Source organism: Vulpes lagopus, chromosome 24, assembly GCF_018345385.1.
Source record: "Vulpes lagopus strain Blue_001 chromosome 24, ASM1834538v1, whole genome shotgun sequence".
Classification (NCBI taxonomy): domain Eukaryota; kingdom Metazoa; phylum Chordata; class Mammalia; order Carnivora; family Canidae; genus Vulpes; species Vulpes lagopus.
The window spans coordinates 41,408,535-41,552,369 of record NC_054847.1 but is presented as its reverse complement, the minus strand read 5'-3'; the positions used below and the strand labels follow the sequence as shown (position 1 = coordinate 41,552,369).

At 45.7% G+C, this 143,835-nt stretch overlaps 1 protein-coding gene, 1 long non-coding RNA gene and 1 pseudogene across 6 annotated transcripts; 1 reads left to right on the top strand and 2 right to left on the bottom strand.

Annotated features, from left to right (window-relative positions):
* Window positions 1-14,364: 14,364 nt before the first annotated feature.
* Window positions 14,365-14,836, bottom strand: LOC121481821 (annotated as a pseudogene).
* Window positions 14,837-23,426: 8,590 nt separating this feature from the next.
* Window positions 23,427-143,554, top strand: ALPK2 (alpha kinase 2). 3 transcript variants are annotated; one of them, XM_041739702.1, is made up of 15 exons: window positions 23,427-23,593; window positions 23,948-24,538; window positions 26,881-26,991; window positions 39,061-39,188; window positions 42,152-42,269; window positions 67,645-69,379; window positions 101,904-105,117; window positions 108,579-108,726; window positions 111,987-112,114; window positions 112,219-112,254; window positions 115,066-115,340; window positions 116,959-117,047; window positions 122,849-123,066; window positions 128,108-128,156; window positions 140,976-143,554. In XM_041739702.1, the coding sequence occupies exons 3-15, from the start codon at window positions 26,957-26,959 to the stop codon at window positions 141,202-141,204; spliced, it is 6,402 nt and encodes a 2,133-aa protein (XP_041595636.1). In that variant the 5' UTR covers window positions 23,427-23,593; window positions 23,948-24,538; window positions 26,881-26,956; the 3' UTR covers window positions 141,205-143,554. The 3 variants fall into 3 exon arrangements, with proteins under 3 accessions (XP_041595636.1, XP_041595637.1, XP_041595635.1); XM_041739703.1 differs by lacking the exon at window positions 26,881-26,991 and having other exon boundaries at window positions 23,428-23,593; XM_041739701.1 differs by lacking the exons at window positions 23,427-23,593; window positions 23,948-24,538; window positions 26,881-26,991 and adding an exon at window positions 26,994-27,085.
* On the bottom strand, window positions 47,692-72,017 carry LOC121481977. 3 transcript variants are annotated; one of them, XR_005985471.1, is made up of 5 exons: window positions 71,799-72,017; window positions 65,126-65,221; window positions 59,533-59,659; window positions 56,131-56,225; window positions 47,692-49,177 (listed from the first exon to the last, which is right to left on the bottom strand). It is a non-coding gene; the product is annotated as an uncharacterized LOC121481977 (long non-coding RNA). The 3 variants fall into 3 exon arrangements; XR_005985470.1 differs by lacking the exon at window positions 56,131-56,225; XR_005985472.1 differs by lacking the exons at window positions 56,131-56,225; window positions 71,799-72,017 and adding an exon at window positions 67,623-67,760.
* Window positions 143,555-143,835: the final 281 nt, after the last annotated feature.

Genomic DNA, 143,835 nt, shown 5'->3' with positions numbered 1-143,835 from the left:
TTTTTTTTATTATTTTTTTTTAAGATTTGTTTAAGAGCAGGAGAGAGAACATGAAAGAGTGGGAGAGGGGAAGAGAGAGAGGGAGAGAAATCTCCAAGCGGACTCCCCTCTGAGCATGGAGCTAGATGTGGGGCTTGATCCCAGGACCCAGAGGTCATGACCCCTCCTGAAACCAAGAGTTGGATACTAAACCAACTAAGCCAGGCAGGCACCCCTATTTTACTTTATCTGCTAAGTGGATACATGATCGATTCATACTATTTTTAAACTTCATATTTTAGGAAGTTTTAGGTTTACAACAAAATTGAGAGGAAGATATAACAGATTTCCTGTATACCCCATGCCCTCACACATGCATGGCTTCTCCCATTATCAGCATCACTGACCAGAATGATGCATTTGTTAGAATTGATGAATCTACTTTGTCATATCATAAGCACCAAAAGTCCATAGTTTACCTTAAAATTCACTCTTGGGGGTGAACATTCTATGGGACTAGACAAATGCATCATGACATATATCCATTGTTATAATACAGAGTATTTTCACTGCCCTTAAAAATCTTCTGTTCCACCTATTCATCAATTAGCAACTGCTGATTTTTTTTTTTTTTATGTCTCCATGGTTTAGCCTTTTCTAGAATGTCATATCATTGGAATCATACAGTATGTGGTGTTTTCATATTGGCTTCTTTCACTTAGTAACATGCATTTAAGGTCCTTCCATGTCTTTTCATGGCTTGATAGCTTATTTCTTTCTAGTGCTGAATAATAATTTACTGTCTGGATGGGCCACAGTTTATTCATCCACTCACCTATGGAAGACATCTTGCTTGTTTTCAAGTTTTGACAATGATGTTTAAGCTGCTGTAAACATCGATGTGCAGGTTTTCAGCTCCTTTGGGTAAACACCAAGGAGGGTGATTATGGGATTGTATGGTAGGAGTATGTTTAGTTTTGTAAGAAACCACCAAACTCTCCCTGTGGCTATACAATTTGATCGCTACCAGCAATGAGTGAGGATTCATTTACTATCACTGAGCCCACATGGAACCTTTGCACATTTTTTCATCTTGTGAGAACTGTGTGTTTAGAAAAATTTGCTTCTAGAAAATTTCTGCCAAAGAATTTTATCGCTGTGATTCACATCCACTTATTTGCACAATATTAACCAATTATGCTTTTCTTTTTCTGGATAGCATGTTACTATTCACTCTACAGATTGCTTATTATTCCATTTAGATGTTTGTACATTTTATGAAAAATTTCACTAAGGGTATCTCTGGAAGAAATTTGTGTGTGTGTATGTGTGTGTGTGTAAGTAGTATTGGCAGCTCAACAGCCTCTAGCCTGAGGTCCTTTGTAACATCAGTTTGAGCAACAGTAACTCAGCTTCATTCCCAGCTGTCTTCAGAGCTCTTCAGTAGACACTGCCTGATTCTGGTGACTTAATAATCAGGTGATTTGTCAAGTGAGTTTTAAGTATCTTCTGTTTAATCCAATGCTTTAGACCTATTTGCTTCGAAAGATATTTGGGGACAAGCGTATCCCTAAAACGTGGAATAAAGAAAGACTAGGGCAGAGAAAGCTTCAAGGCTCCAATCGTATTGTTCCTGAGTGCGTACTTGCATTGCGTGTACCTGGTACAGAACGAAAGACCATGGACTCTTGAGATTTGGCTGCAAACTTTTGGTTTCACCCTGTTATGTTTCCTCCCTTTGTGGTTAGCTACTTGGGAGGGGATTTCCGGAGATGTGGGCTATATAGTTTGTTTCCCAAAATATTTTGCATTGTTTTGGGTGAGACTGTGTGCTGCCTACTGGGTAATACCTAGATCTCAGAGGGCTGATACAACTTATAGTCATAACCACCTGAGGGTAATGTGTCTCAGTGGGGACACATTCTCTCATTAGGAAAAAGAACTTTAAGAAAGCGTATTCTTTTTTAATTTGGTAAAATATACATAAGCATTTACCATGCTAACCATTTTTAAGTGTCCCATTGAGTGCCATCAAGTTCTCGGTGTTGTGCAACCCTAGCTACTATCTATCCTTTCCCAGAACTTTTTCATCATCCCAAACAGAAACTCTCTATCTCTTACTCAGTAACTCCCCATCTCTCCCTTTCCTCCTGGTCCTAGGCAACCTCTAATTGGCTTCCTGTTTCTATGAATTTGCCTATTCTAGGTATTATATGATAAAGGTGGAATCATATAATATTTGTCCTTTTATTTTTGGCTTACTTCACTTAGCATAACAAACACTTTCTAGGCTCATCAATGCTGTAGCATGTTTCAGAATGTTATTCTTTTTGAAAACTGAATAATATTGCATTGCATATATAGACCACATTTTATTAATGCATCTGATGGTGGGCACTTTCTACTTTTCGGATATTGTGAACAGTACTGCTTTGCTTTGAAAGGTATTTAGGGACAAGTGTATCCCTATAGACTACAGAAAGACTAAGGTAAAGAAAGCTAAATGTGCCAATCGTATTGTATAAGGAGCTCATGGAGTCCCCACTTCCAATTCTTTGGGTATGTACCTAGGAGTAATTATGTTTAACTTTTTGAAGAACTGAAGAAAGGAAAACTTATGAACTCTCATATTTTTTCTTCACTAACCGCAAGTTGGATCTTCAGGCCCCAGATGTGATGTTATAGAATGTCTCAGATTACACTCTTGCCACTTGGGTATATCCCACAGCATGTGGGATGCTCTAGAAGATGGTTTGGTATTCCCAATACTGGGCAGGTTTGGGGGAAGCAATTCACTTTGGGGTATCTTGTCTGAACCTACAATATTTCCTTATAGAAGAGTTCTACATCTTTTCCCAAGAGGACTCTGATATTCAGAGCAACTCCAAAACTAGCCTGGCATCTTTTTTTTTTTTTTTTTAAAGATTTTATTTATTTATTCATGAGAGACACAGAGAGAGGCAGAGACACAGGCAGAGGGAGAAACAGGCTCCATGCAGGGAGCCCCATGTGGGACTCGATCCCTGAATTTGGATCATGCCCTGAGCCAAAGGCAGATGCTCAACGGCTGAACCACCCAGGGGTCCCCTGGCCTGGCATTTTTGGATTGATCCGGATTAGGGCCTCTATAGAACTGGATTAAATCCCAGGGTTGCTCCAGGCAAGACTAGAAAACCACCTCCAACTTCCAAAACTGCCAAATCACATTCATCACCAAGTCCTGCCACTTTTTATTCCTCCAGGGCACTTGATCCTCTTTCCTTTCTATGTTTGCTGCCACCACCTTGAAGTCCAAGTTACCCTTAACCTCTCTTGTGAACTCCTAAAATAGCATCTCTTGCTGGTCTTCCCCCTGCATGCTTCTTTACACTTTAGCCAGAATGATCGTTCTGAAGTTCCAATCTGATCATGTCACCAACAGGGTTTGGGTGGAGGGGACCAAATAGGATGATTATAAAGTTCATGTGGAGAGGTAAATAGGTAGCAACCGGGAAGTTTTTGAAAAACAAGAGTAATGAGAAGAGACCAGCTGTTTCAAATGTCAAAATAGATTTAAGAAGCTATAAGTACTAAAATGGTTTTGATTTTTTGTTGTTGTTGCTGTTGTTTTTGAGAGAGCGAGAGAGAGAGAGAGAGAGAGAGAGAGAGAAAGAGAGAGAGAGAGAGCAAGCAGGCATACATGCATGAGTGAGTGGCAGGGGGAGGGCCAGAGAGAATCTTAAGCAGGCACCATGCTCAGTTCATTTACTGACTAGAGGCTTGATCCCACAACCCTGAGATCATGACCCGAGTTGAAATCAAGAGTCAGACATTCAGCAGAGCCACTCAAGCGCCCCAAGTACTAAAACAGTTTTACACCACACATGGGTAGGCAGATCAATGGAACAGAATACAGTGCTGTTAAAGAACTTAAATTATAATGAACATGGTATTTTGAATCAGTGGGAAAATTTTGATTTTGACTAGTTTGGTGTTGAGACAAATGGGAAAAGAATTGTTTCCTTAAGCATCACACTAAAGCAAATTCCAACTGTATCAAAATTTTAGATAATATTCTTAAAAATGAAACCATAAAGATACAAGCAGAGAATTCAGGAGACTGTCTTTATATTCAGAGTATGAAGGGCTTTTAAACATGAAAAATCTCAGAAGACTTGAAAGAAAAGATTGGTATATTTGTGTCCATACAAAAGAAGATTTTGTTCATGGAGAAACAGCATGTATAGCACCAAAAGGCAAGTGACAAACTGGTAACTATATTAAAGACAAGGGGTATTATTCTTAACATATGAAATACTCTTGTAAGATAATTTTAAAAGATTACTTATCAACCTAAAGATGGGCAAAGAAAATGAATAGGCTGTTCACAGACAAAAATGATCCAAATGGCTTTTGAATATATGAAAAGATACTTTACCTCTTTTTAAATAACAGAAATGCAATTAAATAATAGAACAATGCTAATTCCACTACTAAATTGGCAAATAAAAATTCTGATACTAGATTGTGCTTCAAATCTGGTATCTCATATCTCATATTGCTGTGAAGAATGTAAATTTGTATAACCCTTTGAAGGACAATTTAACCATGCACTTACTGTTTGATCTAGCAATTCCATCTCTAGAAATGTATCTGAAAAAGATGAGACTCATATACAAGGATGCCATGAGAACATTCTAGAACAAGTTATTCAGTCTGGCAGGAGAGGGTACACAAAAGACTTTCAGGGAGGAGTCATCACTGGAAGAGTAAATCATCTGACACTTTCTTAGCTAAGATAAAAGAAATTCTCCACTCAGCCAATGTCTGATGTGGTATGTGTACATATGTATGGATGGTTGAAAAGATCTAACTGCAACAAAAACTATTGCTTGCTGAGTTCTAAAGCTGGAGAGAGATATCAAGGTTTCTTCTGGGACCAACATTAATTTTTACATGAATTCCCCTCCAAAAATTACCTGTATTTCCCTCCCAATGAGTAACTTGCTCATAATTCCACACTTCTATTTTCTGATGAAGCACATGTCAGACCTGCTCCTGAGACCAGCTCCATAATTTGCAGGGCCCACTGTAAAATGGAAGTGCAGTGCCCCTTGTTCAGAAGCAATTAAGAACTCTATGGTGGCAATAGCAGAATGTTAAGCCAAACATGTGGCCCTTGTGACCAAGAGGTCCTGTGTGACCCCACAGGTCACAGGCCCATGAGGCCATCCCTGCTAATTGTAGTCCAGCTCTACCAAACTACTTTTGTAGTTCCTTTAAGTAAGCCAAGCTTTTCCACACATCACTCTGCACAAGCTGTTGCTTCTTTTTTTATTTTTATTTTTAAAAATATTTTATTTATTTATTAATGAGAAACACAGAGAGGAGAGAGAGAGAGAGGCAGAGACACAGGCAGAGGGAGAAGCAGGCTCCATGCAGGGAGCCCGACGTGGGACTCGATCCCGGGTCTCCAGGATCAGGCCCTGGGCTGAAGGCGGCACTACACCACTGAGCTGGGGATCCTTGGGTGGCTCAGCGGTTTGGCGCCTGCCTTTGGCCCAGGGCACGATCCTGGAGACCCGGGATCGAGTCCCACGTTGGGCTCCCTGCATGGAGCCTGCTTCTCCCTCTGCCTGTGTCTCTGCCTCTCTCTCTCTCTCTGTCTGTCATGAATAAATAAATAAAATCTTAAAAAAAAAAAAACAATAAAAGCTTTATAAAAAAATAAATAAATAAACCACTGAGCCACCCGGGCTGCCCTGTTGCTTCTTCTTTTTTTTTTTTTTTTTTAAAGGTTTATTTATTTATTTATGAGAGACACACAGAGAGAGGCAGAGACACAGGCAGAGGGAGAAGCAGGCTCCCTGCAGGGAGTCTGATGTGGGACTCCATCCTGGATCCTGGGATCAGGCCCTGAGCCGAAGGCAGACGCTCACCCACTGAGCCACCCAGGCATCCCACAAGCTGTTACTTCTATCAGAATGTTCTTCTGCAGACCCTTTTTCATTCTCCTCAAAGCGCCTAGTCATCTTTCAAAACCTCCCTGAGATGTTACTGCCCTGAAGCATCCTTCGCCCCATTCCCCCCTCCTCTTTCAGAGTCGGCCCTGTATACTTTATTGGCTCCCTCTGCACACCTGTCCGAGGTTCTGTCTCCTGCTTGTCTGTGTGCCCAGCACCCCCTCCCCTTACACAATGTCAATCACTAACAGTTATCGGGCACTTACCATATGGCAAGTATTGTGTTAGGAACATTCCATAAGTAACTCACCCCCACATCAACCTAAGGAAGAAGCTGCAATTATTCTCATTTACCAAAGGAGTTTCAGGGAGATAAAAATGTGTCCAAGCCACACATCTAGGGGTACATATACTAAAGAAAGTGGGTTGAGTTTAATATCTTCGTGCATAATTAATTCTTACCAATAGCCTAAGCCATATGAAGCCCACACTTGAAATAGCTTTGTACAAACAAATTTACGGAGAGACTGTCTAACCAGGTCACTGAAGGTCTCCCTTAAAAACTGCAGGAGAACGGGATCCCTGAATGGCGCAGCGGTTTGGCGCCTGCCTTTAGCCCAGGGCGCGATCCTGGAGACCCAGGATCGAATCCCACATCGGGCTCCCGGTGCATGGAGCCTGCTTCTCCCTCTGCCTGTGTCTCTGCCTCTCTCTCTCTGTGACTATCATAAATAAATAAAAATTAAAAAAATTTAAAAAAAAACTGCAGGAGTACTTTGAATATTAAAGAGGGTGTCCCCTTACCGCCCTTTCCCGCATAATGCTAATTTTCATCAGTGATGGTGAGGCCTCAGAGTGGACCCTTTGAGTTTCCTGTCTTTTACGTAAACATTTGCCCTCTTTAGGCATTCTCTTTAAGATGCAAATATTCTCTAGAGTTAAGGCATTAAGCTTATTCCCATTAAACTCTGTAATGCGTATGAGTTTATCACAGACTTCTCTACTCCAGCCTTAAGTAGAAGAGAGAAATATGAGGCTAAATTTAATTACATGGTGTGGTGAAAGGTGGTTGGCTGCCCATCAGTGTCTTAGTGATTTTTGTCATGTGGTTCACTGGCTACTTGCATGAGGTGTGTGTGTGTTGGGGGGGCGGATGTTTTTGAAAATAAAGATTTGTGACCTTGAACTCAGATCCACTTAGTCTGAATCTCTGGGAATGGACCCCTAAATCCTGCATTTGAACAAGAGCCCCAGGAGTTTCAGATGCACACAGTGACATTCAAAACGAACAGCTTTAAAGGTTAATATAAACTCCAGATAGAATGACATGAAAATCTCTGGCACTATAGGTTGTGTTCTCATCACTACTTCTATACTGGTCTGAAAATTATGGGCAAGAATCCCCCAACATTGCATGGTAATAGCAGAGGGAATATTGGAGTGGGGGAGAAAATGGAATCAAAAGAAAGTATCTAGGGACTGGTACCTCAAAACGCTCAGTCTTTCCTGTCGCTGGTGCTGGGCCTGCTAAGGCTTCACAGAGTAACTGTAGTTGATTTTACCTGCCTTTCAGGAAGTCAGTCCTTTGGGAGAGCATGAGCAACAACTGCCGTGAGAAGGCTCTGCTATCTAAGACCTGTCCATTCATTTAGTCAAGGACCATGGCTTGAGCCATTGCCAACTAGGCACTGTGCTAACTACTGGAGCTGTAGGGTGAGCAGGTGTTTCTCATAAAGCTTACAGATTGGGTGGAGGTGAGTTAGCTTCTGAGGAAATTATAGGGTTCATAGTGATAATTGTTTTCAATACTTCAGTGAAGTCAGGGAATAAGTTGTTATATCAATGATAAAAATGGAAAGCTATGCTATAGTATTTCAGCTTTCCTGTATGGGGAGGGGATAGTTAAAGTGAGGAAATCCTCAGCGCTGTTAGGGCGTGAGATACTTTGTGTGCAGTGAAAGGGGCTGGCCAAACAGTGGGTAAGGGGGCATCATGGCACAAGTAAGGATATGTCAGCAGCAGAACAAATGGTTTGCTCATCATCAGGAATTAAGTTATTTTAATGGTGCAGTTCTCAGAATGTAGCAGCCTTATTTTCCACTCTCCACCCCTCCCCCATCTTTGTGTCTGAATCTGTGCTTGTTGGCCTGTGTAATTTGGGTAAAAGAGGAAGTTGGATTAGGTAATCGTGAAGGCCCTTGCAGGGGCTTTGTTCTTCCAGAAAAGAGAGTTCCTCTGCTGCCTTTAGCCTGGAAATGGAATGGAGCAGGAAACAGTCTAAAATGTGTCTCAGATCAGTCTAGACAGGTATTATCTACACAAAGCACATCCACAGCAGAGCCGGTTACAGGTGTGGCGTCGTGCCCTCCTGGGCAGGAACCACAAAGAAATGGGACGATGGCCTCAGGCCTCCAGGACTCCACGAGTGTGGCTGAGGACACTGCATAGACCACGTAGTCGTCTATGCAGCAACAAGATGTAGCCGGCTGAGGCTGTTTTACCCTCCTCCTCTTGGCCAGAGTGGATTTCCAGGGAGGAGGTAGGCACAGCCTTGTGCCATTTTCCTGCCCAGTCTTGAAAAAAATTCCATGAGCCATGAAGGAGAAAGGACCAGTCAGCAAAGGTACAACAAGAGAGATTAACATGGGGTGTTCAGGGTGTGTGTGTGTGTGTGTGTGTGTGTGTGTAGGTGGGGGATGAAAAGAAGGGCCTGGCAGGGGCAGAGTGCCTACAGGGAGCAGAGGTCAGTGAAGGCATTTTGACCTACCACTCAAGGTATTACTGTCCTGGCAACAGGCGCTCATATAGTCCAGCTTCATGCCAGTATAAAATAAATTCTCTTTGAGAAATCTCTGATGTGCTAGCAACATGAGCCGCTGGCAGTCTGTGTCATTGATTAAGCTCTGATCGTTACCCATCGACTGGGGTGATGGTATGGCTGAAATGGATAAGAAAGCTGAGGAAGCCAGGCAGGATGAATGTTGGAATACAAGGCTTGTACCCTCCCCAAAGAAGAGCAGAGTCATCCAGAAACACTACCCACATTTCCCTCATAATTTATTTTTATTTATTTATTTTTTAAATCTTTATTTATTTATGATAGTCACAGAGAGAGAGAGAGAGGCAGAGACACAGGCAGAGGGAGAAGCAGGCTCCATGTACCGGGAGCCCGACGTGGGATTCGATCCCGGGTCTCCAGGATCGCGCCCTGGGCCAAAGGCAGGCGCCAAACCGCTGCGCCACCCAGGGATCCCAAACATATCCTTTTTTTTTAATTATTTATGATAGTCACAGAGAGAGAGAGAGAGAGAGAGAGAGAGAGGCAGAGAGAGAAGCAGGCTCCATGCACCGGGAGCCCGACGTGGGATTCCATCCCGGGTCTCCAGGATCACGCCCTGGGCCAAAGGCAGGCGCCTAACCGCTGCACCAACCAGGGATCCCTTTTATTTGTTTTTAAAGATTTTATTTATTTATTCAAGAGAGACAGAGAGAGAGAGAGAGAGAGAGAGGCAGACACACAGGCAGAGGAAGAAGCAGGCTCCATGCAGAAAGCCTGATGTGGGACTCGATCCCAGGACACCAGGATCATGCCCTGAGCCAAAGACAGACGCTCAACCGCTGAGCCACCCAGGTGTCCCTTCCCTCAGAATTTACCTCTGGGTCGGTTCTCATCACGGGACAAGAGAGGACTTGGGAATGTCCATTTGAGATATTTAGCTTTATTCCATGAACAATGGGTTATCATTGAAGATTTATCAGCAGGGGAGAAATATGAAAAACAACAGTGTTTCTGGAAGACCGGTCCGAAGGCTATCCGCTGGTAGCCTCAGCTGATGGTGGCTGTGATGCTGGGAAGTGGTAGCAAACGTGGTAGACCTGGCAAGAGCAGGCTGGTAGGGTACTGCTGTGGTCTCATCATTTATGTGGGTGGGGATGGGGTTGGACAGAAAAAAATGGACTCAAATTAACCTTCATAAACTAAATGGATATGGAGAAAGGCCTGTGTAATGCAAATGTTAACTGGTTTGTTATGTTACTTGCACACGCAGCTACCATTTGCAGGTCAGAGATGATGGTTTTTCACCCTGCAGTAAGGTTCTCTTTTTGTCCTTGAGAAGACCAGTGTGGGCAACTTATGAGAGAAGTATCTCTGAAATAGAAAGGCAGGCCATGTTTTCAAGGCTGTAGCCTCAAGCCCTCTGCTGGACTAGCAAAACTGAGCTCAGAACTCAGCCGTGCAAATCTTTCACCCACAGAAAGGGATGGAACTGCATGAAGCATGGACAGGACGCTGGAGGTCCAGAAAGGGATAGACTCAATCTGTGCATGTTATTGTCATAAAGTGCATACTGTTGATTACAAACCACTGTGAACATATATATTTTTTAAAATTTTGTTTCAAAGGGATTGCTTTTTTCTCTCATTGTCTTGTCATGTACAAACTAGTTTTTGTAGCTATCAACATTAGGATTAACTCAACCATGCCAGCATCACTGGTATGATATATATTTAATTAAAGCACACTTTCCCTTACCGTATACTCATAATGACGATTAAAGCCATTATTTTAAATGCTTGTGACTCTTTCCTAAAGCCAAAGTTTCTGTTGAAATATGTATTGACACACCCCTAAGTACAAGGTTGTGTACATGGTTGTGTACACATGCTACCTTCCTAGGGATTCAAAAACAGGTTTTTGGTTTTGAATAGCAATTAGTAACATAGTGCTATTTCAGGTATTAATGATTAAAGTTAATACCATTTTGTACAATTTCCTCATAGTCTATTCATTAAGTAATCTTTTTACAGTTACATCAGGCCTGAACCTGTCCATTCAGAAAGCTTCAAATTATAGAAACAATACTGTTCTATACGAGTGACCGATTATGCTTTCTTTGGCCTACATTCTTTACTCTGTGGTGAAGTTGAGGCTTATAAGTCAAAACAAAGGAACTAACTTACTATCCACCAGTTTATACAGAACTCACAGTATCTATGACTTTTTTTTTTAATCTACGACTTTTTAAAACTAAGATCTGTTAAAAAGAAATCTGTTTGAACAGATGACCGTGTACAATACCATGTGGTGAAAATGAATTCAGACTTATTAAACGACGAACTTGTTAAATCCTCTCAGTGTCTATTTATCAGCACAATACACACAGGAGAACTGTTGATGGCATATTGAATAGATTTTAATGAATAAATTGCTCTGGAAACCAAAAAAAAGAAAAAAGAAAAAAAAGAAAGGGATAGAAGGCAACAGGGGTACACGACTTCAGAACACTGTGATTTGGAGGGAACCTCCTTTGTGACATTTTGACAAAATGGTAAGGAACTTACATTTTTCCTGCTCATTCATCAATTGGGTAGAATTGACTGGTCCCTTAACTGATCACGCAACTATAAAAGTAGGAATAGGAAACATAATAGTTTGCCAAAACCCCTGCTTTAATGTCACGTATTTTTTACTGTGCTTTTAAAATGATTGTTACTGGGCACCTGGGGGCTCAGTGGTTGAGCATCTGCCTTCGGCTCAGATTGTGATCCTGGGGTCCTGGGATCGAGTCCTACATCAGGTTCCCCACAGGGAAGCTGCTTATCCCTCTGCCTGTGTCTCTGCCTCTCTCTCTGTGTCTCTCATGAATAAATAAATAAAATCTTAAAAAAAAAAGATTGTTACTAATGCAGAATCTTGGGCATTAAGATCTTCAAAGCTACCTCCCTGCAGATAACATGTGGCAAAAGAGTACAGGAGCTCTTTCTCTTGACCTTTGCAGAGCTCCTTAGAGCACACCATTTCCCCTGCTACCTTTACGCTTGTTGGAGGATAAGCTCATATGCTGCCTTGTTGCATAAGAGAGTGGCATAATGACACTGTCAAATGAGCAAGTGTCACACCAGGTGGCTGGTGATAATTCTTGTCTTAGACTTTTGGCTCTCTGGGTATCTGTCATGAGGAATATCATGTTCAGGAGGATTTATTCACTAGGTATCTGTTTCTTGGGCTCATAGCAATTGAGATCCGAAGTAATCATTCAAAGTCACAGGTTTATCCAGTAGGTCCTATGCTTTCTGACATGACTTAAGAATAAAGGTCAGGTCAAAGGCATCCGAACTGGAAAGAAGGAAGGAAAATTATCTCTGTTCGCAGATAATGTGATCTTATATGTAAAAAGCCCTAAAGACTCCTCAAACAAACAAACCCAACCCACAGCTGTTAGAATTAATAAACAAATTTGATAAAGTTGCAGGATACAAAAACAACATACAAAGGTCAGTTGAATTTCTATACACTAATAATGAACTATCTAAAAAGTAAATTAAGAAAAAACTCCAGGGGCACCTGGGTTGCTCAGTGGTTGGGCATCTGCCTCTGGCTCGGGTTGTGATTCCAGGGTCCTGGGATGGAGTCCCACATTGGGCTATCTGCTGGGAGCCTGCTTCTCCCTCTGTCTCTGTCTCTGCCTCTCTCTCTGTGTCTCTCATGAATAAATAAATTAAATCTTAAAAAAAAAAAGCAGACACAAATAAATTGAAAGACATCTCATGTTCACAGATTAGAAGAATTAATATTGTTAAAATGTCCATACTACCCAAAGCGATCTTCAACACTCAATGCAATTTTTTAAAATTTTATTTTTAAGTTATCTTTACACTCAATATGGGGCTCGAACTCATGACCCCAAGATCAAGTCTCATACTCTTCTGACTAACCCAGCCAGGTGCCCCTCAATGCAGTTTTTATAAAAATCCCAAGGATGGAGCACCTACCATGGCTTAGTTGGTTAAGCATCTGCCTTGAGCACAGGTCACGATCCCATGGGATTGAGCCCCATGTTGGGTTCCCTGCTCAGTGGAGAGCCTGCTTCTCCCTCTCCCTCTGTGCTTGCTCTCTCTTTCCCTCAAGTAAACAAATAAAAAATATTTTTTAAAGATTTTATTTATTTATTCATGAGAGACCCAGAGAGAGAGAGGCAGAGACACAGGCAGAGGGAGAAGCAGGCTCCCTGCAGGGAGCTTGATGCGGGACTCGATCCTGGGACCTGGGGATCATGCCCTGAGCCAAAAGCAGACACTCAATGGCTGAGCTACCCAGGCATACCCAAATAAAATATTAAAAAAAAAAAAACCAAGGACATTTTAAAAACAGAAACAGAAAAAACAATCATAAAATTCATATGGAACCTCAAAAGACCCTGAATAGCCAAAACAATTTTGAGAAAGAAGAACAAAGCTAGAGGTATCACACAGTTTGATTTCAAGCTATATTACAAAGCTATAGTAATCAAAACAGTGTGATACTGGCACAGAAACAGACACACAGACCAATGGGATGGAAGAGAGAACCTAGAAAGAAACTCCTGCATGTATGGTCAACTCATCTTTGACCAGGACACTCAGAACACATGATGAGGGGAAGGACGGTGTTGGGAAAACTGGATCTCCACATGCAAAAGAATGAAACTGGACCCTTATCTGTCACTATATACAAAAAGTAACTCAAAACGGATTAAAGATTTGAATGTAAGATCTGAAATCATAAAACTCCTAGAAGAAAACATAGAGGAAAAACCTCTTGACATTGATCTGGGCAGTGCTTTTTTGGATATGACACCAGAAGCAAGCATAGGCAACAAAAGTAAAAATATACTAGTAAGACTACATCAAATTAGAAAAGTCTGTCCAGTCACGGAAACAATCAACAGAGTGAAAGGGCAACCTACAAAATGGGAGAAAATATTTGCAAACTATATATAAATTATACCTCAATAAAGGTGGGAAAAATTAAAAAATAATAAAGTAAAAAAATTGTCTTAAAAAGATAGGCAAGGGATCCATTAACTATTTCATTCTATTTTAAAGTAGCTTTACGCAAGTATAATTTACATAAAATTGTTTCATTGTTGGTGTACACTTCAATAATTTTTAGCATATCTAAAGTTGTGTAACCATTACTGTGATCCAGTTCTAGAGCATGTCTGTCATTCTGAAAAGTTCCCTCATGTCCATTTTTTAAGAAAAAGATTTACTTATTTATTTGAGAGAGCGCGTGAGAGAACAAGCAAGCATGCGTGCACGAGCAGCAGAGGAGCAGAGGAAGAGGGAGAGGAAGAGAATCCCAGGCAGACTCCCTGCTGAGTGTGGAGCCTGACATGGGGCTGAGATCATGACCCGAGCTGAAACCAAGAGTTGGATGCTCAGCCGGCTGAGCCATCCCCAGGTATCCCTTTCATGGCTTTTTCAGCTAAACCCCCTCCCATCTCCAGACTTAGAGAACCACTGTTGTTTTTTTGTATCTATAAATTTGCCCCCTTTTTTGGACATATCATATAAATGGAATAATTCTTTTTTAAAAAAGATTTTTTTAATTTATTTATTTACTTATTTATTTAATGGTAAAAAAAATTTAAATTTAGATTTATAGCCGGCTGGACTCAATTTAGACGATCCCAATTTTGTTGGCAACATCCAAAGCATCATAGTCAGGAGCCAGTCGAACATATGCTTTCTTCTCTCCATCAGGCCTGATCAAGGTGTTGACCTTGGCCACATCAATGTCATAGAGCTTCTTCACAGCCTGTTTGATCTGGTGCTTATTGGCCTTGACATCCACAATGAACACAGTGTGTTGTTGTCTTCTATTTTCTTCATGGCTGACTCGGTAGTCAGGGGGAACTTGATGATGGCATAGTGATCCTGGGGGGTGTTTTTCCTGGGGGTGTTCTTTCGAGGATATATGGGCTGCCTTCGGAGACACAGGGTCTTGGGTAGTCGGAATGTAGGTGACATATGGATTTTCTTTTTTTGTGACTGTGCACGCCTTTCAGCACCGCTTTCTTAGCTTCCAAAGCCTTTGCTTTGGCTTCGGCTTTGGGAGGGGCAGGGGCTTCCTTTTTCACCTTCAGTGCCATCTTCATGACAGGGAAAATTTTTATTTATTTATTCACAAGAGACACACAAAGAGAGAAGCAGAGACACAGGCAGAGGGAGAAGCAGTGTCCATGCAGGGAGCCTGATGTGGGACTCGATCCCGGGACTCCAGGATCACGCCCTGAGTTGAAGGCAGATGCTCAATCACTGAGCCACCAGGCATCCCATAAATGGAATAACTCAATATGTGGTCCTTTGTGTTTAGCTTCTTTTACTTAGCATAATATTGAGTTTCTTTTAAGTTGTAGCATCTACCAGTTGTCCTTTCTTTTTGTTGTTGAATAGTATTCTACTGTATGTATGGATGTACCATAATTTGTTTTATCCATTCCCTGGTTGACAGGGACTTGGATTGTTTCTAGTTTTTGGAATACAGGATTTTTTGGGACATGTGTTTTCATTTCTCAGAGGTAGATTCCCAGGTGTGTAATTACTGGGTTGTATGGTAAGGATATGTTTAATATTTTAAGAAATTGCCCAACTATTTTCTAAACTGGCTGTACCATTCTACATTCTCATCAGCAGTGTAAGAGGGTTCCGTTTTTTTTCACATCCTCATGGACACTTAGTATTGTCTATCTTCTTTTGTTACAGCCATCACACTGGGTGTGTAGTGGTATCTCATTGTGGTCTTTGTGCTTCTCTAATGACTAATGATGTTGAGCATCCTTGCATGTGCTTATTAGTCATTTGTATATTTTCTTTGCTGAAATGTCTATTCAAGTCTTTTGCCTATTTAATTGGATTACTTGTCATTGTTTTATTGAATATGTGTGTGTGTGTGTGTGTTTATTTGTATACACACACACATATATATATATTCCTGGATATGAGTCCCTTATGAGATATATGATATGCAAATATTTTGTCTCAATATATGGTGTGTAATGATGTATTTTGAAGTAAAAGAGTTTTTAATTTTGATGAAATTCAATTTTCTAATTTTTACTTTTATGGATCATGCTTAATGGAAAGGACAAGTGATATAACTCTGCATAACCCAAAGTCATAATCATCTCCTGTGTTTTCATCTAGAAGTTTATTATTGTTACATTTATTTACATTTAGGTCTGTGATCTTTTTTTTTTTGAGAGAGAGAGAGAGAGAATGGGAGAGTGAGCATGAGCAGGGAGGAGGGGGATTTGCAGAGGGAGAGAGAGAGAGAGAATCCCAAGCAGGCTCCACCTCCAGTGCAAAGCCTGATGTGGGATTAAGTCACATGACCCCAACATCATGACCTGAGCTGAAATCAGGAGTCCAATGCTCAGCCAATTGAGCCATCCAGGCGTCCCCTGTGATCCATTTTGAGTTAATTTTTGAGTGTGGTACGAGGTAAGTTTCAAAGTTCAGAATTTTTGCATATGGATATCCAATTGCCCTAGAACCATTTATTGAAAAGACTCTTCTTTCCTTTGTTGAATTATCTTGGTACCTTTACCAATAATCAGTTAACATAAATTTATTTCTGGATTCTTGATTCTAATAGATCTATTCAGACTATCCCTCTATATGACAGTGTGCCAGTATTGCACTGTTTTGATTATTGTGGCAAATAATCAAATTTGCCACAGGGAATGTGGCAGGAAAATCAGGGAATATAAATCCTCCAACTTTGCTGATCTTTGTCAAAATTATTTTGGCTGTTCTAATTCCATTGCATTTCCATATAAATTTTAGGATCAGTTTATCAATTTCTACAAAAATCCTTCTGGGATTTTGTTGTCTATCGATCAATTTGGGGAAAACTGCAACTTTGACAATACTGAGTCTCCCAATCCATAAATGTGGAATGTCTCTCCACTTATTTAATTTTCCTTACTTTTATTTTCAGTGTTTTATAGTTTTCTGTATACATGTCTTATTTTTATTTCTAAGTATTTTTTAGTTTAAATTCAATTTAGTTAATATATAGTGTATTATTAGTTTCAGGGGTAGAATTTGGTGATTCATCAGTTGCAAATAACACCCAGTGCTCATTACATCAAGTGCCCTCCTTAATGCCCATCATCCAGTTACCCCATCCCCCCACCCTGTTTGTTTCCTCGAGTTAAGAGTTATTGATACTATTTTGAATAGAATTGTTTTCTTAATTTTATTTTTGAATTGTTGCTCATATATAGAAATATAAGTGATTTTTGTATATTGATTTACATCTTGTGACTTTGCTAACCTTGTTTATTAGTGGTAGTGGTTTGTCTGCTGAATCCTTGGGATTTACTACATACAGGATCTTGTCATCTGTGAATGAAGACAGTTTTACTTTTTTCCCAATATGTATGTTTTAATGTTTTTTCTACATTGCCCTGCCTAGAACCTCCTGTACATTGTTGGATAGATGTAGCAAGAGTCATGTCTTAAATTTCCCCTGATATTAGGAAAGTAATAATAATGACAATAATTTTGTAACGATTTTTTAAATCTTTAAAAAAAATTGTAACTATTAAGTAAAATATTCACTGTGGGTCTTTGTTTTGTATATGCCCTTTATTCCTAATTTCTGAGAGTTTTTTTTTTTTATCATGAATAGATGTTGTATTTTACCAAATGTATTTTCTGCCTCTGTTGAGATGATCATGTAGTTTCGTCTTTTATATTATTAACAGTGTACTATAATGATTGGCTTTCAGGTGTTAAACTATCCTTGAATTAGTAGGATAAATTCCAGTTAGTCATGGGATATAGTCCTTTTCATGTTGCTCATTTTACTTGGTAATATTTTGTTAAGGATTTTTGCATTTATGTTTTTGAAAGACATTGGTCTTTGCTTTTATTTTCTTGTGATGTCTTTGTCTGGTTTTGGTATCAGGGTAATACTGAGTTTCTACTGACTGCTTTTTTCCTGTGTTAGAATATACTGTCCTATTTCTTTGCATGTTTCATGGCTTTTTGTTGAAAACTTGAAAATTTAAATAATATGTGGTAAATGCTTTGTGTGTGTGTGTGTGTGTGTGTGTTAACTGAATTCTAGTCATCCCACCACCTCCAACAAGTTGCTGCTGCTTGGTTATTTGTTAGTTTAGTAACTTGTCTGAGATAAATCTGTGAAATCTGTCTCCCCTAAAGTATGTGGACACAGATATTTCCATTCAGTTTTCTTTAAATTTTCCTTCTTTCTTCCTTCCTTTTTTGTGTGAGAGTGTTTGTGAGTACCCCAGTTGGGTGGGGGGAGGACCAGAGAGAGAGGGCAAGAGAATCTTAAGCAGGCTCCATGCCTTGTGTGGAGCCCAATGCAGGACTCAATCTCATACCCCCACAATCATGACCTGAGCTGAAATCAAGAATCTGATGCTTAACTGTCGGAGCTCCCCAGGTACCCCTCTTTAAATTTTTTAAAGCTTGGCTTCCTAGGGGGTCACTCCTATGTCTGCATAGCCTCATGTCAGCTAATGATTGGACAGAGATTGTGGTTGAATACCTTGAGCCAGTAAGACTTCCATCCTCTGACAATTTATCTGTGTGTGGGTAGGGGAACCCATTCAAGTTTCAGCCATGTTTGGTCTGCCCTGATACTTACTTTGTGCTGGGCCCTTTCATGTCTTCTCTGTGCATGCTGGGAGCATGTGGATGGAGAGCTGGGTCCTGCCTTGTCTCCACTGCACATGCCTGCAGCCTCAGCCAGACAGGTGTTTGTTCCAACCTCAATTCCATTCTCAAACTAGTAGAGCAGTGGGCCTTCTCCACTCATCTGCTACTAAGAGTTACTTCCATTGCTAACACTGCTGGGCATAGGTGTTTTCCACTGCTCCAAATCCAGTAAGTCCCTTTGGACAGTGGCTGAGAAAATGCCAGTTCTCACAGCCTGCTCTAGCAGAGCTCCATGACATCAGAGCTGGATGGGGGAACTGGAGCAAGTCCAGCCAAGGATGTCAAACACACTCATTGTTAGTACCCTAAATGGAGAGATTTTTCCATTATAAATGCTTCTCAAATTTTTGGATGCCTTTGGTTGGTATCTGGAGCACTAAAATGGCTGCTTGTATTATCTATTTTATCTATCATCTATCTATCTATCTATCTATCTATCTATCTATCTATCTATCTTTTTTTTTTTTAAACTTTTTTATTTATGATAGTCACAGAGAGAGAGGCAGAGACACAGGCAGAGGGAGAAGCAGGCTCCATGCACCGGGAGCCTGACGTGGGATTCGATCCTGGGTCTCCAGGATCGTGCCCCGGGCCAAAGGCAGGCGCCAAACCGCTGCGCCACCCAGGGATCCCTCTATCTATCTATCTATCTATCTATCTATCTATCTATCTATCTATCATCTATCTATCTATCTTTTTTTGTATTATCCATCTTTATAGTTGCTTTTGAGGGAGATTTTCCAGCCTCTTTATTCAGTCACAGTTAAGTCTTACCTCCCATTTCATTCTATTTTTAATGGGGGGAAATCTAGTTTTCAGATCAAAATCCTATCTGTATCAATCTCTTAGTTGTGAAGGGTGGAAGCCACTAAGAAAGGAACTGAGAATCTTAGATATCTGGGTTAAGGAAAAAGACACAGACTGATCCAGGACGTTAGCATAGATGAAGTAACATGAAAAAAGGAGAAGAGCTTGATTCAGACCCAGCTTTACTCTCCGCTCTGCCTGCAGCAGCATGGATAGTGGATAAGTCCATAGAAAAATGGAGGCTTTATAAGCTAAGGAAGAAACCATAGGAAAAAGATAGTTTTCTTTTTTTATTGTGGTTTAAAAAATAACAAAGTTTGCCATTTCTTTCTTTCTTTTTTAAAGATCTTATTTGTTTATTTGAGAGAGAGAGAGAGAAAGAGAGGGAGAGAGCATTGGGAGGGTAGAGGGGCAGAGGGAGAGGGAGAAGCAGGCTCCCCACTGAGCATGGAGCTCAATGGGGGCTCGATCCCAGGACCCCAGATCATGGTTGAAGTTGGAGGGAGACTGTAGCCGTTTGAGCCACCCAGGTGCCCCCTGAATTTGCCATTTCTAAGGGTGCAGTTCAGTAGTGTTAAGTATGTTCACATTGTTGTGAAACAGATTTCCAGAACTTTTTCATCTTACAAAACTGAGACTCAGAACTCATTAAACAATTCCTCCTTCCCTCCTGACCCTGAGATCGTTTTTGGTAAATAAAAATTCAGAACTTCTCTATGTCAGAACTTCACAAGTAAAAGGGAAAACCATAAATTGGAAGATAGAACCCATTTGCAACAAATTACACATGAAATGCTTTTATATGTTGCAAAGGAAAATACTCAAAGGTGGCCAAAAAAATTGAAGAGACAATCCATCAGAGAAACAGGGACTAATGAACTCATGAAACAATATTTAGCCTTGTTAGTAATCAAATAAATGTATATTACAATATTAATTTTGCTTCTAAGATTACCCAAACATTTTCAGTGATGTGCTAAGCACATCAGGAGTTGCCCCCTCAGTGAGATGGGTGGGCTCAGACCTACTGTTGGAAATGTAATGCAATACAACCACTATTGTTTTATTTGGCAATATGTTTCAAAACCTTAAAATGTTCATACTTTTCACCCACTAATGTCACTTTCTGAATGTATAAGCACCCAGAAAGGGAAAATAAAAGAGGTAGAAGGCAATTAGCCAAAAAATGGTGGCTATCTTGAGATTTCAAAATCAAAATATTAAAGATTTTCAGCAATGAGTATGTAATTTTCAGTAACGAGTTTATATTGCTCTTATAATCAAAAGTAAAGCCTTAAAAAGGAAAATTTTATAAACTAGTATAAACAGCATACATAAATCTTTTTTAAAGTTTAAATATCCAGGCACTGTTCAACTAATTAATTTCACTTAGTATTTGTGAAACTGAAATAAACTGTGCCAGAATTTTATCTTGGAAGTCAGAGTCTGGATATTTTTTTGCATACAGACTTTCATATTTAGTTAAATTGAATTTTAACCTAGTTTTGACACTTGCGGTTTTAGGAAGCTGAAATATGGCACTTTGCATACACGATGGATTTAGTACTTCTGTAAGGTGTTCTGTGAACCTAACTCCCATTTATTATTTTGACACTTTGGGGGAAAATGAAATCTAACTTCCAAACAACATTCATATGGTTGGAAAAGCCCTTCCTGAATATAAGAATTCTGAGAAACCTGCATTTTAAAAATTATTTTGCAAATTTTTTTAATAAAGATCTTTTAAGTCATCTGTATATCCAACAGGGGGTTTGAACTCATAGCCTCAAGGTCAAGAGTCACATGCTCCACTAACTAGCCAGCCAGGCACCCCTTTTTTCAAGTATTTTTTAAACTTCATATTCTCATGAAAAATTTTATGTTACCTGGTATGAAAAACATCACAAGAGAACATAGTCCTATATTTACATTGATATTTCTGTTGCCACTGCACTTAAAGAGTTCAAAATGCCTATTGGGTTGACCTACCTGATTGGCAGTACGGGGAAGTGAATGAAGGTTGCAAAAGTTGGATTTGGGTCATGTCCACCGGCAAGATAGCACACCCAGTGCATAAACTATGAGAACCCCTGTTTCCTAGGTATATGGACTATTGAGAGAGGGAATCCGAGCTGATGCTCTCAGTAGTGGGGGGCTCTCCCTGAATGCAGACTGTGCCCTGAAGGTGGAGAGGCTGCCTCAGCTCCGGCTTGACCCAACGACCCTGGCAGAAAATCTGATCTGACCTGACATGTGATTGGTACCAAGTATCAGCCAAGAATGTGCTCTGCTGGAAAGGGCATTCATCACTCCTACCATTAGGAGTGCATGAACATTTGAGGGCCTTCTGTGCCAGCAGGGATAAAATGAACAGATAAACTCCTCACGTACCAATTCAAACCCAATTTATGGGAGTGAAGAGCAGCTTGAGAACCTAATGAATTGGCTTTAAATATTCAGATTAGTTGGGAACTGACTCGATCTGGTCCCATCGAGCCTAGAGTGGCCAAGGAATTGTGAGGCACCCATTCATTTGAGAAGCGAAGAGAATAACAAAGCCCCAAAGGTCTTTGAGAGAAGCAATTAAAGGACATCCAATAAAAAACAAAAAAACAACAAAAAAAAAAACACATGCCCAGGGCACCTGGGTGGCTCAGTGGTTGAGTGTCTGCCTTTGGCTCAGGTCATGATCCCTGGGTCCTGGGATTGAGTCTCACATCAGGCTCCCTGCATGGAGCCTGCTTCTCCCTCTGCCTATGTCTCTGCCTCTCTCTCTGGCTCTCATGAATAAACAAAATCTAAAAAACAAACAAACAAACAAACAAACAAAAAAAACATTTCCAATTCTGCTCTCTGGATGGATAAAGGGAGGATCTTGTTTTTCCTTCTCTAGCTTCAGAAAAAAGAGATAACTTATGCATACTTTCTTAAGTGCTATATTACTTTACCTGGAATGATACTAAACATTTTTAGGTCTTCATTTTTAATCACAAACTCATGTATTTTTTAATGCTATTGAAAAGGCACAAATGTATGCCCTCCTTTTTCTCTTCAACACCTTAAACCACAGAAAATTCAGAACAGTGTCCTGGCCTCATTGAATTTAATCCCAAGGTCTGTTTCTGACTGTCATCTATTCCTGCTCCCCAAACTTAAGATTAAAACAGAAGTTCTGGGCAGCCCCGGTGGCTCAGCGGTTTAGTGCCAACTTCGGCCCAGGGCGTGATCCTGGAGACCCAGGATCGAGTCCCACGCCAGGCTCTCTGCGTGGAGCCTGTTTCTCCCTCTGCCTGTGTCTCTGCCTCTCTCTCTCTCTCTCTCTCTCTCTCTCTCTGTGTGTGTGTGTGTGTCTCTCATGAATAAATAAAATCTTTAAAAAATAAATAAATAAAACAGAAACTCTATGGCTGCAGGTTAAGGAGATGAACAATAATATATATATAGGTAAATCCACTATAAATTATATGTATATTTTAATCCTCTGGTCCTTACATTTATTTTACTAGAAGATGAATGCTAGACTGGGAGGGGGTCTATCTTTCAGACGGTTTGTCAGGAACAAAAGCGAGTTTCATAATGAGTGACAACTTTTCCATTTAAGAACTCCCAGGCAACAATTCTTTCATGACCATATATGTCTGTCTACTGCATTGGGATGTTGGTTCCCTTTGTCTTTATCCTATCTTGCTGCTGTGTGATAACTTTCATTTATTTTTTATCATCACACCTTCCTCTTATCTGCTCTCTTAATGTTCTCTGCTTTTATTTGGAAAGAGCCTCTATGAAGAGGATCCGTCTTTAAATAAAACCAGCTGATACCCACAGTCATCAAGGGGTGGTAATTTTTTGCATCCGGCTGCGTTTCATAGGTGTGTTCCCAATGGGACAGTCATTATTTTAGAGTCTCTCGGCTTTCAATGCCTTTCTTCTCATATGAAGAGGAAACTGAGAAACAGATCACATCAACCGTATACTTCTTGATATTTAATGACTTTAGGTGATGACTTTTTCATCCTGTGAAAAATTTCATTCCATCCAGGTATGGTGATGCACACACTGCTCTATGCAAGCACAGTCTGCTTTTGAGGATTGTACTGCCCAGCACAGAGTGAGTGTATCCAGTTATGTCCCCTTCAAAGTCACTCACTCAGAGCTGCTAATTTTAGCCACCTCTGTGAGTGTCCTAAGAAGTTTCTCTCCAAGCTGTCAGTTTCCAGGTATGGCACATACTTTTCCGGAGAGACAAAATAGTTCCAGAGAAAATACTCCTGGATTTTGTTTATCTTCTGTCTTGGATTTGGACACAGTTCAATAAAAGAAATGCCCACATTACAAATTCTACTTTGGTATGTAACAAGAGCAATTCTTGACAATTTGACGGATTTGTGGCATTTTTTTCCTACGGTTTTCTTGTGTTCTTCCTCTCTTCTCTTCTTACTACTGTAGTCAAAAATAGGAAGAGAGAGAATGTGTGTGTGAGAGTGTGTGTGTGTGTGTGAGAGAGAGAGAGAGAGAGACAGGGTGGGAGGGGAGGGTGTGGGGAGGACTGCTAGGGGTGGAGGGAGGAGGGTGGATCCTGCTTGCTGTGGCTTCTGCGTTTCTCAGAGAACTTCAGAGAACAACTGTAATACCAGTTCTAAACGAACAGCATAATGCCTCTTTTTTTCACCTCCCCTTCACCCCCACCACCCCCTGCACAGGTTTCCTATGCCTGGTATTCTTGGTCTGAGAACTGCCGGTGTTACTCCGGCCCCAGAGACTTTATCAGACAGCAAGATTCTGCTTTTCTAGGAGGCAAGCCACTAAAGCTGAGGGCCTGCACAATCTTGCAGAGCAGTGCTCGGTGTCCCAGGCCTCGGGGACAGCTCGTCTGTGTTTCGTCAGCTCGCTGGAGCTGCATTTCACCAGGTCCCTTTGCCAGGGCCTCCCCGGCGGCGTCAACAAGTGTCACACCTACTGCAGAAACAGCCCTCAAGTTTCATCACAGTGATGCTAAAAAATATTCTCCAGCTTCAGCAATGACCTAGTTCATTCAAGGGCAGGGAAAAAATGTCTTCTTCCAGAACGTCCCCGGGCACAGAATTTTCCCTCTTAGGAAGATAGGAGCTTTTCTGGAGACAGACCCAACTGTGCTTTGACCTGAACGTGGATAAGACCCTGAACCCTGTAACTCCTCTGAATGCCCAGTCCCAGGAGCAGGGACACCCAATCAATACCTCCCAACACAGCCCGGGGAGCCCACAGCCGAGCCAGCCCTCCTATCACGTCTCTTGGACGAAAAATACTGAAAAGTAAGTATCCAGACTTTGGTTTTTACATAAGGAATGGCTGTGCTTTAAATATGTAGTTGTTTGCATTTTCTGCAATAAGGAACAGAGCAGATGGTTTCCTGATGATACAGAACAGGACGGAACAAGTAGGGGCCATCTGGCACATTTGACTCTATAGGCTTTAAAGTAGCCAAATTATCATTTGTAGTTTAGGTCCATTCAGACCCTTTTGGGAAATGATTATTTTTCATGTCTGTTTATTTGGGCCCAGCAGTAATTAAAATAGACACTTTCTATCTTAGCAATTAAAACACACACACAGGATGACTCGAAGGAGTGATCTGCAAAGGTTTTGCAAAGTAACATGAAAAATTGGAGTGATCATCCTGGTAACTCAGGCCCCAGATCCTTTTGTCTGAAATATTTGAGTATTTTAGTCAAAAGTTACTGCTTAGATTATATGAATGATTGAAAATCCCCACTTTCTGGATGGACACAGCAGTATCTTGTCTGACACCCAGAATGCAAATTGCTGAAAAGCTATCAGGCATTTCAAAATGGCTGATGGAGACATTCATCAAGTCATTAAATAGATTTGCTTTCCTCTCCTTTCCCCCTCCCTTTTTTTTAAAAACTGAGGTAAGAACGCTTGACATCTAACCTCTCGAATTTTAAAGTGTATAATGCAGTTTCGTTAACCATAGGCAGGATGTTGTACTCAAGTTGTTAAATAGATTCTTTAAAAATTTAAGGCGAGAAGTCAATCAAAAAAATCCATCGATAAAATGGCCCCACTGTCACATTGCATTTTGATGAACACATTCAAACTTTAAAACCACTGATTGAGGGTGTCAGTTACAGACATCTGGCAATCATTTAAAAATAGATAAAAGCAAGAACAGCATTTAGAGCTGCTTCTGCTCTAATATTTCCCTTCCCCAGTCTTTTCCTTAAGTATAGTTATCCTTAATTTTGGAAGCTTAAGTGACCAGGAACGGTAAGAGATGTTTTTTTTTGTTTTTGTTTTTGTTTTTTTTTAACAGCATGCCAGCCAGCTAAGGGTAAATTGAAAGAACTTCTTTGCTGTGAGACTTATGTACCAAAATCCAAGATGTTGTTCTGAATCAACAAATTGACAAATCCTGTATCAACAGGCACTGATGGTCCATTAGCACATTCAGATCTTGGAAATCAGGATTTAAAATAAATTGAAACAGATTTGCTGCCAAATGTCATCGTCCTTTTGAAGTTTTTGCAAAACACTTACTTTCTGGGGAAGGCTTTTAGGTCATGTGGATTCTTGTGTCTGTCATAGGCAAAAATCCCCCCTGTCCCAATCTAATTTGTTTTTAAGCGCCCCATGCACACCTACATGTAGCTATCAGCCTATGCAAGGAAGAAGCGGTGGACATTCTAATGTGGGTAGGAGGTAGTGGGGGGCTGGGGGTGCTGAGGAGTAAAGCACAGGCTCTGGAGTCAGATTTCCAGTCAAATTCTGACTCTAGCACAGTTTTTCAGCCTGTTTGAACTCCAGTGTTCTCATCTGTGAAATGAAGATAGCAACATCCACTCTGACTGGAGTGATGGGGACATGAGTAAATATACCTAAAGTATATGTCACATCCTAGCTTCTCCCCAAAGGCCAGTTTCTTCTCCTTGGTTAATTTAAATACTTCTCTGTCTCTTTTTTGCTAAAACTTCTGAATGCTTTTACAATAGAAAATATTAAAGTGGTGGAAGTTAACACATTTTTGACATCAGTACAATCATTAAACCAAAATAACGTAGAAAATTAGATTTTTTGGGTGCCTGAGTGGCTCAGTTGGTTAAGCATCTGCCTTCAGGTCAGGCCATAATCTCAGGGTCCTGGGATTGAGTCCCACCTCCAGCTCCCTGCTCAGCAGAGAGCCTGCTTCTCCCTTAACACCTCCCCACACTCATGTGCTCTCTCTCTCTCTCACACACATAAATAAAAACTTTAAAAAAAAAAAGAAAATTAGATTTTTTGAGGAAACTTCTGTACTTAAAAATAAAGTGTTTGAGAGCAAAACAAAAAAAAAGATTATATTTTAGAATGTGCCTGCAATAAATGAGAAAAACTATTTTTTGTTTGAAGATGGTTGGTGGTATATTTATTACCTGTACAGGTAGGGATTTATCAACATCATATGATACTTTTTAGTATATATCAGTGCCATATTTAAATATGAGTTCTCATAATCCATAAGAATGGAAAGTAAAGGTATAAATCTATACATATGAAGTGATATCTCTGTGATTATTATGAAAATTAAGGCACAGGTCCAGTCTTTCCTCAAAGTTTCTAGGGGAACCTTGCACTGATTCCCTTTTTGCTTGGACAGAGGCCTAGTGGAGTGAGGACATGTGAGAACACTGAAATCGGCTAGCCTTGGGGGGCTCAGCAGAGACAGCAGCTAGATGGACATTTCAAGAGCCGTGGCTGGAATTTCGAGGTCAGTGATGGAAGTGCATTATGAACAGGGTGCTTCCTCATTCTGGAGTGAGGACAAGTCAGGCACAGAGGGATGGAGCAGACAAGAGTCACAGGTAGGCCTCATGGGGACGCCTGGATGGTTCAGTGGTTTAGTACCTGCCTTCGACCCAGGGCGTGATCCTGGAGTCCTGGGATCGATTCCCACATCGGGCTCCCTGCATGGAGCCTGCTTCTCCCTCTGCCTGTGTCTCTGCCTCTCTCTGTGTGTCTCTCATGAATAAATAAATAAAATCTTAAAAAAAAAAAACAAAACAAGTAGGCCTCATGGGACAGGTCCAAAGAATGCTAGCCACATCTTTATTATTGCACTGTCTTGACTGAGCTTCGGCACAGCTTCTGCCCAGGCACTTCAGAGTAGCTTGATAAATCCTTTGCTTGAGCTACTGACAGGTTCACAAGGAAACCTGTTGTTCTTTTCTGCCATAAAGGAAATCTAGACATTCAGAAATGTAAAGGAACTTGGGAGACAGTAAGCATGTCATCTTAGGGTTGGTAAAAATGAAAGAATAAATGCCCAACCTGCAAGAGAAGAAAAAGACCCATGACTCACCTCTATCTTCACTTGGTCTTCAATCCTGCTCTTGGATAACCAGGCTCATTTGCTCCTCAGTCAGTAGTTGGAGATTTTTCTTCTAGTCCAGTGGTTCTCAAACTTTAAAGCGCAACAGTATCAGAAAGCTTGTTGAAATACAGGCTCCTGGGTCCCACCCCTAGAGTTTCTGCCTCTGAAGGTCCGGAGAATTTGCATTTCGGACAAGTCCTCAGGTGATGCGGATGGATGGCGTGGTCCAGGGACCACACCTGAGGGTCACTGCTTTAGCTGTTTCTTGGGCCTGTAATTTCTGGGGAAACCCTATTTGCGTTGATCCTTTCAATCACTAAACTTGCCTACTTTTCAAAAGATGTGTGGCAGGCCCAGTCACAATATGCTAGAACTGGGGAGAGCACAAAATATAAACCCAGGAGTCATCTTGCAAGCAAACATCTCACCGTGGAGTATGTCTGTGGGGGACACTGAGTGTAGGCAGGGCGCACGGAGGTGAGTGGTCCACCATTTGGGGAGGAGTCTCTCCCCCCGCCCCCAGGCTCTCAGAGGAGGCTTCAAGGACAATTTAGCCCTTCAGCTGGGGTTTGAAAACTAGTGGGACTTGAATGGAAGAACCAGATGGAAGATGGTCTTTCTGTGTAAAGGAAAAAACACTGAGCAAAACAAAACACGAAGGGCAGCTTGGAGAAGGCGTGTCCCACACGGAGTTGTGGAGTGGAGGGCCAGGGGTGGGAATTTCAGGCGCCCTGGGCCAGGGAGGACCAATCTGGACCAATCAGGGCCCAGGAAGCAGGAAGGCTAGGGTCCCGCCCATCCTTGAGGTCCAGGCTGGAGTGATGATGGGAGAGGAATGTGGGGAATGCAGTTAGGATGACTGGGAAACTTGGCCAGTCAAGGAGGTCTGGGATATTTTTTTTTAAGATTTTATTTATTTATTCACGAGAGACACACACACACAGAGAGAGAGAGAGAGAGAGAGAGAGAGAGAGACACAGAGAGACAGACACAGGCAGAGGGAGAAGCAGGCTCCATGCAGGGAGCCCGATGTGGGACTCGATCCTGGGACCCCAGGATCACGCCCTGAGCTGAAGGCAGGCGCTAAACCACTGAGCCACCCAGGAAGCCCCAGGCCTGCTTTAAACTGCAGCCCAAACAAGTTTTTTAAAAAGTCTCCGGGGATCCCTGGGTGGCGCAGTGGTTTGGCGCCTGCTTTTGGCCCAGGGCGGGATCCTGGAGACCGGGGATTGAATCCCACATCGGGCTCCCGGTGCATGGAGCCTGCTTCTCCCTCTGCCTGTGTCTCTGCCTCTCTCTCTCTCTCTCTGTGACTATCATAAATAAATAAAGAAAAAAATATTTTAAAAATAAATAAATAAATAAAAGATGAAGTGCGAGTAAAAAAAAAAAAATCTCCTGCAGAAGGGTCCTGTGTGTGACTGCAGTGAACGTATGGATACAGTGCTACTCCCCTGCTTTCCTTGGGGGTGGTGCTCCTTATCTCTTAGGCACACTTTACTAAAAACAGCTCGATAATGAATGATAAAAATAATTCTTCAGAAAACAAGGCAAGTGGAGGCAAAACCACATTTTCTCCCAAGGCCCTCTGACTGTCTGGGAGAAGGATGGTGGATGAAGGTGGCCGAGGTGACACTGGCACTCTCCGTAGCAGCCCCCTCTCCTGTCCCAGGCTGGGAGGGGACAGGAGGGAGGAGAACTTTCTCCAGTTGCTCCCCTGTCTACAGATGCCTGACATTGCACACATTTTGGTCCAATTTAAAATAGACATTCTCAAAATAAATAAACAAATAAAAAATAAAAAATTAAATTAAATTTAAAAAAATAGACATTCTCTCCAAAGAGGGACCCAGGGAGCCTAGGAGAAAGCAGAGGACAAGAGGAGGAGGAACGGGAGAGAGGATTTCTTCACAACACAGTGAGGACTGTGATGACACATACCTCCATGGGACACAGCCTTCGGCCCACTATGTTCAACCTCCAACCAAACTGATGTTAGCCAGTTAATCCATGGCAGTTGGTCTCATTAACTACAGTCCTGCTCTGTATGTTGATAGCATCGTGATCTTTCCTTTCTACCCTGTCTTTGCCCAGAGAGAAGACAAGGATAAGCCCAGTAGAGGAATATGTCCTCTCAACATAGTAAGTTGAAAATTAGAATCAAGAATTATGGACTCTGCCATTCATAAGCTGTATGACCTTGGAAAAGTCACTTAAGCTGCCAGTTTCAGGGGCATTTTTCTTTTTTCTTTTCTTTTTAAAAATATTTTATTTATTTACTCATGAGAGACACAAAGAGAGAGAGAGAGAGAGAGAGAGAGAGGCAAAGACACAGGCAGAGGGAGAAGCAGGCTCCATGCAGGGAGCCCAACGTGGGACTCGATCCCAGGACCCTGGGATCATGACCTGAGCTGAAGGCAGATGCTCAACCACTGAGCCACCCCAACGTCCCAATCACTGTTTTTAGCAGGCTTCCCACTCCCCTTCCTTAGATACTTGGGCCTCCATCCAGAGACAACCATGGTACCAGTGTCTTGAGAGTTTTTAGATCATTGTGTGTATGGATAAGCGTATCAGAATATTCTTCTTGTTTTGCTTATACAAGTGATAGCTGCTCTCCACTCTTCTATATTTTATCTCACTGAACAATATATCTTGGAGATTATTTCATATCAATACACACAGAAATTCCTTATTCATTTTTAATGCTCATTGCTGTTAAAAATAGAAAATCCATTCAACAGATAAACTGTAACCATATTCCTACCTGCGGAGATTTTGGTTGCTTCCAGTCCTTTGCGATATCAAGTAAGACTGCAATGACTGCAATATGTGCTTATGACATGTTTGTCTCCTTGTTTCTATTTCAGAAATTAGCTTTATTGGGGCACCTGGGTGGCTCAGTGGTTGAACATCTGCCTTTGGCTCAGGTTGTGATCCTGGGGTCCTGGGATTGAGTCCTGCATCGGGATCCCCTCAGGGAGCCTGCTTCTCCCTCTGCCTGTGTCTCTGCTTCTCTCTCTGTGTGTGTCTCTCATGAATAAGTAAATAAAATCTTTAAAAAATTAACTTTATTGAGACATATATTACATTTTGTATAATTCACCTTTTCCTTTTTTCTCACCCATCCCGCGATTATAATTCACCTCTTCTAAGTGTTCAATTCAATGATGTTTGAAGTAAATTTATCAAGTCGTACAACCATCATCATAGATCAGTTTTAGAACATTTTTATCACCCCAAAAAGATCCCTCACAGACACTTATTATTATTATTACTATTTTTTTAAAAGTAGGCTCCACATCCAGCGTTGAGCTCAACACAGGGTCCCATCTCATGACCCCAAGATCAAGACCTGAGTTAAGATCAAGAGTTGGGTGCTTAACTGACAGTCCCTCAGGTGCCCCCATGCACATTTATTATTAATCAGTGTTCTCCCACTGCCTCCATCTCCAGCAACCACTAATCTACTTTTGGTCTTTATAACTTCTTTTGGATGTCTCATATAAACAGAATCTTACAGTATGTGGTCTCTTGTGTCTGGCTTCTTTCACTGGAATTTTTTTGGAGTTCATCCATATCGTACTGTGTATCCAAGCTTTTTCCTTTTTATTTCTCCATAGTATTCTATGGTGTGGCTATTCCCCATTTGTCTATGTGTTCACTAGGTTTTTCCAGTGGGCATTTAGATTGTTTCCAATGGAAATTTAGGTTATTTCCAATTTTAGGTTATTATGAATAATCCTGTTAATATTTGTGTGCAAGTCTTTGTGTGAATATTTGTTTTCATTTCTCGTGGTGAGATACTTTTGGTAAATTCATGCTTATCTTTTTTGGAAACTGCCAAACTACCTTCCAAAGTGTCTGTACTGTTTTACATTCCCACCAGCCATGCTTGAGGATTTTTCTCCATATCCTTGCCCACACTTGGTTGCCTATCATGTTGTAACTGCTCCAGTAATTGTGAAATGCTATCTCATTCATTATGATATTAATTTGAATTTCCATAATGAGTAATGATAGTGAGCATCTTTTCATGGGCTTATTTTCTTGCCTCTGTTTCTCACATACAACCCAAAAGTCACACCCAAGAAAGAAAACAATGCTTGAGCTCCAACAAACCTGGACGCAATATCAACACTGTCACTTGCAGGCAGTGAGGAATTAAGTTTGTTACGTCAATGCTTTCAAAGTTACCTTAAAGTGTCAAGTCATTATGTATGAAATGGGAAAGAACACCTGCCTTGGTAGTTTTGTTGTGAAGATTCAATGTGATGATGTCTACGAAGTGTCCAGCCTGGGGGCTGACACATAGAAGGTACCAAAAACATGTTAATTGTTTCTCTCTCCCCACCTGGTTTGCCTCCTCCCCACCCACTTCCTCAAATTCCCAGACCCCATCTTTGGGGAGCGTACGCTTCCCTAACTAACATGGGATAGTAGATGTGACATCCAAATCTGTAGTAACTCAGATACCAATTGCCATTTGGATTAGGTTGAGTAATCAGAACTAATCCCTCCTGTCCCCAGTGAGAAAGCACGGTGACAGCTGGCTTTCCTGCCAGCTCCAGAGGCGCTGGTTAGCTATTATCTTCATGTGGGATGAGAGTATTTCCCTGACCCTGTCAGTTGACAGCAGCTTTCCTGCTGACAGCAGCCAAGCCACCGACTGATTGGGGCAGATTGGCCAAAATAACACTTGGCATCCATCGAGGGCTCTAATGATTCAAAGAATTCTATAACCTCCTATCTCTTTTCTAATTTGAGAGGAAGATGTTTTGGTGATTTTACTGATATTAAACCCAAAGCTCCTGGGCAGCCTGGATGGCTCAGTGGTTTAGTGCCGCCTTCAGCCCAGGGCCTGATCCTGGAGACCCAGGATCGAGTCCCATGTCAGGCTCCCTGCGTGGAGCCTGCTTCTCTCTCTGCCTGTGTCTCTGCCTCTCTCTCTCCCTGTGTCTCTCATGAATAGATAAATGAAATCTTTAAAAAAACAAAACAAAAAAACCCAAAGCTCCCGATAGCTAACACTTACAGAGTTCTTACTCTACCATTTAGAAGAGCTTTATACATACTCACTTAATTTTCCTAACAATGAAATGAAGTAGATACTGCTATTATCATAGTTTTACAGATGAAGAACCTTTGACAGAGCAAAGGTGAGCTAGTAAGTGGCAGAGCTAAGACTTGAACTCAGGAATCGGGCCCTTCATCACCATATCCTTCTGCTATTCTGTTAAGGGCCCTGCCCATTTGGAGTATCTATCAAAATAGAATATGTGAATGCTCTTTTATCCAGCAATTTCATTTCTTGATATTTAGTCTGGAGAACCACTTATGTGCCCAAGGAAGCATGTAGCAGGATGTAGTTTTATTGGAGACACATTTGTAAGTGTAAAAAACTCCAGCCTAGCTCAATGTCATCAACACAAGAACACACAGATTAAGCCTAGTATTGCCATGCTAGGCAATATTGATATCATTGAGCAGCATTTAAAAAGTGATGTAGCCTTTAATGGATTGGATTGGCAATCCATAACAAGCCAACGGTTATTACTAAGTAAGATAAGCCAACTGCCTGGGAAGTATACACAATTTAATGCCATGCATGCCACAAAACTATATATAAACACACATATGAGATACACATAAATGGATAGAAAGTATATAGATATAACAAAATATAAATGTTATGTAAATGTATACATATTTAGATGCTGATATACATACATGGATAGAAAAATGCCTGAAAGTACAGCAAATCTTTCCTCTTTTTTTAAAAAAAATTTTATTTATTTATTCATGAGAGACACACAGAGAGGCAGAGACACAGGCAGAGGAAGAAGCAGACTCCATGCAGGGAGCCTGACGTGGAACTCGATCCTGGGTCTCCAGGATCACGCCCTGGGCTGAAGGTGGCGCTAAACTGCTGAGCCACCTGGGCTGCCCCACAAATCCTTCCTCTTGAGAAGGTATTGAGATGGAGGGATAGTGCATGAGGGAAACTTTGCCTTTATATGTGTTTTTACAAATACATGTAACCTATGCATTTAGAATCTGTGTAATTAAAGGCAAACCAATTTTTTTAAGAAAAGGAAATGACTTGTTCTGGACCCCACAGCTAAAATAAAATAAAATAAAGTCATGCAAATCTTACGCTCTTTCCAGTTAGCATGTTACCTCTCCATGTCTGTGAACACCACCAGAGCCCCCTCTGCTCATATCAGTAATTCAATATTGGTTGTCCACGTTTAGCGGAGAATGATAAATCTGTCTCCAAGGAGTCTAACCTTCAGAAAAGCCACGAAACATGAACCACAGCCTGACTTAACTGTCCTCTCTCCTTTATAGTCAGCACAGCCGTGGCTGGGACAGGCAGTGACTGAACCGTCTCTATGAGTCAAATAGCATGTTTGTAAGTGTTGTAACCTGTGGGACTTCACCGTCAGGAAGCAGTCACCTGGGGAGGAGTCAGAGATGACACATAAGGTTCCCAGTGTCACCCTAACTCTACTTCTTGGCAGTTTGATATGTCCTTTCTTCCCTTTCTATCCATAGTGGTGGATCCTGGGAATGGGGATGGCAGGAGTCATGTCTTGAAATTACTATTACAGGTGAATGTTCCATGAGGAGAGATTTTTAGACATCTATTGGTGTATTGCTTAAAAAAATTATTGTGGTAACCCACAGCAGGAAAGGAAATTGATGAAACCAAGTGACGTCTTTCCTTAAAGCCTACTGATTACCACCTTGAAGAACAATTATGTGGCAGGTTCTCCTTAGGCCATTTATGCAAGGATTATTCTAATCCTTAGAACATTAGCATCATCTCCTTTTACAGATGAAGAACTTTGACCAGGTAAGTGGCAGAGACAGATGTAGATATGTCCCTTGCAAGTGACAAAGCCTGGGTTCGGTCCTCAGTCCTGTGATGTTACCCTGATCAGGAGAATTTTCCAGATTCTAGAGCCCTTCCCCCAACTACCCCCCTCCTCCCCCCAATCATCTGAGTAAGTGTCCTAGGAATGTGGAGAGCCAGGGCAGTCATTCTTGTGCCCCGACAGTTGCTCCCAAGAAGGGTTGAAGAATGGTGTAAAAAGGAGTGAATACTGACCCATGATGCAGCACAAATGGACCTTGGAAACCTCGTGCTAAGAGAAAGAAGCCAGTCACAAAGGACCACGTAGCGTTTGATCCTGTTGATCTGAAATGTCCAGGATAGGCAAATCCACAGAAACAGAAAGTGGATTAGTGGTTGCTTGGGGCTGTGTGTGTAGGTTTGGGCAAAGGGACAGAAAGATGAGAACTTGAAAGCTAAGGAGTGTGGGATTCTTTCTGGGGAAATGAGACTATTCTAAAATTGATTGCGGTGATGGTCACACAACTCTGAATATATTGAAAGCCGCTGAATTGTACTGTAAATGAATGAATTATATGGCATGTGAATTCTATCTCACTAAAGCTGTTAAAAAATGTTGCGTATCTCTCAGCCTTGCTGCCAGTCAGATGGGCTAATGTTTTCAATCAAAGCCGCATTTAAAAAAATAATTAGTGCTAACATTTATTGGGCACCTACTTTTGTGCCAGGTGCTGTACGAAGTGTTTTGCAAGCAATAACTTGTTTAATCTTTATAACAACCCAGGAAGTGTAGACCACTGTTTTGCCTTCATTTTACAGATGAGGAAGCTGAGGCACGGAGGGGCCGTGACATGCTTATTGACAATGCTGGTAGGGAGTGCCGCCAGTGTGTGAACCCAGGGTATCTGGCTCTGGATCTCCTAGCACCTGTGCCATGCTGCCACTCAAAAACAATAAAGGGGTGCGTTGGAACTAAGAGTTCTGACTCCTACTCCCTGCTTTTCTTGGGTTGTAAAACCTACCTACATGCTGTGTCCAACCAATATGCCAACTGGGGTATAAAATACGTAAAATTGCATGGTTCTCATCTTTGGAAAATTTACCAGATCAGTAATAAATACTCCAAATATCTTTATTTGGAGGATGATTCTAAATCTCACTCTGTCTCTTTCTCTTGCCTTTCTTCCTTTTTCTTTTTCTTTCTCTTTCTTTTTTCTTTCCTTTTCTTCTCTTTTTGCCTTTCTTTCTTTTTCTTTCTTTCTCTTTCTTTCTTTTTCTTTCTTTCTTTCTTTTCCTTTCCTGCTTTCTTCTTATTATTCTTTCTTTTCTTCTTTCTTTCTTTCTTTCTTTCTTTCTTTCTTTCTTTCTTTCCCTTTCATTTCCTTCCTTCCTCTTTTCCTTTCCTTTCCTTTCCTTTCCTTTCCTTTCCTTTCCTTTCCTTTCCTTTCCTTCCCTTCCCTTCCCTTCCCTTCCCTTTCCTTTCCTCTCTCTTTCTGAAGCTGTACTTTGATATGTTTGCCAACCCTTGTTCTATACTTTATATTGAGTTAAAACAGTAGATGAGATCACAAATACAACTTGCATTTTCAGTTCTGAAATACAGTAAAAAATTTAAAACTGGACTTAGAGTCCATTCTTACTGCCTTTGCTTACATTTAGCCCCAACAATGTTTGTTCAATAATACTGAGAAATATTAACTTTAATCTCAAGTCAATTCCATAGCTCTAGCTCTTATCACCTGCTCAGACCTCTGAAATGGATGAGCAAATACTGACATTAACCAGAGCTGCTTCTTTCTGTGTGTATTTTCAGGGAGGGGGGGAGGCACAGTACGTGGGGGGTGGGGAAAATTTCTTCAGCAGTGAAAGGACAGCACATTGCCATTCATTTTTCTTGGCTTCTGAGCACTGTGGGACCCACACTCATTCGGGCTAGTCATCTATTCATATAGTAATTCAGCCACACACACCAAGTCTTCTGTAAACTTCCTCGTGCAAAGTGGCTACCATAAAAGTTGTCCTTTGGAGTTATTTGTCTTTGAGATTTCTTTCAACCTAGTTGAGATAGTTTTTCCATTAGACATTTCTGTGACTGCTAAGTAAATAATAATGCAGGTCAAGTCTGGCCTTTTTATACTGATTGGAACCATCAACCACAAATGTACTTATTATGTAATCTGGAGTGCAGGTGTCTGTTTGACATCTTGCCAACAGAAGTTCTTGCTGTTCTGTGCAACTAACTTACTATCTAGACTAAGAGGTGCTTATGATCTTTTAAATTATAATACCTATTAATCAGGAACCCTGTGGGGGCCAATCTCTACAGGTTGCATTTAAAATGTCCTATAACTGGGGCACCTGGGTGGCTCAGTTAGTTAAGCAGCTGACTCTGGGTTTCGGCTGAGGTCATGATCTCAAAGTTGTGAGATCAATAAGTGGGGAGTCTGCTTGGGATTCTCTCTCCCTCTCCCTCCAGCTCTTGTGCGTGGGCTTTCTTTCTCTCTCTTTCAAATAAATAAATAAACAAACAAACAAACAAATCTTAACAAATAAATAAATCCAGTAAAATGCCCTGTAACCTAAAATCACCAGAAATTCAATTCAAGTCTTGATTAAGGGGTGTCGAGAGGATCCAATTAACAACTGCAGAGCAATACTTAACATCCTCTTTTCCATTTCTCTGGCTCAATCTTTTTTGACCCAGTTCCCCGCAGCCCTGTGGGCTTCTCTCCCTGCCCTTGTGCTCTGTATCAGACCTAAGCACTTACCTTCCTCTTTGATGCAAACCTACTATTTCTTCAGCCGTACAGCTCTCTCTCCCCCTTCTGTATGTTAGCTGAACCTCAGGTCAAAGCACAAAGTTGCTTTCTACACATTCTCCTGAAGAAAGGAAGGAGGTACATTCTCCTAAATTAATTGTTTTTACCCCCATACTCAGAGAGCTTGGGTGTTTCACTAAGCAGCAGTTCGGAGTGCTTTTTTGTTTTCAAGGACTAACCTTATTTCTAAACAGAACACCTTAAGATTAAGGAAATGCCCTGGGAACACCAAAAACTGAAGGAAAGGCCTCAAAGTGGAGGAAGCACTAGTGGCCATTGGTGAGCAGAATGTTCTTGGGGCCGTGTCCATCGGGCAGGGCCGGCCTCAGGGTCCCACAGTGTGAGCCTCGCACAGGGCCCCATGCCCAGAATGGCCCCAACACTCAGTTTATGGCTCTGTTGTTGCCATGTCAAATAGCTTGATCATTTTTGAACAAGGAACCCCTCATTTTCATCTTGAACCAGGCCCTGCACATTGGAGGAATTGGTCTAAATAGTTAAGGTCCACCCATATGGAGTGGGGTTTCCCCTTTGATGATACGGTTGTGACCATTAAGATACAGCCTAGAGCTTGGATCACTCTTGCTTTTGTATGCTCAGCATCCCCAGAATCACCGTTTGCATGTCGAAATGCGCCTCACCTCATCCACACTAAATGTATCCCACTGTGGGATGTGCTTTCCCTTGAGCTTTGAGCATATGGGAACTGCTCACCAACATCCAGAGGAGTGGGAGCCTCCCGTTTGGATAGAGCAAAATATTATTTACAAGCGCGGGGCTTTCCAAAGGATCATTTTGGCAGAGTGGTGCTAGCCTGTATCTGGAGGAAAGAGAGGATAGGGCCCTCTGGGTTCAGACAGACCTGGCTTCTTAGGGGTGTGTGGGTTGTGCACTGCACAACTCCGGGGAGTTAGCAGTGTCAGCCTACACAGCCATGAAGGGCGCCCCAGGAGAGCAGCCACTTGGGCTGTGTGACCTTGAGCAACTTGTCGAATCTCTCTGAGATTCCACATGGGTAAGATGTAGGAGGTGTTAATAACCATTCAGGGAATTTAAAAGAAATGAAATGAAATAACACACCTGGTGACTAATCAAGTGTTAAAAGCCTTCCAGTATCAATGAACACAGGCTTGCTCAAAACTGCCAGCCCATCCCCCGCCCTCCTGGGGGCGCTCGTCTGGGGCTGGGAGGGAGCAGTACTTTCCCAATTTCAAAATACCTCCCACCTGGAGATTCCTTTGCATTTAATCAACTCTTTCTTTGGACGCAAGTGTGGCTTGCACCCTTTTTGAGTGCAATGAGAAGACTTTAAGGACAGAAAGAAAGAGAAAAGAGAGATGGTAAATGGTATCAGCTCAAGCCGTGCTCTCTGTCTGGGGACCAGCTGCCTTGCAACCCACTGGGGTGCATGCTTCTGTACTGGGGCTGCCCTCCCTGGGGAAACTTGGCAGTGTCTGCGGATATTTTTGATTGCCACGACTTGGGGGAGGGCTGCGGCGTCTGGTGGGTGGAAGCCAGATGCTGCTAAGCACGCGACAGTGCACACAGCACAGCCCCCACGACAAAGCATCTGGTCCCAGTGCCGGGCGTTGCGGCAGGTGAGAAAACCTGCCCGCGGGCTTCTTGCAACCTGCCCACCTGCCCACCTGCCAAGGGCCACCGCCCAGCCTTCCGCAAGCCAGGGACCACGCTGCGCTCCTTCTCTCCCCAAGAGCCACCACCAGCACTCCCGGGAAAGTCAGAGGAATCCCCCAACAAATGGTGATGTCAGGGATTTTTGTTTTTCAGATTCACGTGGCATGAAAGGATGACAGACTTGGGAGGGCCCCAGAGGCGCACACTTTGTTTTTTATCTACGTTACTTTCCCAGAAGGTTCCTGAGAAGTCAGACGCCGTGCTTCGCTGCATAATATCTGGTAACCCTCGGTGGCTAATGACCCTCTGCAATCTCCCTGGGGCCCAGGGTTTTAGGCTCACAAAGGCATTATTAAAAACATCATGGCCTGGCTACCATGGTCTGAGTGATCAGTGGAACAACTAAATCCTCTATGATTTTTTTCCCCCCCAATCTGGAGAATTTCTTTGAGTAGCTTCCTGGGCATATTTTAATGATCCTTTTCACTTCACATTGTGGTTCTTGGTTAGGCGATTCCCACACTGGTTGTTTTTTCAAATAATACACTCTTAATTTCCTGTGTACGTAGGAATGGGATGATTAACTTTACTTCAGATGACTTGATGAAATCTTCCCTCACTCTTTCCCTGACATTCCCAAACTGGCTAAATGCATCTCCCGCTGCTCGCCTTCTTCAGGCGTGCTAGTCAACAGTAAAGAGGGCAAAACCAAGGCTGAGGATGCCCAATGGAGAGAAGCAGGAGACTGGAACTCCCCCTGGACTGGAGAGTAAATAACCCAGACCTGGCCCCCAAATAGGTACTCCCAGTAGTAAGGAGGATTTATTATTAAAAGGAAATAGTAGAAGCAAAATAGTAGGGTAGGGAAGTAGTATCTTGTACCTTGTGGGTTGTTTTCTTTCTTGGATTATGTCTCTTCCTTCAAAGACAGAGGCACTGGTGGTCTTCCCTGAGGGTACCTAGAAAACTCTTCTCCCCTGAGCTCACTTTTTCTAGGGAAGAGGAAAGGATCCAGCTTCTGAAATGGCCACGATTCCTTAGCCAAAGTCGTAATAAAATCTCTTCTCTGGTCTGGGTGCTGGAGTGTATGACTGTGCGCTTAGCTCCTTTGAGGCCAGAGCCAAGCCCCCATCTTTCTCGGTGTTTGTCCATCATTGAACCTTCAGAGGAGGGACAGGCACAAGTCTACCACTGAGCCTTCATACTGGGGCCCCCATGTCTCCTCAGGAAGCCCCATTGTTGGGACATACACTAAACTTGCCTACCAGTCCCCACACCCATAAGCCGGATGCTTGTGAAACATTCTGGAGGTGGCTCTCAATATGTGACCTGCAGGTAGGCTTCAAAAACAAGGGAGGATTTTTGGGTGAGGTTTCCAGCAAGTGGAGGGAGAAAAGAAAGCCACCCACAAAGTATAAGATACCACTTCCCTGTGTAAGTCTCATTTCTGGCTGATTATTCAGATCTATACTGCACAGAAGGAAAAAACCCGTCAGCCATTAAGAAACTGCAGGCATCAACCAGCCCTGATCAGTGTGAATAAGAAAACTGGGGTCCAAGCGATTAGAATGAGTTCCCCATACCTTAGGTACCATCTTAAAAAAAAACAAACCACACAACTATGCACAAAAATAGGAGCAACTCGATACTTCCTGAGAAGGAATCTAGTAAAATTGACTAGATGATTTTAGGGGGATGTAAAGCTGCTAAGAACAAGCCGAAATGAATTATGATCAGCAGCATCCTTGATGGTTTTTCAGGGAAGCTCATTTTTGGTGGTTTAGTCATTTGCCTGGAAGGGACTCCGCCAAGCCACTGGTAAAGAAGGATGTGTCCTTGCACGCAGGCCTGTCTGCTCCTGGTTCCGCGGACTGATTAGTCAGGCCCCTGCCTAAAGAGAGAGAGGCAAGGAGTGATAGCCACAGTGGCCACCAAGCACATTGGTGGAGTTAGCACAGAGGTAGCCTGGCTGGGAGGCCCCAGATCAGACAAGACATGGGGAGGGAGGCAGGGCCTCTGAGCACCCTCAGGTCCTGTCCATGGTGCAGATCTCAAAAGCGCACCCAGCACTTCCCGTAGTGATCTCTGGGGCTGCTCACTAAAAATCCTGTGATGAATTAAACAGAAACACAAGAAGGATGGATCTAGAAAGTGTTTTGTTTCTCAATATTGGGCTTTTCCTCTGATCACATGGCACATTTTGGTATGTTTTCAGTGAAATAGAAGCTAAGGGGAAAGCTCACTGGGACACACTGGAAACCTTCCTTTGGCTATAACACGGGGTAGAAAAATCCCAAGAGGTGATCTGGGGTTTTGCCAGATGAGTCCATTGGCATCACATCTGGTTAATGATCACAAAGGCAGGATGGGCTCCTTCTGAGGGAGAAGGCGTAGGGCAGTGTCTGTGATGGCGCCAGCCAGGTATGTACAGTCCCAGCCTGGGAAACACACATCCTGGACTCCTTCATGCTTAGGAGATGGCATTTTGCTCCTCCACTTCGTTCTTCCCTCTTCTGTGCCATTACGGTTAAAGTACAATTTTCCAAAGGTCAAGCGACTTCCCTGCAAATGTGAAACGAACATTTCAATGGTTTCATTCAATCTTTAAGTAAAGAGAGAACCGGAAAGTAGGAAGTCCTGGTCAAAGAACATTTGAGGAACTATTTATTTATGGGCAATTTGATAAAAGAATGTTAGGATAAGACTGCTGATCCAGGTAAAATACTGGTTAATGTCCTATAGGGCAATAAACCATGACTTACAGAGTTATTTTTTTCAGCCAGGCAGAGATCATTTACATCTCCACTGGATAAAAATTTACCAGTTTACATGTAGCTTCACTAAATCTGGGAATTTTAATCAGTAGTAATCTTCGAATTAAACAGAGTACATTCCCCTAGATGGACCTTTGTCCCCCTATGACACTGAAAGAAGATCCTATCCATATTTTTGCCTCATATCCATGTTTTAGATAATTTTTCTTAATAGCTCCTTGAGACTAGGGAGAGGATCTTTCATTTTGGATGCCTCACCCCCACCCCAGCATCACATCATCTTAGGCATGTAGCATGCTCGTTAGTGCTTATTGAGTGATGCATTTGAATCCAGGAGAGGGCATTCCCCAACTGAGATACTTCATTATGCTCATCCCTATTGCTTATTACCCATTCTTGTTCATAGCTTTATGATTTTTTTTCTGAAAATACTTAATGCAATAAGAACATTCTTATGTCTTCATTATCAGGTCAACCCAAGCCAGAGGTAACTTGGTATAAGAATGGCCGAGCCATCGATGAGTGTGGCATTGTTTCCAGTTATGAATTCTTCCAGAATCAGTATATTCATGTGTTACATCTCTATTGGTAAGTAAATGTGCCTCTGTGGACTATTTAGCAAGGCCCCTGCGTTATGTCATGTGCGGGTTGCTGTCGGGGAAGGCCAAATGATTGGCTCCTGTTTGCTTTTCGTACTCCCATGTTAGATGCTATGAGCAGACGTCAGCCAAGGCATCCAGCTGAACTCTGTCTGGTAACTGTTCACACTCCTCTAATTTGCTGCCATTGATGGAATTACAGCTTTATCTAAACTTTTATTCAAGGTGGTCCAGGCATTTTCCTTCATTAAATGAGCTCTTCATTTAATCTTGTTCTCTCTGGAAAGTCAAGAAACGCAACAGGGTTTTGGCACCGTCATCCAACCTTTCTTGCGTAACAACGGAAGGAAGGAGGAGTGGCTGGCCATGATCCCATAGCACACTGGTGACGGCAGAAGGCTGGAAACCATGCCTTCTGGCTTGATTTTAGGAAGTAGTATGGTCCAGTACAGTGGTTTCTATTCTTTTTTGTTTCCCCAAGAACTATTTGTTTGATGAAATCAGGAAGCTCCACATGTGAAGTAGAAAATATAAGAACTGCTTTGGTTGAAAGTGGGTGGACAGTCTGCGTGCTCTTAGTCCTCTGTGCTACAGAATTGGTCAGATGGTCCTTATGGGGACTCTGAGGAGCCCCAGGTCTGCAGAGCATGGTATGAAAATGACCAGTAGGCATGCGCATGTGCAATAGCCTTGGATCTGAGAATAAGAGAGTAAGAATGGGATTTGAATTCTGGTTCTACTATTTTCTGGCTGTTTGACCATAGCCAGGTATTTAATTGTTCCAAGACTGAATTTCTTTATCTGCAAAATAAAAGGATTGTTGAGAGAATTGAATAATATTATGCTTGTAAAGTTCTTGCTGTGTAGTAGTTGTTCAATAAACACTAGCTTTCTCATTTTTCTATCCACTCTTTTGTATCAAAATATGATCAGAGAACTCTTTATCATGGTTGAAATTCTTGACTTAACTGGCTTACAGAATATCTAACTTGATAGTCAAGATGCTCATTTATTCATCCACTATTTAATTCATTTTTTAAAGATTTTATCTATTTATTTATTTGAGAGGGAGAGAAAGTGTACAAGTGGAGGGAAGGGTAGGGGGAGAGGGAGACGCAGAACATCTCAAGCAGACTCCACACTGAGCACAGAGCCCAATGTGGAGCTCAAACTCACCACCCTAAGATCATGACATGAGTCAAAACCAAGAGTCAGACACTTAACCGACTGAGCCACCCAAGTGTCCCCATTTACTATTTAATTCTTTAAACAATATTCATCAAGCAGCTATTATATGGCAGTCATGTTGCATAATGCTAGGGGTAGAGATGAACAACATAAACATTATCCATGCTCTCATCAGACTTCGAGTCTAGTACAGAAGATAAATGGTGAACAAATCATGCCATTCCCTCCCCTGCTCCCCAGTATACTGGAAGCCAGCCCAGGTGCCACTTGCCGCCCTCATCCATAGAGTAGACATTCCTGCCTCTTCACTCTAATTTTGTCAAGGCCTTCCCCTCCTTTCTTTTCATCCTGTTCAACTTAGAATCCATCTCTATAGTTCACAGTAATTCTAGTTACGGCTCTGTCTAGCCTCGACATTCTCTTCTCTTTTGCACAGACACCTCTTTGGTGCTTATTTATTGCTTAGGATTGACAGTTCAGTAGACTGTAGGCCTCCTTGGGGTAGGAACCGTCTCTGTTTCACACTAATGTATCCCCTAGGACCTAATAAAGTGCAACATAAATATTTACTAAGAGGATGGGTGAGTGGATGGTTTTACATATACCATAAATATATATGATGTTAATTTAGATCAACATTGGCAAACTTTTTCTAGAAAGAACCAGATAGTAAATATTTTAGGCTTTGAAGGCCAGATGATCTGTCACAACTACTCAAATCCACCATAGTAGTATAAAAGCAGCCATTGAATATATATATATATATATATATATATATATATATATATATATATATATATATATTAAGCATGGCTGTGTTCCAATGAAACCATTTACAGAAACAGGTAGGGGACGAGGTTTGGTCAATGGGCTATAGTTTGCTAATCCCTGGTCTAGATGGTAAGATCCTTGAGTATCTACATACTGTACTCTTTGTATGTTTTCCATTCTTGCCTTTGTCCCTCTGAGCACTCAATCCATATTCCTTGATTGATTTTAGTCTCACACTTAGCTAAAATATTATACTCACTTTTTTTAGCCAGGAGAGAGGCTTAATGAGTGTTCTTTGACTGATGGAATGCCACTTAAGAATTGAGGTTTGTTATTTACATTATTTGCTGTTTATACAAGACCAGAAATGTAGGCACAACCAGTGTTTGTGGGGTAAGGGAGCTAAGGGATGGAGGAATGAGAAGGCCCTGGTGAAGCCCAGGGGCAGATGGGCAGGTTAAAATGGGAAGAGAAATTTAGGAAGAGAACTTGAGCTGTGGGTGGGGCACTGAGTCCTCATTCTCATCCCAGAAGTCCAGCAGGTTTACTGTAACAACTAAAGACCCGAGTTGACGAAATGTACTCTTTCCAAACTCTTGTTTTGCCATTTTGAAAAGTAGCCTCTGGGAAAGGCATTCAGTCCTGGTACAAGGAAGATTGATGGGGCAATACGATATTAGATGCGGTTGTATTTTTCTGCTTAAGAATGTGCTCGGTACTAATGATCTTTTGAAAGCTCTGACTTTTTAACACCAGTAAAGTTCTGAACCATAGCTGCCCATGAGCATCCCCCAAGATACTTTTAAAACCCTGTAATGCTTGGCCTTCAACTTTGACTAATTCAGTCTGGACCCCAGGTGATTCCAATGTAATTGCCCAAGTTGAAAAATTCTTATTTATTTATTTATTCATTCATTCATTCATTCATTCATTCATTCAATCTTTACACCCAATGTGGGGCTCAAACTCACAACTCTGAGATCAAGAGTTGCATGCTTGGGGACACCTGGGTGGCTCAGCGGTTGAGCATCTGCCTTTGGCTCAGGGTGTGGTCCCAGGATCCAGGATCAGGTCCCGCATCGGGCTCCCTGCAGGGAGCCTGCTTCTCCCTCTGCCTGTGTCTCTGCCTGTCTCTCTCTGTGTCTCTCATGAATAAATGGATAAAATCTTAAAAAAAAAAAAAAAAGAGTTGATGTTCTTCCAACTGAACCAGCCAGGTGCCCCAAGATGAAAAATTATTTACATCCTAAAACATTCACCTGCCAATGTAGTTTGACTTCTACCAGTGTGTTAAATGCTGCTTAGGCAAATGAATGGTATTTTGTGCAAATGTCCTCCAAAGATTAAAGGCTGGTTGTCAGGGGCAGCCTGGGTGGCTTCCCGGTTTAGCGCCGCCTTTGGCCCAGGGCATGATCCTGGAAACCTGGGATGGAGTCCCACATCAGGCTCCCTGCATGGAGCCTGCTTCTCCCTCTGCCTGTGTCTCTGCCTCTCTCTCTCTCTCTCTCTCTCTCTCTCTCTGTGTCTCTCATGAATAAAAAAATAAAATCTTAAAAAAAAAAAAAGCTGGTTGTCAGTTATCATATTAGTCTCGGATTTTCTTGCCATCATCAGGACACCAGAAACCACCAGATTAACTCATAGTTCCCCAAAGAAAAGTACTTTTGTTTTTAATCTACCTGAGTTTAGTCTTTAGGTCGTTAAATCTTCACTCTCAGGTGTTCAAAAGCTCCTCTTCCTGTGTTTCCCAAGGATTTTTTTTTTCCTGGCTTCATAAACCCAATCTGCAGTTCCACTCTGGTCAAGAACTTATCAATGGACCTTCTGATTTTACCTCTTTCCTCACCTGGCACCGTCCTCTATCCCTGGTCCCTGGGTTCTCCTCCACATACCCCTCTAATCTTGTAACACCATGTACTTTGAACAAGTGAGATTGCTCGAGGAGATTGATCAGGGCTGTTGTGACCTTTACATACCACAGGTCAAGTGTGCTTGGCAGGGGAGAAGTGGAAAGCCAGGAAAGCATTCCAAGGGAGGGCGACGTTAATAAGAGCATGGTTTGCACTGTAGCATGAAAACATTTTTTTTTTTCAAAATATGTGGGGGTTGGGAGGAGGAGAATAAAATGCAAATAGATGTTTTCTACTTCATAGAAAGTGAATTTTGAGGAGTGCGTATACGTGCAAGGAATTGTGGTCTTTTGTGAACATGATTTAAGGCAGCCAAACAGATAATCTGTCCAGGAACCCACACCTAGAGAGAGGCTCCTCTCCTCAGCAAGGAGGTCACGAGCAATCACATCCCACCACGATGAGAGAGCACGGATTGCGAGAGAGGTGGGAGGGAGGGGAAGCTGGAGTGAGTGGGGTTGGTCAGAAAGCCTGGATCCAAGGCAGGGATGAGGCTGCTCCTTCCATCCCTCCTTAGCTCAGCAGTCCAGCCTGGGGTAGGCTGGAGGTGTGCCCTGCAGAGGACCTGGTGGGGGCCACGCACAGTCACTATGAACCAGTCTGTGCTTGATGTCTATGGGTTGAATAGTGTCCTCCCCAAAATTCACGTTCATCTGGACATCAGAATGTGACCTTATTTGGAATTAAGATATTTTCAGTTGTAATTATTACTGAAGGGGAGATGGTGGTAGATTGACCACAAAAAAAAAAAAAAATTAAAAAGTGGGTTTTAATTCAGTAACTGGTTTTTTTTAAAAAAGGAGAAAATAGACACAGATGGGGACATAGCCATGGGAAGACAGGCAGAGCCACAGGGATTCAGCTACAAGCCAGGAAATGCCGAGGACTGCCCCCACCCCTGGAAGCTAGGAAGGGGCAAGAGAAGATTCTTGTCTAGAGCCTTCAGAGGGAGCATGGCCTTGACAACCTTGATTTGGGACTTCTAGCTTCCAGAACTGTGAAAGAATAATTTTTTTTTTTTTTTTTTTGCTACTCTCTTCATAGTAGTGTGTTATGACAGCTCTAGGAAACTAAAACATGATATATCTGAACATTTTAGGGAAAAAAAAGTGCTACCATTTGCCTATCTTGACTTAGGGGTGACTGACTTCTCTGATAATGTAGTACTGGTCCCAAAATACCAGGGCCACCTGGGAGGCATCTATGAGTCAAGGGGCAAGGAACATTTTTCCAGTTATGCCTCAAACTGGATATTGATTACTTAAGATTGTGAAGGAAAGATCAATATGAAGATTTCCTGGGTCACTTGTGTTTTGGCCCCCAGGGAACATTTGACAACGTCTGGAAATATTTTTGATTGTCACGGCTGGGAGGGGATGCTCCTGGCATCCAGTGAGGAGAGGCTGCTAGACATTGGACATTGCCCAGGGCAACGCCCTACAACAGAGAACTATCCAGTCTAAAATGTCAGTAGTGTTGAGGCTGAGAAGCTATGTAATAAACCACCACAAAACAGAGTTCCTTGAAATGGCAGTGTTTTATTATTTCTCATGGTTCTGTGGGGGTGGCTGTGGTTCCTCTGCTGGGTTGGCCTGGCTCACTCAATGCTCCCTCTGGCCACTTGAGTTTGAGGATTGGTTGGGCTGGAAGGTCCAAGACGGCGTCACCAACAGGTCTGGGAGTTGATGCTGGTTGTTGTCTGGGCCACCTCAGCTGTCTTTCACATGGGCTCCTTTCCTCCTCCAGGAGGCTAGAACTGGCTTCCCCATGCTGTGGTCTCAGAGCAGCATTCCAGGGGAATGGATCTGCAGGCCTTTTGGGTGCCACCGTAATACCAATTCCAATACATTCCCCTGGTGGGAGCAAGTCACTGGACCAGATTTAAGCAGCACAAAAGTAGAAGCCACTTCTTTAAGAGTGGATTGGCAAAGTCACATTGCAATAGGGCGTGCGTAAGTGCACGGGAGGAAATTGTGGCAAACTGTGTGATCTACTACACCCTCTCTCCATCTAACACGTACCTAATTAATCTTTTAAATCACCTACTTTAGCCTCTTCATCCTGCTGGAAAACAACTTTCTAAGGCTCCTTTTTGCCTATAGGACAATTCTTTCCATTCCTAATCCATTCATTTATTCTGCAAACATCAAGCACACTTGGTAGGTTCTCATCAGCCCTAAATAGGAGCATGCGGAGGGCTAAGAAAATGTCTCACCCCTGACTTCTGTGATCTCACAGTCCAGCGGAGGAAGCAGACACAGAAGAAGACAATTAGCAGAATGAGTCATCTTTTTTCTTCCTGATACCAACCAATTCTGACACCAGCTGGCTGTTCTACAATTCAGTTCAGTTCTGACAACCAGATATTCAGAGGTAGCATCAGACTCCACAGGTTTAAGATCTCCCTCCCTCAAGATCACCCCCTCGTCCTGCTTCAGACATCATTAGTTGCAAGTATTTGGTCCCTGGTCACTTCTGTCTGGCTGGCTACAAAGTCGGGGGATTCCCATAATCTCCTCTCCCCCCTTCAGGTTGTGTAATTGGCCAGAACAACTCAGGACTCAGGGGAAAACACTTTACTTACCATAATCCTTTTATTATAAAGGGCACAATTCACGAACAGCCAAACAGAAGCGATACATAGGGCGAGGCGTGGGGTCAGGGCTGCAGCACTTCGTGACCTCTCCAGGTTTGCCCCTCTCCTGGAACCTTGATATAGTCACCAGCCTGGGCCTTTTCTCAACCCAGTCCTTTAGGGATTTCTCTGGAGCTTCCATTATGCAGGCACGAAATGATAGAGTTTTTGGCCAATGGTGATTAACCATCTCTAGCCCCTCTCCCTCCCCGGAGGTCTGGGCCTGGGGCTGAAGTTCCAACCTTGTAATCTTGCCTTGGTCCTTCTTGGTCCTTCAGAAGGGTCCCCCTTCTGAAGCTTGCCTAGGGGTTTCCAGGCACCAGTCATCTCATCACCACACAAAAGACATCACTCCAGAGATTCTAATGGTTTCAGGAGCCATGTTCCAGGAACCTGGACAAAAATTGAGTATTCATTTTTTTTTAAGATTTTATTCATTTAAATGAGAGAGAGAGAGAGCATGAGCAGGGGAGAGGCGAAGAGGGAGAGGGAGAAGCAGACTCTCTGCTGAGCAGGGAGCCTGACTCAGGGGCTCGATCCCAGGACCCCAGGGTCATGACCTGAGCTGAAGGCAGATGCTTAACCCACTGAGCCCCCCAGGTACCCCCTGCACATTATCCTTTACTTGGCTTCTGTCTGTCTCCTGACTGGACCGAAAGCTCTGTGAAGCCTGGACTTTTCGTTCAGGGCTCAGTCGATATTGGCTACATGAAGTTAGTGACTTCTGCTTCACTGATGTCCTCTCTTCTTTGTTGGAAGGTCAGCTCCTAGGGGCAGGGAGTGGGATTTCTGTCATCTCTTATCCCCACAGACTCATGTGTTTGTAAATGATGACAAAATTCTCCAGGTCCTGCCTCAACGTCCTCATTTTCACTGTCACCATGCTCTGCCCCTTGCTAGCTGTGTGGCCTTGAGCAAGTCCATTAACTTCTCTGTGCTTTGGTGTCTTCATAAAGTGATCTTTTGTGATCATTTAAATGAGATTTTTCATTCAAAATGGTCAACAAAGTGTGCATTAAGCATGCAACAAGTTTCAGTTATTAGTTAATAATTGATGCCCTTTTCCCGACCACTCCCTGAAAGCAATGTGGTCCCAGAATTACTCTGAAAGAGTTACTCTGCCCTAGCTGACAGCAGTTGTACTTAGAGCCAGGATAATTTTATCTGAATAGTTTTGAAAAGCATTAGAGTCCCTGGAGAATTTTCAAAGCCAGGAAAGAAGTGGACATTTAACAGGTGAGCTGGAACCCAGCCACAAGTTGAAGCTGCTTTTCTCATATATGCTTGTACTTGAAACCCTGTTTGGAAGGTTTTTTAGATGGTCAAATCTGTGACTGTAGTGATGCCTTAGACTTTTTAGTTATTCCTCACATCTGAGTGGACAGATGCCAGGAGCACCGGGACACTGTTATATTCTCGAAGCCATTCTGGTTTGTCACAAAGAGCTGTTTATAAGTTCTTGTTGTCTGAGCCAGACACTGGTTTCTGGAGGCCATCACCCTCTTTCTGGACATGATCACCCAGGGAAACCCAGACTCCTTGCCAAATACCTAAAAAACATGAGTCGTTGGTCAAAAATGAGTCTGGGCAAATGAGTATTGGAGAATTAGTTTCAAACATCTCGATCCCTGCAAGAAACACTTCAAGCCACACATCCTGCTAACAGCAGAATTGTCACCATCAATGTTACTTACAAAGGAAAGGTGGTTTTCCTTTATTTCCACCATTTAGAGCAATGATCTGAAGCCAGGTTGTCCCATCTGGGATGTAAATCCCAGATCTTATATACTGTATCATCTTCAGCAAGTTACTTAGCCTCTCTAAGACTCAGTTTTCTCATCTGCATAATGGGGATAATGATAGTACTGCTTTATGGGATTGGTATGGGGATTAAATCAGGATGGGCGATTCAGAATTCTCTGTAAATAATATTTTATGCAATTTGAACATGCCCCCACACTGAACTATCATTTTTGACCTGATTAAAAATAGGGCAACTTGGAGGTAAGACGGGTAGCAGAGCTTGGCAGCATTTTCCCTCGGCTATTTCCCTTTGGAGGATGAGATGTAATTAATGTGTTTCATCAAGGGACCATTGGGTAGAAATAAAGATGACTGAATCCTGCTATGTCTTGGCTAAGACAGAAAAGGCATTCCATCTGAGGTTGGAAAGCATTTTGTGAACTTTGTGTTCCTGTGAGCTTAAGTAGGTGTAACAAGTCTTAAGGATGACTGGCGGAACTTTCTGCACCCCGAAGGCCTCTGTGTTCCCAGCACAGAGCCCAGGCAGGCGTTCTTCCTGAATGATTTCAGCATCCTGGGCATTCCTCAGACCATGCCTCGAGCATTTCTTGAATGAGTCCTGAGGGTCTGACAAGAAACTCCCATTTAGTCCCCAGGGTGACAGGTCTGTGCCGAGAATCCCCCTCCTGTCCCCACACTCTGGTTTTGACTTTGGCTAGGTAAGTGTGTCAGAGGAGTGAATGGTTATGGGAGCCACACTTTGGGACACTCATCTTTTCCTGGGCAGTTGCTCCCACTGTGGTGCTGGCCCTCAGGGCAAATCGACGCTAGTTTGGGAGCAGGTGACAGACTGAGTCAGGAGCCCCTCCCAAATGTTGGGACAGAGAGGAGTGCAGTAATCCCTGGAAATTGGATGCGTGCTAAATGTCTTTGTAAATGCCACTCCATCAACACCTTCTGGGGACTTAGAGCAGACGGGTAACATTAGGGAAGTTTGGGGCCAACTGGGGTTCATTCTTAATTCGTAATCACAGAATCTTGGTCCAACACTTCTGATGATTGACAAGATGGGGAGCCTCACTGATGTAGAAATCACAGCATTAGTGCTAGTGATCACTTGACTGACTCCCGTTTTAAAGGTGAACGTCATAAAGATGCTACTTGACAAGGACAGACAGCGACTTGGGGGAAGAGCTGGAACCAACTCAGGCCCCATGAGTCCCAGGATGGGCTTTGCTCCAACTCTGAAGAAAGGGGTGTTGGGCAGTGGGTTGGCCGGGGAGTGCAGGACTAAGAACAAAATTTGGTTTGGGAACATGTGTCCTTGTCCTGGCCAGCACAGCCTTATTTTCTGCCTCTCAGCCAAGAGTCCCCCATGAAATTTACCTCCATCTTTGCCCCATCACGCCTGGGAGCTTCTCCTATCTCTGACTCCATTCCCCTCCTCCCTGTACTTTTAGTAACTCAGTTCTGAGCCACTTTGGAACTCAAAGATGTTAATGAGGTCTATTGGCTTGCTCCCACAGGGCCTTTGCACTTGCTCTTCCTTCTACCCAGAATGTTCTCTCCCCACGTAGCCCCATGGCTAGTTCTTGCATCTGCTGCAGCTCACCTCATCACTTAGAGCTTCTCTGACCAGTCACCAATAGCTCTACCTGCCCCAGCATGTCCTACCTTTCTTATCTTGCTTTATTTTTCACATAGCACAGGACATAATGTGTGTGTGTGTGTGTGTGTGTGTGTGTGTGTATACATATACTTAACAACTTTGTGTGGGTGTAGTTGACACACAATGAACTGCACATTTAAAGCGTTCAATCTGGTAAGCTCTGATATGTGCACACACCCATGAAGCCATCACCACCATCAAGATGAACATGTCTGTCACCCGCAAACGATTTCTCGGTGTCCCTTTGCAGGCTGTCTCGGCCATTCATCCTTACACAGCAACCCATCTGCCTTCTATCACTGGAGGCTAGTTTGTCTTTTCTCGAATTTTATATAAATGAGATCATAGGGCATGTACTCTTCTGTACCTGGCTTCTTTCACTCTTCATGATTATCTTGAGAATCATCTGTGTCCTTTGCTGTGTCAATAGTTCATTCTTTTTTATCATTCAACTGTGTTTCAGTGTTTCATTGTTTGGCTCAACCAGAATTTGTTATTCCATTCACCTGTTGATGGACACTTGCATTGTTTCCAGTCATGATGCATATTTATTTGTATTTGTGTTTATTGTGAGGATCCCTCAAGTGGATTGTAAATTCCATGGGAGCAGAAATATGTACAGTGTTCCTTGCTGTACCCCAGAGCCTGCCCAGTGCTTGGTTATCATCACACATTCAGTAAAGATCTATGAGATAAATTATATAATGCATTCAGTGCTTTTGCTGTATTCTCTACAGTTTTGCCAAGAGAGGGGGGAATGCTGACGGGGTTCAGGACACATTACCTCAAAATATGGCACCTTGGCATATTAAATAACTTAAGCTGAAGGAATTATTAAAAACAGCAGAAGGAGGAAGGTCTGAGCGCTCCTTCCCCCACAACCATCCTCTCCCTGCTTCCCTGCAACAGGTCTTAAAACTCCTCTGAGAAAGGTACATTTCCTGTGCCAGGGGGAGAGGAGACATCTTTATCACCAGAGACAGGCAATTTGGGGCCAGGAAATCTGTACAAACAACCTTGTCAAACTCATTCTTACCTTCCTAGTTACTTCTTTACCATTTGCTACCTTTAGCCCAAACCCCTCTGTCTTATCGATTTTTCACAAACTTCTTGTTTCTTTGTCTAAAATGTATCAAACGACTCTGCTCTCGTCACTTCTTTGGGTCTTCACTCTCCCGCGAAGACTCCCTTGTAAAAATTCAATAAAATGTGTATGCTTTCCTCCTGCTAATCTGTCTTCATCAGTTTAATTTTCACATCTGTTCAGGGACTCTGAATAGTTGAGGAAACTTTTTCCTCCCCTGCAGAACCATTCCATGGGCAGCCATATGAATGTGGGGGCCTGATTTAAATTACTATGGCTTCTTGGTGGCCAGCCAACTATTACTTTAGAGGCTGTGCGGTCTAAGGGGATTGTGAAGATAGGAAGTAATTATAAAAGGCCCTTGGCAGGAGCTGTAGGAGCAGACCACTGTGTCAGCAGCTCCCGTGGCCATTTGAGCTCCCGGGAGTCTGCTCTTCTGGTCATTATGCTGCTGCCCCTTCTCTGTCCTTATCATTTCCCATTCACTGAGTTGCCAGGCCAGCAAGGCAGAGGTTTTCCCTGCTCTCCAGCCCAGGCCAGCCTTCCTGCAACATGAGATGCTCCTCTCAGGTGCCATGTGGCTCCCGGCTTTCCTGTGGCTGCCTGGGGCCACACACCTACTCAGCCACAGGATCCCAGAATATGGGATCAAGGCAGAGGCACAGTGAGATGGCCCAGAGGAATGAAAGAGAGGGACATAACATGCACTGAGGCTCTGGCAGGGCAGGACACAAAGAGAAGCAATTGAATTGTGACAGTTTCTTCCCTGACCACAGACTCTCAGATTGCTTTTGAGAGAGAAGTTCTCAGGTCTGGTTTTGTGCCTGGGTGGAGTGGTTGTTTTTTTTAAAAAAGCAAAACTAGCTCCAACACGCACAGAGCTGGATGTGGGGGCAGCTTGTCAAGCAATTACTGGGAACTCAGCTCAAATTGAGCAGTGAGTCAAGTGACAGCTGATATTTTTTTGAGAATTTAATAAAGGGACTTTCACTTTTTAGAAACATTGGAGTCCTGGAGCTGGAAGCAACTCTAAGAACTTGCCGCTCAAAGGTGATTTCAGAGCCATAGCAGCAGCGGCAACCATAGCCCCTGGAGCTCTCTAGAATGCCCAAGTCCTGACCCCTTCCCCTGCCAGTTGGATTCTGCATTCTAACAAGATCCCAGGAGATTCCTGTGCACAATGACACGTGAGAAGCCCAGCTCTAAGGATTATCCCACACCTGGCTCTCTGTGACACACAAAGAACTCTAAAAAATACTGATGCTCAGGTCCTACACCTAAGAATGGCTGATTTAATTAATCCAACCCAATTGGTTTTTTACTTTATAGATCACCCAAGACCCAGAAAGATCATGGGAGTCTTCAAAGTTCTTAACAACTGGTTAGGAACACAGCTACTATTTGAAGTGAAAAAGTCTGTCTCCTAGGACTCCTGTCCTATTATATTACTCACTGCATTTCTCTCTACCAGAGCCGTCCTCTAAAACAAAATCTACTAACATGTGTGCTGGATTGTAACTCAAAACGAAGTGATCATGAGGCTTGCCTTCAAAAAATAAGGATTAATGGAGGGCCTATGGTACACTAGAACCATTCAAAACCCCAGGGACCCAGTAGGGAGCACAGTGAAGTCCTGATCTCATGGGACGGGGGTAAAGAAGGAGTCACACCAGCAAAACCAGTAGTGTCAGGTGACAAACAGTAAAGGAGGTGGGGAAGGGAAGGAGTCTTGGGAAGAAGGGGTCTCTGCTGAGGTGCTAGGAGCAGGGGTGTGAAGGGTGAGAGCAGGAGAGGGCTGGGATTATCCTGGGGCAGAGTGTTCTCTCCAGAGGGACCAGCAGGGGCAGAAGGAAGCTGGAGGTGGGAGCATGCAAGGTCATTGCGGCTATAGAGGAGATAGAGCAGAGTGGGGAAGACCCACAAGCAGCAAAGCCATCATCCAGACAAGAGAGGAAATGGCCCAATCTAGGGTGGACCTGGAGCATGTGGCGAGGAGCCACCAGGTTCTGTATCCATCTGCCAAGAGTTCCTGCTGGATTGGATGCCGAGGGGGAGTGAAAAATGGGACTCTGAGCTGTGCCCCATGAATGATTAGTAGAACGGAATCACAATTTTTTTTGAGACAAGAAGCAGGCCTGGATTGCAGTCAGTTGGGTTTTTGACGAGTTAGCAGTACTGGTCTTTATAAGCTAACTGGCTTTTATAAAAGAACTCTGGGTCTTCCAGTGTCTAGTGGTGTGTTGTTTTTGGCCTGTTCTCAAGATGCCATGTCTTTCATGGACAGATTTATAATTTAATATAGGAGTTCTTCTGTTGTCACAATGTGCCTTGAGATTTCTGGACACACTCGGGCATTCTGCTAGCTTGGGTGGAATGTAGGGACCGTTTCTAACTACCCTTGGGTTTTCTTTTGATAAGAAGGTCCAGCTGTTAGGGCGCCTGGGTGGCTCAGTTGCTAAAGTGTCTGCCTTCGGGTCAGGTCATGATCTTGGGGTCCTGGGATCAAGCCCTGTGTTGGGCTCTCTGCTCAGTGGGGAGTCTGCTTCTGTGCCTCCCCCCACCACTTGGGCTCTCCCTCTCTCTCAAGTAAATAAATAATTTTTTTTAAAAAAAAAGAGGGTTCAGTTGTCTGTTTACTAAGCCTGATGGTAGTAATGCTGGAGGTTTTTCTTTTTCTCCTTTCTGAAGTCAGTTTGCTTGTTTCCTATTTAAAGAATATCTGGTCAGCCTACATTGCTCCCAGAGGCTCAAAAAGCTGTCAAAAGCTTTGCACTTTTGTGTCAAAATAGAGCCAAGAAATCACTCCTGATACATGCCCAGGCAAAGATCCCTCCTCTCCCATCAACTTACCAATTCCTCTAGCTCCTTCAGGGCCACACAGGAGCTAGCATTCATTTAGCTCAGTGCTTCTGAGCTCTGGTTCCCCTTTAGAATCACGTGGGAAGCTGCAAAAATATGCATGGTGAAGCTCCTCACCCTTGAGATGCTGCTTAATTGCTTTTGGGGGGGGGGAGGGACCTTGACACTGGTATCCCCCCCCCCATATTAAATACTTCATTCTTTAGAGTACTTTTAGGTCCACTGCAAAGATGAACAGAAAGTACAGTTTCCATACCCGTCCTTGACTCACCACACACACAGCCTCCCCCACCATCTCCATCCCCCGCCAGAGTGGTAGAGTTACCATCAGTGAGCCTATGTGGAGCTGTCATTATCACCCAGAATCTGTGGTTTACATTTAGTTCACTCTTGGTGTTGCACAGTCTATGCTTTTGGATCAATGCGTAATGACATGTATTCACCATTATAGTCTCATACGGAGTTGTTCACTGCCCTAAAAATCCTCTGGCCCTGTTATTTTTGAAAAGCACCCCTAGTGATTCTAACATTCAGCCTGGGCTGAGAACTACTGATTTAGTGCTTTCTGTGTGCTGGGCCCTGCTTTAAGCACTTCTAGGAATTACCTCCTATAGTCCTCAGGTCATCCCCTGCTGTAGGTACAGTCACAGTACTTTAGTAGCTTGTCAACATCACACAGTGAATGGGCAGTGTGTGAACCCAGGCAGTCTTGCTGCAAAGTCTGTCCATTAACTACTGTGCCATACTGGCTTTGCCATCTGCCTCTTCCGTCTGTTCAGAATTGCACTCGGGTGAAGAGGAAAAGTAGAATTTCCACTGCAGTTCACATGTGCCTTGTGCTCCTGAGCAGGACTCTGTGCCTTTCAGCCCACAGCTTCTGTCTTTAGGGCCCTTTCCCCACCAGCTCATTTCTTTACTGTCCCTTCCACATGACCTGCTCATTTCAGCTCTGGTACATCTGCCACGAATGCCCTCGCCACTCCCCCCCCAAACCTGGAGCCAAAATTTAATCCTTTCCACTATGCTCAAGTTCCAGCCTCCTGGCATGTTGTCTGAAGATCCAGGCCACCCTGACCTCTCCCCTCCTAGCACCAGAAATGCTCCCTTGCCTTAATTGGGCCTTTTGGGATTCAGTGACACTAGAGTTTGCAAATTGCAGTTTGCCCCCTGTGTAACACCTGAAAGTCTTATCTCTCTGCAAAATTGGAGCTCCCCTGGGGAAGGAGACCATCAATATACCACTGATTTCTCTCCCCTTTCTCAAGTCCCACACACTGGCTGGGCATGTATTGTGGTAGGTCCAATAGGACATATGGGAGAATGAGGTGTTCCTGCTCCGGCAGGGACCACAGCCCATGTCAGGTCTGGAGAGCAGGAGCCCTCCATCCTCCCCCTGGCACACTGTGAACCTGTGCTGAGCATCTTACGGAATGGTTTCTGTTCCCCTCTAAATGACTGCTTTGATCTGATTCCCAGGGATTCCCAGTTGGAGCCTGAGGTCCAAACTCCTCAGTCTCAGGTGGAAAATCCCCCACAGTCTGGGCCCTGCCCAAGCCCTGGTGGGTGACCACATCTCCTGATTTATCTGAGTCAGTCTCTATTTCCCTGGCATGGCCCTGGTTTCTGCCTGCAGTATTGGTGTAAGTATTAATAGTGTCCCTTTTCATTCTCAAAACTGTTCTGTTTAAATAATGAATACTGCAGTGGCACTAGCTTTTAGCTCACCACTCCCCTAGGATCTCACCTTGAGGCTGTTCCTTGTGCCTGGGATGACCAGCTCCCTCCCCAACCCCAGGCATATACCAACTTTCCCGCCAAAATCCTCCTGTGTATGTCCTGTTTTCTGTATACTCAGGAAACCTTCCCTCATTATCTTGTGTCCCCTGACCCGGCTCTCCATAACTAGTCATGTTTTTGATAGCCCTTGGCACGTACTGTCCTGTATTGTAGCCGCTGGTATAGATGCCTCATTTCTCTTATTAGATGAGAAGCTCTTAGGAAGAGCCAAGGAATTTACTATTTTTATCTTCTACACGGAGCCTAACACAGTGCCTTATGCCTTAATTTATAAGAATTATAAATTTCTTATAATTTCTTAACTGTGTTACTTAAGATTGTCACATCTCTGGTCTCAGCTCCAACTGAGTCAGTGAACTAAACCACCCTCTATCAGTCAGGGTCTAACCAGGAAGACAAAAACTATTTTCAAGCATTCAATATGGGATTGTGTGGGTGATTGAGCCACAGGGTCACCCGGAGATGAGCATCAGCAGGAAGCCACCATTCCCTAGGCTGCTCAGTCAAAGGGAGGTGGCGGGACTACTAGTTCTGGGTCACAGGACAGAAGCTGGAACCCTGGTGGGCCCGTCCTGTGGGACCTGGAGCTACTGAAGAGGACAGAAGGGATGTCCTCTTAGAAATACTACCTGAGGGGAGCCTGGGTGGCTCAGTTGGTTAAGCATCTACCTTCGGCTCAGGTCATGATCCCAGGGTCATGGGATAGAGCCCTGGGTGGGGCTCTCTACTCAGCAGGAAGACTGCTTCTCCCTCTCCCTCTGCCTGCTGCTTTCCCTGCTTGTGCTCTCTCTCTCTGTGTCAAAGAAATCAATAAAATCTTGAAAGAAAGAAAGAAAGAAAGAAAGAAAGAAAGAAAGAAAGAAAGACCACCCAAGGGTGACTTTTCCCATCTTCCCGCTCTCCAATCTCCTGCTGCCCTGTAGTCAAATATAGCAGGAAGCCAGTGGTCCCGGGAGCCAGGGGCGGCACAGCTCCAAGTCCCCTTTCAGTCTTCAGACTTGTGGTTCAATAAATGCATCGGAGAAATGAGTGAACAGGTAAATGTATGTGGAAACTCCTCATCAGTTTTGAGGTGTATCTAGCTCGTAGAAAGTATGATCAAGAAGTTCCGTGTGTTCCTAGAATTAGAATTCTCCCATTTCTTCAACAAACATAGCTTTGGGGCACAAAAAAACCCAAGCCTTTCTTATTCCTTTAGTTATCCTGAATAATTCAATCAATCAAACTGATAGTAGCAGTTAGGCAAGTAACAAGATATGGACACTTAGTGTAAGAAAATACTTTGACCTTCACCTGGTGCTGTGACGGGGGCAAGGACATGGATGTCATCATGTAAGTATTTATTGAGCCTGGTGCTCTCCCTCCCCTCTGCTGCACTGGGCAGGCAAGGCTCAGAAAATCTGCAGGGTGGGGAGGGAATGGGAGGGGGGCTTCAGAGGCCTCCCACCCCCCCATCCCCCAACCCGAATTCCTGGCTGCCCCAGGGAAGACAACTGCAGACATTTTGTTCCCAGGTCTTGTTTCCCTCCACTGGAAAGTGGAGAGCATAGTAAAATAGAACAATACCTGAAACCCAGGGAGGATTTCCTGTCTTACCTCCAGCCAATCGCTTGAGCTTTGTCTCCCACGAACACTGTCCTCAGGGTGTCTGGTCAGATTGCAGGGTTTGTTTCAGCAATTTTAATCTTGGTTGGGAGAGTTTTCTGGGGAGCAGGGGAATGACCTCCAGGAGACAAAAGGGAGAAGAGAAGCAACCTGAGCCGGGGAAATCCACTTTTCAGTCTGCGCGGGAGTAAGTCATTCTATTTTATTTGTCAGTGGAATGGTGAGTGAATAGATGTATGAAGGAATGAATGTGCAAATCCAATGCCCCGAGGGGGCAGTAATGGTGGGGGTTGTAGGGATTTCATTTATTTATTTTTATTTTTTATTTTTTATTTTTATTTTATTTTATTTTTTGGGGGGGTTGTAGGGATTTCAAAGAATACCAGGTCTGATAGGTCTGTTTTGCTGGTAGCTAGAGAAAAAAAATTGATTCCTTGTCTTCTTTTTGCACCTGTTACATTCTATTCCTCAACCCCCTATTTTCATATTCTTATTTGCCCTGTTCTAGTTCTCACCCACATTTATAATCCTTGTTCCCAAAGCACAAAACCATCCTATGATCTTTTGTGCAAGATCTCCAGAAATTCTAACGTCAGCACCCTCCTCCCACTCCTGTATTGATTGATCGAGCCTTCTCCAGCCCCAAATTGAATCGTGTAGACCCATGTACTGAGCATTAAATGAGAATCTCTAGGGGGTGGGATCCAGACATAGGTCTTCTTCCTCTTTGTAAATCAGGAAACTGAGGCCCAAAGAGATGAAGTCATCTGCCTAAGACAGCACCTAAATGATTATGCTGAGCAACGCGTCAGTCCTCCATTCTGTTGCCCATTTTCCAGAGTGCAAGAGCACTTCTCTGCCAGGTGTTTTGCTGTGAGAGAATTTCTGAGAGCATTTTAAAGCTTCCCTTGGTGAATAGCTTTAATTAATGGTTTTCAAAGTGTGGTCCAGGGACCCCTAGGGTCCCTAATGACCTTTCGGAGGATCTGCAAAATCAAAACTATTATCACAGAAGTACTGAAGCATTATTTGTCTTTTTCACCGTGTTGACATATGTAGTGATGATAAAAAGCAATGGATGGTAAAACTGTTGGTGGCTTAGCATGAATCTAGGCAGTGGTCCCAAATTATACTAGTTGTCATAGAATTCTTCACTGTTATGCAGCCATAGTTAAAAATCAAAACATTTTACTTGATAATGTTTCTGATGCATCAGTGAAAATTGCTAATTTCATTAAATCTTGATGAAGTACTTTTACTGCCTTGTAAGGAAATGGGAAATATGCCCAGAGCATCTCTGGTGGATTTCCTTGAGATGATAGTCATCTTGAGAGATAGTATATGTATTATTATTTAGGTTACAAGCTGAACTAGCCACTTTTTCATGAAGTACAATTTTTTTACTTGAAAGAACAATGGACAAATGATGATCATCCAACCTTAGATATTTGGTGAACATTGTCTTCAAAATAAACAAAGTAGGTCTGCCACTTCAAGGAAAACTTATAGTATCTGCTGCTAGTGATAAAAATCCAAACTTTTAAAAAAGGTACAAACTTCCAGTTATAAAAAAAAGTAAGTCTGGGATGTAATGTACAGCATGGTGACCATAGTTACTAATGTTGTATCATGTATTTGAAGGTTGCTAAGGGAGTAGATCTTAAAAGTTCTCATTATAAGAAAAAGAAATTTGTAACTCACTACAACATTAGTGAGTGATGTTAACTAGATCTATTGCAGTGATCCTTTCACAACATATACAAATATTGAATCATTATGTCATATACCTGAAATTAATGCAATGCTATATGTCAATTATACCTCAATTTAAAAAAATCCAAGCTTTCAAGTATCATTGCAGTCCCTTCTCTGAACTAAGGACTTCAACTTTCTTCAGATATTCTTTCTCCTTTTTTATTCTCCCTTTATGTATATGTTGTGAGCTCACTGGTATCCCACAGACACAGGTCTCTGAGAGTCTGTCCACTTTTCTCCATTCTTTTTTCTTTCTATTCTGAAGACTAGATAGATGCTCAATCATCTGCAAGTTCATCAACTTTGTCTGCTCACCTCTGCTCTTGAGCCCTCTAGTAAATTTTTTCATGTCAATTATTATACTTTTTAACTTCAAAATTTCTATATAGTTCTTATTTATAGCCTCTGTGTCTTTATTAAGACACTCTTCTCACATTTTCCTTTAGTTCTTTAGACATAGCTCCTTTTACTTCTGTGAACACACTTAAAATAGCTAATTTAAAGTCTTTAGCAATTCCAGGGATGGTTTCTACTACTTTCCTTGCCCTCCCAACCCCCATGTATGGGCCATGCTTTAATCTTTCTTTGCATGTCTCTAATTGTTTTGCAAAAAATGGACATTTTAAACATATAATGTGGCGACTCTGGAAAGCAGATTCTCTCCCTTTCACAGTGCTTGTTGTTGTTTGTTTAGTGACTTTTCTGAACTAATTCTTTAAAACCAGTATTCCTTATTGTTTGTGGTCACTGAAATCTCTGCTCAGTTAGCTTAGTAGTTGACTAATGACTAGACAGAGATTTCCTTAGATGCCTGGAACCAGTAAGTCTCTCAGTTTTTGTTGAAGGGCTTTGTGCACATGTTGGGACATGCCTTCAACACTCAGCCAAGCAGTAGACAACTCTATTTTAGCCTTCATTTCCTGCTAGCACAGAGCCTTCAGGTCAGTTAGAGTTGAGTGCTTACTGTCTTCTTAAGTCTTTCCTGAGCATGCATACAGCCCTGGACATGCTAAGCCACACACATGTGCATGGCCTACTAGATTCCCAGAAACATGTTGGAGCTTTTCAATGCCCCCTGTGGGCATCTCATTCCCTATCTTTCCCTCTTAATCTTTTTGGTTAGCTCGTTGTTTGTCTCACCAGTGATCCAGTGCCTCATGCAGCTGTGATGTGAAACAGTTGCCTCTGAATTTTTACCTGACAAATGTCTCAGGAAAAAGGTTGTTCACTCTAGTTGAACTCTGAATCAGAACACATAAAGACAGTCTTGTGAGTATGATTTTTCAGGGAGCCACCAGAGAGGTCAGATAACAATTCACTGAGAATGGGGCTTTGGAGCTGCTCCAACCCTGTTCTGCCCCTTCTGGTGGCTGCCAGACCCCTGACTTCTGCCATGATTGTGAACACTTGGTTTACATGGAGGTGGGGATGAGGGATTGGACTAGGGAAAGTTTAAACACCAGAAAATTTGCTATTTTCCTTGCGATTCCGTTATTTTTCATGAATAAATCTTCAGATTTGTCTTTGGTTAATTTTCAGAATTCTGAAAAAGTTGATCCTGGCAAATTTTGTTAGTGTTCTCATTGCTTTTATGGAGGAGTAAATTTCCAGAAGTTTTAATTCTGCCATTACAGATGTCCCTCACCCTTCCACTGCTACCAAGCAACTTAGCACAGAATTGACTTACGTTGTTATGATTAATTAATATTTGTATTATTTCCCTAACTAGAAATTTCAAAAACTTGTATCCTTCATCAGAAGCTTAACGGTTTCCCAATACTTCCAAATTATTTTGGAATCAACAGTAGGAATATTAATACATGTGATTTTAAAAAGGCATTATTTAGAAGATCTCATGAACCAAGTTCCTCCAGATGAACTAATACATGATGTTACAAAATCATATATGGGTAAAGATGCATGTAAAATGTAGTCTAAACCAATGGATTTTATGTAACTAGTTGATAGGGGTTCAGATTCCACATTGCAACCACTCTTTGTATGGTATCAAAGAAGATGATCTATAATCATATGAAAAGACTATTAAAATGCTTTCTTTTCCAACTTCATATCTGTGTGAGGCCAGATTTTCTCAATATACTTCAACCAAGCCTTATCATATTACAATACAGAAGCAGGTTAAAAAAAAGACCAGCTGTCTTTCATTAAGCTAGATAGTAGCTGTGTGAAAAAAATGTAAAGCAGGGGCACCTGGGTGGCTCAGTGGTTAAGCCTCTGCCTTTGGCTCAGGTCGTGATCCCGAGGTCCTAGGATCGAGTCCTGGGATCAAGAGCTTCTCCCTCTGCCTATGTCTCTGCTTCTCTTTGAATGTCTCTCATGAATACATAAATAAAATCTAAAAAAAAAAAGTAAAACAATGTTACTCTTGTGAAATTTTACTTTGTTTAGGGAAAATATGGGTATTTTAGCATAAATATATGCTATTTATGCTAATATGTAATGAGCTTATTTTTGTTATTTTAAAACGAACAAACGTTTTCAATTTTTCTCAGCTTTAATTTTAATATGGTAAATATTGAAAGATGTAACCCCCATAAACAAAGTTCTTGGGAGTCCTCAATTGTTTTTGAGAGCATAAAGGGGTCCTGCTGCCAAAATATTTAAGAACCTCCGATTTAGACCAACCCAGGGGGTCCAAGCCTAGAAGAAGCCCCATCCACTTAAGGTCACATGTACGTCTTTTTCTTTAATATGGAAATGATTAATTTAGAAAGAATGTAGAGCATTCCAGCAAGACTTTCACAGGGAGGCAGAGGAATGCTGCTGCTTCCTTCAGCCAAAAGGAAAGATATGCAAGCAGGGAACGCAATTAATTGTTCAGGGAATTTCTTCCGGGATGCTTTTGCATTCCTGTCAAATCACTGTGGGGCACACAGGTCACTCTGCCAGCATCTTGCAGATTCGAAAGCCCAAGCCTACTGACACCGTTTCAGCTGCCACCACTGGAGTCTCCTCTTTGAGCTTCTCTTGTTCTTCCAGTTTCCACCGAACAACTTAGCACAGAGCAGACCTACAAGGTTCTCGCAGAGATTCAGATTGTTTCCCCCAGTAGATTGTTAGTCAAAAGGGCTAAAAGGGCCTAAAAGGGCTGGTCATGACATGGCACACATCTCCTTGACTCTCGCTCAGCACTCAACCTAACACTGGGCACCAGAACAAACTCTTCATGAGTGTGTCAGTTGACCAATAAAGATAAAGACTTAGGACAGAAACACTTTATTTGCAAAAATGATCTCTCTACATTTGTCGCTTCCTTTTTCTGAATGTGAATTTTCTAACATGACACACTGAGCTTGACCTTAGAGAAGAAGGCTCTGGTTTCCTAGCCTAGCACCACCACTTACCAGCTTTGTCACTTCAGGGAAATTAATCAACCCCCTTGTGTCTCCACTCGGACACAGGGAGCAGCATAGCACATTGTTTACTAGAGGGGATGGTCAACAAACACAGTACTCCTGGCCAGATTTTCTCCCTCTCTTCTTTAAGATATTTAGAGATAATGATCAAGGACATGTCAACCACAAACCATAAGTCTCTGAAAAGGTCATTAGCTAGTGAGAAGAATCATACTTAATTTACTTCTTAGAGGTCAGTTATGCTTTTTCTCTCTAGTAGATTTAGGATGATTTGTAAATCTTCTATCACCTGAAACACCCCATAAAATCATACATTACTAAATCATAACATTCTCCCATTTGCTTATTTATTTAATCCATTATTTTCTCCATATTTTTCTAAAATTTGTTTGGTTTTACCCTCCTTGGTTCTTGAGAACTATTTCTGTTCTCTGCCTTTGCTAATTTCTCACCTGGTCCCTTGGCTTCTCCAGCTTATTTTCCTCTCTTCCTTTCTGTTCTTTCCACACAAGTCTCGGCAGGTGGTTTCTCTGGCATAGGGATCTGGTCTGGATAAATCAGGAAATCACAATTATTTGGGGCTTCCCAGTAGCCCATGGTATTGTTTTATGCTCTTTCTAAGTTCCTAACTGAGGCTAGGTCTCCAAGGACTAATGGAAAAGAGGCAAGCAGGCAGTGGCATGGGCCATGTGAAGCTCAAACAAAGGCCTCTTTGTCTTCATTCAGCTTTAATTCAGCTCAATTGAGGAGACCTACATGTAAGTAATGAGGATGAGGATGAGGATGTCTCCAAGGGCAGGCCAAGGACAATTTATAGCAGAATGTGTGTGTGTGTGTGTGTGTGTGCTTTTTTTTTTTTTAAAGATTGATTTATTTATTTAAGAGAGAGCCTGCAAGAGTGGGTGAGTGGGGTTAGGGGGAGGGAAGAGGGATGGGTAGAGGGAGAGAGAGAGAGAAGCAGACCCCTGCTGAGCATAGAGCCTGACACACAGCTCTATCCCACCACCCTGAGATCACAACTGGAGCGAAACCAAGAGTCAGGCCTCCCTGTTTGGGACCTTTAAAAGCAGATTCTCAGGCCTTTTACCCGTGGATTCTGATTCAAAAATTTTAGTTTTTTGATGATTCTTCTGCACACTTCTTGAAAACCAGAGGTAATCTGGTCTTAGCACTCTCATATCTTTTTTTTTTTGCCTAAGATTGTATTTATTTATTCATCAGAGACACAGAGAGAGAGGCAGAGACACAGGCAGAGGGAGAAGCAGACTCCCTGCAGGGAGCCCGATCCAGGATTCGATCCCAGGACCCCAGGATCACACCCTGAGCCAAAGGCAGATGCTCAACTGCTGAGCCACCCAGGTGTCCTCCTCCCCCCCTTTAAAATTGAGTTATATTTGACATGCAACACTGTGCATGTTTTAAGGTGTACAACATATTGATCTGATGCATTTATATTGCAGTCTGATTGCCACAGTAGTGTTAGCTAATATCTCTATCATATCACATAATTATCATTTCCACATTCTTATGTGGCATAAGGTTTCTGTTTTGCAAAGCCCCTTCACATTTATTTTTCTCATTGGAACTTCAGAATAACTTTGTGAAGCAGATAGGAGGGGCAGGCACTGTTTCCTCTAGAAAGTGACCCTAAATTTCATCTCCCCATGCTGTTGGCCAAGGCAAATCCAACATGGGCTGTGGCCAGCCTCAGCCACCCCTGGGTGGCTCCTGCTTGTGAATCAGATTATAAAAAACTAAGATATTAACAAAATTGGAATTAGTCTATTATTTTTGAAAAAGAGGCGTATCTGAGCAGACATCCGACTATTGAGGGCTTACGAGCACATGTGAGCTTGGGGAGACAGAGCGATGCTTTCAGTGAGAAGAGAGAGAACAAGAAAGACTGTGTGCCACTGAGGGCCTGACACTGATCCTTCCAGATTAGGAATTTGTGCACATTTTGTTCAGATCAGTCAGTAAATATCTAAACATCACCTCTAATTCTGGCCAGACCCACAGCCGCTGCCTTCTGAAAAGTGCTTTTTGACTTAAGAGCTGGATAATGCATCGAGGGAGACCAGCAATGTTATAGCTACACTGAGGTCAAATGAGATAAATGAGTGCAAATTATAAAGCAAGTGTAATGGGTTTTTATTGGGATTGCAGAGCCTGGAGACAGGCCCTAGTGGGAAAGGTCAGCAAAGCCAGTCAGGCTGGAGGCTACCCGGAGCTCCAGTCAATAAAGGGAGGAGCCACGGGAGGACTGTCTCTCCTGGTGGAGGGTGAGTAGGCTCAGCATGATCCAGGATTCCGTTTCTTCCCTGCTGGGCCAAAGCCGAGCACCTGGCTCCGTCTGTGTAAGTCAGGATGGCATGTGGACCTGGGTTTCCAGCTAGAGGGGCACACGGGGTGAGGTTTAGACTTCAGAGTCATGCAAAATTAAGAGAAAGGGCACTATCCTCCATACACATAATCCCGGCGTGATACCTTGACACCCTCCTGGCAAGAGCCAGGCCTTCCTAGCATGGGCTTCCACAGAGTTATTGCTCATGCTGCTCCCACTGCATGAAGTAGGATTCTTCAGTCCTTCGTGTACAATGTCTCACTCCAGAAAATAGTGTTTTTCTCAAATTCCCATAAAAAGGACTTAAAAAGGAGAGACGAAGAAACCAGATTATAAGATGTCTCCCCATTCATCTGAATAATTCTCAAGCATTTTTCAAGTTGGGGTAAGATGGTGGAAAGTTTTAAGGGAAAATGCTGAGCTTCCTGGATTCTCAGCTCGAGGGCATCTGGAGCCCAGAGGCTGGTTGCCTCTGACCACAAGCCCCCTTCCAGGGAGACCACAGAAGATCTCCTGGAGGGTGCAGCTAAAACCATGGTCATTTTCTGTATGCCATGACGTGACAAATGTTGGCACGTCCATCATCCAAAACATGGCAAACTTACCTGTGTGTTCTCTTCATCCTAGCTGTACCCCTGATGACGCTGCCGTGTATCAGATCTCTGCTAAAAACTGTTCTGGAATGATTTGCTGCTCTGCTTCTGTTGAAGTCAGGTGCTCAGCAGAGAACCCGCAGCTCTCTCCTAACCTGAAAGATGGCAGGGGCCCAGGTTGGCCACCTGCAACAGAGGCGTGTGCACAGGGCAAGACAAATCAGCTGGGGGAGAAAGAACCTCCTTGTGAGGGCGAAGAGTGTATCTCAGCAGGTAGTCCCGTGTCAGCTGACTCCCCCTCCGCCAAATTCAGCCCCTCGTGCTCCCTCCAGTTATTGGCCAACAGTGACACTAGTGCATCCAGGTCTGAAAATCCCTTGGATGTTACGGGAATGAGGCCAATGGAAGAGGCGCCTGGTCCGGATGACACAGAAGAAGTTGCAGTTGGGTTGCTTTTTTCTGATTCAAGTACAATCCCCACTAAACAAAATGTGTGTTACCCCAGGACAGCACATTCCGAAGTATCGAGGCTAAGGGATGGTGCCTCAGGCAGTGATGGCCTTAAGGAGGAAGTCTCAGACTCTGGTCATCCGGATCCTAAAGCGCAGAAGTACATCAGCTTCAGCCTGCCACTGTCAGAGGCGGCCGCATCCGCTTGCCCAGGTGACAGGGACACGATCGACCAGCAAGGCAGCCCACAGGTGTCCAGCGAAGACTCTGACAGTGACTATGAACTTTGCCCAGAGATAACCCTAACCTGCACCGAGGAGTTTTCAGATGATGACCTAGAGTATCTGGAATGTTCCGACGTTATGACGGATTACTCTAATGCAGTCTGGCAAAGGAACCTGCAGGGCTCTGAGCATGTTTTTTTATTAGAAAGCGATGACGAAGAGATGGAATTCGGTGCGTGTTGCCTGGGGGGGTGTGAGCATCTCCTCAGTGAAATGGGTTGTGGGCCTCGGGTGTCGGATGACACGGGGCCTATGGATGCCACCACTGGCTTCTGTGGTTATCACTCACAACCCCAAGAAGTGGGGGTGAGGAGCAGCCAAGCCTCCACCCACAGTCCCTCATCCCTGCAAACGGGGATGATTCTGACTTGGGGGCCTCACCGAGACACGACATCTACGGTGACAGACCAGGGGAGACATAAACCACCCACTGCTTCTGGGGCCGCTGAAAATGATTATCCAGGAATTCGAGGAGAAACCAGAGACAGCCACCAAGCAGGAGAGGAATTCCCCAGTGACAATCTGCTAAACATGGATAAAGCAGTGATAGAGACGGCGATGAAGCGCTTGTCTGGTGAGTTAGAGAAGCCAGGGGTGAGCCAGTGGTTGGAGATCACAGCGGAGAAAAAGGTAGGGGATGGGGGGTCGCTGACCAAGACGGGCTCCGAGAAACCCCCCAGGGTGAAGCGGCCAGGCATGAGAGGAAAACCCAAAAAGCTGAGCCCCAACCTGAAAGAGAGTGCAACAGAAGGCACCCGTAATCTCCTCTATCCCAAAGAACCTGTTAAGCACCCACTAACCCAGAGTGATAAAAGAGACGGTCTTCGTGCCAAAGCAGAAGCTGCTGATAGGAATTCCCAGTTCCCTGCAGGAGAAGGTGCTGTTCCAGCGCCAGCAGACCAAGGAGCAAAAACCCTGCAAACTCCACTGGGCTCAGGCCCCCAAGGAGCGAACTCAGACTTCCAGGGGGAAGGAGTGCCGGTCCATAGGCTGTTTGAAACAAGTGGAGTTCCAGGCTGGAGTGCTCTTCCTCAGGTAAGACTCCTCTCTTTAAAAATTGCTAGATGAAAGGTATTTGTGTGTGTGTGTGTGTGTGTGTGTGTGTGTGTGTGTGTGTGTTTCCCTTCCCTTCATATTCATGATCACTCGACCACAGTGTAAATCAAAAGAAGTCTCCCAGTACCATTAGGGTACTTGTGAATGACAGCTGCTGCTGCTGGGAAGGAAATCTGGTTTTGAAAAAAGGCCCAGATAAACCCTAAGCCATCCTAATTATAGCAAAAGACAGATAGAAGTAAGAGGCACTAATGGGATTCTGGACAGCTGGACAAAGAAATTTGATATTTTGTCTACCGCATGTGTTTTACTAGGCAATGTCTCTATTCAGAAGGGTTCTCAAGCAAATGTTTTGGGTGAAGACCTTAAAAGAAAAAGAAAAGTCTCTTTTGGCAATTTCTCGGGAGCTTTTTGAAAATGGTAAGCGCTGGTTTTAGTCAGAATTCATCGCAAAATGAAAGATTTCAGTGCATCTCAAAGATTTGTAGAACCCACTCAGTGGTGTTGGAGGAAGTAGGAGTCGGTTTCCTTCGCCCAACAAATCAAAGTAGATTTTTCAATGAATGCTTGTTTTTGTTTTTCTTAGATCACAAAGTATAGAAGAGGCTAAGAAGGTACCGCCGGGGAATAAATTTGTTTCACCCTATTACCGACTGGGGGGTATATTTGAAAGAGATTAACAGGAATAATTAATGCACCAAAGATACTGTGTTTGATGTGCGAATGTATTAAAGGCTCCCCAGTGGGCTTTGCATTGATGTTGTGCTGTGCGGCCAAGATTTTATTTTTGCAAATAACTACCTAAGAAAAGGTTTTTCAATTATTTTTACTAGATCTGTGTTCTCCCTCCCCTCAGCTTCATAGTAGGAACCTAGAGATTAGACATATTCCAAAGACGACGGAATATTCCCAAATGCACTCACAGTTACTGCACTCTCTCTGTGAAAAAGTAAACACGTACTACATTGGTTTCTATTGACCCAGTCCTAAAGAAGCCAATCTAAAAATCTCCAGATCTGAGGCAACTTTTTCCTGAGCAAATTGTCTGCTCTGCTGGCCAAACTCACCACATAAAAGTCACATTTGTACTTTACTTTTTGCAGGAAAGCCTGCTTTATCCTATTTGGTTGTTTAACACCTACCATAGGGTGATCACATGCCAGTGACCACAGATGGGTGCCCAGGATAAGTTTATGGAGGTGGTTTAGCCCAATACTAATATGAAATTAGGTTGCAGTGTTCATCTTTTCACATCCATAAACATAGCATTTCCCTTTGTTTTCATATAATGCTCTTCCTGGATCAGCTAAGAACCTTTTTACAGTTGCTTATCCACGTTGAGCATTTCACTGGGCAAATTATCCTCATTATCAAAGGTTCCAGGGGTGGGGGGTGAGGGGGTCAAGTGGCTGGGGAGGAGTACGTGGAGGACAGGAGACTAGTGACAATGATAGTTTCAGACCTGCCACTGGGGAAAGCGCTTTCTAGCTTCCTCAGCTGCCAACAATGAGAGGAGCTAAAGGAAGGAGCCTCCTTAGTCCTCCTCAGCTTACACCCTAAACTGAATTCTGAGATTTGAAGTCCTGGGGACAGCAGGCTCAGTGCAGCTAAATAAAAAGGGCCATCAAAGAATAAAACATAAAAAAATAAAACAGGCCATCTTCAGGACCACAGGCAGCTGCCTAATGCAGATTCTTGTCTCCAGCCGAGTTCTTGTGCGACTCTCACTCCCCTCCCCAGCCATCGGCTGGAGGTCCAAGGTGTGTTTTGTGCTTTGTGGCATAACTAAAGCAATCACCTCCGACCCATAGAGGTGACTTTTTAGAAAGCTTGCATTCTGCAGGTAGTAGGACTGTTTCTCCCTTTGCTGTGCTCCGTGGCAGAGCCAGCCTCTCACTCAAGGGCACCCAGAAACATGAATGGAAGTTGTCTATGGAGGACGGTCCTGTGCAGCCTCTGTATCTGTGCCATTTATCTTCCCTTAACTAAAGTGGGAAAATTTTGCCACAGGGCCAGTGGCATAGTGAGTGCAGATGTTTTTACCCATGCAAAAATTACTAACTGTAGGAGATGCCTGTGTTTCTTGCACACATACACAATATGGCCAAATCTACAGCAAAGGGCTAAATATCATTGGAAACGTGATACAAAAGCATGAGAAGGTCCCTGGGAGCTAAATCTTTTTAGGTGACTTTTTTTTTCTTAAATACTGCTGAAGAAAAAAATTGGTGAATCTTTCTATAACTAAGTCGAAAAGATATTTTAATATTTTATTTTAAATATTTATTCTCAGGCAACTGAGGCTTGTGGGAACTTAAGATATGAAATGGTAACAAATCCTCGGTTGGGGTAATATTAACAAATCTGCCCACTCTTGACTCTTGCCTGATGCACTTACCTTTAGGTGTCTTTTTGTAGAAACAGTGACCACCAGCTTATCTGTTAGTCGTTTGTCTTCATCTGTATATTGCTTTTAGCATTCCAAGGAAGGGTCCATACCTCTAATTCTGCATTTTAAAAATAAGACTAGATTGTAGAGTATCTCCTGCCTAAACATAGGTCTCCAGGTGTACTTACTTCCGGTCTTCCTCTCCTGCTTTTATGTTGCAAGGCCATCTTGTTCTGATTTGTGTTGAAATAGTACTTACCCAGGCTGGGACTGGAAAGCCCCCAATTTCTCTACGTTTATGGAAGATTCCAAAGTTAATCCCGTTTGGGAGTGGAAACACTGAGAGGGTACCCCAGGCTAACTTGAATCATCTTCAAGGGTCACACTGCCAATCCCAATCCTTCACCTTGGTTTTGCTCTTCTTTTATGATCCAACTCAGAGGCATGGCCTGATGACCCGCCCATCTTAAGTTTCCTTGTAGCCACACTGGGGTAAGATCATCCTCACTCTTAAATCAGAAGTGCTGTGTTTGTCCTTCTGCATCGCTGCCCAGCTTCACCCCAGGGAGATTTGCATTTCTCTTTGGGCTCATGGGATCTCAAGTGTACAGTATGAAAGTGTAATCTTCGGTTCTGAGAGTTAAGCATCCTCTTGATCAGGAATCAGCACTAAGCACAGAAGGTGAGCTCCTTGGTGGCAGGGAGTTGGGTCACTGTATTTTGTTCACTGCTATGTCCCAAGTCCTTGGAATCGGGCTGGCCACGTAGTAGGCACTCAGTAGTCGGAAGAGTAAGTAGCCATACGAGATGAGATTTAATTCCATTAATTCCATAATGACCAACGGTTTCAACCACTTTATGGCCTTTGGTATTATAAGTAGATCCTCTGGTTCCCTTCGCTTACCAATTTTCCACTACCAAATTGCTTCCCATTGCTCTTTGGGCCCTAGGAATGGATTACTGCGTACTAAACTGTAAACACCTTGCACGTGGCTTCCCTTGTGAATGCTGGTGATTCACATATAACTTGGTCCCATCAGTGCCTTGTTAGCTTGCCCAGATCGCTGGCCAGACCCAGGGAGACCTTACCACGTGCCCCTCGCATTGAAGACCTTCTGCCATACTGCCTCCATCTACCTCTGAGTGGCAAAGCAGACAAACTCACTGGTTTCTTCACCTGGAAAATGGAGCATTCTTTCAGACGTGTGGTGTTTCTTCTGTCTTCTTACCTTGGAATGCCCTCGCTCGGCGTATTGCCAGCTCAACTCCTTTCTTCTTTCAAGGCCAAGATCCTGCAAGGTACTTCCATTTGCATCCCACTCCTGAAGCACAGTCCTCACCCTTCACTATGATTTCTCTTTCCAGAGAAACACAGCTTTTTAAAAACACTTTTAATTTATTTTATTCATGAGAGAGGAAGAGAGAGAGAAGCAGAGACACAGGCAGAGGGAGAGGCAGGCTCTATGCAGGAAGCCCGACGTGGGACTCCATCCCAGGACCCCAGGATTACACACTGAGCTGAAGGCAGATGCTCAACCGCTGAGCCACCCAGGGATCCCAAAACATAGCATTCTTATTCACATACTCTGTGTGTTATAGTGAGCTCTGGGCCTGAGTTTGAGTCTTGCCTGACTGCCTGCTGACTGTGACCCTGGGAAAAACCACCTATGCTCTCCCGGGTCCACTTTCTTCATCTAAAGCAGAAAACAGGGCAGCCTGTGTCTCATGAATAAATAAATAAAATTTCTTAAAAAGAAAGAAAGAAAGAAAGAAAGAAAGAAAGAAAGAAAGAAAGAAAGAAAACAGAAATAAGAATAATGCCTGATAGGGTGTTGTGAGGATTAAAGCCTTGAGGATTAAAGCCTTGCATGTAAAATGCTTATCACAGTACCTATGGTGCAGTTAGCATGTAATAAGTATTATCATTTTTATTTTAATATTTACCTTTTTAAAAAAGATTTTATTTTTGAATACTCTCTATACCTAACATGGAGCTCAAACTCACAACCCCCACATCAAAAGTCATATGCTTGGGATCCCTGGGTGGCGCAGTGGTTTGGCACCTGCCTTTGGCCCAGGGCGCGATCCTGGAGACCCGGGATCGAATCCCACATCAGGCTCCCGGTGCATGGAGCCTGCTTCTCCCTCCGCCTGTGTCTCTGCCTCTCTCTCTTTCTCTCTCTGTGACTATCATAAATAAATAAAAATTAAAAAATTAAAAAAAAAATAAAGTCTATAAAAAAAAAAGTCATATGCTCTACTGCCTGAGCCAACCAGGCCCCCCTATTATTTACCTTCTTAATACATATGTCCTCCCCCCCCCCCCCATATCAAGGCATATATGAGGGCTGGCTGTGAGTGGTTTTATACCTTTCTAAATTGAAATTTTCACTGAGACACTTGTACATGCACACACAGTTCTAAGAAACCACATGGAGAGATCCCTATACACTTTGCCCCCTTCCCACTTTGCCAGGTTCCCCTGATGGTAACATTTTGAAAAACTATAGCATAATATCACAACCAAAATATTGACATTGATACCATCTAGCCATCTCATTCAAATTTTCCCAGTTTTACTTGTGTGTTTACCAAAATTTATCACCTGTGTAGGCTCATGTGATAAATGCAGTGTGACACTTCATGCTAATCGGAGTTCAGCCTCGTAGCTAGGCAGGAGATACCATAACACAGTATGTGGCAGCTTGAGATGTGCATGGCCGTCCAGTGACAGGCAGGACACACAGTAGGTCTCCAATAAATTTTTTTTTTAGCATAGGAAAACACCAAGCAGATAATCTAAGCCTCTTTATAATATAGTTTTCATCTCTGGGACAGAGCAACCTGAGATTTGAATTCATCTGCATAATAAAATGCAAACACCTCCACCCCCCACCCCCACACCTCCCTCCACCACCCAATAGCAACTGTTAAAACAGACTCCAGAAGGCTGATAAGCCAGCTCTCTACTGATGAGAGGAAGGGCCGAAGTTTATAATCGCTCGTCTCTTAGCACACAGCAGTCAGGCCTCTTGTCAACACCATCCCACGGCTGACCCAGCAAGTAACACAAACATTTGTTTTGTTTTTAATCACAAAGCCTGCTGTGCTGCTTCCGCCAAATGCCATTACTGCCCTGCACCTGCAGGATTAGCGGGTGCCCTGGCTCGCCGTGGTAATTGCACTCAGTGATTGTTAAATAATCAATGGAAAGTCATTCGAAGCCCCAGCTCTGCTACTAACAGTGCAGCCTGCAGACCAGCTTGTCAAAGAACAGAATCTCAAACCCTGCCCCAGCCTTGCTACATCAGGATCTGCATGTTAACCTGATTCCTAGGTGATTCGAATACACACTGAAGTTCCAGAAGCTCTGTTCTGCAGAGAGGAGATCTTCTCAGATTAAAAAGAGACCATAAAGCAGCGGCTTGGCTGGTTGGCTGGGACCTTAAAACAGTCTGATTCCTGAGTTCAGCCCCCAAAGATTCTAAGGTAATTTGGTCTGGGTGTGGCTTGGGCATTGGGGGTTTTAAAAGCTCCTGAGTGGTTCTCTGTATCTACAAATTTGAGAATCGTAGCTGTGCTTTAGAACCATCCCCGTATTTTCTACATGTAGAGATGCCTAAGCCCCACCCCTGGAAGTCCTGAAGTCAGGCTTGTACACCTGTTGCCTTAGTGGAATGGAAGGGTCCGCTTGGAAGGGTCCGCTTGGAAGGGTCCCCCTGGAGGTTCGAGGTTGAAGACCCACAGAGCAGGGCTCTGTGAGAAATCAAGAATGCAGGGAGCTGAAGGTCGTAGGCTTCATGAAAGCATTCTTTGAGGGATTCTTGAGCCCCCTGCCCCTGATTTCCTTCCAGTCTTAGCTGAGTAACAAAGCCCCAGGTTTATTCACTCCGTTTCAAACACACAATGAGTATTCTCCACACATAAGATGCTGCTGCTCTCGTGCAATGTCCACATTCCTGAAACACCTCATATTCTGCAAAAAACACACTTTAAATTATCAGGGTCTCTGGGGAAAATAGCATTCCCTGCCAGTCACTTCAGAAACAGGTCATTTGAAAACCAATGACAAAAGCAAAAACATGTGCACGGGAAGTTCCTTCACTTGGACCGTCCAGGGAGGCAGCTCGCGTTGGCCGGTGGTTGCTGGGGCAGATATTAAAAATACACAAGAGGGGCACCTGGGGGGCTCAGTGGTTGAGCATCTGCCTTCGGATCAGGTCGTGATTCCGGGGTCCTGGGATCCAGTTCTGGGTTGGGCTCCCCGCGGGAAGCCTGTTTCTCCCTCTGCCTATGTCTCTGCCTCTCTGTGTCGCTCACGAATAAATAAAATCTTAAAAAAAAATACACAAGCTAACTGAGTGGAAAGGCTGGTAGCCCTCTAGTAGGGCAAGTCTGAGGGTGCCCCAGCTTCAGGGACAGAAGTGAGTGTCTGGGGGTGACTGCTGGGGAGCTAGGCCTGGGGATGGGGGTGGGGAGTGCCTCCTGAGCTCAGACACAGGCCTGGAGCGCACGTCTCAGGAGAGAGGAGTGCCAGGACAGGCCTCATTTTTAACTTTATTTGAATATATCCAGAGAGTCTCTGCTGCCAATGCAAAAGTTAGGTTGCAGTCTCTTACCCTTTCCTGCTCAAGATTCTCTACTTTATGCCAGGGCTCCTGGGCCTAGGAGAAATCAAGAATGAAGCAGTGTAGCGTCTGCGTTATACCGACACCATCCCCCTACTAACTCCTCTCTTAGGGAGCACTCCCTACAGAGCAGGTGTTGTAGCACAGGGTCGCAGGGGGCCCAAGGCCTCTCCCCAGCCCAGGGGCCCAGGGCGGCGCAACACCACCGCATCACCATTGCTAGGGCTTGGATTATCTGCACTGGGATCATCCACTATGGTGCTTGTTTAGGAGCACAAATCTCTAAATTTTACCTTGGGCTTGTTGGATTTGTGCTTGTAATGAGCACCGTAGGTGGTTCTTCTGCGCAAGTAAAACTCCAACGGTGAGCTTCCTTAGATAGAGACCCTGAGTGACTACTACCACCTGAGGCATTCCCGGAAAGAATCACGGGATTTGGGAAGCAACAGGAAGTTTAGGGCTTGTCGAGGGTAACCCCTTTGCCCTAAGAGGGGGGAAAACACCTCTTGATGGATGTTTCTCTGCTTTCTAGTTGGCTTGCTATAAACGCAGCTTGTTCTTCACCTGTCCGGCCGCTGAAATAAATACAGATCCTGACTTGTAACTAATCCAAAACAGGTGTGCCATCTACAGCTGAGCTTTATTTTAAGGAGGAGTTCAGTGACAGGAATTTGAGGGGTCGCAGTGGAGGCCAGAGAGAGGAGGGTCGCTTGGCTGCTTGGGTGGGTTTAAGTCCCTGTAGCAAAACTCTCATCAGTTCTTTGGGTGGGAGCCAGGTGCCAGAGACATGCTTTATTGGTGGTTTTTTGGCTATGACAGAAAGTGAACTGGCTTTGCTGATAATGGGATAGGAAAGATGTGGAACTAACCATCCCTCTGTCAATATAAATGATAAAGCTGTGGCAGAAAGGGGTGGGAGCAGTCCCCAGTAGATCACCAGATGAACCAGACAAAGTAGAGAGTACAGAATCAGACCCAAGAATATATTGGAATTTGGTTTATTATAGAAATATCCTTTCAAGTTTTAGGAAAGAAACAATATCTTCGATGCTGACATGATTAGTCATCTGGGTGGAGGAAAAAATAAGCCTGGTATCTTGCAGTGGACCCCAAATAAACTCCAGATGGATCTCTGAGATATATATATATATATATATATATATATATATATATTTATTTATTAAAACCCCCAAGCTATAAACTACTAGAAAAAATATTGCAAACTATTTTTAGGAACTTGAAAGCTATGAGATCTTCTTGGGACACAAAGAATGGAAAAAGAAAGAAAGAAAACATTGATCATTTTGGTTACATTGAGCTAATGTCTATATAACATTATAAACATTATAAAACATTATAAAACATTATAAACATTATAAACATTATAAAACATTCTGTTTTGTCAGAAACAAAAGTAAACAAAAGTGACACACTGGAAGAAATGTGTAGGACACACGTAACAGGCAAAGATTAATTTCCAAAGTATATAAAAACAGATAAGAAAAAGTTGAATTTTAAGAAAAGGTAAAAGTAAATAAACTCAAGGTTCGCAGAAGAGGATATAGAAATGGTTGCTAAACACATAAGATTTTCAGCCTCATGAGTAATTAGGAAAATATAAATTTAAAAAGTATCTCTCATCCATGAGATAGGCAAAAAACTTACAGGATGGTAGATAATATCAAGGTGTTGAGACTATGGAGAAATGGGTACTTTGTCAACAAGAGTGTAACGTGGTGATATCTTTTAAAATTAATAATATCTTTTAAAATTAATTAATATCTTCTAAAATTAAAAAGGGCATTACCCACTATACTGCAGTTTCATGGGCCCAAGAGACACGTACCATGACGTAGAGCAAGAAAAGTATATTACAGAATGATTCACACAACATGGTACCAGGTATGCTCCCCCCTGAACCAACCCATAATCATATATGTCATTTGTACACAAACAGGGAAGTACATAAAATTATCTTTGTTAAAAGTAGAAGGATCCACACCAAAATGACAACCACGATAACTCTGGCAGGAGAGGGCGTGTGAATAGAAAACTAGTATTCAGATAGGTGTTTAGTGATGTTATAGTTTTTGAGGGAACTATTCCTTTGTTACTTGTATTCTTGAAAACCAGTATGTTTTAAAAGGAGAATAAACTGAGGTCTAAGAATCCGTGATTTGGAGCCTAGTTCTGCCATTAACCAGCTCTGTGTCCCTGAGTCCACTTCTCCTCCTCCTTGGGCCTCTTCCTCAGTTTTTCCTTAAACTGAAGGCGTTAAACTTGATCTCTAAGTTTCCAAGGCTCTAAAGTCCCATGAATCCCTAATTCCACATCAGCTACCCAAATAAATGTCAAATAGAGTGGAAGAAAATGTGGATCTCAAGGGGGAGGAAAGCCTTTCTAAGCATAAGGGCAAAAAGTGATAAATTTGACAATGTAAGAATTTTGCATGTTGAAAACCCCACAGGCAGAATTTAAAAACAAATAAAAAATTTAGAAAAGTACATAGTGGAGGTGTATAGACAAAGAAAGCAGCATAAGAACAGATGAACATCTGATCCAAAATAGGCAAAGAAATCAAATAGTTCACACAAAAAAAGTACAATTACTTCATAAACTTATCAACTGATTTTCTTCCTTCCTGCCTTCCCTCCTTTGTCAGTTTTCAGAGATTTGCTTTTAAAGAGATGATATCACCAGCTGATAAGACTGTGAAGGATCAGGCTTTCTTCTATGCTGCTGGTGGTGGGAGTGCAAATTGCTGTCCCATTCCTGGGTGGCAGATTGGCAATACTTACTAATACCTTTAAAGTGTGAACTCTGGCCCAGTAATTCACCAAACGAGGTGATCAGCGCTATCAACAGAGCTAGGTGGACAAAAATGCTCATTGCGGCCTGACTTGTAATAAGGAAATTTTGGGACCAATCTAGATATTTAAGAGCGGAGGCGGGGTGGGGATGGTTAAATATTGTACAAAATCCTTTGGAAAACCACACAGCCATCACAGATCATGCTTTGAAGACATTTAAGGATGTGAAAAGATGCTTGTAAACAAATGACGAAGCAATATGTGTGTGTGTGTGTGTGTGTGTGTAGTCTCTTTATTGGAAAAATGAGGTTTCATGAGAGGAAGCTCCAGCTCTTCCCCTGTGCTCCCCCAGACCCTAAGGGAAACCCCTGGTCATTTTTCTGTCCAGTGCCTTTACACCTTGCTGCAATTCTAGCATAAACGAGTCAGTCTCAAAATCACTTACTGAGCTCTTGCCTAAGGGAACTGACAAAAACTGGTGGCTTTTAAAAGGAAAGAGCCGGGTCCTTGGGTGGCTCAGCGGTTTGGCGCCTGCCTTTGGCCCAGGGCGTGATCCCAGAGTCCTGGAATCGAGTCCCACGTCGGGCTCCCTGCATGGAGCCTGCTTCTCCCTCTTCCTGTGTCTCTGCCCCCCCACCCCCGTGTCTATCATGAATAAATAAATAAAATATTTAAAAATAAATAAATAAAAGGAAATAGCCTCAGGAGCTAGATGGACACAGTTAGGTGCCCGACTCTGGATTTCAGCTCAGGTCATGATCTCAGGGTCATGAGCTGGATCTCAGGGTCATGAGATCCATCAAGCCCCAAGTTGGGCTCTGCGCTCAGCATGGAATCTGCTCCCTCTCCCTCTACCCCTCCCCCATTCCCTATCTACTCTCTCTCAAAGATAAAAAAAATAAATAAAAATCTCTTCTTGTCTTCCAGCTACTTTACAATATAAATAAGCTCCACTCCATTTTCCTTGAAAGACGATGTATATATATGATAATACTACAGCTTTTCTAAATCCCTTAAGGGGCTGCCCCAAATCTAGCAAGAGAACCTTTCTCTTTGATCAGTGAAAAGTAGTTCTCTTTGATGCTGAAAGTTAGATACTGCATAGAGGCCCCATGAGCATCCAAGGGGCCTAAATATTGTTAAAAATAGAACCAGTAAATATAGATAAAATCCCCTTTCTTACCACTTTCCTAGAGTTGTATGTGGTGAGACTGCACTAGGTGAGATGTTACATCCCCACCCCCACCCCCACCCCCCGGGGGCAGGGGCGGGAGCGGGGGGGGGGGCGGGGGGGTTACTCTATGATGGTAAGCAAGGTGTCCTGACTGAATATTTATATCTCCACCCCCCCCCCAGTCATATGTTAAAGCTCTAACTCCCACAGTATTGGATTTTAGAGGTGGGGCCTTTAGGAGGTAATTAGGTAATTAGGTTTAGATGCCATCGTGAGGGTGGAGCCCCCATGATGGGGTTAGTGTCCTTGTAGGAAGAGAGACCACAGCTGGCCCTCCCTCCCACCCTTCTTCCCTCTCCTTCTCCCTCCCTCTCCTCTCTCTTACTATCTCTCCCTCTCTCCCTCCCTCCCCTCTCTTTCCATGTATATGTATATATGTGTGTCTCTTTCTCCCTCTTCTCTCTCTCTCTCTCCCTCTCTCTCTCCCTCTCTCCCTCTCTCTCCCTCTCTCTCCCTCTCTCTCCCTTCCTCCCCTTCTCTCTCTCTCTCTCCTTCTGTGTTTGAGTGTGGATATATGTGTGTGTCTCTCTCTCCTTTCTCTCTCCCCCTCTCTCCCCTTCCCTCTAGCTCCCTCCTTCCCTCACATGCCATGTGAGGACAGAGCAAGAAGGCAGACACGTGCAAGCCAGGACAAGGGTCCTCACCTGGAACCACACTGGTTCTCCAGAACTGTGAGAAATAGCGTTCCTGTTCCTTCAGCTGCCCAGGCTATGGCATTTTGTTATAGCAGCCCGAACAGACTGAGACATAAGGTCACCCTCAGAATTCAGAGCCCCCGGTAATTTGGGAACTACTTGGTGCATTAATGTAATAAATTACCAAAAATCATCCCTATAGTCTACAGTAGCTTTCCTTTGTATGTTATTTAAACCAGAGGTTATTCAGTGGGAGGCTGTAAGTTTGTTTTCTATTTTTAAGATTTTATTTATTCATGAGAGACACAGAGACACAGGTAGAGAGAGAAGCAGGCTCCCTGTGGGGAGCCTGATGAAGGACTCGATCTCAGGACTCTGGGATCACGACTTGAGCTGAAGGCAGACGGTCAACCACTGAGCCACCCAGGTGCCCCTGTAAGTTCTTATGAATGATGATTTTGGTATTTTTGTGTTCATGGCATGACACTTCTATGACACTCTAGTAAGGCATTTTTCTGAAATGGCATTTTTACTTACCAAAACCAAGCAATAAGCGAGTCATACCAGGCAGTTGTGTAGTTAAAAAGCATCAAGATGAAGCTGTTGTGGAGGTACACTCTTAGATCGTCATCTCGAGTTCTGTACCTGGTCAAACATCTGCACTGACTGTAGAGAGAAACAAGGGTTGTCAGCCATAAAAATAGCAACGATTCATAGAGTGTTTGCATCTTCCAGCTACTGTCAATGCCCTACGTTTGGTATTAATCCCTGTGATGAAAGTGTGAGCTGGCGCACGAAGCTCAAAGAGCTTAATTAACATGCCCACAGCACATCTATCTTAAGTGACAAAATTGGAATTTACATCCTGAGGAAATCAGATCAGCACAAGCACAAACTGAGGCTGATGGTTGTGAGGGCCAGTGTGTTCTGATGGGCAGGAGAGTCAGAAACGTTGAGGTCAAAGAACCCTACTGACTGACTCCAACATCCAGATGGTCTATGAAATTATCTAGTTGTCACCCAAGTCACCTGCAGCTACGGGTGAAGACAGGTTCCAGCTACTCACTGCCTGAAGATTTTCTTTGTGGCTTGGGAGGTTGTCTGGCCACACGTGACAAGGCAACTAGAAGGAGGAAACCTCACTTTCCCGTAGGATGACTCTAAGGCATGTGCCACACAGTGTTGTAGCAGGGCCTGTGGGATCGGGCCCCTGTGTTCACGGCTGCAATATGTTCAGTCCTGTGCTGGCTCTTCCCTCCCCTAACTCACACTCCTCCTCTCCTGTGCTCCCTGAGGTCACCTCCCTGAGAAACTAACTGCACCCCTGTTCTTGTCTCATGTCAGCGTTTTGGAGGGCTGACTCAAATGAAGACCACTCCTAAAGCCTCCAGTAAACGTGCAATCTCCCATTCCTGGAACACAGAGGGAACTCTCTTTAAAGGCTTGAGTGTGAAGGCATCTGGCCAATGCCTCAAGGCCTAGCGTTCAAATGCCACTCGTTTCATAACACTTCCGGAATCCTAATGTCCCCGCCTAAGCATCCTGCCCTGATCTGCCCTATGGCTCTTCATTTCACCGACTTTAGAGCTTTTGCTGCAAATCACACTAGATTAGATGAACAGTACACTGATTCTGCAGGGGTCAGGGACAAGCCGTATTGAGAACGTCTGGTGCCCGATGGTTAGAGATGCCCAATAAACACGTTGCACCCAGCATTTGATCACAACCCACTTGTGAAAGGGGGTTCCAACTCAGCCAGTGTGACAAGAACTTCAGAAACTTTGTAAACCAAAGTAATAAGAGAAGATTTGAATTGTAATAATTCATCTCAAACCATAGAGTGGTACAAATGTGGGAAAGTGGTGTTTTAGTTTACTAGGGTTGCCATAATAAAATGCCACAGACTGGCCGGCTGAAACAATGGAAATTAGATTCCCCACAGTTCTGGAGGCTGGACATGCAAAGCCAAGGAGGTAGTTGGTCCAGTAGGTTTCTTCTCGGGCCTCTCTCTGTAGCTTGAGGATGGCCACCTTCTCCCTGCTAGTGTCTCGTGTCTGTTTGTGTCCTAATCTCCCTTTCTGGCAATGACACCAGTCATATTGGTTTAGGGCCCACCTGAATGACCTCATTTTACCTTAATTATCTCTTTCAAGGCTCTCTCTACAAAAATCATGTCATTCTGAGGTACAGGGACTAGGACTTCAACATATGAATTGGGGCAGGGGACATTTTTAGCACAGAACGAGTCTATAAATTTCTCACAGACCATTTTGGGGTATACGTCAAAAAGAATGAAGATCTGGAAAGTCAGTACTTAAGTATCTCAGAACTCAGACTGGGAAACTCCACAATTCCAGAGAAGCAAATATGCCCAGTTTCTTCTTATGAAATGAGGATGGCTGGATGCTGGCTAAGGGGCCACCTGGGCAGATTGTCCAAACCCAGGTAACACGGTGGGAGGCAGAACAATGGCTCCCAAGATTAGGTCCATCACCCCTGTTCCTAGAACTTGTGAATATATTATCATACATGGTGTAAGGGACTTTGCAGACGGAAGTTAAGTGTTTTGATTTGGGGAATTTACTCTGGATTCTCCAGTGATCCAAGTGTAGTCACGAGTTCTTAAGTTGAGAGGGAGAGAAGAGGGTCAAAGTCCAAGAAAGATCTGAAGACCTCCACGCCGCCGCTGGCTTTGAATTTGGAGGAAGGGGCCATGAGTCAGGGAATGCAGGCAGCCTCCAGAAGCTGGAAAAGTTAAGCAGATGTTCTTCTGGAGCCCCTAGAAGGAGTGTAGCTTTGCTGCTACCTTGATTTTAGCCCCATGAGATCCATGTTAGGCTTCTGAATTGCAGAACTGTAAGGTAATACATATGTATTGTATGGTAATACTGACGTATTCTTGTAGGGTAAGACATATGTATTCTTATAAGGGATTGAGTTTGTGGTAATTTGTTGCAACAGCCACAAGCCGCTACTGCAGACAGATAGGGTAACTTAAAATCAAGGTACCTTGGGGACACCTGGGTGGCTCAGTGGTTGGGCATCTGTCTTTGGCTCAGGGGAAGTCTTGCATTGGGCTCCCCGCATGGAGCCTGCTTCTCCCTCTGCTTGTGTCTCTGCCTCTCTCTGTATGTCTCTCATGAATAAATAAATAAAATCTTAAAAAAAAAAAAAAAAAAAAACCACGACAGCAAAGTGCCTCAGAGCCAAGTCTGGAGATGTCCTTTTTCAGGTTTTTACTTTAGATATCAGAGAGGGAACCCGTTCATGACACAGGCTTTGCAAATTCCAGTGGCCTCTGGCTTAGGAAATCTGATGTGGAAGAGAAAACAAGAACCATGGCAATCTACCCAGAATGAGACCAGCTTCATTTAAAATGAGTATGACATTTTGGAGTTCAGGAAGCCTCGGAGAGTGAGGACAGAGCCATGGACGCCACAGCTAATCCGCTCTGGGACTCCTGGGCCCTTCCCAGACTTTGCCTAGAACATCTCCAAGTGCACAACCTCAGGTGTCCAGAGGAGCAGAGCACACCTGCACGGGGCTGGGCTCCAGAGAAGGCCAGGCCCACTGCAGGGCAGCCTGGAGGAGGCGTGGACCCCTGAGCAGCTCTGGTGCCCGACCTCTCAAACCGGACACTACTGACCTTGGGAGCGGGGCAGCTCTGTGTTAGGGACAACTGTCCTGCACACTGTAGGATGTTTAGCAGCATCTCTGGCCAATCTCACCCTCTCATCCCTCTGGCCATTTCTCACCCCCACCGTAGCTGATAGCCAAGAATACCTCTAGACATTGCCAAATATCCCCTGGGGGAGGGGCAAAAATGACCCCATGGCCATTAGCTGTGGCTCAACTCTATCCCCTCAAGATTGACAGGAGAGGAACAGCTAGGTCGTCTCAATCCGCGCTGCCCAACAGAGACCTAACACAAGCCACATACATAATTTTTTGCACGTCCACACAGTGAGCAACCATCACCACCATTTAATTCCAGAATATTTTCATCATCCTCAAAAGAAACCCATACTCATGAACAGTCATTTCCTATTCTGCTCTCCCCCAAGCACTTGGCAAACCTTAATTTGCTTTTGTCTCTGCAGATTTGCCTATTCTGGATATTTCATGTACATGCAATTGTACATATGTGGATTTTGTGTGTCTGCCTCCTTTCACTTGGAATATTATTATCAAGGGTCATCCATGCCGATCATCTATCAGTACTTCCATTCTCTTTTAGGGCTGAATAAGATCACACTGTATGGACATACCACATTTATTTTAATTCATTCATCAGTTGACAGACATCTGGGCTGTTTCCACTTTGTAGCAATTTTGTGTGGACATATGTTTTCGGTTCTCTTGAGCAAATGCCCAAGAGTGGGGTTGCTAGGTGACTTTATGTCTAACTTTTTGAGGAACCACCATACTGGTTTTCAAAGCAGCTGCACCATTTTATATTCCTACGGTAGTGTACAGGGGTGAGCCGCACACATAACTTTACTTTTTTGGAAGCTATATTTTGAAGTTATAAGACCTAGGTAAAGTAAGCTTTTATTTTGTGTTAATTAAATATAACCAAAATATTATTTCAATATATAATCCCTATACACAAATGGATATTTTACATCCTTTTTTTCTGGTATTAAGTTTTCAAAATGTTACACTTATATTGTATCTCAATCTGGATGCTAACTATTCACTGGAAATGAGCTATATTCAGATTTCATGAAATTAGCAATCAAAAGAGTTAATTCACATACCCAAATTGTTCCAAACCCACTTAAAAATTTTACTGTGTAAAAAAAATTTTACTGTGTGTATCACATGTCAGTTTTTTAATTTACATGTGAATTAATTAAAATTAAATAAAGTTTAAAATCCAGTTCCTTTAGTTGCACTAGGAACATTTCAGGTGTTCATTAGCCACAAATGGCTGATGTCTTCTGGATTGGACATCTCAGCTCTAAGTTATTTTTGTTACAATTGTGATTTTTAAAAAGCATACTGTCCCAGGCCTCAACCAGGGTTTATTATTTTTTTTTCCTCTCCTACAACTGATTCGATGACAAATTATAATTTTCCTTTTATTAAAAAAACTAAGTTTTCTTTTTCAGAGTAGTTTTTGGCAAAATTCAGCAGAAGATAGAGAGAGTTCCCATATACCTCCTGCCCCTACACAAGCACAGCTTCCCCCACTATCAACATCCCCCACCAGCATGGCTGGTTATGATCGATGAACCTCCACGGACACATCATTATCACCAGAGTCCATGGTTTTCATTAGGGTTCACTCTTGGTGAAATCTGATGTGGATTTGGACAAATTCTGTGGGTTTGGACAATGTATAGTGACATGCACCCACCATTATGGTGTGTGGTTCTTTTTTTTTTTTTTTTTTTGAGAGAGAGAGAGAGAGAGAGGGAGAGGGAGAGAGAAAAATCTTAAGCAGGCTCTATGCCCAGTGTGGAGCCAGACATGGGACTCGATCTCACGATTCAGAGATCATGACCTGAGTTGAAATTAAGAGTTGGACGCTTAACTGACTAAGCCACCCAAGTGTCCCTGTGGTTCTATTTTTAAAAGAAAGGGCTGCTTCCTGTATCTCCTATATTTCTGGCCGTGGTCTACCAGTTTGGAACAAGTGGCAAACAGTAGCAATTGTCACCCCACGAGCCCCTCCAGCCTCCCAGCCTTAACCCCAAGTAGGCTCTACTTTCAAGGCCAAGTTCTAAGGCAGCCCCCACTGCCAGAGCCTTGCGTCCCAGTTGGCATCCTGGCAGCCCTGCTGCTTGTTGGGCAGGCTCCACAGTGTCTCTTATATCACTTTAAAAACAACATGCCACCCCGCCCCTGAGCCATCTATCAGGTTACCGTCAGGACAAAAGGGGACACATTCCAGTTGTCTTTGAGGTCACAGGTTATTGGGCTTGGGAAATCAGATGTGGAATAGAAAGCTGGAGGGGAGAGGGCCTGCATTTCCCTTAAAAGTGAGTTTTCATCATAAAACATCAAAGGGCTTAGGTCTGAAGGTCAAGATTCAACATCAGCATCTGCCCAGAGGCAGGGAATCTATGGCCCCTTCCCTCAAGGATTTTGGGCTTGTGTGGGATAGTGCTTCTCATGCTCTCTCGTGCCTGCCGGTCACCTGGGAGGTTGTTGGAAAGCAGCTTCTCATTCACCAGGTCTAGGGAAGGGCCTGGGATCCTGCACTTCCAGTAAGTTCCCAGGGATTTCCAGTGAGCACACTTTGAGCAACCAAGGCTTTCCCCAGAAAGTATTCAATGTGCCCTGGCCTTCCCTTCTACCCTCCCCCATCACACTCAACTGCCCAGTAGTTAATAATAGCTGATGTTTATTGAGTTTAAATATGTGCCAGGCACTGTGCTAAGACCTCAGTAGGTTAGCTTATTTAATTATCTCAGCAACCCAACCAGATAAATCCTGTGGCTATCTGGGCTCTGGGTTGGGAAGTGGTGCAGCCGGGCTTTGAACAGAGTCTGCGTGACTCCAGGCCCTCTGCCCTCACCATGTTACATAGCCCCCTAATTCCATTTTATTTTATTTTTTTAAATTGGTTTTATTTATTTGAGAGAGAGAGAGAGTGAGAGAGAGAGAGAGAGAAAACACAAGCAGGGGAGGGGGGCAGCAGGCAGAGGGAGAGGGAGCAGCAGACTCCCTGCTGAGCAGGGAGCCTGATGTGGGACTCGATCCCAGGACATGGATCATGACCTGAGGGGAAGGCAGGTGCTTACCCGACTGAGCCACCCAGGCGCCCCCTCATTCCATTTTAGGTCTGAGTTCCTTAACTGTCTTTAGGACAAAAATAAACTCTGATAACTGTAGCTGCCTCTGGTGAAGGCAGCCTCTGAGTAGGTGGCAGGGGTAGGAAGGACACTTGTCACTCATACCCTTTCCTTGTGCACCTTGTGAGGGTCTTACTGTGTGTGTGTGTGTGTGTGTGTGTGTGTGTGTGTGTGTGTATGACCTACTCACATAAAGTAAAGAATAGTTGGGGGAAAAAAATAAGCCCATGGCCTTCACAGTCAGAACCATACATCGATATAGGGTCAGTATCAGGCCAGTTCCCAGGGCAAGGGGGTCAGATATCTTTCTCCAAATTGGGCCTCCAACATCATTGGTGCGATGGTCAAGGTCCTTCAGGCTCCAGCCATAGCCTTTCCATCCTCAGGGAATGTAGGCAATATCCTCTCCTAAGACACTCCCCACATGCGGCTGCAGCAATCTTCCTGAAACCTGAATCTGGGACTATCATTCCCTTGTTTAAAAGGACAATACTTTCCCAGCCCAGGCCAAACCTTGCTGAACCTCTCTCTACGGGACTAAATCTGAATGCTTTGCACAACACATATGGCTCTCCATCTCCAGCCTGTAGGCTCTTTCTCCTTTTTTAAGATTTTATTTATTTATTCATGAGAATCAGAGAGAGAGAGAGAGGCAGAGACCCAGGCAGAGGGAGAAGCAGGGTCCATGCAGGGAGCCCGATGCAGGACTCGATCCCAGGACCCCAGAATCACTGCCTGAGCCAAAGGCAGACATTCAACCACTGAGCCACCCAGGTGTCCCCAGCCTGTAGGCTCTTGCCACTGTCTCCCTGCCACCTTGCCCTTTCCACGAACCCCACGCTCTCATCATTCCAGATAACTGGGGGTTCCCTGCCCCACTGTCTTATTTGTGCTGTTTCCTTGACGGGCCCTCCTGATGGAGCATTTGCTGACCACCCTTAACCTTCTCTGCCTCCTTACACAGAAAGTAAATTCCAAGAAGACAGTCCTTGGCTGCTCATGGTCTTTTCCCAGCGGCTATGATGAGGCCTGGCACATGGAGAACTTTCCATAAGTGTTTGCTGAATAAAGGAATGAAAGAATTAAGGCATGGCAATGCAGAGGCAGCAAATAAATGGATTCTAGATCTTTCCCTCATATGTTTGTCCCTTCCCCTCTCCCTGAAGGGGAATTGATTTCTCCCATAACATTTTTTAAAAAGATTTTATTTATTATGTGAGAAAGTGTACACAATAGAGAGCAAGAGCGAGCACCAGGGAGGAGTAGAGGGGAAGCTGAGCAGGGAGCCCAACACAGGGTTCGATCCCAGGACCCCAGGATCATGACCTGAGACATGGGGCTTGATCCCAGGACCCCAGGATCATGACCTGAGACATGAGGTTCGATCCCAGGACCCCAGATTCGTGACCTGAGACACGGGGTTCGATCCCAGGACCCCAGGATCATGACCTGAGCCAAAGGCAGACACTTATCGGACTGAGCCACCCAGGCGCCCTCCCCCATCATGCTTTATTCCTACCTCTCTGATAGCCTGTTTGCTTGTTCAGCTGGGCTGCTACCCCGTAGGCACGTGGAGGCAGACTCTGGGTCTGATTCATCTGTGAATGTCCAGAGCAAACACAGTGCCTGTCACCATGATCTGTTCAACTGAATTAAATCTCATTAAAGAGGCAAGACAAACATGAAAAATCACATTCCCCCACCCCCTCCGATGTGCTGCCTTCACCACAGTTGCAGAGCTGAGGAGCGGGGTGGGGGCGGGCAGGAGGTAAAATTGCAAATTCTGTAAGTTCCCCTTTCTGCTGATGCTTGAAAAATTATCTTTCTGAGTCAGCATAGGTATTTTGATACTGCCTTGAGATTTCGGGCATGTATGTGTGTGTGTGTGTGTGTGTGTGTTTAAGTGATGGCTTAAAAACAAGTGCTTTCACATTTACCATCAAACTGATGGTGTTGGGAGGGAAAATAATCATCCTGAGAACCACTTAGTACTTCATCTGTTACATTTCTTTTTTTTTAAGATTTTATTTATTTATTTATGAGAGACACAGAGAGAGAGGGGCAGAGACACAGGCAGAGGGGGAAGCAGGCTCCATGCAGGGAGCCCGACGTGGGACTCGATCCGGGACCCCAGGATCACGACCTGGGCTGAAGGCAGATGCTCAACCACTGAGCCCCCAGGTGGCCCCATCTGTTACACTTCTAGCTCATCTGACGACACACATAAGGAATTCCCCAGTCCCTGCCTCTCCCTCAGCAGGTGGGAGCGCATCCAGCTCAGGCCTGGGCCGGTCCCGTAAGGAGGTCCTCAAGCGGCTGGCACCCATCAGAGGGTCCAGAAGCCAGGCAGTGATGAGGGCTAGACCTTTGGTTGTACTGAATTCCCTTCTCCCAACAGGCCACTTGGCACAGAAGCAAGCAGAACCTCCAAGCGAGAGCCAGCCTTCCCATAAGATCCTGCTGCTAGGACTTCGTTCTAAACCTCACGTGCACACCATCCCGTCAAGTGACAAAGTGTCACTGCCGAGCAAACTGAGGACTGTGTGGGAGGGAAGGCCCATAGGACAGGCTGGGAAAGGAATGGGATGCTATTGAGGGTTGAAAATTTTCCCCCCAAATTTATGTCCACCTGGAACCTCAGAATGTGATCGTATTTGGAACTGGGGTTTTTGGGGATGTAAAAAGATGAGGTCACAAAACAGGAAGGATTCTTCCCTAGAGCCTTCAGAGGGAGCATGGCCCTGGGGACACCTTGATTTCCAGCCTGTGGCCTCTAGATCCCAGAAAATAATGTGTGTTTTTCTAAGTCACCCGGTTGGTGATCATTTGTCTCTGTAGCTCCAGGAAACGAACACGGTTGCCAACAGTGTGTACAGGGATATGTCAGGAAGAAAAATGTCTGTTTTTCCATTTCTGCCTCCTGGGTCCACTTCCAAAGTAGCTCGGGAGACCGGGGTCGCCTCAAGGGTGAGGTGAAGATGGCCATAAGGGTTGTGGAGAAGAAAGCAAACAGATGGAAAGAAAAAGGTGTCTGTTCTTATTTTTGTCGAGGCAGGACAAGAATTTTTAGTTGGATTTTGTTGAGAGAGGGGTTTTTCTAAACTCCTTTCCTCTTATTAGGCCAGGGAGCCTTATGTCTGCACGATCAGTGGGAGTGCGTGAGGGTCTCGACAAGAGTACACTGCCCTTGGCAAGGGCCCTTGGAGATGCTGGGACAAACAAAGCTGACAGAGTCAGGATCTCGAGGGGCACATCATCCAGGCTTCACGTCTCCTGGCGTCAGGATCGGGCTAGCACGAGCTAGGGAAACAGCGAGAACAGATCTTTCCCCTGCTTCCACTCTGGGACACGGGGAGTAGCCCACCACCCACCTACCAGCGTGGACGACTCAGACGCCAGCTCCCACCTGGCCCAACAGAACCAAGGGCCCGGGCATCCTTAAAGGGATGGTCAAGTGATTGGCTCAGAGACAGGCCTAGGCAGAGAGAAAGCTGTGACTCCCACACAGCCCTCAAATATGTGATTGAGAGCTCAAGAGGAAGACAAGGTCAGTTCCAGGGGAAAAAAAATAATAATACAGGGCTTGCATTTCCTCGTGCCTATGGGAAGAAATATATGAATTTGCAAGCCGTCATCAGTGCAAATATCAGCTCAGCATATTTTCTGCTCTCCTGGTTCAAATCACTGCATTGAACCCCAGACATTGTCTTTCTTTCTTGGGTCTCCCAATATTTCCCTAACAACTTCAGCTTCCCGAAACTTCTCTCTGAATCATTCTGTTTCCTCCCCGCTACAAGGGGAGAGGTGATTTTGACGGCTCTGTGAATTTCTGGTCCTATCACCACATTCCTCTTTGCCCTCCACCCAGCCTTTGATCGCCTTCATCTTCACAGTGCGGAGGCTTTCAACCTGACCCTTCCAGCGCACGGTGTAACTGTACAACTCTGTGTCTGTGGCACGTGGGCGTGGCCCCCTTCGGTGCCTGGTGCCCACTGGTGCACGCGTACCGATGTCTTCCCAGCAGCCTGCATTTGGAACCTCAGTCACTCATGGTAGAAACAAGAGGTGCTTCTTGCTCTCTGCTCTCTCTCTCTCTCTCCTCAAAAAAATGCAGTTGGCAAAAAAAAAAAAAGGCAGCTGGCTTCGGTTTAGATAAAAAAAGACTGAGGCCGAGCAAGCAACAAATGATTAGAGACAAAGAAGACTTAAATTTTAGAAGAATATATATATTAACCAAAGCACAGACCCCTCGAGCAACTTTTCAGGTAGCAAATCATCTCAACAGAGACTGAAAAGAGAACCCTACTCCGAAGAGGCAAAATTTTCCTGCCTGTGTTGGCAAAGAAGCACTGGTCCAAGAACAAATTTGATGGATTTCACTCATTCGGCCTATTTTTTGAGCACCTGCTGGGTGCCTTGCACCAAGGTGAATAAGACGCCCTAGGAAATTTTGCTTCTCCTGCTGAACGAGGTTGTCTCTGAATCTAATCGGGGAGCTGTATTGCCTGCTGGGTCTCTATACTATCCTTCTAGAACTGAACTTTCTGGAGGGACATTCTTGAACCAGAAGCCAAACGTGAGCATAGAGCTATCCTGCTGCTTACTATAAGAGACAGATGGAAGGGAAGGGACTCTTCAGGCCCCAGGCTTGCATTTTCTCATTTTTGGCAATGATCATCCAAGACAAATGACCTTCCCATATTTACGTTTATATTCAGATTTTCCAAGCGCCAAATGCCGTCACTGGTGTGCATCACGAAGCCACGCTGAACAGGCAGGGTAGGAGCGTAGTAACCATGACAGGTATTTCCTGTTTCTAAAGTTGACAAGAACTTGCTTTGTACCATGTATTATTGTCGGTGGAGTACAGTAATTGCTACTACGCTGGTTTTGATTTTGCTCACAAATTCTAGAAACTGTGAAGAGAGAGACTGATTTGAAAATGCGCTCCTAGAACCTGACTAAGGGTTAATCCCCCCCTGTTATCCAACCTGAAATCTACTTAGAAGTTTCAGGCTGTGGGAAGTAAACCCCACGACTCACCCCCAGCTCCAGACCCAGGGCAGGAATTCAGTCCGTGGAGCCCGTGGGCTCCGAGGAGGAGATCGCTGGGCTCCAGGGGGCCTGGAAGCCCCTGAAATGATTTGCAAAGTTGTGTAGGTAAAACAAGATTTTGGGGAAGAGCCCACAACTTTTCTCAACTATAAAAAGGCTGAGCAGATTTGGGGACTGACAGCCCCTGACCCGAAGGCTTTCATTGGCTTGGACTAGGCCTGGGAGGCTCTGGAGCTCTGCAGGGTGGGGATCGGGAGCCGTCCGCAGGTGCAGTGCAGCCTGCTGGATGCACGAGGCCTTCACAGCAGGGAGGGAGAGGCAGCAGCGTGGGGGGGGGGGGCAGGACGAGAATGAGGACATGGGGCCCCACCATGCCCAGCCCACCCTCTCCTTCCTGGCCTTCTCTGGGGTCCCCACAGGCTCCTTCTGGGCCGGGTACTTGGGTATGATGACAGGCTGCGTCTTTCTCTCTAATAGTTCTAGTTCATAGAGAGGATTGGGTCTGGAAGCCTCAGGATTCCAAGAGAAATCCGCTCCAAGGAGGAGGTGAGCTTTAAGGCCCATTCCAGTGTTTGTGTTGGTTACATGGCAGCGGGACACAGAACACCAGGGCCGTCGAGGCCAAGAGATGCTCTGCAGCCTCTCACTTTCCTGCGGAAGAAATAGCCTCCGAGAGCCCCGGTGACTTCTCCAAAGCCACTTTCCACGGCGCAGCAGCTCCAGGACCAGAGCCCTGGGGTTCCTGAGGCTCACTCCTCAACCTACCACCGATTCCGCTTTCCTGGAACCTACTGGCCCAATCCCAGTCTCTCCAAGACAGCAGCAAACCAAGAGACTACTCAGCAAAGGAATCCGAGAAAAATCGCCGGCCTTCCCAATTCTGTTTTCCTTATGTTTGCGTATCTCCCCGCCAACTTCCCCATGCACACGGGGAAGGATGAAGGCTGCTTTTCGGACCCATTGGGTGCATGCCATCTAGGTCCTCTCGTGTGCTGGGGTAGCTGGTATATTTGTCCTTAACTTTATACAACCCAAAGTCCCACAGGTGGGCTTTGCTATGGCATTTTACAGACATTAGCTACATCAACATACGTAAAGCACTTAGAATAGTATCTGCCCCCCCACCCCCCGTGAAGGGCTACACTGGGTTTAGGGATTGGTAGTAGTAATGGCACTTGCCCCCTACTTGCTCCTCTCACAAGCTAACGGTCCTTCCCTGACACCGTGTTTCCAGGCAAAGATTCCACTGACCTCACAAGAGGCCCTCAGCCCCAGGAAAGGACATTTATCCTGGAGACCCAGGCCTCTCCCAATAAGGGATCAAATTGACATTTAACAGACTCTACCACTTTTCCAAGAAATCAGGACGGATTGTAAAGCCAGCTGGCTGAAGATTTCTTGTCTCCTGGGAGAGAGTGGAATGAAGAGGGGCAGGTCAAGTGACAGGGGTGTTCGGGATCAGGTTTCAGGGTGAAGATTTTAGACGAGTGTCCTCCACTTTCTTCTCTGTTATTTTACCCTTCAAAACCTTTAAGTGACGCTCCTTTCTGGGCCACCTGGCAACTCCTAAAAATAAACTCAAGTTCCGAAAATATTCTAGTTTGCCTGGAAGCTTGCATTGGCCGGGCAGCCAGGCGATTTCAGTGTTGCCGCCACAGGTGGTATGGATTTGCTCTATCGGATGACAAATGACTGAATGACGCTGCGGCCTAGTGAGGGCTCAGCAGATATTGAGGAAAGGTGAGCCGTGGGGCGAGGCTGCAGCACCCAGGATGGCTGGGAGTGGGGAAGGTCCTGCCTAAAGATTCCTGGAACCATGGCGGGGGAGGGGGATTGATGATGTGCAGACAACTGGCAAAGAACATGGTGCTATTTATGTCTAGTCCAGATAAGGAAGAAAGAACATTCAAAGAACATTTTAAAAGGAAACAGGAGTTAGAGAAAGAAAATTACAGCCCTCCCCCGCCCCCCCGCCCCCCCTCCCCCCAGCCAGAGCACACATCAGGCTCTGGCAGTGTTCCCAGTTAAAGCAAGGATCTAAGTGGCTCGATGCCCCCCCCTCCCCATGGTTGTATTTGGACTTTAGAACCTTGGCCTCTCCTTTGATGATCTATCTTCTCACATTTCCCCATTCTCCCTCCCTCCCTCAACTGCAAGTTCACCTTGCCTCAGGCCCGTTTGATCCCCCTGGCATTTGGACCAGTCCCTTGAGTCCCCTTTCCAGGAACCACCCCCCTTGCCCTTTGTGACATTGGCCATCAGACTAATCTTTACCTAAAGCCACCCAAAGCCACCCACATGCCTCCAGAAGGTCTCCAGGGCCAACCTCATATGCCTTTTTCTTCCTCCCCCCGCAGTATATTTTCCTCTCGTATCCATTAGGAGTGCTTTTAGCTGCAGTTAACAGCATAACCAACTACCGGCCTCAGATACAGGATCTTTGCTGTTCACTTGACCAGAAGTCTGGGTAGAAGGTGTCAGCGTTCTTCCAGTGGCTCAAAGATGCCTGCAAGCTCCCGAGTCTGTTCCCTTGTTCTGCTCCACCAGCCCCAGTGTGTTGGCTTTCATTTTTGTGTGACTGCTGCCTCTTGACCAGAAGATGACAACTCAGCCCCAGGTGGCACATTTCCATTACAGGAGGAAGGATGAGGGTAGGCAAGGTACCTGCCATATCTGTGCCTTCTCCAAGGAAAGCAAAGCCTCCTTAGAAGTCCCTTAGCAGAATTCTCCTTGTGTCTCATTAGCAAGAACTGACCCTTGTCCCCATCTAGCAATGGGAGGGTATGTGGTCTTCCAGCTTTTTTGGTTGGAGGTCTCAAGGGAGAAGGGGGCTGGGGTGCTGTTGAGTTAGTCAACCACGGTGCCTACCACATCTGCCACACTCTGCTCAGTAGAGAGGTTTCCTGAGACTTCAGAGAAATGTTCAAGAACTATCTAAAAGTTGATATAAGTAACATAAACATCTGGGGGCGCCTGAGTGGAGGAGTAAGTTAAGCATCTGACTCTTGACTTCAGGTCACGATCTCATGGGTTGTGAAATGGAGCCCCACGTTGGGCTCTGTGCTCAGCGGGGAATCTGCTTGAGGTTCTCTCTCTCCCTCTCCCTCTGTCCCTCTCCCCATCCCCATCCCACACACACTCTCTTAAAAAAAAGAGAGAGAGAGAGAGAGAGAGAGAGAGTGCAACATCTGGTTTTTGTACTGTGGGGATTGCACCCGTGGAGTAGGAGAGGAGGATTCGGTGGTGACCTTGTTTCCTCTCCCAGAGCAGCACTGATAGCTAAAATCCATCCATTTGGCCGTTGGCTCAACTTGTCAAGAATTGTTATTTATCTTTTCCATGTACATCTTGTCTCTTCAGCTGGATTATAAGCTATTTGAGAAGAGGGATCTTATCTCATACCACCTTCTATTGTTAGTGACTCAAATTAGTCTCATGCACTTTGTTGGCATTCAGGACGCTCTCGTTAATGAAGAGGAGTGTAACCTTGCACACCATGGGGTGTGTGAAGAGATGACACACCTTTCCGTGGAATCCATGACAGACATACTTAGGAGGCCAAAGTTTTGCAAAGGCCAACAAATGAAACAATGTGTTTGTAGAGTCAGAGGCATGTCAATAGAAAGGGGATTGGAAAGTGCAGTGCAAGCAGAGGGTAGGTTTTCAAGGCCGATGCTGCTTTCAAAACAGGTTTGGAAGTGTTACTAAATTCGGTTCAAATGTGTTCACTTGAACCTTGTATTCATTCATATGTTTATTCATTCAGCAAAATTAATGGAACCCCTACTATGGGCTACTAAAGTTCTGGAAACTCAGAAATGAGTAACAGAGTCCTTCCCCTTAGAGCCTGTGAGGAAGCTGACAGATAAACAAGGGGTCATGTTGCAGAACAGGGACCATTACAATCTTCTACCCAAAGTATCTGAGGAGCCCAGAAATGCTGGCTTTCAAATTAAGGGGGAGTTCCCAGCCTTTGGGTGGTGTTTGCTTTAACTTCTCTTGTTAGGAACCTTGAGCTGGAAAGGGCTTTATAGCCAGAAAGACTCAGCTTTGAGGCCTGGTTCTGCCACTGGCTCTGGGACCTTGGGGAGTTTTCTAACCCCTGCACATCAGCGACCTCATGTGTCAGTTCTCAATTTACAGCCTCTCAGTCCTCATGCACCCTTCAATGTAGGCTTACTGGGAACAGAATTTTATTAACCATTTCTCTGAGCTAGTAAGCCCGGTGTAAAGCACTCTCAGCAGAATGTAAAGCGCTCTCAGCAGAGGGCGCCGGAAAGACACTGCAGGAGGAGGTCGATCCTTGGCATTTTGAGCATGGTGTGTGTGTGTGTGTGTGTGTGTGTGTGTGTGTGTGTGTGTGTCCACCCCACAGAACCTGCTCCAACCACAGGGCTCAGAACATGGCCCCTCTGCAGCCTTCTAGCCCTTTCTACTCAGACACCAGAGCTCTGCTGGCCTCCTCTCTGAAGGGCCCCGGTCTGCACCAACATCCAGACTCCCGTGGCCCCAGATACGCAGGGCTGTCACTCCCCCTCCCTACTCCCACCACATGTAGCCCATGCACTCTGAAGGCCCCAGCCTCTGCCCCTGCCAGTGTCTGGACTCCTGCTGCACGCTCACGCACTGGGTGCTGACTGGCTGCTCCCCGCCTGCATGTGGAAGGGCGATCCGTTGCTCACCCAGCAATTCCAGGCCAACCCTGGCCTGGCTAACCCAGTGAACAGCTCTGTCATCTGGTGGCCTGTTTACACCTTCTCCAGCTAGGTCTGAGCACCTCACAAGCTGTCCTTTCTTGGTACTCTCCCTCCCCTTAGAGTACAGTAGGGTTTCCTTGTATCGTACTGTCACCCTTCTACATAGCTAACCATTATTTATATTCAACTTCCTTTACTTGATGTACTGTGTGGTTGCTGTCTCCTGATTGGAGTCAGGCTATTCAGGAAGAGATGATAGCATCAGTATTTCAGATTTACTTGGCCAACCCAATGAAAAAGACTAGCCTCTGCTAATCGGTGTGGCTCAGTTTCTCTTTGTCCTAGCCACTTCTTTCTTTTTGCAGAGAACAAGGCAAACAAAGTTCGGTGGGATTGGAGGGGATGATACGGACAAATGTGTGGTTAGCCTTGGAGGAGGAGACAGAGGGTCAGAGAGGCCCACGACATTACTTGGGGTCATATATACAATACTGCACTGAACTGAACTCAGGGGCCCAGTCCTCGGAGCCCACCCTTCATGCACCACACTGGGCCTCCTTCTGGAGCCTCAGACATTTCCCTTCTTTCCACCTGAATGAGAACAGTTTTCTGACTCACAGAACTTCCTGAGTCCCAGCACTCAGTCGATAATGAGAATAGCCGAGCAGCCAGAGAATCATTTATTGGAGTTCTTTCATAATGACTTCACCGAGAGATCTCCTAAAAGAAAGGCCTGACTCACTTGAAAAGTGTGAGTCTGTGGTTTCCCTCTCTCTCTGAGTCAGCCTCTGAATGACACCCAAGGAGCCTGCCCCTGGAGTCTCAGTCTTGACAAGTACATACTGGGCTGTTAAAGTCTCCACTTTCAGAAAATTCCATTGTTTCAGATCAGATTTATGGGATTTCACATCAGCAGCGCACCTTTGGTGTGGTTTGTTGGACATAATTTCCGAAAAGCCAGCAGTCTTATGTTTCCCCGGTGCTTAGAATAGAACTTGGTACATAGTAGATGCTCAGTAAATGCTTGTCAAGGGGATGAATTTATATGGATTTGCCATACTTTTTTTTTTTTTTTTTTAACATACGTGGGGCTTCACTAGGCTGGATCGCGCCCTGGGCCAAAGGCAGGCGCCAAACCGCTGCGCCACCCAGGGATCCCCACTAGGCTATTTTAAAGTGGGATTTTATTTTAAAAGCAAGAGAGGAGAAGAGAGAGTATACCTTAATAGGAACATGAATGTTTTGGAAACCAAAGCACAATACCATGGATATGCTGATATATTCCAGTGACCAGACTCACTCTGATCAGAACTTATTTGTCCTGTGACTCACCCTCTCCAGAGGCTAGTGTCTGCTAAGTGTCAGCCTCTAACTCTGTTGTTTGGTAAAAGGCAATAATGGGTGGGTAACATGCCGATAAGTAACATAGTGGCTTTTTAACTGGAGCCCTTCGGAAAAAAATTGTCCGGTGCCTGCCAGAGAATTCTACACAAGGCAGCTACTCCATAAATGTCTGTTGGCACTGATGATAATGCAATGATGACAAGATCTTAAAATAAAGGACTGACATAGGCGGTAGAAATTCTGGCCAGGGAAGAAGGCTCAGGAGAGGGTCGCAGTGTTTTGAACTGGACAGTCTTTCTTCATTCCTCAAATCATGACCAGGAAGCTGCTCACATTTTCTATGCTTAATATTTCATTATATTTGTGCTACAGCTCATTAGGAAAAAACTGATCCAAAAAAGAAGATGAAAAGAGGATTCTCTATATGTGTTATAGATGTTCACGGATCGAGGTGAAACCATAGAGAGCTTAAAACTCCTTGACACTAAAACAAAAACAAAAAACCCACCCTAGTTTCTTATTTCACAGAAGCTATCTTCCTTGTTTTCCTTTTTCTATGTTAATGTGATGGGGATATAGAAATGATTGCCTGGGTACAGTGATGCTTGGGTGGCTCAGTGAATTAAGTGTCTGCCTTCAGCTCAGGTCATAATCACGGGGTTCTGGGATGGAGCCCCAACTTGGGCTCCCTGCTCAGTGGGGAGCCTGCTTCTCCCTCCCCCCGGCCCTTCTCATGCTCTCTCTTGCATGAATAAATAAATAATAAATAAATAAATAAATAAATAAATAAATAAAATCTTTTTAAAAAGAGAAAGTAAATATATTTTTCTTTTTAGAAACACCAGGATGTGAACCAGTAGTGCCCCCTGCTGTAGTTTAAAAGTCCCTCCCCCCCTTTTTTTAAGTAAGTTTTCCCAATGTCAGGATCTGATGGAAGTCCCCAAGCCCTTAAGATTGAGAGGTCTAATGGGTGACATTGGGTTGAGCTGTCTGAACTGGTGCGTGGTTCATTCAGTCCTTTCAACAGGTGCTTGTGGCACAGCTGCTGGGCGCTAATTGCTATAACAGGCCTTGAACACAACCTAGAATGGGAACTCCTTCTGGATGGGTGGGCATATTGCCCATGTGTATCTCCATCCCCTGGGACACCCCCTAGTACACAGCAGGCATTCAATAAATGTTTGTTGAGTCGACGAATGGCCCCAGCCCTCATAGAGGTTATAGCGCAGGAAATTATACTAAATTTCTTCTTGTTCATTTAGCACTTGTGTGCCAAGAAGATCAGAATTCAATGAACACCGGGGTAGCTTTAAGGAGAAGATGAGAGGGGAATCACTGGTGGCAGCAGGCAGCCTCAGGTGGGGGGTGCGGTACAGAGGGAGGTGTGGCCATGCTGTTGTCCTGTTTCCCCCTGGCAGTACGGAAAGGCATTGACTGCAGGGCCAGAAGACCAAGATTCTCTCGTGTGATTTATGGGAATGGGCCTCAGGACTTGGAGCCACACTGTGCACAGGAACATTCCAGGTCTGCTTTGTCATACCCTGGGGGGCTCGGCCTCCTCCCCTCTGTAAGCCCAATGATCAGTTTCTGCACATTTGAAGGGGGCTGCTCCAAAGCAGGGGTCCTGGGGGCAGAGATGGAGGTACTTGCCAAAATTTAGCAGCAATTCCCCTTTTTGGTGGCTGGGCATAAGTTTGATGTGTGTTGAAAAATCGATGAGCTAAAAGTTTTAAGAGACAAGAATGTGGTCCAAGATCCTATTGCTTCCTTAAACAACAGCTGATGTCCCAGAGCAGCCAGGGTTTACTCCTCACAATGTGAGCTTCCTTCCTTGCTTCTTTTCTCCATCCCTTTTTATCTTTCTATCTGTGTCTCTCTTCCCCTGAATCTTCTACTTCTCAATGGACATGGTCTGCCTGCCACAGGGCATTTGTTTTAAAGTGGAAGAGACCTTCTAGGATTTTATAACCTTCCCAGGGCAGAAATAATTGGCAGTGCTGGTGGCCAGACATAACCCTGTGACTTCGTTAGAGGCAGGCTCAAGGGACAGGCCATTCTCTGTTCTTTAGTAACATAATTAACCAGCAAGCCTGTCATATTTTGGGGACAAAGGTTGTTCGTTGTTGCTACCTTACAAGCACTGTATATTTCATTTGTTATGATCATGTGAAACGTACCTTTCTGGAGAGATGCACACAAGCTCTGGTGACTTATTTGATCAAAATAGTTTACATTCAGGGCACCTGGGTGGCTCAATCAGTGAAGCATCTGCCTTTGGCTCAGGTCATGATCCTGGGGTCCTGGGATCGAGCCCTGCGTTGGGCTCCATTCTCAGCAGGGAGTTTACTTCTCCCTCTGCCTCTGCTTGTGCTCTCTTGCTTGCTCTCTGTCAGATAAATAAGTAAAATCTATCAAAAAAAAGTTTATATTCAATTTATTTCCATCTTTTTTCCTGAGAGAGAGATAAGAAAGCATTAATGGGGGCGCCTCGGTGGCTCAGTTGGTTAAGTGTCTGCTGTCAGCTTGGGTCACGATCCCAGGGTCCTGGGTTTGAGGCCCGCATGAGGAGCCTGCTTCTCTCTCTCTCCCTCTGCTGCTGCCCCTGCTTGTGCTTTCTCTCACTATCTCGAAGAGATAAATAAAATCTTTTTTTTTTTTTTTAAAGAAAGCATTAAATAATGACTGACCTGGAGTCCCCTGGAACACATAGTTGCTTAAATGAGCCTTTCTCCAGGAGGTCCCTATCAGCTAGAGAGGGTTTGGGGACCAGTGTTTAGAGTTTAGTCATTTCCACTACTTCTCTGAGTCCATCATTACAGTCAAGGATTAACATTCTTGGGTTTGCAGTGATGCCCAATTGTGGGCTCTCCTCGGAACAAGTCTATTCATATCACTTTCATCTTCCTAGGTGCAAAATCAGGAAATGCTCAGGGAGAGGGACTCTCTCAGCCAGTTGCCTGCTTTCTCAGAGCCTGCTGGGGAGCTGTCTGCATTTGCTGGGACCACAATAAATCCCTTCCCTGACGTAGGGGGGATCAACGAGGAAGACGCATCATTGGCCCAATACCTGGAACTGGAGAGCTGTCCTCGATGCCCACAGCATGGAGAAAAGCAAGACAGGAAAGACCACGCACTCGGAGGTTCCTGGAAAGACCCAGGACATGAGCTGAGCATCCCAGATGCCAATCAGGGAAATACATGCCCCTGGGAGCTGTCAGTGCTTTTCCCCCGGGGGGGCAGTGCTGACCCCGGGGAGCCCAAGGCTCTCTCTGCTGCTGCCCCTGAACCCGCAGATACCAGCCCCACCCTGGAAGCCCCATGCCATGGGCCGAGGGTTGGGGAAGCAGCCAGTGTGTTGGAGCATCTTGAAGCATGTGACCAAGGAACATGTGAAACCGTGGATTCTCCTGTTGGAGCCTCAGCTGATAAATACTTGCCTCAGGAAATTTGCTCCCTGGACTTAGAGCTGGCCGAGCGGCCAAGCAAACCCTCTGATTTATGTTCTCCTGATGATGAGACGCCAGGTATTCACTTTCAAACACAAGACTCCGAACTCCCACGGGCTCCATGCGAGAGCAGCAAGGAGCGAAGCCCTGCCATGCCCCCTCTTTTTACCAGTACTTTTACCTGGAACATTTCACAAAAAGTCAGTGAAGGTGGCCCAGGGGAAGATTTAGCAGAGATGGAGAATTCCACCTCCACGTTGGTCTCCGTAGTCCCGGCTGGCCAGGAGAGGCCAAGCCCCGGCGGCCCAGGAGGCTTGGAAAGACAGCCTCTATGTTCTGAGAACAGCTCTTCTGTGCAGCTTCCAGAAGGAGGTGATGAGAGGCCCAGTACCAGTGCCCCAGACACCACAGCCACACCAGCCCGAAATGGTTCGGTTGTAATGTTTCCTCGGGAGAAGCCAATGGCTTTAACTGCTAATCTCGAGTGTCTTCAAGTGACCAGGGAGAGTGGGGACACATCGACAGTCACCATGGCCACCAAAGTCCACCCAGCCAAATACCTCCCTGTTTCCATTGCTGAGAACCGTCACACAGATGGTCCTGAGGAGAGTTCACCTCCAGCACCAGACAAAAATATTTGCCAGCTTCCTTCCAATGCACAGTTGGGTCATACTTTAAATGATTCCACAACCGATTCTCTAGAAGAGCCCTTTTGCATGGCTCCCGGTGGACCAGGAGCCCACGTCCATGTTCCCCAGCGCCCAGAGGTGGAGGGCTTCGGTAGCAGTTCCCCTCTTCAGGCTGATAACCATTCTGGAGATAAGAGCCTGACTGTGGACACAGCAGACAGTAGGAGCCTTGAAGAGAATTTCCAAGACAAAGGAAGTGAAACAACACAGAGGATCCAGCAGGAGAGCTTACCCCAACGGGGTTCTCCTCCTGAAGATGATTGCCAAGAAAGTTGGCCCACGGCATCTGTTGCACAAGGGGAAATAGACTTAGTGTCCTTGGACCACTTATCAGCAACCTCCAGGGAGGAGAAGGAACAGAGCTCAGGCCCGGGGACTAGCATTTGCAAGGTGGGTGAAGCCACCGTGGAAGATGGGGGTCAGGCTCCACACCACATTCCGCCTCTGTCTACTCTCCCCCTGGAAGAGTCTAGAGGGAGCGGGCCAGGATTTTGGAAAACAGGCAGCAAGCTGAAGATTATAACTCTGGAAGCTTCCATTCCAGAAGTTTGGCCACCAAGACAACAGACTGGTCCTGAGTACAAGGAGTTGGAAGCTGGTCCCACAATTCCCGACAGGGTCCGAGCTGCGTCTGACGTTCTCAAGGCTCACGGCCCTCAGGCCGAGTCTGGCTCAGCCCTTGCTAAAAACAGAGAAACTTATGAGACCAGAAGACCAGTCAGCCGTGCATACTGGAGTAGTCTTTCTCCCAAGTATTTGAACCAACCCAGACTCCTAGAGTCATCTGTGGATCCTGTAGACAAAAAGGAAATGTATGACACAGATGTGCCATCAGAGGCTTCCAAAAGCGGAAAGAGGGAAAATGTTGACACTGTGAGTCGAAACCAAGAGGAAAGCCAAATCAAGGTGGATCATGCTGCCTTCTTTAAACAGTTTCTGACCCGCTCTAAGGTTGTAGAGTCCTCCGTAGATCCCACGGACGAAGCAGGCGTGACGGCGGGCGCGGGGGCTGAGACAGCAGGGCCTTCAGCATCCACGCCGGCTGCCACAGGGGAGGAGGCTAAGCGGAGTGATGGGCACACGGGCCAGAGCCTGGAAGTCCAGCCTGCCAACTGGCAAGACCCAAGTCCTGACGAAGGTGGGGAAAGCCTTGCACGCCGACGCAGAATAAGCCAAATACAAGACGGCAGCGAGCGGAGCTCGGGGGAGGCTGAGCAAGGCAAAAACAACACAGCAGAATCCGTTTCTCCCACTGCTCCTCTTTCTCATGGCCCCGCAGTGATAACTCACGCATCTGTTGGAGTGGACACTCACAACTCCTCAGGTCCAAGTCATGACGTCCCTGAGGTCGAGCTCGTCGTTGAGCCCAGAAACAACCAATATCCATTTTCTGACTCAAAGGAGAGAGGAGCCTTTGAGAGTGAGCGTGGGAAACGTGCACCCTCTTCCAGCAGTCTCACTCCATTGCCTTTTACCTCATCTAAGGGAAACATCACAAACTTTTCAAAAAGCCACAAAATCTGGGAAATGGAAGAGCCCTGCACCGGGGAGACCAGGCCTGCAAGCGCAGCTGGCTGCCCGGCCGTGACCTTGGCATCCATTGCAGGTGAACGTGCAGCAGAGAAAGCTGCCGAGACCCTGCAGTCCCCATGTCCACAGGGCTCCCCCCTGGACAGTGGGCGAGACCCAAGGGAGGAGAAGCTCGGGCGCCTGGCGGCCCAGACCCTCCGACGCCCAGAGGCCCCACCAGCGGGGAGTGGCTGCCAGGAGGTCCAGAAGCCAGAATCCTCCGCGAGTGGACATTTAGCAGAGGGGGTGAAGAAGAAAATCCTGTCCAGGGTGGCCGCCCTGAGGCTGCGACTGGAAGAGAAGGAGAACGTCAGGAGTTCAGGCTTTCTCAAAAGGATTCCTAACCTTGAAACATTGGCATCGTGTGCAGAGGAGAAGCAAGATGCAAAAAAACCACCTTGCAAAAGAGAAGGAAAAGGTGAGGCTCTGTTGCTTTCTGTGGTTAAGTTTGGGTTTGCGAACCAGATGACCGACCGGTGCCTGTGTCCTTCCAAGTCCTCCTGCGGTTAAGGTGAGTGTCCCCTGGGTAAGTGCGGGTGGAGATACTACGGCAGCGACCGACGGGCTTGGCACACAGGCTGTGCTTCTCAAGCTTCTCTGGCCTCTGAATCACCTGGAAGGCTCGTTGGAATGCAGATTGCCAGGCTCCCACCCCCAGAGCTTCGGGTTCACGGGGCGAGCCGGGGAAGCGTGTTTCCAACAAGTTCCCCAGGTGATCTGGAGAGAGAACCACTGGAAGGGGCCGCCTGGAGGTAGGTTTCATCGAGGGAGCATGATTAAGATGACTTTCTGCTTAATTATCCTGTAAAAAATATTTTACAAAGATAAACAGAAGCATTAATCAGTGCAGCTAATTAGTATAATTAAACAGACCACACGCTAAGCAGGATTTACAGAAATAAACATTTAGGTACAATTTGGGACTCTCTTCTTTAATTGGTGATTTTCATTAAAAAATGCTTAATGGAAACTTGGGGTTTCTTCCAAATTTGAGCATAAGATTTCTTTTCAACTCACCCTCCTCTTTTGCTGAGTCTAAAGTGCCCAGGGGTCTCTGGTCCAGGTTTCTGACTGCGTGAGGCTCAGGGCCCTTGTGACTTGCAGTCACTTCTGCTTTGCCGGGGCGGTGTGGGGCGGGGGGTGTCACGTCCGCCCCAACCTTCATCCCTGAGCCCGAATGTTAGCCTCTTTTATTTCAGAGCTTTTCTTTCCCTTCTCATGGGTAGGAGGAGTCAAAAGAGAAGACACTACATACAGCAAGGTGATGCCCTCTGCGTGTGCAGGAGCCCAACGGGGGCCCCTTTAACCTGGAGCGAGGGCTTTGCTTCTCCCGCACCGTTTTCAGACTTCCACACCGGTTCTCCTTATTCCTCATGCACACCACTGGCCCTCAGCCCCTGCTGCACGCAGGACTCGATACAAAACTCCCTTCTGAAAGTTTGGCGGCATCCAGCCAAATTTCTAATATACATATTACATATAATATGTATATTAGAAATGTGTGCAAAAAAATTAACAATATTTAAAAATATTGCTTCATTCTCTTTCAATGTTAGAAACATATATGTGTGTGTGTAGTATATATATATATACTAGAAAGAGAATGAAGCAATATTTTAAAAGATTTTTAATTTAATTTTTTGTACACATTTCTAATATATATTATATATATTATAATTATAATATATATTATACTCTTTCAATGTTTGAAACATATATATATGCGTGTGTGTGTGTCTAGTATGATATATATATATATACTAGAAAGAGAATGAAGCAGTATTTTAAAAGATTCCTAAAGTGGTTTCAGCCCAAAGGGAAAGGTCCATCTGGAATCCTTTCCATGGTTATCCAGGGACCGTAGGAGCAAGGACTCTCCAGGAAAGCACAGGTGGTGGAGTTTGCACGGGGTGTCTGTTCGGCTTCCTTGAGGACAGCGCTCTGGAGGGGGGTGCCCTCACACAGAGACCCCACAGGGAAGGAGTGAGTATGTGGGGGGTGGTTGGAGGGTGACTCGGGACTCCATTAATAAAGCTGAGTAACCTTTCCTGGGTTCAAAGCTTTGTTTTCACCAGGGACTGCTCTAGCCTTTCTCCTCAACACTTGGCCAGAATATGCACAGAAGAAAAACCTAGCCACACTCCCAGGGCTTCCTTCTAGCTCCTTCATCTCCGTTCCCCTCTTTGTCCCACACTAACAGGGGTATCTTTCTACAGCCTCTTGTCCAAGACCCGCATTTCATTCTGCTGCCCATTGTATGCCCTTCCCACTGTCCCCCCAACTTTCTGTGTTCAGAACTTAGAATGGGCGGCGGACAGGGTTGGCAGCCTCAGGAACGTTTAGGTATCCACAGATCATCGTGAGGACTGCCACCACATAGTGCTGGAAGGGCCAGGAGCAGGAGGCAGGCTGAGTCAAGGCTCTGGACCCAGAGTTTGAGGCTGAAGGCCTCGGTGCCCAGCACAGCTAACCCCGTACGGCTGTGTGAACTGAAACAGGTCTTGCCATCAATAAGCACTTGGTAGATTTTTCTCTCTCTCCCATCATATTGTTAGTATCTCCAGCTGCTTTCTAGTTGACAGGTTTGTTCCCCGAGCCCATTATCCCATGTCCTGGGAAGAAAATAAACTTCTGAAGGTGCATTCTGGGGCACCTGGGTGACTCAGGGGTTGAGCATCTCTTTGGCTCAGGTCAGGATCCCAGGGTGCTGGGATCGAGTTTTGCATCAGGCTCCCCGTGGGGAGCCTGCTTCTTCCTCTGCCTGTGGCTCTACCTCTCTCTCTGTGCCTCTCTCTCATGAATGAATAAGTAAAATCTAAAAATAATAAATAAAAATTAAAAAGGATAAATAAATGTGCATCCTGTTGCCCAAGTGTCTGTTGGCCTCAAGGAGGGACGAGAGGCTACTTCACGGCCAGTGGGACTGGAGGTAAAGGGTCAGACAAAGCATCAGTATTGAGGACTCCCGGGTTGACAGTGGATTAAGTGATGCTTTGGGTTACCACGGCTGCGGAGTTGGGGAACTTGGTCTATAGAAGACTGACACCACGTTTGCAGTAACCTCAGTGCCACACCATTCAGCCCACCAGTGGGGTCGGCCCCCCCTTGTCCTGCTCTAGTGTCAGTGCTGCTGCCCAGGGGCTGCCCTGAGGAATGGCACGTTTACCAGGCCGAGGTGCTCCCACCCCTGATTTAAAAAGGTGGTATTCAAAGAGCACAGCTAACCCCCTGGGAATGGTTTCCTGCTGGCTCCTATTTCATTCTGGAAGACACTTCTCTCCTGCTAATGAAGTTGGTATCAGACACCACCGCAATCCATTAGGTTCTCTTCAGCGAAGGCAGCCAATTAGGGGAAAGATGGAGGGATATTATTCATAAATAACTTACTGATGAGTTGCCTTTCGTGTCTGGGGCTGACCCACAATTACTTGGACACTCTGGATTTTATTCTGCTCCCTAATCCCCAGCTCTGACTTCGACCTGGACCATCTGGTGATCATTTAAAAGCATCCCTAATAGGCCCAGGTTTTATAGACTACGTATCCACAGTCCCCTGCCCTTTTCTTTAAAAAAAAAAAGAAGAAGAAGGAGAAGAACTCTCTCATATTCTTTTCCTCTTTGTGCATTATAGATCTCACTCGGGGAGTTTTAAGTAATGAAAAATGAGATTTTTCTGTTAGATTGATTTGTTCATTCTCTGTTAGGCCCGCCACACCTGCCCTCAGACACTTGGTTTCTTCATCTATAAATTGAGGGTAATAATTATTATTATCCCTATTCTTGGAATGAAACGTGATGGAATGGGGAAGCCTTTTCCCCATTTGTGAGGCTTGTCACGACTGTCGTAAGGATACTGACCTGCAAATCTCTCGTTTCCAGCTCCGATATTACTGAAAAAGATCCAAGCTGAGATGTACCCTGACCTCTCCGGGAATGTAAAATTAAGCTGCCAGTTTGCGGAAATTCATGAAGATTCGACTATCTGGTGGACAAAAGATTCAAAGGCAATAGCCCAAGTGCAGAGAAGGTGCGATATTTGCCCGGTCACTTTTCACAGCTGTTGCTTGTTTCACAACGTAGTTCTAAAAGGAAAGAATAATAGGAAGTAAAAAGGAAAGCTGAAGCCGAAACCCCACACCCAAAGTATCCAAGACGAGTAAGTAAGCAAAGACAGGTGTCCAGGCCAGACAGGCAGTGGAGGGTTCCTACCTGGGGCCCTACTCTCCCGGAGTTTTCTGGCCTCGGGAAGCCAGGAAGCCTTTCAATGTAGTTTTTTGTTGTTGTTGTTTTGTTTTTGTTTTTTTTGTTGTTGTTTGTTTGTTTTGAGCTTTTATACTTGATCATGATGTTTTTAGAATCAGGATCAGGTCAGATCATCTTCTAGGCTGAGGCTCCATGGTCCCAAGATTACAGAGCTCTCTTCTGTACGTCTGTGAATTTGGCTGTGTTTTCTGTTTAAATTCCTGTAAGCCTGGCAAGTTTCAATGCCAAGAAGGTGAATCCAAAGGGAAAAAAAATCAATCCAGGAGGTAATAAAAAGTGGCAGCTTGGAGGGTGATAAGCAGCCATTTCTGAGATGGAAAAATCCGTTTATTTCTGGGGCCCTGGGATTTAAGAGGAGAGTGGGGGGGGGGGGGGAGAAGAGAGGAGAGTGCGAATCCTTGCCCAGAATACTGGTGTGGAATGAACCTGATGCATGGCTTCTGTGACCTTGGGCTTCACCGGACACACTTGAGGGGACGTGGCTCATTCTCAAACACATCACTTGGTTCAGGGAAAACCACTATAACTCAGTCCTCAGATGCATCTTTCTGCCAAAGGAGGTCCCCCCCCACCCCTTCAGCTCTAAGTCATGGGAGGTGATCCTACTCCCTTCATCTCATTACAAGTAGCCTGAAAAAGCAAGAAAAATCGAAGAGCTTTATGTATAATTAAATGAAACACGTCTGCTTGGAGCATATGTCTGGAAATTATGTCCCAAATGCAACTCCGGCAGATTTGAGCTATAGTTTCTTTTCCCTGACATCACTCCAGGAAAGCTAACTGGATTGTGACGAATGAGAATAAGGCCTTGCTGCCCCAAATGTTGCTATTATCCTGCTTATGTATGGCTTCAGAACAATTGAAATGCAGAAGAAATGGCTTGATTTTTAAATCAAGGCCGCTCCCTAGAGCTTTATAGAAAAGAAGCACTAATTATTCACTTAAAGAACTTTCGAGGATAATTAACCAGTGGGGTTTGTCGCAGTCTTGCTCTGAGCTCAGAATTGGCACCTGAATCTTCTGGGTCCCTTTTCCATTTGAGATGTTTTTAGAAAACCTACCCTCCCTCTGAGCAGCATATGACAGTAGTAGGCTTGCCACGTGCTAGTGACCCGTGGCCAGGCCTTTACGTTCATTGCGATGTTGGCTTCGTTTCTTCTTGGCAACACTGGCTCAGGTGCACTCATTTGTGTTTTCTCCTGACACTGGAGAATATTTGGGAGTCCTATATCCTATATAGGATTTATATTGCAATAAATAATACTTTTGCAAACAGATACAAAACTGGGTAATATTCAACAGGTAATAAACCTTGAGGGTTGTCTTTTTTCCCAGACAGAACCTATAAGTTGCAAGTTAAAAATGTCTCTGGTGGTGGAGGGCATCTGTTTAAATAGCAAAGTCCCCCACAGGATCATTCTCCCATAATTAAATTCTCCTCGGGTGAGCCCATTAAGCTGTGACATATGAAAGGCAGGAAAAGGCCTCCAAGGTTCTCTATCAAGTATCAGAGAATCAGGGAGTTTCTGGGTCAGAAGAAAGATGTTCACGGGGCAATTCTAGTTCAGCCTGCAGCCTTTCCGGTGGGTCTTGGGGACAGAAATGCTGTGCTGACCAGTAGGCCACAGAGAAAGACACTGCCCCAGCCCTTCTGTGACTCAGTGTTTCCCAGCCCAACAGGAAATCTTCCCCTCGTAACTGGACCCGTCCTCTTCCAACCATACATTCAGCTTGTGTTCAGAGGCCACATTGGACAATGTATTATGATTTCATGGATTTGTTTTAAGCCATTGGTGCAGGAAACATGGGTAAATCAGAGACTTGATGCCCCTTGAAAAAGCAACCGATAGTGAATACTCTGTTGAATGAGACATTGAGACAGAGTCAAGACAAGTGGAAGGTGGGGTTGAACTGTGAAATGATCCAAAACTGAAACAGACCCTGCACACACACACACACACACACACACACACACACACACCTGGTGAATGTTTAACCACATTCATTACACAGAACAAAGCTGCAGCCGTATTTAGTGTAATTTTTGGGCTACAAAGTCAGTTTTTAGTTTGTGACTTTGGAATAAAGATTGGAGCATTAGCCATAATTCCCATTATCCCAGGTGGGGAGGGCGGTGGTCACAAACCACCTGGGGAGGCCGCATAATGAGATCAAGATGAGGACTCCAGACTCAGGCTTTCTTGGTTCAAGTCTCAGCACAACCCTTATCAGCTATGTGACCTTAGGTCATATACTTGGTCTCTGTATGCCTCAGTTCCCTCATCTGGGAAGTGGGAATAGTAATACTACTTCTCTCATTAGATTGATCTGTGCATGACATAAAGTAGACGTGTAAGTCATTAGCACAGTGCCTGGCGCGTACCAAGCGCTCAGTACCCGTTAGCTATCGTCATCATCATTGTCATCATCACTACCACCGCTGGTTTTTTTGTTCATAGCGCAGTGTCTGGAACTTAATAATGTTGAGTGGGTGGGAGGGCGGATGGATAGACGGTATTGATTCACTAGGGGAGTACCCTATTTAAAAAATGCCCTCAGCCACGTGTCTTTATTTACAGCAGAGACCCCCTTTTTTTGTCCCTTATATCCCTTATGGCCCTGTGTTTAGATTTGGGTTTGGAATTTTTAGGTTTCTTTTAAGCACAGGGCACGGGGATTAGTAACATAACTGAGGTGAATTCTGAGCCAGAAACATTAATGACAGCTCCCAGAATTCACATTTCTGGTTCTTTGCTCTCCTAGCAGCAGCCAAACCTCCCAAATGTTTCTGTATTAATATTGTATGTTGGAGTGAGTGAGGATGTTAAACCAAAATTGGACTGATCATCATCCCCTACAGATAAATGAATTATTTAAACAGCCTATCGAGATCTTGTTCTTTAGCCAGCCCCCTGGCCCAAACCATTAGGACAGGGAAGCATGTGTTTCTTTCTCCCTAAATATATTAAAAAAATCCAACCTCAGAACGATGAAGCATTCAAATATTCATGTCTCCTATTGCAGTGCAGGCGACAACTCCACCGTGTCCTTGGCCATCGTTCAAGCTGGTCAGAAGGACCAGGGCATCTATTACTGCTGCCTCAAGAACAGTTATGGAAAGGTGACCACTGAGTTTAACCTGACAGCGGAAGGTAAGCCTCAGATGCTCCGTTTCAGGCGAAAACCATGAGCTGTACCCCCACTCCAGTTCAGAATGCCTATGCCTACTAAAGGCACCCTCTTCTTTGTCTTCTAGTTCTGAAGCAGCTCAAGAGTCACCAGGATATTAAAGGTAAGCTAACCCGATTTAGATGTCCAAGGACGTGGGCACTCCACCAAAGCATGTAATAGCTCCTAGGATCAATGGTAGAAGCAGTCTTCCCATCGCCTCTTCTAACCAAGTTGGAGATAGCGAAGGAATGACCGAGAAAATGAATGACCACTCATGAGCTAATTCAAGCTACTTACAAGGCCTGTAGTCAGTGCACGAGGCTACAAATATCCAGAAGTATAGTGTTTATGATCCGACTGTAGCGTGCAGTAGTGAGGGCATGCTGGTGGGGCTTTGGGGTAAGATGTCTTCCTTTAGGCCTCAAATTTGCATCCAGCCTCCCTGCAGGGGGTTGTCAGGCTTTTGTGTCTTACCTTTTAGTTTGACCAACAGAGCAGATTCCAAAGACAGCCAGGTGTGGAGGAGAGTATCTCCATTCGTTTGCATCTTTTTTCTTAAAGAATTTATTTATTTATTCATGAGGACACACAGAGAGAGGCAGAAACACAGGCAGAGGGAGAAGCAGGCTCCCTGTAGGGAGCCCGATGCGGACTCCATCCCAGGACCCTGGGATCACGCCCTGAGCCAAACGCAGATATAGATGCTCAACCACTGAGCCACCCAGGCGTCCCCATTCATTTGCATCTTAATGAAAATGAAAGATGGGGTTTGGTGCTTCCCTTTGGCGGTTTGGCGCTGGTGTGGCAACAGCGAGACAACTGCTCCTGAACCGTCACTGGGCCACCCACTGAGTACAGCTTGGTGGAGTCCAAGCTTGGTTGGCATGGATTTCCTCTTAGGGAGAACTACCTGTCTCCCTACCCACATGCCCAGCCCCACCCAGTGGTGTGCTGGGAAATGCTTAACGACCTGCCCATTGTTAAGTGAGGGTGGGGAGGCCCTGATTTCTAATTTCTGTGATGTAAATACTCTCACCACAGCCCATTTTAAACTGCCAGTGTGAGGTCGAGAAAACATGGAGCCAGGATGAGATGCACCCCCAGCAGCTCTCAGGAGCTGGAGTGAGCCGGCTGCAGCCCCCTCTGCACGCCTGCCTCACCCTCACCCACGCGACCCCAGCTTTTAGTACCTCATAGGAGCTTTGGTCCTTTAGAGGAGATGTGAGGAAAACTGACAACTTGGTTGGTTTAGTGTCATAAAGAAATTTACCCCATGTGAGGGATTTTTAGATGAACAAACACCTGAAATCCTTGTGAAGAAAAGGCAGTAAATGCAATTATGATGGGGAAGCATCATAGATCATACACCAAGGAGCTGGGATCTTGACTTAGATATGGTCTAACAAATACGCATCAGGGCGTTTATCCAACACCACACATACAGGATCTTTGTAAACCTATTCAAATGTATTTACTATGCAGTGTACTTGTATAATTTTAGATTCTTTTTCCATGTCGGCCCCCATCTCCCCAGAAGTCTAAATATGCAAAAAAGGATGTCTTTCCTCCATAGAGAAAAGAAAACAAAATGATTTTCAGAAGGCTTTCTCTGTTTCATCAGCTTCTTAGCATTGCTTGGCACTCACATTCCAGATACTTGCTATGACCCCGCTTATATTCAGGTTCACATAAACTCATTTTTCTAGGTTTTTACCAGTTAGGAATGAGACCCCAGTGGGGATCAGCTGCTGGCCACCTGGGGGGAAATGGTGCTGCAGGTGTAGTGCTGTGACTCCAACCAGAGGGCTTGGGTCTAGACCCAATGACCTCACCTATTCCCAGTGTCAGACCCCCTATGACGGGGGGGCTCCAGTCTCATGTCTCATGGGACTGGGGAGCCCATACTTCCCTCCCTGTCCCCTTGATCTTTCATGTGAAGAAACCTCAAACAACTTCTTTACCACCTTTCTTATTTGGAGGAGTCCCTCTCACTAAACATTTCATTAGCTGAGTTCTCCAGAGGAGGAACAAATAATATTTTACAAGTTGGTCTCTAATTAAAAAACTAATAAAATCAAGCTTGTGGGAAAGCCCAAAATGAATGATGGTCCAAGTAAAACACAAGCTAGCCCAATTTAATGATAGCACACAGGGCTTTCAAAGAAAAGTCCTAAGATTTATTTTTCTCTCCCTTTCATTGTTCTATCTTTGCTAAGGAGACAATTTTGTTGGAAATTATAGATAGGACTGTTAATCATACCCAATATAGTAATATACAAAAAATTTCCCTTCTTATTTCTAGGCATGTAGTCTGGAACAACTTTTGTGTTAAATTTGATGCATTTGTAAGCACTCAGTTCACAATTTTCTGTTAAGAATAATTGAGTTTTAGAAATTTGGGGGATTATGAAGAAAAACAGAATGGGGTAAATATAGCTCATATTTGTTGGGCTCTGGTGTGTCCATATAGAACACTTCTTATTTTCTTTAAGTGGTATTAGGGCCAAATTTTTAACATGAAATTACTCATGTAACTAGAATTGAGAAGATTTGGGTTATATAAAAAGAATCCCTTCTTTGTTTTGTGATCCAATTTTAAAATTTAACTTAAAAAATACTTTTCTCCATAAATTAATTGTTTTCCTGGTTCTACTACTAAGGCTGAAACCTATGATTCAATGATTTCCTTAAAATTTGCCTGGGAGGCGCCTGGGTGGCACAGTTGGTTGGGCGACCAGCTGTTGGTTTCAGCTTGAATCATGATCTCAGGGTCTTCAGATTGAGCCCCATGTCAGAACCTATGCTCAGCACAGAGCCCACTTGGGTTTCTCTCTCTCCCTCTCCTTCTGCCTTCTGCGTGGGGATGCCCGTTAGCCAAGGAGCAGCTGGGTGGGGGGATATTCCGCGGGGCTAAAGGTGAGCTGTGTTTTAGGATGTGAAGAGATTGAATTCAGCCAACTCATCTTCAGGGAAGACTTCCTCAGCGACAGCTACTTTGGGGACCACCTGCGCGGTCAGATCGCCACAGAGGAGCTGCATTTTGGAGAAGGGGTCCACCGCAAAGCCTTCCGCAGCAAAGTCATGCGGGGCCTCATGCCCGTCTTCCAGCCCGGCCACGCCTGTGTCCTCAAGGTGCACAACGCCGTTGCCTACGGGACCAGGAACAACGCTGAGCTCATCCAGAGGAACTACAGACTCGCCGCCCAGGTGGGGCCCCCTGCCCTAAAGAGTCACTGGGGGCGTGAGAGGGATGTAGGAGAGCCTGGGATGAAAGTCAGACTCAGAATTGTTGGGAGTGTCTCTCCCTTTGGGGTCCGGTTGTAAGGGAGCCCCTGATCAAGCCCCGAAAGCCGGGAACCCTGGCTAAGTTCTTGGGGGCAATTTCTTGCCCTCATGCCAGCCAGATGGGAGGGATTCAGCCTATGTCTGGAGGGCCCTCGCCTCTTCTGACCTTGGCTGGGGTTACTTCCACTCTGAGGGAGCCCCATGAGGTCCTTGAAGGTTTGGGACCATTTGGACACAGGATGTTATGGAAAGTGGGGTTCCAAGTTACATGGGATGCCAGGATTCCCACGCATTCCCAAGGCAGCAGCTTCTAGATTGGTTTGGTTTGGTTTATGAAGGGGGGTAGGATATATTCAGAAGGTTCAACATTGTCCTTTTTCCTGCCTTTCTGAGTTTGGGTCAATGTCAGCCTATAAGCTATGATGGGAGATTGAGCCAAGACTCCAGCTAAGTTCCCGCCTCCCTGTGCTATTGAGTCACAAGATCTTGAGGCAAGAAGGGAGCATGGGCTTCCCTCCCTGCCCCTCCTCCCACTTTGGCCCACGTATTTCACTCTTACCACCAGCACTGGCCAAGCTTTCAGGAGCGCTGGGTCTAGCTTTTTCACAAACAAGGTGCCCTCCTAAAACTGTTACCTGTAAAATGAATAAGTTAGATTTTTAAAAAGATTTTATTTATTTGTTCATGAGAGACACAGAGAGAGAGAGAAGCAGAGACACAGGCAGAGGGAGAAGCAGGCTCCCCATAGGAAGTCCGATGAGGGACTCAATCCCGAGACTCCAGGATCATGCCCTGGGTAGAAGAAAAGCACTAAATCGCAGAGCCACCCAGGGATCCCCAATAAGTTAGAATTTGATGACTGTCCTGGGTGCTGTCAAGCACTAGCCATCTGCAATTGTCTCAGATGTACTGATGGCATGTGACGCTTGGTGCCCATGAAGGCAGCCCCTCTTCTGAGTATAGCATTTTGCCAATTGTATTCCTTTCACCTCCAAATCAACCCTTCTTTTTTCTATTCTTTCACTGCATATTCTTACCATTTCTAGTGCCATCTGGTCCAGCCAGAAAACCTCCCAACATCCAGACTCCCTCTTGGAAAGGCCCTGCAGAGGGGGAAGCAGAGTCCATTTTGCTTTCCATAAGTCTTGTCGAGATGTTCACTACCCAAGGCTCTCATTACACCCTTGAAGAAGGACTTTAGATGGGAGAGCTCACAGCCCCGCAGGTCCCGAGCTTTACCTGGCATCCTGCCATGGGGCCAGTCCTTTTGCCCAGGGTAAGTTTCAGCCATGCAGTTCTAGAACTTTTATAGTTCAGCACATCGGGCCCCAGAAACCTCTTGAGCTTTACCTGGATAGTTTCTTCAGGTCTCAGAGCTCCTCTGCAGGTAGATACCTCTAGGATGCAATAATTGTTGCTTCTGTACCTCCAACCAGGGGAATCCATTGGCTTGACCCACATCAGGAAATCTGAGTAGCCTTCCCGGCAACTCTGAATTTCTTCTAATCACTTGTTTTTCCCATGTGTGTGGGTGATATAGGAATGCTATGTCCAAAATACTGCCAGACACTATGCCAAGATCTATGCTGCGGAAGCACAGCCTCTGGAAGGCTTTGGAGAAGTGCCAGAGTAAGTGTGTTTATCCTCTCTTGTATCATCACCCATGGTTTGTTGTGGACCTAGAGCACCTGGAGAGATGAGAGGATAAGAAAGACCAATAGGACAAGCATTTCACCTGAGCTTTCTGGCTGGGAGTTATGAGAACACACACACACGGCTCCTATCCTATTCCTCACTAGGTTGCCAGAAGCTTACAGAGAGATACCTGATAAATATACTTTTTAAAAAAGATTTTATTTATTTATTTATTTATTTATTTATTTATTTATTTATTATCTTACTTGAGAGACAGAGAGTGAGGGAGAGAGCATGAGCAGAGTGGGAGGGGCAGAGGGAGAAGGAGAAGCAGACTCCCCACTGAGTAGGGAGCCTAATATGGGACTTGATACCAGGACCCTGGGATCATAACCTGAGTCAAAAGCAGACACTTAACCAACTGAGTCACCCAGGAGTCCTTAATAAATATTCTTTAAATCAATGTATGGATGGACGGATGGAAAGACGGATGGAAGGATGGGGAGATGGACGGATGGATGAATTCAATAAATATATCGTATTAAATAGAAAAGAATTGGATAGAAAACGAATTGGATAAATATATCGTGTTAAATAGAAGAGAAGGAGTGTCTACTTCGTGGATATTACATTATCCCAACAATAAGCAAGTACAAGAGAATACAAGAATATCACAAAACAATCACCCTATGATGAAAATAAAATACGATGCTGTGTCTAAGAAGAGTGACTTGGTAGCAGCAGTATAGGGACATGGTACCCACTTCCTGGAACCCCACAGAGACAAATAACATGGATTATTTTTATCTACTCATTGACTAAATATGTACTAACCCAAGCAGTTGTTTGGGTGTCTGCAGCTTGTGGTTGCTGGTCTGCTTATCTGGTTGAGATCGTATGTGTGTGTTCAAGTGGAAAAAGAAAGAGGTATGCCAGGGCACACTGGAAGTTTCAAGCAAAACAGTCATTTGTGTACCAGTAGAAACTGGGAGAGGAAAGAAGGAAGGCGTTATTGCTTCCATGGACCCTGTCAGCTCACAAAGGGGGAAAAGTTCTCTCCCTGGGGTGGTGTGTTGGGCAGATCATATAGGAAGTCTAATGCTTTCTGCTCTATGCCAAGAATTGCCTAGCAGACTTACTTAGTACACAGACATTTCTTGGCAAGTTCTAGAACAATTTACATAATGCAAAGAAAATACAATTGCCTTTCCGGTAAACCCACTAAGACGGCAATGTGGGGTGAGTTACAGTTTGTTATAGGAACTTGCACGTTCTCTTTCTTCTCCAGCCTCCTTTCTCAGTCTCTGCCCCCTTCAGTTCTTCTCAAGGAAGAAGAGGGTCAACCGGGTGAGCCGTCCACATGGGCAGAATGACAGCACCCTCAGGTGGGGCACACCCAAGTTTTGCACAACAATTTGGGGGCTTTCTAAAGAGAACAACACAAAATTATGACTATAAAGATTGGTGCAGGGACTTGGAAAGGGCCTGTGCATGTGAGGCACACAGGGGCTAATTAGCATCATCGGCACCGCCGCAAATATACCAGTGGCCTCAAGATAGATTAGGACATTTTGATGTGTAAACACCTTTCCCTTCCTTACGGTGGAAGAATTTGTGAGCGCATGAATAACATATGGAAGGATAGGGGTCCTCACAAAGGCACCTGCTCCTGAGTCCGTGTTCATTGAACCAAAATCAGAGGACTCTACACCAGGAAACACACATGCACACGCACACGCACACACACGCACACTGCCTTCTCAAGGCTTCTACACTTGAAACCATGTTAGAAAAGAGGAACGCAAGCAAGATTTTAGAGGAGATGGCACAGTGAGCGTGAGCGTGTATGTGTTGGGGTGGGGAGGATTCAGATGCTTCTCAGCCTCTAGATGCTTCCGTGTGCAAGGACCACCAAGACACTTCCACCTGGGGGTGGAGGGAAGGAAGAGGCCCATGGGAGAGGAGGTCCGGAGGCTGGATGCACTGAGACCAGGCCGAAAGGTGTTGCTACAGCCCAGGGACGGGGCAGTGGTAGTGGAACTTGGTCACTGGCCATGGGGAGTTGGGACATTCAGTAGGTCGGTGTAGTTAACAAAACTGATATAGGGCATAAGAAGGGAGAGGAGGAAGGATATAAATCCAAGGCTTTTAGCTCAGGAAACTAGTGAGATGACGCTGCCACTGGAGCAGGGAGGGGGCCCGGGCAGGTGTGCAGCAAGGTGCGGAGTTAGCTCCGCGTATGCCCAGTCCGAGGTGGGCGGGCGCCGTGGCCCATCGGACTCCCGCAGACATTTGTTCACCTGAGGCTGGAGCTGAAAGGGAAGGGAAGCAGTGAGCTGGTTTGCTGGACACGAGTGTGAAGGTGGCCATCGCAGCGGCGGAAAGGGTGGAGTCCTCTAGTAGAATGTAGAACAAGAAGAGAGGCCCAGGGGTGGAGCCCCGAGAAATGCAAGCACACGGGGTCAGGGTATGTGGCAAGTACGTGTCCTGGGCCACGGGCCTCAGAGGCCAGCGCAGTGGAACGGCAGGCAGGAGAGGGCAGGGTCCCAGGGTCAAGGGGAGAGGGTCATTCTAGAGGGGGGAAAAAGGGTCAATGCTCAGGAGGTGCAGAAAGACCCCAGGCAATCATTAAAAGCCATCAGATCAAGTGACCTTAGAGAGTGGGATTTTTTTAAAGGATTTATTTATTTATTTTTAGAGAGACAGAGACAGAGAACATGAGCGGGAGGGGCAGAGGGAGAGGGACAGAGAGTCTCAAGCAGACTCCATACTGAGCCCAGAGCCCAAAGTGGGTCTCAATCCCATGACCCTGAGATCATGACCTGAGCCCAAACCAAGAGTCAGACGCTTAACTGACCTCACCACCCAAGCGTCCCAGCAAGCGGGATTTTTGCAAACTAAAGGGTAAAGGATCAAAGAGGAAATTGGAATCGGGACCAAATCAAGGCATGGTTGCTCCTGCTGTGAGCAGTCGGTGAGGCGGATTCCTGCACAGCCCCTCACAGGCTCCGATGCAGTTTATTCCTTGCTCAGTGATGAATGGGAATGGCCAGTTGCGAGTTTGCATCCTTGCTCAATGCCAGGGTGAGTGCATTTAGGAGTGGGAGGGGTGGGCAGAGCGTCCCTGGGCTGGACCTCCGGGGGCAGAGTCAGGGGAGCTTCTGCCCAGGCAGGGTGAGGTCAAGAGAGGGCCTGATGTGGGACTCAGATGGGCTTGTGAGTGTGTGCGAGTGAGCGGGGTCCGCTAGGTGATGGGGTAGCCAAGTGGAGGGGATCCAGGTGTTCGCATGTCCCTCCCCCTTGCCTCCCGCTCCTCCAGCTTATTTCTACTCAGTCTTTGCAACTCGAGTCACGCCACTCGGCATCTGGAGAGCCGCTCCCTTCCTCATTAGCTAGGAGCTGGGAGCAGGGTGCTCCTCCCTTCCCAGTGGTCGCCCTTGCAAAGCAGGGACTGTCTTTTTCATGCTTGCTTTCCTGGCGAGTTTTTGAGATTCTGACATAAGGTGCTCAGTAGACATTTATTGAATGAAAAGAATGAGAGGGTGAGTTGCCAGTCACTGAGATGGGGCAGAGGTAGGAGTTTGGGGCACATGAGTGGTTCCATTTTGGCTGTGTTAAATTTGAGACGCTGGGCCACCCGGGTGGCTCTGTTGTCTGAGCATCTGCATTTGACTTGGGTCCTGATCCCAGGGTCCTGGGATTGGGTCCCACCTGGGGCTCCCTGCTCCTGCTTCTCCCTCTTTCTCTACCTCTCTCTCTCTTTTTCTCTGTCTCTCATAGATCAATCAATATTTAAAAAAAATAAATTTGAGATGCCTGTTAGACATCAATCAAAGAGAGTAGGAGGCTGGAAATGTGAGTCAGGACCTCAGGGGAGAGGTCTGGGCTGGAGACATAACTATGGAACTCACCGACATGCAGACTGTATTTGATGCAAGGAGGTCACTAGCCAGTGTGGGCAGAGAGAGAAGAGCCATCCCAGGGCATGCCAGAGTCTAACGGTTGGGGGGAAATGAGGATCCAGCAAAGGAGACAGGAAAAGAAGTAGCTGGTGGAGCAGGAAGGAAACCAAGAGGAAGTTTCTGGAAGCAGTAAGAAGGTGCTTCAAGAGATCAGCGGTGTCCAGGGCCACTGAGAACAAGTAAGATCAGGGCTGAGAAGAGACCGGTAGACCCAGCCCCACGTGCTGCTGGAGACCTTGGCTGAAGCTGCATTAGAGGGAAAGCCTCCTTGGGTGGGTTCCAGAGAGAATGGGAGGGGACGGTTGTAGACAGTGAGACTACAACGATCTGAGCTTTGAGGTAAAACTGAGTCCGCAGTGGACTGGGCTGTGGGGTCAACCTGCTGTGTAGAGCTGTTTGGGCATGTTGCTGTGCCCTGGCAGTGCTTCTGTGGAGGCAAAAGGTGGGAGCACCTACTTGGGGCAATAGCCATGAGCATTACAGGGGTTGGCCAGACCCAGGACACCAGTGGGACAAGGGGTGCAGGTGGGAGCAAGGAGGCTTCATCCATCGTGGGGTAGGGAGGCAGGGAGAGGGAGGCTATGGGGCACCGACCCCAGGAGGTTGAACTCTGTGCCAGTGGCAGCTCTTAGAGGCTCTCCTCTGTTTCAGGCTTCACAATAAAACAGGAAGCAGAGTCATCCACTGAGAGTGGGGTTGGGGAGGAGGTGCAGGCAGTGTGAGGAGGGAGGAGCAGGGGTGAAATAATCATCCGGGGGCGGGGGACGAATGGATTGTGCTGAAAACTGCATGTGGGATGCGATCCCTTGTCCACTGGAGACACCGTCACTGTTGTGCAGTGTGTTGCCTGGTCTTCCTGCCTCTGCCCCTGCACAGCCCTTTCCTCACAGAGCGACAGACTCCTCCATAACACAGGTGTGTGATGTGGCACTCCTCTGTCCAAAACCCTCCAGTGGCTTTCTATCCAAATTGGTACAAAGGGCAGAGTTTCCAAATGGCCTTCCAGACCCCACAAGGTCTGGCTTCCCGTTGCCTCCCTGTCCTCACACACCCGCTCTCACCTCCCCTTAGCTAACTCTACTCCAGCCACACTGGCCCCTCCCTGTTCCTGGAGCACACCAAGGATGCTCCTGCCCCAGTGCCTTTTCCCTTTGTTGGTCCTTTTACTCAGAGCCATAGATACCCTCATGGGTCCCTATCTCCCTTCTACAGGTCCTGCTCAGACGTTCTTTCTTAGCAAGGCCTTCTCTGACCGCCCTCAGTAAAATAGCAGCCCCTCCCTGCCCCCTGTGCTATGTAGCACCTTTCCACTGCTTTATTTTTTCACATAGCACATTGCACTCTACATTTACTTATTTATTGCCTGCTTCCCTCATTTTAATGTGAGATCCTTGAGAGCAGAGCCTCTGTTTTCTTCACTGTTTTCTGGAATAGCATCTGGAAGACTATCTGACATAGCAACTACTGAAAGACTATTTGCTGACTGAATGGAAGGAAGGAAGGAAGGAAGGAAGGAAGGAAGGAAGGACATATGATGGGTGGATGAATGGCCAATGGGTCACAGGGATATGACTGTAATGAAAACATTCATTTCTACATGGGCAATCAAACTCCATCCCAAGGAGGAGTTTCTGACCAACTCTAGGCCCAAATGAAAGACAGAAATATATCTTTTCACCTATGAACAATTGTTGTGGTCGAGGTCAGCCTGCGTCTAATGGAATCCGGGGATTTGTTCTGCAGCTCCCTGCTACCCCAAGTGAAGAAAGAATGCCCCTGGTCTCTATTTCCAGGTGAGAATGTGATGTGTGCCCATGCTGTCTTCCCTTCCAGGATAATTCCTATTTTTCTAATCCACCGACCTGAGAACAACATCCCTTATGCAACAGTGGAGGAGGAGCTGATTGGAGAATTTGTGAAGTATTCCATCAGGGATGGGAAGGAAATAAACTTCTTGAGAAGAGAATCGGAGGCCGGTCAGAAGTGTTGTACCTTCCAGCACTGGGTGTACCAGAAGACAAGTGGCTGCCTCCTGGTCACGGACATGCAGGGTGAGGAGAGCAGCCTGACCTGGGATCCAGGGATGCTGTGGGCCTGGAATGTTCCTAGGGATGTGGATGGGAGGAGAGGGAGAGATCTGTGGGATGCCCTTAAGCATCTTTATCAGCAGAAAGTGTTACCGATGTCTCATCAGAAACAAGGTCTGACAGAGGAGCCTGAAATGACCAGCCAGACAGAGTAATAAAGTACACTTTAATGACTCGCGCCAAGAATGCCTGCCTCTTACCGTAGGTAACTGAAGATCGGCTTTATTATATATCCTCAACAGGTGCAATTCAGAAGTATCTAGAGAAATCTGGCTATACCAAAAGATAAATGAAGATCTAATAATTTGTCACAGGTGAAAGGGTCTTTCACAGTTGGATTTCAAGCTTCCCTGGCTAGTTTACAGCATTTTCAATTTATATACAAATTGATGGAAATGCATTTCTCATATGAAGTGGGGATTTAATCATCAGGTTGCCCATAGAGACTGCCCTGAGACGAGGTGCAGTTTGTGGTTCCCTAAGACTATCTTCTGGTTCATTAATTTACTGGAAGGACTCACAAAACTCAGAAAATCCTTTACACTCATGGTTATGGTTTATTATAGTGAAAGGATACAGACTCAAATTAGCAAAAGGAAGAGGCTCATGGGGCAGAGCCAGGGGGAGTTCAGGTGGGAACTTCCAGTTGTCCTGTCACAGTGGAGTCACGCAGACAGCACCTACTTCTCCCAGCAATGATGCGTGGCAGCATGCATGAAGAACTGCCTTCTACAGAAGCTCACCCAAATCTTGGTGTCCAGAGTTTTTATTGGGGGTCTGTCACTTAGGCATAACTAGCCATAAGATGGTCCTTCGCCTCTAGCCTCTCCAGAGGTCAAGCTGGTACCCCACACCCAAGGCCCCAGGCAGATAAAGACACTCTTTATGGGCAGGTCATTCCAGGGCTTAGAAGGTTACCTCTCAGGAGTTAGGCAAGGATTGACTCTATTTGATTAATCCTTTCCTGCCCACAAGTGTTCAGGTACAAATATTGGAGAGGGGATCCCAGGAAACACTGGTAGGTGAGTGAACTGTGACAGGCAGTGGGAAGGCAGGCAATAGGGTACCTATAATGTGGGTTACTGGAGCTCCTGCCTGCTGGGGAAACTCTGGGAGCCTGTGCAGAGCACACTTCTCAGAATCATCCCACCCAAGGAGCGAGGGAGCAGGGGTATTGATGCACCAACTGCCTTCAGCTACCAGTGGGAGGCTATTCCTGGTGGGGGTGTTAGTTCTCCTGCACTTGCCACCTGCACACAGGTGAGCCAAGCTGAGCAAAGCAGTCTCCTGCGATCAGAGAAAGTTCTCAGGCAAGAAATGTTGGTAGCACAGTGAGGTGGAGCCTGTGTGCACGGAAGCGGTTAGGGTGAGGGCAGTGGGCGGGGCACCAGTAGTTTCTACCACAAGGGTTTTCCTTTTCCTCTTCCTTTCCAAATAATCATACTGTGAAGAAAAATCTGAACTGTAACTGTACGCCTGCTGTGTGTCAGACCTTGGCACATATGAGGATCTCCAGCTCTGTCTCCGGCCTGGTGGTGAAGGGCTAATCTGCCTCCGGGTTCTGTTCCCACGGCTTCCTAGCTGTTAGCCTTGGGCAAATTACTTCCCTCTCCATGCCTCAGAACTTTACGCGTGGGGTTCTCGTGAGGGTTGCACAGGTTGGGAAAGCATTTAGCACAGAACTGCCACATTATAAGTGCTCCCCAATTCTTTTAACTTTTTATTTTGAAATACCCATAGACACAAGGAGTTGCAAAAGTGTTTGGAGAGACCCCCCCCCCTTTTCATATGTATTCATTTTTTCCCCTGTAATTCTTGTTTGGTCTTCACGATGACCCTACAAGGAAGCCATTAGGATCCATTTTACAGATGAGAAAACAGAGGCTCAGGGACAGAGCTTTAATGGCCTTCTGTCACTCAGCTGATAGGCAGAGGGGTCTAAGACTCTACCCTGTGGTTTCCAACTCCCAAACCCAAGCTCTTTCCACCAAACCACAAATTTACCAATTTGCAAGAGATTTCCAAGTGTCTCCTGAAGCTAAAGCTTCCAGTGAGGACCTTCCTGAGGGTGCGGTGTTACAGTCTTGCCGATGGGGACATCTGCATATTGAAGGCAGCCGTATCTGCTCACTTTCCAAAGAGAAGCCACTGCCACACGCACGCACGCGCACACGGACACACACACAAGGTCTTAACACACAGCCATCTATTCTAATTAGACTCCGGCTGTGTAAATCTGGATTCCCCCCTCCATCTATTCTTCTTCAGAGTTAATTTTGCAATAAGTATAGTTCTTCGATAGAAAAGCAACACCCCGGAGCTTCGTGCACAGCTAGTTTCGCTTCCAGGCACTTGTAAACAAGCCTAGTGGAGTGTTACATCTCTCCGTAAATGCTGTGTGCTGCTTAATATCTTGGCACCGTGTACCATGCTAGGGAAAATCTCTTCATTGTCATCATCGATGTGTAGAAGATGGCACATTCTTCTCTAAAGAACCTCTACATTTTATAATTTTATGGAGACACTAGAATTAGGATGAAAAAATCAAGCCAACCCAAACTCAACTGTTACCTTCTCAGACTCTTGAAAGCCATCCCCTCTCTCGTTGCATCTGCTTGTTGATGGGATTGTGGTGGGTTCTGCAAGCCTAGGGGTGAAAGCCTCTCCTGTGATTTGGCCCTGAGATCTGCCCACTGCTGAGGCCACTAGGGTTGTAAGAAGCTGTCATGCCAAAGACCCAAGAACTCAAGCTCTGGAGAGCAAGTTCCAGAGGCTGCTGCGTCCTTCCTTCCTTCCTTTTATGGGAAACGACTCATAGATGACTGTTATCCCCAACTCCACTTCATTGCAGCACACTGGAATTCAAATTATTATCCTATAGAGACTTGGTTGAACTGCTGGCAAATTACTAAACCGAGACAGAGAAATTTCCTTTTCAAAATTGCATCCTATTTTTCTGAACCGTAAGTGATAGCTGATGATTGTGAGAGGCAGGAAAAGCAATTCCCAGGGTCAAAAACCTTTTGCCAAATGACTTTTTAAAGCTGAACTAAAAATGCAGCTCAGAGCTGTGGTTTTTAAATACAAGTTTCCACAAAAAAACAAGATGTCCAAAGAGGGCTTTTACAATTTGGGGCCTTTTTTTTTTTTTTTTTAAAGCACAGTCCTTGTAATAAAGGCTCCATGAAGCCTTTCTGCATATGTTCTAGTTGTTAGCAGCTTTGCAAGAATAAGATGAATTAGTTGCCCACTGTGAACGAGGCTTTTAAAACACTCACTGGCTCACCCAAAGTGCCGGGTCTGATTTAGCTCACAGGTGCACTGCAGAAAAGCAGGGCTCGTTGCTTGTCTGACTAACCAGCCTGAATAGCAACATGGCCTGGATTTTTGCTGTGCTCCAGGAAGATGCTGCTGAATCAGAGCATTAACCCGTTAGGGTTCCTTTCCCCGGCCTCCGAAAACAGTGCTCGGAAGAGCAGAGACCCTCAGATGGAGCTAGGTTGCCATCACATCTAACCTCAGTTGGCTTTGGAGAGGATGCTGGTTCCTTCATCCACAGCCTAGACTGGTTTCTGTGCTGTGACCCCCTCCATGAGCAGGGCATCTGCTGGCCATGGGGAGCACAGCAACCCAGGCCTGGGTAGGACAAGAGTTAGGAGCTGGAGAGGAGGAGGCAAGCCTGACGGGCCAGCGGGGTAGCATGGGGGGAGCATGTGGATCCCATGCTCTGCCACAGAAGGCCTGTCACTGGATTGCACGAGTGAGCCTGAGGCAGAGGAGGCCGCCTGAGTTGGAGCTGGTACCCATAGCCACCACCCTGGAGAGACAGGAGCTGAACTGGGCAGTGGTCTGGCAATGAGAGTCTGGAAAGGCCAGAGGCCATCAACACTCAGGGCATCGGAAAGGTCTGTCTTCCTCCAAATCTGGAAGAGGCTGAGGATGCACAGGGAGATGGGGATAGGCTGGGAGCATGGCTCTCTTCTACCGCCCCAGGGACTGGCAACTCTTGCCCTTCCCCGCCCTGCAAGACAGAAGGATCTCCCCTTTTCTGTGTATCCCTGGGTTCTTCAGTCACTCTCCCAACCTGCTCCTGCCGGAGAAGCAGAAGCGAAAAGACTTCCATGTGCTTGGGATTCGTTCCGGGGCACTACGGCTCTTTGCTGAACCAGAGCTCGGAGCTCGGGTGGCTGTTTGGTTGTTCGCTCTTGGTGGCCACCCGCCACGATGGCGTAATGGGTAGAGGTCAAGATGGGTGTCAAAGGGTTAGACCATGGGGGCCATGTGTCAGCATCTTCAGGCCAGTGGTTAAAAGTCGACAGTAACTCGGGAGTGTTTCCCTTGGGCCGAAAGCCAACCCAGGAAATCTTCCATCCTCAACTGGGAAACCATCTCTAGGGAGATGGGAAATCGCGTATCTGGAGTGTGGCTTTGAACTGAACATATGCCATGTCGAACTTTCTTGCTGCTGACCTGTCCCACCCCAGCCCCTGGCCAGGCCCGCGCCCACACCACCGGCCTTGGTGTAAGGACTTCCACACTCAGTGATGAAGTGGAGTAGACCGAAGCCCCAGTTGGAGCATTTCTAGGGAGAGAGCTGGTGGGACGAGCAACAAACCTGAGTGGTTCGTAGAGCTAGTGGCCTTCCTCCTCCAGCAGAGAGGGCGGCCAGACAGACAGAGGACGTCGTTTCTGAGCTACAAAGGGCTGGGGGTATCTGGGGCATCAGGCTCCACCGCTGGTGCCCATAAGACACAACTCCCTTAGACCTCCGTCAGAGGCCGGCCGGCCCCCATTATCACCCCACCGAGCTGGATGTACGTCTGAAAGGCTGTGGGTGCCCATAGAGAGAGGCCTCTGCTGATGGAAGCAGGGAGGGAAGTGTGCTGATGTAGGAAAGGGAGCAAGGTGGGGCTGGCACTACCCCTTCCCCGAGAATAGATGGCCAGAGCCTCCCCAGGAGCTTTCCCGGTAACACAAATCCCATCTCTGCTCTCTCTTCCTATAGGCGTAGGAATGAAGTTAACGGACGTTGGCATAGCAACACTGGCTAAAGGGTGAGTAGAAAAAACCTCCAGCACAGATCGTTCCATCCTGAGCTTCCAAACACCTGCTGTGAAGCTGATGTGGGGGGGGGGGGGAATAGATTTCTTGTCCTAACCACGGATGACAAATGTTCTTGGGACGAATTCAATTCACTTTTCTCACTTACATAAAATATTTATGGACTTCGTTCCCCCAGGGAAACACATTTGTTTCCTAACTTTGAAACAAACAAGGACTCTGGAAACAGATTTCAAGATTAATCACTAACAGGAGGGCCGTGGAGGGTGGGGGGCAATGCCAGCATCATTGGAATTTCTTTTAATTATGAACATTCCATTTTTCTGCCTTTCATATCTTCACTATTAGAAGCTTCTAATTTTTTTTTTTTTGGCATTTGAGTGTCCTGAATTCAATTTGCACATTTTCAATGTCTCCCCCCCCGCCCCCCCCCCCAACATCCCACCTTATCCCAAAAAGTCCTTCAGGCGGTTCCCACATTTCCCTGGAGGTGGTTCAAGGAGCAAACGGCTAGGGAGGAGCTGGGATGAGCTCCCTTGGGGGTTGTGATGGCTGTTTTCCCAGGTTGGTGTCGGGTATTGCTTTGTGCCAGGTGGGCGCTGCCTGGGCGGCCCCGTAACATCTTACTGACTTATCTCTTGAACCACTGTGGCTTCTCTCTGCTTTGCTGGAACCACCACTGAGGAGAAAGCAGGCAATCTGTGGTTCTTGGTGAGCATGAAGTTCTGCGTTGGAGCTGCCACTGCTTTTGCCCACTGCTGTTCCCATGTACTAAGACGGTCTGTTATGAGGACGAAGCGAGGGAGAGATGAGTTTTAGAAGGGATGGATGGCTTCTGTTTTGCTATTGTTCAGGTGTAGGGAGGCCAATGCTTTTCTGGATCAAAGAGGAGACAATAGCCACTGAGAAGGGTTTGTTGCTCATGGTTCCCAAGAGGGCCAGGCCGTGGGGTCCACGTAGGGAAGCACCACGTAGGTCATTGCGGGGGCAGAGGAGTGTGGGGAAATGCGAGCAACAACTTTTATTTGGTTTTCAAGGGAAGGAATGGGTGAGGCAGGGAAAGACAGCTTGGAATTGGCTAGTTTGGAAAATGGCAGCAGGCTCTGGGGTGCAGCGGCTGCCCTCGTGGTCTGGCCCTGGTGCATCAGGGCAGGTGTGAGAGCCCAGGAGAGGAGGTGGTGGGAACTGGCTTTGGACTGGTTAGTGTGCGTATGAAGGCCAGTCATTTGCCATCTCCAGGACCTGGCTAGCCCGGGGAAGGGCGCTCTCTCCAGGGTGAGCAAGACCCCAGATGTCAAAGCATCAGAAATACAAAAACAAAAGGCGGGATGGATACAGCTTTCTGTCCTATGACTGCTGAGGACTTACCCGTGGGAGCTTTCTGGTGGTTTCAGACCACGGGCATCAGAGCTCTGCTTCCAACAGGTATACCCATTCCCACATTAGCAAAGCAGCGTGAGAGAAACACAGGGGGATATGAAAGAAGTAGAAAAGGGGCTTTGTGACCTCCAGATCGTTGACTGTGATTCAGAGTTCTCACGGACTCCGCAGCGCTTCTGGTTTGGGTTTCGAAGTAAGATGCAGCTTGGATAGTTTCCTTCTCAAAAGCGGCTCAGAATAATGCAGTTTTGTGTTGGGATTCTCTCCGCGCTCCATCGGCGGTGCTGATGGGAGCCCCCTAAGTCAGATGAGCCCAGAAGTTTGGCTGTGGCCTTGGGCTTGTAAAGAGAGCACGTCAGGAGGGGCACGATGCGGTGGGGAGAACGGGCTGTAGAGGGAGACTTGGGTTCAAACCTTGCTTGTGCCCTTCACTTCTTCCTCTTCTTTTTTTTTAAAAATTTATTTATTTATTCATGAGAGGGACACACAGAGAGGCAGAGACACAGGCAGAGGGAGAAGCAGGCTCCCCACAGGGAACCTGATGCGGGACTTGATCCCAGGACCCCGGGGTCACACCCTGGGCCAAAGGCAGACGCTCAACCACTGAGCCACTCCTCGTGCCTTTAGTTCGGACTCTCCCAGGGGCAGCCTGGCCTCTTGTGTTACAGGCATTAGTGTGGCCCGTGGGGTGGGTGAGGGTGCATCCCGGTGTGTGCAGGACGGTGCCATTTCATGCCTGCTGTCCTGGCCTCCATCTAGTTAATCATTTGTCCTGCACAATGTTCTCCACTTAGGAAATAAATTATATGGTGCTGCTCTTTATGAAGGGATTTCTCTGAACCTCAGAAACATTTCCCCAGTAAAGCAGATTCCCATGTTCTCCATGGTTCACAGCAAATTCAGCATCAAGCCTACCTGCTTTGAATGCTGGGTTCTCATCTTACCAGCTATGGGGTCATGTGACTTCAAAAAACTTTTTTTAATGATGTTATTTATTTATTTGAGAGTGAGAGAGAGTGGAGCGAGCATGTGAGCAGAGGGAGGGGCAGAGGAGGTGGGAGAGAGCCAAGCCGACTCCCTGTGCAGCACAGAGCCCAACAAGGGGCTCCATCCCACAGCCTGAGATCATGACCTGAGCAGGTGCCAAAAAGTGGAAGCCTAATGACTGGGCCACCCAGGCGCCCCTGGTCACATGGCTTTATGTTCTGGAAGCCACTTATCCACAGAATGGGGACACAGAAGGCTGTCTTGAGGATCCCCCCCCCCCCCCGTTAATCTGCCTCCAGGCCCTGAAGCTCAGTATGCACGCGATAATAAATATCGGTTTCCTTTCCTCCTCTTGCCTCAGCCTGACACCAGACTGGGCAAAATTCATACCATTCTTCAGAACAACTTTCTACCAAAACAAAACAGAAACCTGCCCAAGAAGTTTCAAAAACTAAGACAAATGTAAGAGCATGATTATTTAAGATATCTTTAAAGAGCATCTTAACAGTTTCCGGGAACTCATTGCACATTTTTTCTCCTAATTTCAAAAGAAATCCAATCCCTCGGTTTTGTTCTCAGCTTTAATGTAACTTGTCTGGCCTGGGACAGCTGCCCAAGACCCATTAGAAGAGCAGATGGCTGGAGCCCAGTGCAAAATGTTGTCTATAAAGTGTTACTTACGGCTTTTCCTCCCCAGCAGTGGTCAGGGAGGAGGAGATGGGGAGAGAAGGGAGTTCTGAAGCATCTGAGAGTTTTGGAAAGGATATTAGATCATCTTGTCCATTGTTTTATTTATTTATTTATTTATTTATTTATTTATTTATTTATTTCCATTGTTTTTAAAAAGCTTTTCCTTAAACTTCTCCCAAGTCACAATTCTTCCCCCAAAGAAGCATTTCTTAGAAGCTCAGTTTAAAAAGGTGCTAGAAGGGAGAACCCTGGATTGGAAAGTAAGGAGTGGTTGAGAGAGCTCTTTGGAGGCCCTGAGAACCCCTCTGCTCTGGACTGAGAACCAACAACCATGTGCAGCCTTCTTTCCAAGTGAGGAGCAAGAGGTGCCGAGAAATGGCCATGCCGCCTGCAGGCAGGCGCTGTGTGAAGGAAGGGACCCCTGAACCAAGGGCAGACCCTCCATGTCCGGAGCTGAGAATCAGCTGAAGAGACTCTCCAGTGAAAGCCAGAGCTGCCACATGGAGCTCAAAAGGGGAGAGCCTGAGAAAGGGTTCTGGTTCAAAGGCAGCTCAAAGACTGGGCTGAGAGAGTCCAGGTGGGGAGGATCATAGGCGGGGGAGAGAAGGCTGGGGAGCACTGTAGATGCCAGAGGGCTTCAGGAGAGCAGGAGAGAGGACTGATGGCCAAGCATCCATTACACACTGTCTCTTAACTCTTAGCAAGCACCCCAGGGGGGCTTAGTTCATCTGCTGGAGAGGGAAGAGCCTGGGGAAGGGGCACCATCCTAAAAAGCAATGTTCCATGTAGGCAGCATTACACACGGTCTTTTAACCACATTAGAAAGAACACAAGGCATGGATGATGGGAGAAGCACTGGAGGCCAATCTGACTTACTTTACTACTACTACTAAACAGGGCTCCTGGCTGGCTCAGTGTGAAAGGCATGTGACTCTTGATCTTGGGATTGTGAGTTCAAGACCCACCTTGGGCATAGAGATTACTTAAAAAAACCCAAACATTTTTTAAAAATAATAAACACTGCATTGTATTGTTTAAACCAGCAAGAAAAAGATCTCCCAGATTTAGGGCCCACCTTTTCCGGTCAGCAGTGGTCAGGATCTTTTGCAGGAAGAGAAGCTATTGTGTCATGGAAAGAAAATATCTCCTTTTGTCTCAATCTGCTCCATATAACTGGCTGCTGACATTCCAGTAAGTGCAACCTGTCTCGTCCTCTTGTTTAGTGGAGGCAGAGGGTATGTTACTATGTTGAGGGCAGTTATTTACAATCTCATGAAATAAAATAGGGGCTGTCAGGACTTACTTGTTTTGATGCAACTTTGCCTGCAAGTGCCCATGGAACTTTCTCCAGAATAGACCACATACTGGGTCACAAATCAGGCCTCAAATGGATACCTAAAGATTGGGATTGTCCCCTGCATATTTTCAGACCACAATGCTTTTGAAACTAGAACTAAATCACAAGAAGAAATCTGAAAAGAAACTCAAATGTAAATGATCCTTAAAGCAGAAGTATGTCATATTTCTCCTGGGAGCCAGAGATAGGAATAGGTCTGGAAACATCACCTGTACCTCGGTACCCATAATCTTTCAGCAGTGGTGAGTGCAAAAACTTCAAGTCACGAAGCATGGCAAATAGCACTGTTACAACTTCTAGCAACCCATTTTCTAGGCAGACCCAAGATACTGACGGGACAGCTGAATATTTTTCCAATTTGAAATTGCTTGGCCATTTAGAGTTCTTTGAAGGGGGAAAAAGGAGAAATGCCTACTTCTATAACTGGAGATTTAGAAATTTAATGTCACCAAACCAAAACCAGTGTAAACCCATGCATGCAGGGGAGCAGAGGGGCAGGTGTCGCAGTAGGTCCTGCAAACACAGGCCCCTCCCCAGCCAGCAGTGAGTTTCTGGGGAGATGGCGTGATTGTGATTAGCCACCAGAGGGCACCAGAGTCAATACGTTTTCCCTTTATAGTCTCAACAAAAGACCAAAAAAAAAAAAAAAAAAAAAAAAACCAAACACCCCCCCCCCACACACACACACATGTTATGTTGCTGGATTAAAGTAAAATAAAGAAGAGCCCTGAGCAGATTTCTTCAGAGTCCGTAAGCACTGGACCAAAGCAGGTGTCATACGAATAGTCCCAAAGGACAGTCCTCAGGGTGGCCAGTGGCCAGCATCACGTTTCTACGCTCAAAAGAAAGAAGAAGCCGTGAGGTGCATGGCGAAGTCCAAGGTCCCTGACACAGAAACCAAATCCAGGAGACCCTGGACAGAATGCCAAAGGGCCTGCTCCACGCAGAAGGGCAAACGTGAGGCGATAGCGACCCAAATGTCAAGGCAGGAGCCTGGTAAGGACAAGCGCCCCGAGAAAGAGGCTCTGCTGGTGTGTGTCCAGCTCACGTCCTACCAGCCATGAAAAAGAGGAGAGATTGAAATAGACTCTCACATGCAGGCAAGCCGAGCTCCAGAAGACAGGCTGCCCTCGCTGCCAAGATCAGCCCACCCTGGGGCCTGTGTGCCCATGGGCAGTCACGAGCCGGAGACCCCGCTGTGCCCCAAGAGAGGCCAAGGCTTGTGGAGACAAAGGAAGGATTTGTATTCAAGATACACAGTCCTACAACAGGCTTGGGTGCACATGTGTGTGCGTGTGCTCTGTGTGCGTGTGTGTGTGTGTGTGTGTGTGTGTGTGCATGGTGACTCCGGGTGGACTCGTTAATGCATAAATCCACCAGGAGGGGAGGAAACAAAGGGACCTGGGCACAGAATTTCCTGACATCCTGTAAGTGCTTCTCGCAGCAGAACCCACACTTTCTAGCCGACTTGCCACCGCAGGCTTCGGAGGCCCCTCTCTGAGGCCTAAGGGACCAGAGGAAGACACTTTACCCCCTAAACTGTCGGCTTTCTCCCACTGGCCCCACTGGCATCTGCCCTGGAAGGCAGCCTGCATCCCATTTTAATCTGATCGAGCCATTACGCGGAGAGCGGGCTGGCCAGGGGCCACTGTGCTTGGCCACTCTTGGCCACCGAGGAGGTCTGGAGGCCCATGAAGGGAGCATTTACCTTTTTCACAATTTTGGCAAGGCCGGCTGGCGCCACCAGCACCGTTCTCTGGCGTGTGGTCAGAGTCCCCTGGGCCCATGCGTCAGCAAGGACATACCCCCTCCACCGAGTGGGAAAAGCACGGCAGTCTCCTGGGCTGTGCCCAAAAGGTTTGCAAAGGACACTTTGTCCAAGTGACTACAGTTGGAGCCGTGTTCTCCCCATTGCTCGGCGCTACCCCCGGCCCAGCCGCCCCTGGGACCCGAGGGACCCGCAGCCAGGCTCCTTGTCATTTGTCGTCCAGCTTCAGAGATGAAAGAACATCTGGAGAGATTGCTGGGTTCTAGACGGGCCCCTGCAGGACAGCCTGGGAGGCAGGAGGAGGGAAATGCACGATGAGGGGGATGGGGCGCCCAGAGAACAGGCGGGATGAGGGCCAGAACCATCCAGAAAGAAGGTATCCGCGCCTTGAGGAAGGTCCAAGCAAAGTGCAGTGGAGCCAGGTTAGAGGGATGGAAGAGGGGACGCGCCACAGAGATGCCACAGACTCGACAGGTGCGTCATTAGAAGACAAGAAAACGTCTAGAAGAAGCTAGAAGGTAGCTCCTCCCTCTGCAGCTAAAATTCAGGAGTGGGGCAGCCTTGGGAATCACACGGCTGGGCTCTGGCTCTCGGACTGCCTGTTTTAGGGCTGTCTTGTCTCCAGGGTCCCCTCCTCGGCCCTCTGTGTCCTGACTTCAGTGGATGTTCCAGATATTACGGAGAGGACTGCGTGCTTCTGGCATATGTGGGGATGGGCCACATGGTCTCCAGAGCGGGGACCGTCGTAGCTGCTTGGTGCTCCCTCTAGAATGGCCTTGCCAGCAGAACCAGAGAACCGGACTCATGGGCTGCTTTTGCCCTCCTCTTTTTATGATTCTGCTTTTTTTTTGTTTTGTTTTTTTGGTTTTTTTTCCAGCCTGGGCGGATGTCAGGGAAGAAGGTGCCAGGAGGCTCCTGGGCTACTGCTCAGGCTGGGGCCTGAGGGAGGAGCCGGGGGTGGCGGGGACACAGCTGGACAGAGGGTGGGCTGCGGCCAAGGGAAGTTCCTGGGACATGGAGCCCTCGAGCAGCTGGGTGACTGTGATCCGTCTTACCGGGGGTGGTGTGGGAGAGGGACAGCATGGTCTGGGGTGAGGTGGTGGCAGCTGGACCAGGGTCCCAGGGCCCTTGCAGGGGTCGGCAGGGAGGACAGCTCTCCAAAGGGAGGAGGATCAGCTCGCAGACAGCCTCAGAGTACAACTCGTCCAGAAAAGGCAGATTTGATTACCTCGCGTCATCCCCACCCCAAGGGCTCGGTGACTCTCACAGAGGCATCTTTCAGAGGGATTGCGTGAAAACCAGATTCCTGTTGCCAAATAACCTTGGGGAACCCTGGGTCGGAGAAGTGCAGGAGCTTTCTTTAGGGTGGGCCTTCATTAGGTGTTTAAAGAGCCGGTGGGTGATTCCAAGGCCCAAGGGGGAGGGAGGGAGATCGTAGAGCGTTGATTGCGGTTCTTAAAACCACAGGATGATTTTTCGTTCAAAGCGTCTTGTGGGAGTCTTGCTCCTTGGAACATATTTTGGGAAATGCTGACCCACAGGGACAATCACATAGCGCGGCTCCTGAAGCCTCCCGCAAATGTCCTCTGGCCTCATCCCTCCTCGGAACGTCCTCTGAACCTTTGCCCATGCCGGTCCCTCTGCCCCAGGAACCCTAAGCCATCTGTCCTGTGAGTCCTCCTCAGGACCCACCACGTGCTGGGAAAAGCCCCATCTCTCAGGATCCTCATTAGCTATTTATCACAGCAAAATGCAATTATTTGTGAATGTGTCTGTCTTCCCTACAAGACGGGCAGCTTCCCGAAAAGGGCCGCGTGCCTTATTAATCCTTTGGGGTCCCCCTGGCATGTCTGCCCTCTAGCTGTGCCCAGTGAATGAACAAAGGAAGAAATGGAGGGTATTGATGGAACTGCAGGAATTACCAGGTGGTTTAAGTGGGGGGCTTCCCCGGCCCCTCCTTTAGTACATGTAGCCATGAATCTGTTCTATCTGTTCATAAATCCAGCCCTGGCTTTATTGTACACACTCCCCCCAAAACTAGAGGTTTATTCCAATTCCTCACCCCCAACCTCAACCTGAATTCTGTGTCTCTATAAATTAAAAGTCTCTTCAGAAGGGATATCAAACTGACATTTCTGTTATAAATAGCCTCTGGCTTGCTTCTAAAAGGATTACCCGAAGTATGGGGATCCCCTACTGCTTTTTCTTGCCCTATAAAGTTTTCTTTAACGGGTCCCTTGTGAAGCCAGACAGAAACCTTAATTTGCTCACCACAGCCAGATCTGGAAGTTCCTGCTGCTTGGCTCTACCCGCTTCGCCTCCCAGGTGTGTTTGGAAGCAACACACGGCACAGGGAAGCCGTGATGAGCCGAGAGAGGAGCCGGCCGTGCCATCAGCTGGCGATTTCTGTATGAGTCTGATTATGAGGATGAGAGAAAAAGAGGAATCATTTTTAGCAAGAAATCAGCCTAGCAAGGCTGCCAGCACATAGTGAGTGCTGAATAAATCTGTGCTGAGTCGGGGCAGGATTGTGAAATAGAGCGCTTCCTAGCTCCTCCAGAAACAGGCTTCAGGATGCTGTGCGACATAAATTTCATGAACAAATGATATGCCTGTGTTCTGATTTAAATATAAAAGTGTCTCCAAGGTCGGTAGGGATGACTTGAGGTCATCACACTTTAGTTCATCTCCTGGCTCCTCCAGGTGGGATTCCTGGACCAGTGGCCTCAGCATCCCCCCCGCCCCCCCGCCCCAGAGCTCCATGGAGATGCAGGCTCTCAGACCCCACTCCGGACCTACTGAGCCCAAACCAGTGTTTGAACAAGATCCCTGGGTAATTTGTATGCACCTCTCTCATCTGAGGGGAAAGATATTCAAGAAAAGATCCCATTGGCTGATGTCCAGTGGAATGAATTTATGGTTCTACTTCTGGAACAAACTGGTAGCTTGAAACAACAGAGATATATTCTCTCACATTCTGGAAGGCCAGAAACCCAAGGTTCAGGTAGGTGTCAGCAGAGTAGTTTCCTTCTGGAGAACCAGAAGGAGAGAGAATGTGCCCCATGCCTCTCTCCAGGCTTCCCAAGGTGGCGTCAATCCTTGTCATTCCCAGCCTGTCATCATGTGATCTTTCTCCCTGTGTATCGGTATCTTTTCTCCCCTTCTTGCACAGACACCAGTAATATTGGGTTAAGGACCTACTCTACTCCAGCTTCACCTCATTTTAATTACATCTATAAGACATCGACACTATTTCCAAATAAGGATATGTTCTGAGGTTCCAGGAAGGATATGCCTCTTGGAAGGGACACTGTTCGACCTAGTACATCCGTCTAACAAACACAACAGAGATGAGTGCAGTGGGGATAATGCTGGAGAGATGTCAGGCTCCTTGAGATTCACCGTCTACTCCTGATGGTGGCAGATGGCACAATGGCATGCCAGGTGGACCACAGGCAGTGTGTTGCCCATTGCTTGATGTTCCAGGAGAGCTTTGTGTCCTTGGAAACACTCTGGGCTAATTGATCGAGAAATACAAAGGATGTTGCCCTCTTCTCCTTTAAGGCATCAGCTATGGCTGTGAGTCTGAGAAAATAAGAAATCATGACAGAAACCCAGCATCCCTGACTGAGACCAAAACCAAACTGAGAAAGGAGAAGGATATTTTTTAAAAGATTTCATTTATTTATTTTGAGAGAGAACATACACAAGAGGAGAGGGGGAGAGAGAGAATCTGAAGCGGACTCTGTACTGAGCGGGGAGGGGGGCCCAACGTGGGGCTGGAGCTCATGACCACGAGATCCCAACCTGAGCCTAAACCAAAAGTCGGACACTAAACCAACTGAGCCACCCAGGTGCCCCAGAGAAATATTTTTAATTCTGTAGATGCTAGGTAGCCAGAAAAGTTCTACAGGTAAGGGACGGAAGTTCGTTATTATGTGACATGCTAAGCTGAGAGTCCAAAATTAGACCCAGAGAGAAAGAGAAGTTCAGAAATGTGATCTGGGGACCCTCTGGGCCAAGGTGAAGCAGCTCTGAGGATGGAGCTGGTTCCATTTGTTTCCTTGACCTTTGCTGAGAAGCCTCCCCTGGACAGGTCTATCGGGACTCAGGTAGTGTCCTGGGAGAGATCACAGTCTGTGCAGAGATGTGAGGCATTCCCTGAATTCTGAGAAGCGGATGTAGTTTCCTAAAGATGCAGGGAAGAGGTTGGAGATATTTCTTCTCTTGGTGAAGACAGGGTTAGGGAAGGCTTCACAGAAATGCCCTCGAGCTGGGGGCTGAGAGAGGGGCTCTCAGGCCAAGCAAAGCAGCCATCCGTCTAGGGCCTCAGCAGGCCCACGGCCATCGATAGTAAAAATCAGCCCAATCTGAGTCCCTGCTGCCCTACTCTGGCTTTCCATGAGGACTCTAAAGAAGGAGGGATGTAGAGGAAAAGAAGGGACCAGATTTCTGGAAAGAGGCCTGGGCTCTCAGAGGCAAGTCAAGAGGGCAGACCCTGCTGGGCTGCGCAGAAGTCCTGCTCCTTTGTCCACACTCAGCCTATTCCATTCCAGAGCTTAGGTACCACTATATCAGGGCTCACTTGTTACCTGGCATCGCACACTCGGCTACCAGGCAGGGCTTACAAAGTGACTCTCAAATTTTCTGGGAGGCCCCAGTGTGAATTAGTGATTTTCCTCTGCAGAGACTGGATGTTGTCTGAATGTTTAGAAGCCTCCAGGCAGCCTGAGACATGTGACCAGGATGTGTTTCCAGGGCCTTTAGACAGGGAGGCTGCCCCTGCCTGTGACCTTCCTAGTTTGCTTGAGGAGCGAGGCCTCCCTCCAGCAGAAGGATGGGGTTGGGCTTTCCATCAGGTCTGACAAACACAGGCCCAGGGGGCCTTGCATCCTGGCTGCATCCTGCTGGGAAGCACTAGGGGACCAGAGAGATGCAGTGGGGCTGACATTTCAGCCTTTCTCTGGTGTCCTACAGAAGATAGAGATGTAAAGATGACGCGGCTGGCAGTGGGATTTTTTCTACGCTGCTGGATTCAACTCCTGTCTAGAGCTGACTTTTTCTTCAATGAGGGAGCTTGGCTTTTAGAAACCGAGTCATTTTTCACAAGCAAATGGCCTGTGGGCTCCCAGGGGTAGAGCGTTCCCTTGCAGGGAAGAGGAGGAGGGAGCAGGCGGGGATTTGTAACAAACTTGTCGAGATAGAGCTGCTGCCTGATGCTCTGGCCCCAGAGATGAAAGGAAACTTTAACTCCCTTAACAGCTCCCCTAGCAGCTTTAACTCCTTTAACTCCCCTAACAGAGCTGATTTCATAGGGAAAAGCACACAGTCCCGGTCCCAGTTCATTCCAGGTTCGTTCATCTTTGTGGTTTCTACCAGCAAATGGAAGAGGCCGGACTTCTCCTTGGTCCTATTAATCAGACGTGGCCAGAGCTCTCTCCCACCCAGCAGGACCAGTTTCATGGGCTTGCTAACTGTGTGGTGCAATGGGACCTGCGCTCCAAAGGGCCCTGGGCTTCATTGAATGCATGCTCCACTGTTGTTGTCTCAAAAGTCTTCATAATTTTTGAACAAGGAACCCTTGGTTTCATTTTGTACAGGACCCTACAAATTGTGCCGGCCCCATTCTGTGTGCCGGGCTCACCCCCACTCCCCCATTTATACCTCCCTCATTCTCCCTCACCCTTCAATCTTGGCTTCAACATCCCTTCCACAGGATGGAATGTTACAATATTGATCATTTAATAACTTGGCCAATGTTCATTGAGTCTGTACTGCATGTCATGCACTGAGCTAGGTGGTCTATGTGGATTTTCTCATTTCATCCTCACAACAACCCATCAAACAGCTTTCTTGATGGGTGCGGAGATTGAGGGCCTTGTCCCCTCAAGGAGGACACTAACTTCTATGATCGGGATGAGAAAAAAACAGTCATTTAGAGTTTGAGTATTCAGTGTCCCCACCCAAAGGAGCAACCCCTCAGACTACTCCGAGGCAGGTCAGCATGGCCCCTTCTAGAGCTCACCAGTGACAAAGACCCAGATTCTTCTCCTGCTGGGGAGCAGAGGGGGTGGTGACACAGGACCGAGATCTTCTCTAGAAGAAGACTCAGAGGGCTGCATCCTCACTCGGCTCTTGTACTAACTTGCTTTGTTTTCTGGGCTGCTGCCAGAGTCTCTGGGCCTACATTCCTCTAACTATGAATTGAAAGGTCTAACCTAAATAATTTCTTTCAGCCCCAGAGAGTTGTAGAATCTTTTATTCAGAACTTCTGGGTGGGATGGGATCGCTCTCAGACCATTGAGAGATCTAATTTTTTATTAAGATGGTCCAGCACTAGTCCCCATGATTAAACATAAAAGGGCAATGATATTTTGTTTTATTGGAACCATAAGCATCTAGAACACTTGTGTAATCACAGGCCGTTGGTCCGTCCTGTGCATGCCAGTGGGTCTTTGCCTTTGCTTAGTCCCACAGGGTTTGTTTTTCCTGTCAATAGCTGTGGCAAACATTGGGCCGTTCCTGCCTAGAGTGGGAATCAATATATTTTCCATGTACCATTAGTACATGGAAACTGGTGAAGTGTCCTGTTTTTTAAAAAAGTATGTGTCCTTCTACCCAAACTCGCAGGTACAAAGGATTTAAAGGCAACTGTTCTATGACCTTCATCGATCAGTTTAAAGCACTACACCAGTGTAACAAGTATTGTAAAATGCTGGGGCTGAAATCCCTTCAAAACAACAGCCAGAAACAGAAGAAGCCAAGTGTCAGCAAAAGCAAAACTCAGCCAAACTCCACAACCACAAAGAAGTTGGCGTCCGGGACCCCAGCAGAGAAGAGAAGCTCACATCCCCTGTGAACCAAGGGCCGCCGGCTAGCAGCACAGTCTTGTGGGCGGAAATCTGGAAACACCCAAGAAGAGGACACTAGCCTGCCCAGCGGTGTGACAATCCGACAATCCGATTTCCAGCTGCTTCCAAACCCATCACCTGCTGTCTTCCCTGAAATGACTTGGGGGGCAGGACTCGTGACCAGACGTCTGGAGGGATGGAGTCGGCTGTCACTCCTGAAAGACAGTCCATCTTTGTGCCCAGCTTTACCGACTTCGCGTTGTCTATGTGTGTGTTTTTGCACGTGGCTGTGTTGTCCAGGACTCAGTGCTGAGCAGGGTCTGTCCAGGGACCAGGCCCTCCCCACCCCCCGTCCCTAACCTGGGCACTCCCAGCCGCATCCAGCTGCTGTATCAACAGAAAACATGAATTCCTCCGCTGGGTCAGGTCGTCACGCTAGTGCTAAGTGTGCCCCTTGCTGCCACAGGCGGCCTCTAAGACATAAGGTCATTTCCTTCATTATCACACATGTGGCTACAGTTCTTTGTTTAATTAAATTCACATTTAAGCAAATGGGTGAGATGCGTAGATTGGCACAGACGCTTGCTCTTTGGCATCCGTGCCCCAGGTCACGTTCCTCCAGGATCAGTAACTTGGTAATACCCTCCTCGTCCTCCGTTTACTGGAGCAGGACATAGGTGCATCCGTGTTTCCTCCCCGCTCCTGCATCACGGCTTCGCTCTGGGGAGCCAGGCCTGAGCCCAGGGTGGCACCAGGGGATGGTGCACAGCCTGGGGGGCGCGCCCCAGCTCACGGGGTCCCCATGTCCCACAGGGTCTCCTTCCCTGCCAGTGGGGATCCCACCCGGCTGTAGGACAGAAGGGCCTACCAGTTGACACCAGGCAAGAAGAAATGACAGAAAGCTCAGGGATGGGATTGTGCACCCCAAGCTGAGAATGTCTGCCCCCCGCACCCCGATTGGTTGCACAGGTTGTCGAATTAACAGATTATTTTTGAGAGCAGTTTTGGGCTTACAGAAAAACAAGTGGCAAGTAGAGGGTCCCTGTAGGCTCCCTCACCCCCACTCCATTGTTTGGCCCTATTACCCTCATCACACATCAGTGGGCCACGTTTACCACGCTTGAGGAGCAAGTGTAATACGTTGTGATTAACTGAAGTCCAGGGTTTACATTAGGGCTCACTCTTCCGGCTGTACACTCCCTGGGTCCTGGCACACACGGAATGACGTCCATCCACTGCTGCAGCGTCATGCAGAGTGGCTCCTCCGCCCTCCCGACCGCCTGTGCCCCACCGATTCATCTTCCCTCCGCCCCCCACCCCAATCTCCAGTAGCCACTGGTCTTTTAGGGTCCCTGTAGTTTCACTTTTTCCAGAATGTTGTAGACAGTAGTTGGAATCCAGAGCACGCGGCCTTCTTAGATGGTTGTTTTTGAAGATGATTTTATCTCCTCCCTGACCCTACCGTTGGGTCACCTCTAAGCTGCGTGACCAACGCTGCTCAAACAAGTGCACACGGGTCACCCGGGATCTTGTGAAAATGCAGGTTCTCACTCAATACGTGTGGGGTGGGGCCTGAGACTCTGCATTTCTAGCACACTCCCAGGGGCTCTCCATCCTGGCCAGGGACCCCACTCAGAGAGGGTGTCTATACCACAGGGCCCCAAAATGTTGAGGGGAGCGCTGGACCTCCTAGAATTCCAACCACAGTCCCCTGGAGGAGCACTGGCTACTTCTTAGCAGCTTGACCACAGGGAGGTGCTGGCCCCGGGCCTGGTGAGCACCCCATGGGCCAGCGTGGCCTCCACAGAAGACTCCTGGCTTCAGCTCTAAAATACTGTTCTTGGGCACAAGCTTTGGATTAAAAAAAAAAAATACATGAGATTTTTGTTTTGAAAAGGGATTTGGAGAAAATCCTTCCACCAGTCACATCTCATGTTTTCAGACAATCTGCCATCTCCAGCCATCCCTCTGAAGTGATTCCCTGGCTACAGATCCTAAAATGCTCATTTTTGTATGAGTCAGCCTGCAGCCTGCATTCCCCAAAGAGATCCTACAGGTGCATTTAGCCACGGAGTTCTAGAAGGTTCTACAACAGCAGAAGGGCACAGGGCGCATTTTGATCAGAATGACTGTATGTATATATACGCACATATCGACTTAGTGGGTGTGACCAGAGCCCTCTCAACAGACCAGGATACTTCCTTTAGTGATCATTTAGAATTATAAACATAATATCGGGGGGCTCCTGGGGGGGCTCAGTCGGTTAAGTGTCTGCCTTCAGCTCAGGTCATGATCTCAGGGTGCTGGGATCGAGCCCCCATGGAGCACCCTTGGCTCAGCGGGGAACCTGCTTCTCCCTCTCCCCCTGCTGCTATTCCCCCTGCTTGTGCTGTCTCTGTCAAATAAATAAAATATATTTTTTGAAAGATTTTATTTATTTATTCATGAGAGACACAGAGAGAGGGAGAAGCAGGCTCCCTATGGGGAGCCCGACGTGGGACTCGATCCCGGGCCTCCAGGATCACACCCTGGGTGGAAGGCGATGCTAAACCACTGAGCCACCTGGGCTGCCCAATAAATAAAATATTAAAAAAATAATAAACATCACATTAACACAAGCAATAAAAAATAAAAAATTA

What these genes read in the sequence shown, in the direction of transcription:
- ALPK2 (XM_041739701.1), top strand. Translation starts at nt 27,012, where the DNA reads ATGAACAGGGTGCTTCCTCATTCTGGAGTGAGGACAAGTCAGGCACAG. An exon ending in GGAGCAGACAAGAGTCACAG is followed by an intron (nt 27,086 to 39,060) that starts GTAGGCCTCATG and finishes TTTGTTTTTCAG; the next exon opens with ATTCACGTGGCATGAAAGGA. An exon ending in GTTTAACCTGACAGCGGAAG is followed by an intron (nt 112,115 to 112,218) that starts GTAAGCCTCAGA and finishes TTTGTCTTCTAG; the next exon opens with TTCTGAAGCAGCTCAAGAGT.